Source organism: Amphiura filiformis, chromosome 14, assembly GCF_039555335.1.
Source record: "Amphiura filiformis chromosome 14, Afil_fr2py, whole genome shotgun sequence".
In the NCBI taxonomy this organism is placed as follows: Eukaryota; Metazoa; Echinodermata; class Ophiuroidea; order Amphilepidida; family Amphiuridae; genus Amphiura; species Amphiura filiformis.
The window spans coordinates 30,274,173-30,418,351 of NC_092641.1; the positions used below are offsets into that span (position 1 = coordinate 30,274,173).

The following is a 144,179-nucleotide window of genomic DNA, read 5'->3' on the forward strand; positions in this document are numbered from 1 at the left end:
AAAAAAAATAACTTTAAATTCATTTTCACGAGGCGGCATTGTCACAGACGAACACTGTATAGGCTAAAAACTAGATACCCACCACTAGACGACGTCGTAGCACAGTGGTAGAGCATCAGACTGGTGAATTGGTGATGCAAAGATTGTTGGTTCGAATCCTCCTGTCAGCAATGTTTGTTTTTGTGAATGCAATCCTACGATACCATTTGTGCAAATTTTCCTTATTTATTTATTTCTTTTTTGATTTATTTATTTATTTATTTATTTGTTTATTTGTTTATTTATGTAAATAATTATGCATGTATTTATTTTGTTTAATCACTCACTCACACTCTTTAGAAAAAAGGGCTCTTGGTCGATCAGTTCATTTATTCATTGTTTGATGGTTTGATATGATATGTCTATTGATCGAAATTGAATATCATATAATTTATTCATATTCATTGTTTGTGAATTGATTGATTAATTAACTGATTGATTGATTTGTCGAGCCGGTGCAAGTGCGTGAAATGTTAGAGGTGAGTTACTTGAACAAGCCTTAATAATTATAATAAATAAATAAATAAATAAAAAATAAAAAATACAAAAAATAAAAATAATAATAATAATAAATAAATAAATAAATAAATAAATAAATAAATAAATAAATAAATAAATAAATAAATAAATCGCTTTCCCCTCTCAGCCTGCCAAAAATATTGTGACCACCCCCTGTTGGACATTCAAATTATTGGGATCCCAAATAATGATTAAATACATCAGATTTGTAGATGTAGGCCTACAGTAAGAAAACTTTTTTTTAAAACTAAACATGCTAAACCGATATTTTACTCATTATTGACCATGGTAGGTGAAACCGTCAATAGTGATTAAAGAATTTTGTTCAAAATAAAATTTCCATATCATAAGCGTTTCCGGACCTTTACTATTATCCTCCCCACCCCCTCCCCGGGGTACTCACGTACAAGGTTTTCCCCGAAAAATCCTTAGACATGGGTCTCCTTTTAGATTTTCCGTGCTATGTGTGAAAAACATGCCGGAAAACATGTTGCTTTTACTATTTTCAAGCTCAAATCCTTAGATATGGGTCCTTACTTTCCTGACAATCCTTAGATATGGGTAGGGGCCTACCTATTTTCGGTAAAATCGTGAAACTTAGAAACGGTTATGGGTTCGCAAGCTCGGGCCGCACATCTCCGTCAAAAAATAATCCAAGTACCCGCGCGCCCCCCTGGTTATCCTAAGCCTTTTAAAGCGTTTTAAGACCAAAATCGCACCCCTCTCACCCCAATTTTACCCTCCCCAGGACTCATAATTATTCACAGCCCCTGATAATCTCCTAAATTATTCAATTGTTTTTTCGATGGGCCTAAACTCCTGTAATATGCATGCACATACGGCAAGCTACATTCAAATTATACATGCACGATACAAGTGCTATTCCAGAAACGCTGCACATCAGTGACATCACTTAATTAATATTCACCGGTATAGTAGTGAATAGCAAGCTTCGAAGGTTGAAAGTGCGCCCGCTTTACGAGCTGAGAGCAATCCGGTAGTGGCGTTTCAATTTATTACGTGTTGGGAAATCCACAAGATCAAATAGAACGGTGAGTGATGATTATTTACTTGGTTTTAAAAACAAACTTCTTAGGCCAGTAATAAACTACGTTCACGGCCGACAACTATAGTTTGAATGATATTTATTATCACACGAGGAAATAAAAACAAACGAATATGGCGCCTCACGTGCTTCAGGTCAGGTCAGTGGTCAAAGGTTTTTTATCGCTAAATCGCTGGCTGAATATCGTATCAAATTCAAGTGATACACTACCGTCGTATTATTGACACCAATTCCTAATTTCGACATTACTATTGCGAAAGGTTATTCCATTATCAAATTAGTAGACTTTCTGTAAAAAACAAATCACTGGTGCCTGATGGGAAATACTAGTGCGCCATCACCGGATTGCTCCCAGCTCTGCTAGCTGGCGCTCTTTCAAGCTTGCTACTCGCCTGCTACTCGCATTGAACAGGCAGAGTTCGCAAAACTAACGGCGTCGTTATTTGCCAACCCTAAAAGGGATCGAAATTAATTATTCATAAACCGATCGATAACTGGCCTCATTTTCTAACTAGCAAACCAGCGGGATTTGTCATAGGTTTGCGTTGATAATAGAACAACCGTGAAGTTAGTGTCACCCCCTTGGTTGTACGCTCGTGTATTAGCATGATCAGTCGCGGAGTAACGAGCGTAGTTGAATGTTCCACGATGTACACGAATTAAATATTTTTCTAATAATAATAATAATAATAATAATAATAATAATAATAATAATAATAATAATAATAATAATAATAATAATAATAATAATAATAATAATAATAATAATAATAATAATAATAATAATAATAATAATAAATCAAATTTTGTAGACACAATGTGTCAATGCGCTAAACATAAAAAGTGACGACACCAACAATTCAGCAATAATTACATAACGATATTATGAAGTTTAGAAGTTCTTGATATGAAGGGGAAAAGGCAGATCAGAAATATCATGTTCAACACCGGAGGAGGGCACTTAACTTAAGAAGTGACAGGTATTGTATCGGCGTTGGGTAGTAGGGACCTATCATATATAAAGGTTGTTTCATTTGGTATAAACACACCTGACGTGGAAATTTCGACTTCCGGACGTCGAAATCAGGTTGAAATAACGTTGTATTTGCAAATTAACTTCAACCTGATTTTTGCATTGAGAGTTGGTTGCAATCAGGTTGATATTTCAACCTGATTTCAACTAACCTCTAGGTTGATATCAAGTTGAAATCAGGTTAGGTTGAAACTTCGACGTTATATCAACGTTGATTTAACGTCGAAATCCTAACCTGTTTCCACTGGGTAATGAAAGAAAAATTGGGTACACAATTTCGAAAAAAAGTACAAAAGTTTGCAAAACATTGGGTCAGCAGGTAACAAAATTACCCTTGTTCCAACTTTGCCAAATATACAATTTAAATTTGCTGAAATAAGAGTTTGAAAGTTTCTGATTATTTTTATGGTATTTTATGATAAAATTCTAGAAAAAGGTGGTCACTGGATAGCCGAACTAATAAAGGGTCGGATATTTTCGACTGAATGGTCTAATGATAGGCACATACCCGTCACTTCTAAAATTGAATGCCCCCCTAGTTCAGCAATTACACCTAGATTTCTTTCACTCGGAGCTGGTTCAATCGTTGAGTCACGGATGTGTGGTGATGGATGGAAATGTAGATGAATGCGAAAGCGAGATGATAAGTGAAGAACTTCAGTTTTGTCAGCATTCAGTTTCAGATCATTGCAGTTGACCAATACATAAAGTCTTTGACCAGATTGACACATAGTTCAAGATTAAAAAATAGTTGCATGGGTATCATTGTCATTGACTATAACGTAAATTTGAGTATCATCTACATAAACCATTTTGACAAGCCATATGAACCTATTATTATAATGTCATCAATTAGAGAAGTATAAAAAGTGAAAGTAAGTAAAGTGGTCCAATAACTGATCCATGTGGAACGCCTTCTTCTGGTGTTTGACTGAGATATGCCGAATTCCATAAACGATGACACATTGAGTGCGATTCTGAAAGTATATGATATAAACCAAGAAAGAGCTGAGTTTATTAAATTATTGAAATATCTATCTGATCGTAACGGCTCTGGTATGAACGTTTCGATAGTATGTTTGTGGGACATGAGAGCACATCAGACATATCGAATTGAATTCTGAATACGAGGAATGTCCTTCTTATATCAAATAATTTTGATTTTTTTTTAATCGCGATATAATACAAATTTTATGACAAGTTATTAAAATTTGATATTTTGGTATATTAACAGTCCTCGAAGTAAACTTTCTAAATCTAATGATATTTACTTAAAACTGCATGTAGAAAAGATAAAAAGCCGACGATCAATTGAAAATTTTTACTTTTCGTATTGAAGATATGGATTTTTCCCCAAAAGACCTATTTTTAAGTCCATATCTTCAATACGACAGGTCAACTTTTCAATGGATCGTCGGCTTTTCATCCCAGCTCCATACACTGTAAGTACATATCATTACATTTATAAATATTTAAATATTTATATTTCAAGTTTTAATCATTTGCCATAAAATGTGTGTTATATCGCGAATTTAGAAATTATTTGATATCAGAAGGACATTCTTATTAGATTCAGAATGCAATTCGATATGTCCTCTCATGTCTCGCAAAAAATACAGTCCAAACGTTCATACCAAAGCCCTTAACGAAAAAGTATAATCATTAAGGTTATTGAAGACTTTGTATCAATCATAGCAGCGGTGTAGCTTTGTTGTAGAACCACATCCTACTTCTTCTCCAGGAGCTATACTGCCATGAATTTTTGGCATTTTAGGAATTGAATTGTGTCGATTTTTTCTGTCTTTCTTTCTTCACTCTCGCTCTATGACCATAAATAATTGTCTAATTATGGAATGCATTAAGTAACAACCCTACATGTACATAGACTTGTTAGGTTACACTCTTATAATAGCGTGTAGGCTATATACATGTGTGAAAAACTATGTATCACTTTTTTACAAACAAATCATTCCCGCACCCTCCTACCGCTCCTGCTGGATACACTAAGCCAAAATAATTAACTGCATTTTCTGCATGCAATTACAGGCAAAAATTGAAGAGCTTTTAATTAACGATTTTAACAGGTGTATGCCCGCTATGTTGAAGATTCGTCGATGTCGAAGGTTCGGTATCGAATTGGAATTTTACTCATATTATACCAGAGGGTTCGCTATGTCAAATAGGAAATAAAGTTTGCTCGAACATGGTCGAATATGAAAGAGGATTACGCATAATATCTACAATGTAAATTTCAAGTATTTACAATAAATCCTAAGGGATTGTGATTAGGGACCAATCAAGTAGTAGATTTAAAATCAAGTCTTACAGATTTAAAATCAAAACTTAAAGATTTGAAATTCAAATCTATCAGATTAATTTCAAATCTAAAATTGATTAGTCCCTGACTCCTGATTACAACATTAAGGATTTATTTTTAAATCCTTGTAATTTAGAGTGTAGGGTTAGGGTTAGACTTATGGCTAGGTTTAGGGTTACGGATATGGCTAGGGTTAGAATTCTGAGTTAGGGTTAGTTTCAAGGTCTGCGTTTGGGAAAAAGTCGATATTCGACATAGCGGAACTTCGATAACAGGCTGGATGAACCTTCGACATAGCGGGCTATATTAACCAATCTAACATGCTTAAAAGAATATCTTACCTAACCTATTCGTAGATCCCTACAGGCAGGTGATTACCGGCACATTGGCCATGTTGGCGGACAAGGCAGCCAATATTTTCGACGTTGCCTGACTTGGGCGCGGTCAGAGCTTAGCTCTTCTTCCGCGCGTTTTTCGGCAAGTGGGTCACGGCGTATTCTTGCTTCAGCTGCATCATCATTTATCGCCAAGTTGTTTCGATCTTGTAGAGTCACATCATGAGCTGGGTTTGCGCAGTGCGCAAATGATGCCACAGCAACAATCAGTATAGCTAGAACTAGGACCTTTGCCATCGTGACTTCGTGTAGCCTGTTATGAATAAACCGATATTTTGTTAGGCTCTTTATAGTTTTCTGCATGACTTATTAATCACGTGTGTTAGAATATTTACATTCTGGTCCGCAACGAAAATATGTTTGTGCGTGAAATTAATCAACCTTTTCTCTACTTTTTCCAGTCACAGATTATTCACCTAAAAGTGTCCCCTAGTGAGTCAAAAAAAAAGCAAGGGCGCAGCCATAACAGCATGCAGGTCCCGATAATGTGGGGTGGGGCAGTTTGATAATCTCTCTGGCTCAATATCTGGACAAGATAGACAAGATCTGAACCTTGCTAGGATATCAATTGACTCGGGGGAAAAAGTCTGAAATTAATTGGCAACTTCTGTAGATTAAATTCAGACTTCCGCTCTCCCCATGGTTCATTTAGGATTGGGTAAATGAATTACCAAAGTACTCCGTCGTTCGGAGGGGACGTTAAGCCGTTGGTCCCGTGTGCAGAGAGCCATTCCTGTACATGTATTTCGCAGCCAGTTTCGAAAAGAGTAGGGTGTTAACCCCTGACTGTTCCCAATCCGTCCCGGTGTTCAAATGGACCCCAATGGAAATAATCTTCAATAGAGGCTTTCTTGCGCTATCCAGGGTTATCAAACCCGAACAAATCAAATCAAATCAAAATTAATTGACGGGTAACCGCCCTTTCTCCCTCCTTTTTCCAGTCACATATTTTTCACTGAAAAGTGTCTTCTAAGGAGTCAAAAAAGCAAGGGCGCAGCCAGCATGCAGATCTGATCACGGAGAGGGTGGGCAGCTTGATAGTCCCTCTGACTCAATTTCGGGACAAGATAGACAACAAATTCGGTGCTAAATATGAGCATGGTGTTAAAACATCCTCAACAAAACCCCCTTTATGACAAAATAATTTATGTCTGTTACAACGAACGAACTGAAGACAGGATTAATACAGGAGGTGCTGTTCCCACCTAAAAACACATTATGAGAGTGCCTTCAATAATTAAATAAATTTGTAAATTTGTACTCGCTCAGCGGGCAATTTGTGAGCAAATCAGGTGGTTCTTTTGACAATAAGGTATGTTTGAGTATTATGTTAGCAATTATAAAGGCGTAACCAAGGGGTGCACTTTAAACACATATCTAAACTTAAATAAAGGTTATGCTACTTGCAACGCTTTTTAAACTCTTGTAGGTGTTTACACAGTCAAGGTATAGAAGTAAATACTACATTAAACACTTTCAATGCTAAACTATTAGGCTACACATAGTCGCTCCTAAACCCTTATGCTACACACGTCCAATTATTTCCACTCTAAACCCCTAGCTGTAACCATTTTTAAATACGTTAGGCGTTTATCCAATTTGTTATTAGTCCAAAAAAATATTGTTGTGTTGCCCTCAAGTGGGAAAAATGGGAAAGTTGGGTCGGTCGGTCGGAATTGTTTTTTTTAACCTTCAGTTTTTAAAAATCCCTTCAAATATTAAATAATGCTTCTTCAATTAGGGGACCATTTGTCAATTTTGACTTCTGGATACTTGTTAGACATGTTAGATATTTAATTAAAGATTAGTCTATCAATAAAATATTAATTGGCCTATACTCTACATGTACTTTTTCAGAAAAAGGTTTTCTATTTTGATACATATTCTCCTACACATCACAAATCCAAAATAAAAACACCGTCCCTTTGGTTACAAGTTATCACACTTTGAATTTGTATCTAAACGCATCCTAAAAACTTATATCCGTCTTAAATACCTTAATGCTACCGTTTACAGTGGCGTACCGTGGCCGCCCTTCCCCCGCATTTCAACCGGGGGTTGAAAATCAATTTTGCCGCCCTTCCTCAACAGCCCGAAAAGGTTGCCCCAATTTTTTTTACGGTCGTTTGAAAAAGTGAAGTGCAAAAAAAAAAGGATTTATAGGCGCTACCGCCCTAAAAGCAACACATTTTGATGTATGGTACAATTTTTTCACATTTTCCGCCCTTTTTTTCTTTACTAATTCTTTTTGCCGCCCTTCTTCTTCCGCCGCCCCTCTTTTTGCCGCCCTTCTTCTTTCCGCCGCCCCTTCGATTTGGCCGCCCCTGCTTTGACCCCTGGGGTTGGCGCTCCCAAGGCCCCCACAAAATACTCGCATGGTTTAGCTAAGCCCCGAAGGGGTTCTCCTGGTTGAAGGTATACCGGGATGTGCCATGGTTTTGGGATACCTTTTCAGCAATTTTGGTATATCGATGGGTGGGTTGTCAGTGGAGATTGAGCGCATTTGGGAAAATGTGCCACTAAAAGCGCCCAATTAGGGCAAATTTGGGTGCATTTTGGGTGTTTTTTGTGAAAAATTGGTATACTGATGGGTGGCAAAAACAGCAAAAAAGTAGGTATAGAGAAAGTCAGCATCCGAAAGTCTGCGTGGCACATACCCATATTTTTTTTTTCGAAGACCCCCCCGGAGCTAAGCGACATGTTTAGATATCAAACATCAACTTATTTATAATCTAAACACAATATAACCGCCACTGTTTAGCTTAATTGTGTGTAGGTTATACAGGTTGATGTTTAAACGCCCAATGTGTCAAAAAAGTGTTACAGCTCAGGATTTACAGTGTGGGTATTATTTTAAAATATAAACACAGATTTTATAACATTTCACTACACAAACCTGTTTATGAAAATTTTAGTGTTTAAAGTAAAGCATTGTATAGACGTTTCTAGTTCTGTTAATCATAAACATGGAATTTGTATGCAACTTTGCCGAATTTTATACAATTTGCCGACAACTTTGCATCACTTAAGTTAAGTTGCGGAACTTACAGAAAGCTTATCACATTTTGAACATTTTTACTCTACTATGCGACACTTTAATATGCAACATTTGATACAGAGTTTGTATGCGTTTTCATATTCATGATTAATATTTTTAACATAAAACCGTTTAACATATTTAACTTTATATCATTAACCCAGTTGTGTACATTTATTGAGTTGTAAAAAAACGATACTTAAATTAAATGGATTGTCTAAGCAGAGATTTACAGAGATTGCAATTTCATTCAATTGCAGGCAGCTGTGCGCATTTTATTTTTATTTTATGCATTATGCCGTTTGTATTCGTTTTTGCATTCTGATTAACAGTACTTAAACATAATACAATAATAAACTTAATGACATTAATGAACCTAGTGTGCGCTTTCATCAAGCTATAGGTAATTAAATTTAATGGTATGTCAATTAAATGAATTTACATTAACCCTTCTAAATATCTCAAACCATTTTATTTTCTGATTAACATTTACAGAACTTTGTTGCAAAAGGACTTTGATCCACTTTTTGACTTTTTATGCAAAACAGCTTTTTTTAATCATTGTGCAATTATTACTTGTTCTATTTGAAATATTTTGGTTTTGGATACAGTGCTGATGATTAGAAACTAAAAGAATAGGTCCGGTACAATTTTCCAAGTCTTAATATTTCTTTTATTATTTCTTTTATATCACGCCTTTTGTGGATATAAGGCCTTTTGCTGCAAAATAAATTTACCTCTTTTCTAGAAACCACATTTGCAATCAAATTTGAGCCCATTTTTTGAACTACCTTATGTAGCTTGACTAATGCTTTTAAAATAATCAAAAAAGAAAATTTGTAATATCTCATTTACTTTTTTTAATGTAAATGTTTAATTAAATTCTGCAAAATGCCATTTTGGGCCATTTTTTAGTATTTCCAAAGCTACAACTTTTGTTATTTAAATTTTTTTTCAAACATAGTGACCTAAAACAGTTTCTTTGGTTTTAATATATTATATATCAAAAATTTAAAACAAAACAATTTTCCCAAAATTTTATATTCATTTTAAGTTCAGATTTCGGGAAATTTTCGTAGCTTTCCAAAAGGGAAATATACGATATCTCTGGAAGGGAAGGCGGTATTAAGGTGAACCAGCCACCAAAATGTGTTATTTTTTCCCACAATATAAGTCTAAGGACATTAATGAAATAATAAGATCAAAGTTAAATAGCATGATCACTAACATCTCATCATGCATGGTCAGGGATGAATTTAAATTGCGGGTCTACACCCAATATGCCATCTCTTCGATCAGGTATATGCTAACGGTTCATGAAATTACTGACACCCAGCTTGATAAACTTGACCACATGCACACCAACACCGTTAAAGCTTTCTTGGGTCTACCACCACGGGGTCCTACTCCTGCGATTATCCATAGCCCAGATGGCTTAGGATTTCCTCGTATTTCTGAGCTCTATCTCGAGTCCCATACTCTTGCATATGCACGTTGTATGGTGAAAGCCGATGACCGTGTTGTGCATGCCCTCAAGTCCAAGCTGAACAGAGAGTCTAAGTGGAAACGTAAGAAAAATAAGTTTGGCTCGGTCCGTTGGAACGAAAATTACGAGCTAGCGACAAAGCAGGCTCCATCTCCAGATAAATGGACTTCCATCAAACAAACTGTCAAAAACCTGGTCACTGATAATCGTCTCAACTTCTGGCGTGAGTACATAAAACCTCTTGTTCAACAGGGTAACTTCCTAAAGATCATTGGACTTGAAAACCTAGACCTAACATGGAGATCAATAATATATGATCTCCCCAGAGGAGTCCTCAGCTTTGCCGTTCGCTCTGCCATTGATTTCCTACCAACATTCAGCAACCTCAGAACGTGGGGGAAAAGGGTCCAAACTGGATGTAAGTTATGTGGGAATCATGAGACCTTGCTCCACGCTCTGAACAACTGCCCCGTATCACTAAATCAAGGTAGATAAACCTGGCGCCATAACTCCATCCTCAAACACACCCTTAAAGCGTTAACCGGTCATGAAAACAATATCCTTATCTTCAGCGACATTTCAGGCTTCACCACAACAGGGGGTATCCTACCAGTTAATGTCATTGTTTCTAAACTCAAGCCTGACATTGTCATCCAAAATAAGCAGGACAATTCCATCCATCTTGTTGAGTTTAATAACTGTGCCATGCCCATTTGAAACCAACATATCAAAAGCCCATGAGCGAAAACAAACGAAGTACCTTTACCTTGTGTCCGACATTTCAGATAATGGGTTTACTTGCGATTTGACATGTTTTGAAGTCGAATCACGTGGGCTCATTACCCAAGAAAATGTTGGGCGCATTGTCGAGATATTTTCTTTTGTAGGCAGAGCCAAACCGTCCAAGAAATTCATGAAAGAACTCAGCAAAATGGCCCTCCTGTCTAGTTACACGATCTGGAATGCTAGGCAGGAGCCGGCCTGGGGCTCCGAAGATCAACCCCACATCAGTTTGTGATCGCACCCGTCGCCCTGCCATTTTGTTGGGTCCTTTCAGTCCTGCTTGGTATTCCTGGTGTGTTCTGCTTATTTGTATATTCTTGTGTATTTTTGGTAATGTTTAATATGTCACCCTGCATTAATTTGGGCATCTTGTCCAGATTTTGTCCTGGGTTTTTGTTCCTTCTTGTATTCTTGCATTGCTTATATTTTGTATTTTGCATTCCTGAATAAAGGTTGATTAACAACATCATTCCAATAATTCAATTTCAGCCAGAGGTGGATGTAAAGCCTTTTGCAACAGAGCTCTTCATTTTATAAAACATAATACCGGATACCGTTAACTAGACATAGTGAACCATGGGTGTGTACGAACATTCAAGGCTAGTTTATATTATACATCAAAAAATAAATAAAACAAAACTATTTTCCCAACATTTAATATTCATTTTAAGTTCAGATTTCGGGAAATTTCCATAGATTTCAGTGAACCATGGGTGTGGGGGTGTACGTGTACGTATAAGTGGACATTTTAAATGAAAACCTAGCACGAAACAACAACTTGTCCTTACGATGATATTACACCAACATTGGGAAAAATTGTAAATGAATTATGTTATTACATTTTTAAAGTTAAGGTTTTAAAGTTGAGGTGTACCACTAGGGTATATTATTGTGCCCCTATTATTTATTTATAATCGATATAAACGATAATAAATACATCAACGATGTTCCCATTTATTCTCTCTGCTGATTACATAACAATATTATATTCAATTTTGAGAAACGGTTTTGTAACACAAGACACCGTGCTTACTGCTCACAACCCGTAAAAAAATTCTGTCGAACAAAAGAGGTCACGAAGTTGACGTCGTACTGTGCTAAATTGGCTTACGGAACCCTTTGATTTTGTTGTCGAAATGACTCCACACATCCTCTAGTCCGACGAGTAGGACCTGTTTTTTTGTTAGTTTACCAACTATACTCTAACTCTGATCGCCCAAAAAAGATTAACCACAAAAATCCACTAACCGCCCCACCCGAAAAAAAGATGCTGCAATGATGTGGCCTAAATAAAAGCAATAACAAAGAAAAACAAATATTAACGGGGAAAAACTATATTTTCAAAATATTAATGGAACATGGCTTTAGAAGCTAAAACATAGACATTTGTAACCAAATTGTGTCATTCACAGGTGTCAAATTCAAAATGGCGCCAACGAGAGGCCCAAAATGGCTGCAAAATATATTTTTTTATTTCTTTTGAGTATTTTAGCGGACATTTTGGCCGAAGAAGAAGAAGATCACCAGATGACTGACTGTTAAAGCATTTTCCACCCTGATGACATCACTGCCACATCAGGGTGGAAAATGCGTTAGCCAGATTGACTGACTATCAGGCGGTGGTGGAAGCGATATCGCAATTTTTGACGTCGCCATTGGATTAACACATAATCATGAAATCTTCACAAACAATTCTAAATTTGTTATGTGGTGTCAAAGCAAAATTATATTACTCTAAAACCGTCGGGGTACGACAAAGTACCCCACTGCAAGTATGTTAATTTTCCATTTGTAATTGCTAACTGTGTATTTTGAATGGGGCTGTCAGCCCTGTATCTTCGCCAGCCTCGGACGTCACGTGTTGCGTGTCCTATGCCGCCTGCTGACTATGTCCTGACGACATAGCGCCACCACACGAGCGTTGGCTGAATATGTGGCCTCCTCATGCGATACCTACCTGCGTAAAAACGTGTGTATGAACGTACGGTCGACGTTTGGAAAATCGCAATCTCTCTATTATGTATATTACGCATTCAGTTGGGTAGCCGTCGGCTACAATACACCCAAAATGTGAAATGATTCGGCCTTGGCGGAAATTTTAAACTGCATTCCATCACCCGTGTTACACCTTCCCCAAAAACACAGGTAGACAAAACAATGATTGTACAACACAATACAATTCCCTTGGGCAAAACACACAGCTTCTACATGGTCTATTCCATGGAGCTATGAAGAATGGAGAGGCAATAGATTATGTAACGCATTGTACACTTGTGCCGATTTGAAATCTGACAAGCTATTCATCGAAAGGTACCTTTTGTTTGGGACAAAGGGCTTCCACCATTAAATCGGTAAGCTGACCCGACAGCGTATTAACGCTTTACCTAGCAGACTACTGTCAATAAGTGATCAAACGAAAGTCGCGTGAAAGCGCTTACTATAACGAAAAGTACCTTTTGTTGTCATACCACTCAAGGGTGTAATTGAGTAGCCGTAAGCTCAAAAGGCACACATTAGCCGCTGATGCAGTTCGTTGTGACCCCACTGACTGTAGGTGCTTCATTTAAATAAATTGAATGCGCTTGCTGAATGATTCAGATCAAGGCTGCCATGTGTGCATGTCTATTACTGTATAATGGTAATAGCTACGTATACGTGTAACATATAATAAGTATACCGGTATAGGCCTACATAAAACTTGTTTCACAAATTGACATTTTATTTTATTTTAAGACGGAGAATGTCATAAACAGTGGCGTACTGAAGGGGGGCAGCTCTTTTGTGAGAGGTCTTGGGAGGGGATGAGGGAGGAAGAGGTGGAGGAGGGGACATGAAGAATGAGAGGGGGCTGGAGGAAGAGAGAAAAAGGGACAAAAAGTATGAGGGGACGGAGAAGGGAAGGGAGATAAGAAGAGGGAGTGATACTTTAGCAAGGAAAGAATAAATACAGAGAAAGGAAAAGAAAGGAATGACAAATAAATGTAGGCCTTATAATAATTATTATAGAAACTAAACACAGCCCCCCACACACACATAGGCCTAACACTAACAGCACTATAGGCAGCCATTCGATGATGTCAATGACTTTATGCGTTACGTATTTAAAACGCCCAGTCAGATGTATTTTACACCTGCCAAGCACAAGTCACCCACTTTCGAAAATTGGACGTTGAATGTACACTCTCATGAATATTGATTGGCAACATTTTCCAATATGTCAGCGCTCAAATCGGACACAATAGAACAATAGACCATTCAGTGCGCTGAAGTGCCATATAATAATCGGATTAACTACACGCGGTATCTATGCACACACCATATCAAACGGTACAAATGGATGTACTTGCGAACAAAAGGACTATAAACCCTCCTCGTCCTTGCATCTAGGTGTTAGGCGGCTTTCATTTGCACAATTGAGCGCTCAAAACACCAGGTTGGTGCTAGCGGCTACCCAAAGATGGCCAACCAAATCCTGACCATGACTTGGCTGGTTGGATTCGTCTATACGTAGCTATTATACAGTAGGGGAGAGCGGGGAGTGTTCGCCCTATAGGGGCAGGTTCGCCCACCCCTTGTTTCTCAGCACTATGGCTATCGGGGAATTTGGTGATGGCAAAATTAGGTGACATAGGTCATTATAAACTTCTCATATTAACTACGCGACATATAATAGGGACGTGTTCATCGAACTGCAGCCAAAACAAAAAAATTACATCAAAACGTAATTTTTTCTTGCATTCATAATGTTGTATTATCATTGATACATAAATACAGATGGTTTTAATGGATATCTGTATTGGGAACATATGGGATTTGTCAAAGATTTATTGCAGTTATAAACTCCTTATTCGATTTGTATTTTGCATACCCTGAAGAAAATATAAAAATGTGCACTAGGGGCACGTTCGCCCTTTTGAGGATGGGGCATGTTCGCCCCATATCTTCCCCAGGCGGACTTACCCCAAACTGGAGGGCGGACCTGCCCCATCAGCGTATTATGTAAAATATCGATAATTATACCATTAAACAAGGTATAATACCACTGAAAAGCATGTTTGTTAAAGTTATGTAGTATCAATATTACTCATACCACCGTTTATGTCCTAATCCATAATCTCCCCGAAGTTGTAAACATGATACGTTTAAGCTCACTTTGGACCCCTACATTTTACCCTGACCCGACCCCTGCAAACAAATTTAGTGACTCCCCAGAAGAGAATGAACGCCCTGTTTACTCTTGCTAAATGTTTGCATTGAATATGTTATTGTTATGCAATGTTTAAACCTTTTTTCGTGATTAGGGTGAACTTACCCCACCATATGGGCGAACCTGCCCCAATATGGGGCAAGTTCGCCACTTTGCAAAACTTTTTTGTTTGCTCTATCCTGTTGCTATTGTATAGTTCTGGGATTGTGGTCGTATATAGCTAAGACATAGGGCTTTCACATGAGCTAATCAGGTCATCCCTAACCTTAAAATTGACATCGCTAGGCTGGTCAGAAAAAAATAGGGCGAACACTCCCCGCTCTCCCCTACTATAGACATGCAGATATGGCAGCCTTGATGTGTAATCATTCAGCAAGCGCATTCAATTTATTTAAATGAAGCACCTAAATTCAGTAGGGTGACAACGAACTGTGCATCAGCGGCTAATGTGTGCCTTTTGTGCTTACGGCTACTCAATCACACCCTTGAGTGGTATGACAACAAAAGGTACTTTTCGTTATAGTAGGCGCTTTCGCGCGACTTTCGTTTGATCACTTATTGACAGTATATAGTCTGCTAGGTAAAGCGTTAATACACTGGCGGGTCAGCTTACCGATTTAATGGCGGAAGCCCTTTGTCCCAAACAAAAGGTACCTTTCGATGAATAGCTTGTCAGATTTCAAATCGGCACAAGTTTACAATGCGTTACATAATATATTGCCTCTCCATCTTTAATAGCTCCATGCTTATGACTACCAGAGGAAAATTATGACATATCGCACGACTCTGTAAGATGTAGAGTTTAAGTGCACAAAGTACAATAAGTGACTATAATCTCATTAACCAATGATCGTACATATACGCGACCGCTGACTTTTTTGTTCCTTATGACCAGAGAGAAAAAGTTCGACATATCGCACGACTCTTTAGGATATTTGGTTAAAAACAACGGTTATGGAGAAAATCACGAATAAGTTCAATTTGGCCAACTTTTTTTTTGTACATACAGGTTTCGAATTGGCATGTGGGCGAATTGGTTTGGGACTAAATTGACGATACGGTTTGTCCCGATTTACATTAGAATTAAGACTAGATTCTGCGCACGCGCACGGCTAATGCTCCAGATACTATGCTCCCGATAGACAGTCTAGTACATCAGCTGTTGTCCGTTTCGTTGCTGCAAATAACATTGATATCGATATTAATATATATTTGTACAGATCATGTGATCTTTAGATATGATTCGAATTGTCAGGTGATCGTCAAACCTGTATTAGAAGGTGTCAGTTCTCCAGGAACTGACACAAAAATAGGTCTACGTCGATTTTACGTCATCAAACATTCCATACTGCAGTTACTGTCCGTTTTCCTATACACAATACACAGTGCTCTCACCATTGAGCTGTGACCTCTACAAATCGTGCCACGTTAAAAGGATAGGCATTTGCCTAGTTAACGTCAATGTGTGAAAAATAACCGGCCAATATTAAAAGTACTCTCAAAACTTCTAGCAAATATATTTCTCTAACATGACCTAAAATTACAGCTAGGTTAGATGTTCAGAAATATTCGTACTTTGGTAAAACAGTGAGTGAGGGCAAGGCATAGCTAGCCAAATCCCGTGTTAATTGAATGGAGATTTGACCGAAAATTTTGGTAAACGGACCGCTCACTTCTGAAGAATGCCACACGAAAACGGTACAAGCTACATTTAAAGTACTCTCTGTTCGATCATCATGATGAGTTTTTAAATAGTATGCCGAAATTTGGTACTGTAGGTAATTGACAAAGGGTCGTACTTCGCTGATGAGTAAGTGACAGTGAACATGAAAATCAGGGCCCATAACCCAAGTTAGTAGCTAGTTAGTGGAGGCCGTCACGGGACTGATTATTGATTATTGAAGTGCCTTATTAATAGATACGCACGATTTAGGGCAAGAAAAAAAAACCGGGACACTTTTGGAGACATCATCATCATCATCATCATCATCATCATCATCATCGACATCATCATCATCATCACTTTCTACATTTTTCTAAACAACATAGGGCCTACCGTTTTAATAAGATTTTTTTCTTGAAATGCATGCAACTATAATTATTGTTTAGAGCGTGATGAAATAAAACATCACGATTTTCATCACAAAACAAATATAATGCACAAGAAATCGTTTGTTTTAGAGCGTGATGATGAAATAAAACATCACGGTTTTCATCACGAAACAAAGTAATACATAAGAAATCGTTTGTTTTAAAGCGTGATGAAATAAAACATCACGATTTTCATCACAAAACAAAGTAATAGGCCTACAAAAGAAATACATTTTTCGAGAGTGATTAAATAAAACATCACGATTTTCATCACGGAACAAAGTAATACATAAGACATCGTTTGTTTGATTGCAATCAACCGCGACAGTTCGTCTCACACACATAACAATGCACTGCGATCAAATAGGTTGATGACAACATTTGATTGAATGGACTGCACTGCGCCATGATTACGTGCACCGGTTCAAATCCTTTGTTTGGAGCCAATCAATAATTTCACGTACAGCTAGCCTCTATGCAAATTAGAGTTTACACACGCTGTAGCTGGGGTAATCGACCGAAGCTGGTTGCCGTTAGTGATCGAATGCATGAGCTTATTTGCTTTATTGAATCGATTTACTGGATTAATTTCCTGTTAACTGGGTTTAATGCCACAAAGGTCGAATCGGGCTTGCCATGGACCATAAGTGCATCATGAGAACTTAAACATTACTGGAAATATTCTACATCCAATAAAAAGTCTGCAGGGTCCTCAAGAATATCGGTTACTCCAGAGGTGCTTTAAGCACTACCCAGCAAGTCTTGCGGTTAGCACAGCTGTGGGATTGAACATGACACCACTGCCCGCCCACTGCATAGACGTGCATGGTTAAATTTGAATTTGGACAGATATATTTACAATAAAACCACCTTCAAAAAGCTGGTCGATTTCACATTTTATGTTATTTACAGAAGGTGTGAATTATCCTTTATGCATACATCACTTTAGATCTGAAATCGATCAATTTATAATGACACACACACAATTCTAAAACAACATCTTTTGCACAGAATTCAATGGGATTTGAAAAGTAAAGTGGCAGTTGAAACTCTAGTGATAACACTTTTACAGTGCATGATGGGGCTTCCATAAATCATCCTCTGCGGTTACTCCATGCATGGTGTGTTTTTTTCCCTCCGACATTCCGCGACTCTTAGTCTTACATCAAATTGAGAATCTTAATATTTTAAACTAACAAGGAATTAACTTAGATAACGTACCAAATTAGATTGTATTGATATTTATTAGATTTTATTGACATTTATTATGTAATTTCCCTTGTTTACAATGACGGAGCATTTTCCGTGCAAATATTCAATTTAACCAATATTCTTTTATTTCAACGGATCGCAGAAACGTAAATGGAATGCACATCTGATGAAGAAGGTGACCAGCAATACCATAATAATAATAATAATAATAATAATAATAATAATAATAATAATAATAATAAATCAAATTTTGTAGACACAATGTCGATTTTACGTCATCAAACATTCGTTAGAACTTAAAGATTACTGGAAATATTCTACATCCAATAAAAAGTCTGCAGGGTCCTCAAGAATATCGGTTACTCCATGCATGGTGTGATTTTTTTTCCCTCCGACATTCCGCGACTCTTAGTCTCACATCAAATTGAGAATCTTAATATTTTAAATTAACAAGGAATTAACTTAGATAACGTACCAAATTAGATTGTATTGATATTTATTAGATTTTATTGACATTTATTATGTAATTTCCCTTGTTTACAATGACGGAGCATTTTCCGTGCAAATATTCAATTTAACCAATATTCTTTTATTTCAACGGATCGCAGAAACGTGTATGTATAAATGGAATGCACATCTGATGAAGAAGGTGACCAGCAATACCATAATAATAATAATAATAATAATAATAATAATAATAATAATAATAATAATAACAATAATAATAATAATAATAATAATAATAATAATAATAATAATAATAATAAATCAAATTTTGTAGACACAATGTGTCAAAGCGCTAAACATAAAAAGTGACGACACCAACAATTCAGCAATAATTACATAACGATATTAAGAAGTTTAGAAGTTCTTGATATGAAGGGAAAAGGCAGATCAGAAATATCATGTTCAACACCGGAGGAGGGCACTTAACTTTAGAAGTGACAGGTGTTGTATCGGCGTTGGGAAGTAGGGACCTATCACATATAAAGGTTGAAATAACGTTGTATTTGCAAATGAACTTCATCCTGATTTCAATTTTTGCATTGAAATTTGGTTGCAATCAGGTTGAAATTTCAACCTGATTTCAACTAACCTCTAGGTTGAAATCAAGTTGAAATCAGGTTAGGTTGAAACTTCGACGTTATATCAACGTTGATTTAACGTCGAAATCCTAACCTGTGTCCAATGGGTAATGAAAGAAAATTGGGTACACAATTTTGACAAAACAAGAGTACAAAAGTTTGCAAAACATTGGGTAGGAAATTACTTTTTTCCAACTTTGCCAAATATACAGTTTAAATTTGCTGAAATAAGGGAGTTTGATAGTTTCTGCATTATTTTTTATGGTATTTTATTTTATGAAAAAGGGGATCACTGGATAGCCGAACTATAAGGGTCGGATATTTTCGACTCGGTGGTCTAATGACAGGCACATACCCGTCACTTCTAAAGTTGAATGACCCCTTGGTTCAGCAATTACACCTAGATTTCTTTCACTAGGAGCTGGTTCAATCGTTGAGTCACGGATGTGTGGTGCCGGATGCAAATGTAGATGAATGCGAAAGGGAGATGATGAGTGAAGAACTTCAGTTTTGTCAGCATTCAGTTTCAGATCATTGCAGTTGACCAATGCATGAAGTCTTTGACCAGATTGACACATAGTTCAAGATTAAAAAATAGTTGCATGGGTATCATTGTCATTGACTATAACATAAATTTGAGTATCATCTACATAAATCATTTTGACAAGCCATATGAACCTATTATTATAGTATCATCAATTAGAGAAGTATAAAGAGTGAAAGCAAGTAAAGTGGTTCAATAACTGATCCATGTGGAACGCCTTCTTCTGGTGTATGACTGAGATATGCCGAATTCCATAAACGATGACACATTGAGTGCGATTCTGAAAGTATATGATATAAACCAAGAAAGAGCTGAATTTATTAAATTATTGAAATGTCTATCTGATCGTAACGGCTCTGGTATGAACGTTTCGATAGTATGTTTGTGGGACATGAGAGCACATCAGACATGTCGAATTGAATTCTGAATACGAGGAATGTCCTGCTTATATCAAATAATTTTGATTTTTTTTTTTTTTTTTTTTAATCACAATTTAATACAAATTTTATGACAAGTTATTAAAATTTGATATTTTTTAAAATTTTGGTATTAACAGTCCTCGAAGTAAACTTTCTAAATCTAATAATATTACTTTAAACTGTATGTAGCTGGGATAAAAAGCCGACGATCAATTGAAAAATGTTGACCTTTCGTATTGAAGATATGGATTTTCCCAAAACACCAAAAAAAATAGATCTTTGTGGGGAAAAGTCCATATCTTCAATACGACAGGTCAACATTTTCAATGGATCGTCGGCTTTTCATCCCAGCTACATAGGCACTTTAAGTACATATCATTAGATTTATAAATATTGATTTCGAGGACTGTTAACATGGTTAAATATCATGTTTTAATCATTTGCCATAAAATGTGTATTATATCGCGAATTTCAAAATTATTTGATATCAGAAGGACATTCTTATTGTATTCAGAATGCAATTCGATATGTCTGATGTCCTCTCATGTCTCACAAAAAATACTGGCCAAACATTCATACCCCAGCCCCTAACGAAAATGTATAATCAATAAGGTTATTGAAGACTTTGTATCAATCATAGCAGCGGTGTAGATTTGATGTAGAACCACATCCCACTTTTTCTCCAGGAGCTATACTGCCATGAATTTTTGGCATTTTAGGAATTGAATTGTGTTGATTTTTTTCTGTCTTTCTTTCTCCCCACCCCTCACTCTCCTTCTAAAACCATAAATTGTCTAATTATGGAATGCAAGTATTAAACAACCCTACATGTACATTATAGACTTGTAAAGTCACACTCTTATAATAGCGTGTAGGCTATATACATATGTTTTGAAAAACTATGTATCACCTTTTTACAAACAAATCATTCCCGCACCCTCCTACCGCTCCTGCTGGATACACTAAGCCAAAGTAATTAACTGTATTTTCTGCATGCAATTACAGGCAACAATTGACAAGCTTAACAGGTGTATGCCCGCTATGTTGAAGGTTCGCCGATGTCGAAGTTTCAGTATCGAATTGGAATTTTACTCATATTATACCAGAGGGTTCGCTATAATGTCAAATATGAAATAGTTTACTCGAACATTTTCGAATAAGAAAGAGGATTAGGCATATATCTACACTCTAAATTTCAAGTATATACAATAAATCCTAAGGGATTGTTATTAGGGACCAATCAAGTATTAGATTTAAAATCAAATCTTACAGATTTAAAATCAAAACTTAAAAATTTCATATTCAAATTTTTAAGATAAATTTCAAATATAATTACAATCTTACGGATTTATTTTTAAATCCTTCTAATTTAGAGTGTAGGGTAAGAGTTAGAGTTAGAATAGTGAGTTATGGCTAGTTTCAAGATCTAGGTTTAGGGAAAGATTCGACATATCACATGGCGAACCTTATTCGACATAGCGGGCTATATTAACCGATCTAACATGTTTAAGAATATCTTACCTAACCTTTCCAATATTGTCGACGTTGCCCGGCTTGGGCACGGTCAGAGTTTAGCTCTTCTTCCGCGCGTTTTTCGGAATAAAATGGTGGCTGGTAGCGGGCTTTTTGTTGACGTTGCCTGACTTGGGCGCGAGAGTTTAGCTCTTCTTCCGCGCGTTTTTCGGCAAGTGGGTCACGGCGTATTCTTGCTTCAGCTGCATCATCATTTATCGCCAAGTTGTTTCGATCTTGAAGAGTCACATCATGAGCTGGGTTTGCGCTGTGCGCAAATGATGCCACAGCAACAATCAGTACAGCGAGAACTAGGACATTTGCCATCGTGACTTCGTGTAGCCTGTTATGAGTAAACCTATATTTTGTTAGGCTCTTTATATGACTTATTAATCACGTGTGTTAGGATATTTACATTCTGGTCCGCAACGAAAATACGTTTGTGCCTGAAATTAATTAACCTTTCATACTTTAAAACATATTGTCCTACACATTACAAATCCAAAATTAAATAAACACCGTCTCCCGGCAGACAACGTCGTTTAACTTTCTATCATTAAGCCAGTTGTCTACTTTCATCGAGTCGTAAAAAGAGATTGCAATTTCATTAAATTGTAGGCAGCTGTGTGCATTTTATGCGTTTTTGCAGTTTGCATTCGTTTTTTGCATTCTGATTAACAGTGCTTAAACATAATACAATAAACTTAATGACATTTATGAACCTAATGACATGTCAATTAAATGAATTTACAATTACCCTTCTGCATTTTGCAGAGTTTGTATTCGTTTTTGCATTCTGATTATCAGTGCTTAAACATAATATACTAAACTTAATAACATTAATGAACCTAGTGTGTGCTTTCATCTAGCTTAATAATTACATATAATGACATGTCAATTAAATAAATTTACATTTACCCTTCTAAATAACCAATTTATTTTCTAATTAACATTTGAAAAGCTTTGTTGCAAAAGGTCTTACATCCACTTTTTGACTGTTTGAGAAAAACAACTTTTTTAATTGTGCTATTATTACTTGTGCGATTTGAATCATTTTGGTTTTGGATACATTGTTGATGAATAGAAACTAAAAGAATAGGTTTGGTACAATTTTGCAAGCCTTCATATTTATTTTATTATTTATTTTATATCGCGCCTTTTATGGATGTAAGGCCTTTTGCAGCAAAATAATTTTACCTCTTTTTTTGCAGCAAAATAATTTTACCTCTTTTTTCAATTTATATACTGTCGGTATATTAATTACAGATTCCTAATGTAAATGTCTTATTTTGTCTTAAATACACGGTCGGCATGGACCACTAGCGGGCTATGTTAGCACATCTATGATAAATGACAAAGGTATACCAAAATCTAAAGTTTGATGATTTTTATGATCGTCCAGATGAGCAAATCACTGAATGGGCCTTTAATTATATTCGGCAAATGTAATTTTAGGCCATTTTTTAGTATTTCCAAAGCAATACTGTTGTTAATTAAAATGTGGTGTGTTTTTTTCTTCAAAAATAGTGACACAAAAAAATGCTTATGGTTTTAATAGTTAAAGGCCCTTTCAGTGATTTCACAGGAACATTAAAAAAAATGGAAATTTGTCAGAGTTGCTTAGAAATAAAGAATAAGTCTACAGAATTTCATTAAACCACTTTTCCCTGAATACATCGACAAATTAGTCAAAAACAGAAGTTTTAGAAAGGTTTTCTACTTCAACTCAGATCGACTCGAGAAAATCGAGATTTTCGTACAGTGCGCCACCAATCGACTGGAAAAACTTCCTAGTCCAGTGTTTCTAACACGGGGAAGTAGAGTCTAAATTGATTTAAAACAGAGTAACAGACGCTTAATTTTTGTAGTAGAAAACAAAATAAGCAATTAAACGTCACCGAGGCAAACTAACGGTCAATTCAAATATGAAAAACAGTTAAAATTGTGTATTTTGTTTAAAATAGTAGCTACTGATGTAATAAGTAGTAGAAACAATACGCAACGCGTGTTGGTATGGTGGAGAGTGAGCTTCTTTCGATCTCGAGTCGGACTTTTGTACTGTCAGTATCAAAAGTCCAGATTCATGTAAATGCTTTATTTTGTTTAAAATACACGGCTTTCGACCGAACCACTAGCAGGCTATGTTAGCATATCTATGCCAATTACAAAGGTACCAAAATCTGAATTTTGATGATTTTTACGATCGTCCGGATGAGCAAATCACTGAATGGGCCTTTAACGAACATTCAAGGCTAGTATATATTTTACATCAAAAAAATAAAACAAAACTATTTTCCCAAAATTTTATATTCATTTTAAGTTCAGATTTCGGGAAATTTCCATAGATTTCCAAAAGGGAAATATACGATATCTCTGGAAGGAAAGGCGGTATAAAGGTGAACCAGCCACCAAAATGTGTTATTTTTACCCACAATATAATGTCATTCCAATAATTCAATTTCAGCCAGAGGTAGATGTAAAGCCTTTTGCAACAACGCTCTTCATTTTATTAAACATAATACCGTTAACTAGACATTAGTGAAGCATGTACGAACATTCAAGGCTAGTATAAGTTCAGATTTCGGGAAATTTCCATAGATTTCCCCCGATTTCCAAAAGGACTAGACATTAGTGAACCATGGGTGTGTACGTGTACGTGTACGCATAAGTGGACATTTTAAATGAAAACCTACCACGAAACAACAACTTGTCCTTACGATGATATTACGCCAACATTGGGAAAAGGTGTAAATGAATTATGTTATTAGATTTTTAAAGTTAAGGTTTTAAAGTAAAGAGCCCGGAGGGGGTTCTTCCTGGTTGAAAGTACGGGAATGTGCCACGGTTTTGTGGTACCTTTTCAGCGATTTTGGTATATCGATGGGGGAGGGGGGTTCAGTGGAGCCCAATTGGGAGCATTTTGGCAAAAATGCCCTTAAAGCGCCCAATTATGGCAAATCTGGGTGCATTTTGGGTGCTTTTTCATGAAAATTGGTATACTGATGGGTTGCAAAAACAGCAAAAAGTAGGTATAGAGAAAGTCAGCATCCGAAAGTCTGCGTGGCACATCCCCGTACATAATTTTTCGAAGAACCCCTCGGGGTATAGAGTGTATGCAATAAACCAACCGGAACGGTATAACAATTGAAATGGCAGTCATGCTGGAGGACAATTCTAAGATAACTTAAGATGACAGAGGGAGAGGTCTCTAGATCGATTCCACAACCATTCATACTTATCACACGTTTTATTGTAGTATCATGCGAATTTTCCCGTAGTACCTTATGGAGGACAGAGTTTTATTTAAATGAGGATGACCCTGTTATGAGTGACGTCGTATCGCATACTCTCTATAAGTTGAGGTGTATCACTAGGGCAAATTATTGTGCCCCTATTATTTATTTATAATCGATGCTGACTGCTCACGACCCGTAAAAAATTCTGTCGAACAAAAGAGGTCACAAAGTTGACGTCGTACTGTGCTAAATTGGATTACGGAACCCTTTGATTTTTTTGTCGAAATGACTCCACACATCCTCTAGTCCGACGAGTAGGACCTGCTTTTTCTTAGTTTACCAACTATACTCTAACTCTGATCGCTCAAAACGATTAACCACAAAAATCCACCATACTAACCGCCCCTCCCAAAAAAAAGATGCTGCAATGATGTGGCCTAAAAAAAGCAATAACAAAGAAAAACAAATTTTAAAGGGGAAAAACAAATTAAGAGGCTTCAAGATCAAGGGTCCATTTCTTAAAATGCTTATTAAGCTTCTCCCTGCTTTCAGCAATAATATATTCCGTGTTACTCTAAATTTTAACCAAATTTTAAAAAGTAACCAAATTCGGCTGGGTTTGTTGAAATTTACATCTCTGCAAATAAAATTTCAAACATAAAAAAAAGTTAATTACTACAACTATAAAATATGTAATTAATCTAATTTAAAACATCTGTTCACGATCTGTATTTTCTGAAGCGAATGCCGGCAGTGATAAACTGCGTGCCTGGTAGTTATAGTTTTCCACTTTCGGGTCAAAAACTGATTAAAAGTTATTAAACATTGTTGAAGCAATATGAAACTTTTTTGTCGAAGATCCCGTGTCAATATGCCTAGAAAAGTTGCTTTTTCTCTCTTACTTAACGGTTATCGCATTAGAGAATGAATTTGGAGAAAACCTTCTGATAATCACAAACACTCGCTTAGAACCAAGACCTTCCCTCTAAGCTTTTAATCCGATAAGCTGATTATCTATTTGTTTTCATGAATTGGAAGACATTCTTTGATGTATTACTGAGCTCAATCATCTGAAATTACTGGACCGTGAGCCACCCAGGCTGGTGGCTCAGCATAGTATTTTATTAACAGATGGTTTTCTCCAAATTTGTTTCCTAATGGTCCGCTATTTGAATTATTTCGTTAATGTTTCATGAAGAGGGTTCTTTTTACGATGACGTATTTTGGGTTAAATTTGCCAAGGCTTTCTAGAATTACCTTATATCGAGATCGAAATGGTCAATTGCCACGTACAGTGTAGCATGACTTTTCTATTCAATAACCCCATATTTTGATACTGCTTAGGAATTGGAAATGATTATACCAAAATTCTGACGCAAGGCAATTTATTTTACATCAGTGATATTGATTTACACAATGATTTACCTTAGCAGGAGCAGAGAATATTCAAACTTCAAGTGCATTAAACTGCATGGCTTGAGTAACATCTGGCACAAAAGTGTCAAGAGGCGGATTTAAGAGAGGAGAACAACATTTATTTTCATTATAGACTTTTTTATAGTCTATATTTTTTCATTTCAGCTTAATTTAGCAGTTGTCATGGTTGTGTGTAAATCACTATTACTATTAGACACGTTGTAATAAAACATGATTTTAAATATTTGTATATTAATTTTCTCTGAGGGCTTGCAGCAAAATTTATATTTTATTTTCCTTGGTATGGGTTTGTGGCTAGTAGTTAGGTAATGATGAAGGCGATGATGATGATGATGATATGATGATGATGATGACGACGACGACGACGACGACGACGATGATGATGATAATGATGACGATGATGATGATGATGATGATGATGATGATGATGATGATGATGATGATAATTAATACACAAACGACAAAGAGGAACAAACATGCCTAGCATGTAATTCAATAAAAAACATGGAAAAATTTGACCTCTTATCTTCTCGCAAACTAAGATTATGCATATTTTATCTCTTCAATAAACATTGTAAAAGTCGATTTGGCCTTGGCACGTGGGCCTCATCCTCTATAACAGCAGGTTTACTTTCTTGTTGAATGGAGGCCTCGAGGTCACTGAACTGTGTATTTGGAGATGATGGCTCATAGCACACGTGTTAAGCAAAAACATACATGAGAAGTAAGCAGTGTTTCATATTGCTTGCAATCCTCCCCCCTCCCCAAAGCAATGTTGGAGCCAATACTAGACCAATTGTCCGTTCCTGTCTCAGTATCAAAACAACATTGACTGGGTGGGTGCGGAGGGGGTTGAAAATTTATTACTAAATTAAATCCTTCATCACTGCCATCATCGTCACCATCACGACTCATCATCATCATCATCATCATCATCACCATCACATCATCATCATCATCATCATCATCACAACAACAACAACAACAACATCACCACCACCATCATCATCATCATGAACAACAACAACAACAACAACAACGCCATCATCATAATCATCATCATCATCATCATCATCATCTACACCATCATCATCATCACCATCATCATCATCATCATCACCATCATCATCATCGTCGTCGTCATCATCATTTACACTATAGGCACACAAATAGAAATCTTACATTAACTGCAAGTCATCAGAAAAACAAAATATTTAAAACAAATTATTGTTTTATTACTGCGCGCACAGTTTGCAACAACAACATCAACTGCCAGATTGTGCTCAATTGAAAAAAAAATAGATTTTTAAAAGTCTAATATGAAAATTTTTTTTGTTGGAGGATGTGTGGAGTCATTTCGACAAAAAAAATCAAAGGGGTCCGTAAGCCAATTTAGCACAGTACGACGGCAACTTCGTGACCTCTTTTGTTCGACAGAATTTTTTACGGGTTGTGAGCAGTCAGCACGGTGTTACGTAACAAAATGGTGAAAAATTAGCCGACAAACGCGTTTTAGCAAAATATAGCTCCAGAAAATGGAAGACACGGGTCGTTTTCTGCTTAAATTATGTACCATGACCACGGATACGATATCGACGTGTAAAGCAACAACAGTCGGAACTCGGCGATAATAAATTTTCAGTTTCCTATAGGATAGTAAAAAGCATTTACAAAGCTGGATTTTGCAGAAAGCCCCATTGAAATTGAACAACCAGTTCCAAAGATATGAGCAATTAAAGAGTTTCCAAAACAGGAGGAAACAAAAGGAAATACTTCCTTCGTTTGGCTATATCTCAAAATCAATATTTCCGAGTTCCGACTGATTTTGCTTGATCGCATCACAAATATTGTGTAAAAGTTGAATTATTATGGAAAATAACGAAGCTTCAACATGCCCTAAGTAGCAGGAAAAATTAGAAAAACTGTGTGTTACAATCACAAAAACGTTCATAAAGCAGGAAAACGCGGGTTTCAAAATCGGGTGTCATGTCAGATAATCATGATAATAACTGAAGTTAGCTTGCCTGAAAATTTCATGAAATTTAGTAGCGTTTTATTCCAAGAAATATTGGATTTCAGTGTGTCTTTGTGCGTGACTAGTTAAAGTGGCATTAAAACAGCATTAAACGCAATAAATATTCAAACTAATCAATGGTAAATGGCTTTGAGGGTTACAGCAGAAATATTTCTCCCCAAATTGTGTTGTTTACATGTTTCAAATCCAAAATAGCACCCATTATGAGGTCCAAAATGGCCGCCAAAATACATTTTGTCACTCAAAAATGAGTTAAAGTAGCATTAAAACAGCATTTAACACATTAAATATTCAAAATAATCAATGATAAACGGTTTTAGGGATTACAATAGAAACATTTGTCCCCAACTTTAGGTTGTTTAAAACATGTTTTAAATCCAAATAGGTGCCAAATATGAAAACCAAAATGGCCGCTAAAGTAGTGTTTTCATACTAAGGATCTCACACCACCAAATCAGAGTCCCATATAGATATGTGTTAAATTTGCCTTCCCAGCAAACATTAAAACGCTTTTAAAACGTTTTAAATAAGTTATATTTTGGGTTTTGGTTTAGGTAAAAACGTTTTAATAACATAAAAATGTCGAGTTAAATAAAGTTCATGAAATCGTTTTAAACGTTTTGTATGAAAACACACTACAACAATATTTTTAAAATGTTTTCGAAATGTCATTGTAAAACAATTTTTGCAAACATTTTTGGCCAAATATTTTGTCAACACTTAAATAACACTATGTTAAAATATTTGCACCCAACAAACACAGAAATGTTCTTAAAATGTTTTTTACAAAACGTTTTAATAACATTTAAATGTCGGGTTATATTAAGGTCGTGAAAACATTTTTAAAACGTTATTGTAAATATTTTGGGCAAACATTTTTTGCAAAATATTTTTTCAACCCAAAATAACATTCTGTTTAGAATGATTTTGGAATTTTATTAAAGCGTTTTTATACCCTTTATATAACCCGACATTTAAATGTTTTCTGTAAAACATTTGTGTTTGCTGTGCAATAAATTACCAACAAATGTTATTTAATGTTATGAAAACGTTTTATACCATTCATGTACCCTTTATATAACTCGACATTTAAACGCTTTCTGACAACCTTGTATACCTTTTGCGAATGATGTCGAAAACGTTTTGTGTTTGCTGGGTTACGAAAACGTAATTTTTTCTTCACAGGAGCGACTCAGTTTTTAGCGACAGCTGGGAAAAATATAGGTCGGCCGACATTATTTTTTACTGCCCTCGAAGTCTACGATGCCCGAGAATCACCTAATTTACATGAAATCATGCCAGTGTTTCTGTAAAGAAAAGGCTGCTTAAAAAATTATTCCATCTCTTCCATTTGTGGTACTCTTGCAGTATTGAACATTACTCACGGCCCGGCAATTCTTATATCGCCTTGATAAGAGTTCGAAGCCCTGTCATCAACAGAGGGCGGTATTAATCCCACGGTAAAGAATGTCCCAATGTCTGATGAACCGCGCTAATGAGCTGGTCAGTAACCATAGAAAAAGCGTGTTTCCGGGGAAAATTGACAGGTAACTATCATAAATTTCTAGATACAGTTACTAGAAGGTCGTGCGATGAAATACAACCATTTGTTAATCATTTCTTAATTGAGGGAGCAATAATTATTCCTCATGAATATTAATGTCATGTTGATGACATCATAATTACTCGAATTTTGTTGATTTTGGCATTTTGAAACATTTAAAGCTCAAAAGACACATAAAATCAATCAGGAATATTTTTCTTCATTTCACATGAGTCTCCATGCCGAAATTCTAGCATCAGAGTAATCTCCTTTTCAAGATACAGCTTTTATAAGTGTCATATGTCACCTCTATATAATTCGTAAATTTGTATTATGCACACAAATAGTGATGCCCGTTTGTGCTGTATTTATGATAGTTTTTCATATCCGATTTTAACGATAAAACACATTCCCTACAGAGAAAACAAAATAGCAAAACATACAACAGTTTGTAACATTCTCTATGAACTTGAACATCTATGTTTGGATTGTGATGTAATTAACGAGTGTAATGAGATTTTCTCTTTCTGAATCTGACTGGTAAAATATTATTTTTCATCACGATTTTGCATCAAATACATACATTTCTGGGTCAAAAGACATATAAAACATTTAGAAATATTGAAATATGGTGTATAAATAACGCTAATAAAATCATTTGAGTTGATCAAGTAATCGCCTTTTATGATTTTCAAGGCAATATGCATAAATGATGATTCTGCATGTACATAATTTTTCACTTCAGTAAGCTCATCTTTTGACCAACGTTCATTATTGATCAATGTTTCTATTGTAAGCAGTAACATCAAAGAACCACAGGTGTATGAGCTTGTGCAATGAATTGGATTACATATGGGTTTGTCAGGTTATTGATCGCTGAATGGAAGCGAACATGATACATATTACGTAGTATTCCATGCCTGTGCGGGGAGTTGAACCCTAGCGACCAGAACTATGAACACTTTGAAGTGTTAGCACTTTGCAGGGCCGTGTACTAATCATGACCAATCCAAATTTTGCCAAAATTATTCAAATTTCTGCCCAGTTTAATGCTTACTTAGCTGTCTATGAGTTTTTCTGAGAATTGAAATTAAGGGCGCACAACCATATAATTCTATTTGGTAGAGTGAAATCTGAAGGCGACATTAAAACAGCATTAAAACTGTATATTTTCAATATCAATGGAATATGGCTTTAGAAGCTAAAACATAGACATTTGTAACCAAATTGTGTCATTCACAGGTGTCAAATTCAAAATGGCGCCCAACGAGAGGCTCAAAATGGCGGCCAAGGCCAAATATATTTTTTCAAAGCTTTTGAGTATTTTAGCGGCCATTTTGGCCGAAGAAGAAGAAGATCACCAGATGACAGACTGTTAAAGCATTTTCCACCCTGATGTGGCAGTGATGTCATCCAGATCATCCAGATTAGCCAGATTGACTGACTATCAGGCGGTGGTGGAAGCGATGTCGCCCTTTTTGACGTCGCCATTGGATTAACACATAATCATGAAATCTTCACAAACAATTCTAAATTTGTTATGTGGTGTCAATTATATTACTCTAAAACCGTCGGTGTACGGCAAAGTACCCCACTGCAAGTATGTTAATTTTTCCATTTGTAATTGCTAACTGTGTATTTTGAATGGCTGTCAGCCCTGTATCTTCGCCAGCCTCGTACGTCACGTGTTGCGTGTCCTATGCCGCCTGCTGACTATGTCCTGAGGACATAGCGACACCACACGAGCGTTGGTTGAGTATGTGGCCTCCTCATGCGATACCTACCTGCGCAAAAACGTACGTATGTACGTACGGTCGACGTGTGGAAAATCGAAATCTCTCTATTATGTACATTCTACCTTGTAGTAATTCTTGATTAGTACGGCTAAAGGCCGCTGCAGACTCCGAATATTCCACGAAGAATTTGATGTAACATCCAGCAAACACAAAAACGTTTTTAAAACGTTTTAAATAAGTTATATTTTGGGTTTTGGTTTAGGTAAAAACGTTTTAATAACATTAAAATGTCGGGTTTTATAAAGTTCATGAAATCGTTTGAAAACGTTTCGTATGAAAACACACTACAACAATATTTTTAAAATGTTTTCGAAATGTCATTGTAAACTATTTTTGCAAACATTTTTGGCCAAATATTTTGTTAACATTATGTTAAAACATTATGTTACAATATTTGCATCCAGTAAACACAGAAATGTTCTTAAAATGTTTTTACAAAACGTTTTAATAACATTTAAATGTCGGGTTATATAAAGGTCGTGAAAACATTTTAAAAACGTTATCGTAAATATTTTGGGCAAACATTTTTGGCAAAATATCATTTCAACCCCAAAATAACATTCTGTTTAGAATGATTTGTACCAAGTTTTCAAAAATGTTTTTGGAATGTTATTAAAACGTTTTTACACCCTTTATATAACCCGAAATTTAAATGTTTTCTGTAAAACATTTGTGTTTGCTATGCAGTAAATTACCAACCAATGTTATTTAATGTTATGAAAACGTTTTATACCATTAATGTACCCTTTATTTAACCCGACATTTAAACGTTTTCTGACAACCTTTTATAACCTTTTGCGAATGATGTCGAAAACGTTTTGTGTTTGCTGGGATATCCCTGTTATTTAATCTATTACCATCTATTTCCAGTAATGTTCTAACGAATATTTGATTTAACGTAAAATCGATAATAATATTTTACGTAGAATATCTAAAACAAGATATTCTTGAAAAAAATTGGTGTCAGTTCCAATTTACAATGTAATTATTATTTGAATGTAATGTTGTTGATGTAATTGCATGAGAAGTGTTGCATTGCAGAACTGACAGGAACATTTAGTGGTAATTCACAGGACGAAGATGGCGAATTCTATCATTCGATCATGGACTAATAATATAGAGGACGCCGGGGGCACTTCAATTTGAAATGGATATAGGTGTAGGGCTGGCGCTTTCGCACTAAGGGGCATTCGGTGAGAGCAACATGTAAAAAATATGGGGTCAATGGGTGAGAGCATGATTTTTGGCATTCGGTGAGAGCAAAATGTAAAAAATATGGGGTCATTGGGTGAGAACATGACCTTTTTTTAAATGGAATCTTGGTGAGAACCAAAACAGCGCCACAAAAACCTCGAAAATCGAATTTCTAGTTCTAAATGGCTTCAAATTTCTTTATTTTTTCAAAATAAGTAACAAAATCAGTGATAATGAAAGTTGCTGTTCAAATTGAACTTGTAAGGGTCTTTGGGTGACAGATCAAATGGAAAAATAGGGGGTCTTCGGGTGACAGAGCGCGGAGCGAGCATGTGTTCGTAAAAAATATGGGGTCTTTGGGTGACAGCGATGCTGAAAAAGGGGTCTTAACAGCCCTACATACGCGTCACCTCCAAAGGAGAGGACGTAGTGCGAGTGTCGTCATGATGATGACTTGCTGAACAGAACGCGGCCGCGGTATATAAACCGGGCGCCTGATTGTTAATTTTGCCCCTTACAAACCATCTAAAAAAAGGCACTTTTCTGCTATTCAGCAGCATGGAAGCAGGTCGATTCTGACCCAAACCAATTCGGCCACAGTTGACTTGGCCATATGCCATTTGGTCCCAAGCTAAGTCAGCCACAAACCAATTCGATGTTGACCGAAGGGATAAACGATTTAATATGTTAATGAATATATGTGACCGTCCACCACGAAACGGCTGTAAAGTCGGCTCACGTTCAATTTTAAAAAAATTGTTAAAAAATCATTTGACTCCAAACGATATCCAGAAGTAAAAAAAGAGGGTTAAGTGCACAAAGTACAAAAAAGTGACTATATCTCATTAACCAAAGATCCTATAGATATGCAATCACTGACTTTTTTGTTCCTTATGACCAGAGGAAAAGTATTACATATCGCACGACTCTGTAAGATGTAGAGTTAAGTGCACAAAGTACAATAAGTGACTATAATCTCATTAACCAATGATCGTACATATACGCGACCGCTGACTTTTTTGTTCCTTATGACCAGAGGAAAAAAATATTGCACGACTCTTTAAGATATTTAATGGTTAAAAATAATGGTTATGGAGAAAATCACGAATAAGTTGGCCAACTTTTTTTTTGTACATACAGGTTTCGAATTGGCATGTGGGCGAATTGGTTTGGGACTAAATTGACGATACGGTTTGTCCCGATTTACATTAGAATTAAGACTAGATTCTGCCCACGCGCACGGCTATGCTCCCGATACTATGCTCCCGATAGACAGTCTAGTACATCAGCTGTGGTCCGTTTCGTTGCTGCAAATAACATTGATATCGATATTGATATTTGTACAGATCATGTGATCTTTCGATATGATTCGAATTGTCACGTGATTGTCAAACCTGCCAGGAACTGACACAAAAATATGTCTACGTCGATTTTACGTCATCAAACATTCGTTAGAACTTAAAGATTACTGGAAATATTCTACATCCAATAAAAAGTCTGCAGGGTCCTCGAGAATATCGGTTACTCGATGCATGGTGTGATTTTTTTTCCCTCCGACATTCCGCGACTCTTAGTCTCACATCAAATTGAGAATCTTAATATTTTAAATTAACAAGGAATTAACTTAGATAACGTACCAAATTAGATTGTATTGATATTTATTAGATTTTATTGACATTTATTATGTAATTTCCCTTGTTTACAATGACGGAGCATTTTCCGTGCAAATATTCAATTTAACCAATATTCTTTATTTCAACGGATCGCAGAAACGTGTATATATAAATGGAATGCACATCTGATGAAGAAGGTGACCAGCAATACCATAATAATAATAATAATAATAATAATAATAATAATAATAATAATAATAATAATAATAATAATAATAATAATAATAATAATAATAATAATAAAAATAATAATAATAATAATAATAATAATAATAATAATAATAATAAATCCAATTTTGTAGACACAATGTGTCAATGCGCTAAACATAAAAAGTGACGACACCAACAATTCAGCAATAATTACATAACGATATTAAGAAGTTTAGAAGTTCTTGATATGAAGGGGAAAAGGCAGATCAGAAATATCATGTTCAACACCGGAGGAGGGCACTTAACTTTAGAAGTGACAGGTATTGTATCGGCGTTGGGTAGTAGGGACCTATCACATATAAAGGTTGTTTCATTTGGTATAAACTACCCAGTGGGCACACCTGACGTCGAAATCAGGTTGAAATAACGTTGTATTTGCAAATGGACTTCAACCTGATTTCAACTAGCCTCTAGGTTGAAATCAGTTGAAATCAGGTTAGGTTGACTCGGAAATTTCGACGTTATAGCAACGTTGATTTAACGTCGAAATCCTAACCTGTGCCCACTGGGTAATGAAAGAAAAATTGGGTACACAAGCAGGTAGCAAAATTACTTTTTTTTCAACTTTGTCAAATTTACAGTTTAAATTTGCTGAAATAAGAGAGTTTGAAAGTTTCTGCGTTATTTTTTATGGTATTTTATGATAAAATTCTAGAAAAAGTGGGTCACTGGATAACCGAACTAATGAAGGATCGGATATTTTCGACTCAGTGGTCTAATGACATGCACATACCCGTCACTTCTAAAGTTGAATGCCCCCTGGTTAAGCAATTATGACTAGATTCCTTTCACTCGGAGCTGGTTAAATCGTTGATGGATGGAAATGTAGATGAAATGCGAAAAGGAGATGATTAGTGAAGAACTTCAGTTTTGTCAGCCAATTGCATTAACGGATGGGGTATGAACGTTTGGACTGTATTTATTGTGGGACATTAGAGCACATTTGAGTATCATCTACATAAATCATTTTTGACAAGCCATGTAAATCTATTATTATAATGTCATCAGAGAAGTATAAAGAGTGAAAGCAAGCGGTTCAATAACTGATCCATGTGGAACACCTTCATGTGTCCGTGTATGACCAGAGGATGATTTAAGCACTTCCCAGCAAGTCTTGCGGTTAGCACAGCTGTGTGAGTGAACATGACACCACTGCCCGCCCACTGCATACACACGTGCATGGTTAAATTTGAATTTGGACAGATATATTTACAGTAAAAACACCTTCAAAAAGTTGGTCGATTTCACATTTTATGTTATCTACAGAAGGTGTGAATTATCCTTCATGCATACATCACTTTAGATCTGAAATCGACCAAGTAATAATGACACACGGGCAATTCTAAAACAACATCTTTTGCACAGAGTTCAATAGGATTTGAAAAGTAAAGTGGCAGTTGAAACTCTAGTGATAACACTTTTACAGTGCATGATGGGGCTTCCTTAAATCATCCTCTGGTGTATGACTGAGATATGCCGAATTTCCATAAATGATGACACATTGAGAGTGATTCTGAAAGTATATGATATAAACCAAGAAATTATTAATATTATAGAAAATTTAATATGATCTTAACGAAAAAGAATAATCAAAGAGGTTAAGGAAGACTTTGTATCAATCATAGCTGCGGTGTAGATATGTTATAGAACCCCATTCCCCATCTTCCACAGATAAGCCCTACTGCCATGAATCTTTGTCATTTTACATGTTTTAGGATTAAATTATTTCGATTTTTTCTGTCTTTCTTTGTCTCCCCCACACACACACACACACACTTCCTCTAAAACCTTAACTAATCATTGGATCCAAGTAAGAATTTTAACAACCCTACATTAAAGTCTTATAAAGTCACACTCTTATAAAATGAACGTGTAGGCTATAATACATTATGTTCTTAAAAAACTATGCATCACTTTTTTACAAACAAATCATTCCCGTCCCTACTACCGCGGAATACACTAAGCCAAATTATTATTAACTGTATTTTCTGTATGCAATTACAGGTAAAAATTGAAAAGAGCTTTTAATCAACAATATTTAACGTGTGTATTCCCGCTATGTTGAAGGTTCGCCGGTGTCGAAGGTTTGCTATCGAACTTGCATGGCATTTTACTCATATTATACCATAGAGGTTCGCTATAATGTCAATTATCATGATTATGAGTTCGCGAACATTGTCAAAATATGAAATAGTATTAGGCATATGTCTAAGGTTAGAGTTAGGGTTATGTTTATGCTTATGCTTAGATATATGGCTAGAGTTAGAGTTAAAATTGTGAGTTTGGGTTAGGGTCAAGGTCTGGGTTAGGGAAAGATTCGACATATCACACATGACGAACCTTCCACATTACAAAACCCCAGGAATGAACCTTCGACATAGCGGCTTATATATTAAGGTGGCTGTGTACTCTCAAATTATTCCCGCAAGACATATAAAAGTATACATTTTTATAATGGAAAGACATCAATGAATCTTAATATAAATACAGATTTGGTGTAAAAACAACAATTATGAAGAAAATCACAAAAAAGTGAATTTTTGTCAATATTTGTGGTACCGGTACATCATAACAAAAAAAAACACTCTTTGCAAAATTTTATTATGTTTTTTCTTAATCTTGAGGGTCCATTCCAAAAACCGGGTTTTTTTCAGTTTTTGATATTGGCCTTATTTTTTGAGATATTGACCATATAAGGCATCAAAATGAACTTTTTAAAATTCACAAATGCCAATTTGCACAAATTGATGCCTAAACATTTTTTTTAAATGAGAAAACGGTTTCTTGAGTCGATTATATGCATTTTACGATGAACATTGAAATAATGGCCATTAAAGTTTAAAGTGGTCGCATTTTGCACTTTGATCGAAGCTCACAGTAGATTGCGGCAGTTCTCTACCTTACATTACGTAAACATCGAGTAAATCCACAGCCCCTTGAAAAGTTTGGGCAAAATCTATTCATATCTTGATATTTAAATCAGGGGAAAGATCTTGAAAAATTCACATTTTATCAGCTAAAACGGAGCCATTTGACAGCTAGGTTTTGTGAAATCAGTGCCTCCGTGGTGCTTCCATAAGATGCGCTGCGCATGCAGATAAGCGTAGCGTAGGCATAGCGTATCTATGCGTTAACAAAATGCGCGACTACGAAACGCGATGCGTTGTTGCGTGTGTACCCCGATGGTACAACAAAGATTTTCTTTCCTTTTAAATTACTTAAGGGGGTACTACACCCCTGGTCAATTTTGTGCCTATTTTTGCATTGTTCTCAAAACTTATAGCGCAGTGGTGACAAGTAAGATATGTATAAAATTCAGCAACTCAAGCCAAGTAGTTATTGATTTATTGATCAAATATTGGTTTCCCCTCATTTTTAACTGTAACTCCACAACTGTTGTCTGTGCTGAAATAAAATTTCCAGTGCAGTAGTTGTAGTTCTTGCCCCTATAATATACATATCTTACTTGTCATCAATGCTCTATAATTTTGGAGAAAAATGGAAAAATAGGCACAAAATTGGGCAGGGTGTATACCCCCTTAAACGAGTAAAATAGTGATATGAAATCCATAAAATAAAGCAGTTGGAGTTTACAAATCTGGATTTTTTTTCCTTGAATTGATAAAAAAACATAACAAAGTACAATACATTTCAAAAATTCAATTTCGGGAAAAAATAATGTCTATACACAGCCACCTTAACCGATCTAACATGCTTAAAACTAAAAGAATATCTTACCTAGCCTATTCATAGATCCCATTCGCAATCTGGCAGACAGGGATCTTGTCTGACTTGGGCACGGTCAGAGTTTAGGATACGCTTCAGAATTTGGAGAGGGGTTTCTTCCGCGCGTTTTTCGGCAAGTGGGTTACGGCGTATTTTTGCTTCAGCTGCATCATCATCATTTATCGCCAAGGTGTTCCGATCTTGTAGAGGCACAGCATGAGCTGGGTTTGCGCAGTCCACAAATGATGCCACAGCAACAATCAGTAGAGCGAGAACTAGGATCTTTGCCATCGTGTCCCGGGCATCGTGTATTCGTGTAGCTTGTTATGAGTAGGCCTAAACCGTTATTTTGTTAGGCTCTTTATACTTTTCTGCATGACTTATTAATCACGTACGTGTGTTATGATATAGGCTATACATTCTGGTCCGCAATGAAAATACGTTCGTGCCTGATATTAATTGACAGGTAAGCGCCCTTTCTCCCTCCTTTTTCCAGTCACAGATTTTTCACTGAAAATGTCTTCTAGTGAGTCAAAAAAGTAAGGGCGCAGCCTGTAATAGCATGCAGATCTGATAATTGGTGCAGCTTGATAATCCCTCTGGCTCAATATCGGGACAAGATAGACAACAAATATGGTGCAGTTGATCTGAACCTTTATGACCAACATTTATAATACTTCTGGCTAAATTAGTGTGAACACATTCCTCAATATCAAGAAAAACCCCTTTATGTCCATATAATTTATTTGCGACATACTAATGGAGAAGAGTTCAGATCAGTGAACAAAGGCACTGCTTAATCATGGTAATTAGTTTTAAAAATCGTGTTTTTTGTGTGGTTTTTTTGTGGGGTGTTTTTGTTGTTGTTTGTTTGTTTGTTTGCTTGTTTGTTTGTTTGTTTTTGCTATATGAGTGTGTCAGTCGGTTTTTTGGTAGCCAAAAGTGAACTGAGTTTGACGGAGATTTTAGTTTGCATGTAAAATCATCTGTTTTGGGCATAAAGTAGATTTATTTTGACTGAAATATGTGCTGAAAACATAAAGGCCCGACCGACCCTACTTGCAAGATCCGTCCGCCCAAGAAAAACCAAGCTCGACAGAATCTCGGAAAGTGCAGGTTGATCATGTTAAAGGGGCTTGATAGTTTGTTTTATTCCAGTTTGACAATTTTTTGTTGTCATGATCATTGGGTAATGAAGACAAATTTTTTTAAAGACGGCGAAGTAAACTGCATTTCGCTTTTTGATATTTGTCGAACTATAATTCTTCACAACATGAGGAAAGTAAGCCTCATGAGCTTTCATGAATCCCCTTTTCATCACTCTTTTCTTTCTTTCCTAATCGTTGCCCAGCCACTGTTATTGGTGGTGTGCGGCCTTTTCCGACTCCCCGACAGACAAAGCGCGTCGTGTCGCGTAGCGTGTACGCCGACCGACACGCTGACGCCGACGCGTTGCCTAGGTTCAGATATCAGCAGGCCCGTACGCAGGATTTTTTTGGGGGTGCTGATTTTGAAAAAGTGGACTTTTTTTTACAAGGGGGGGGGGGGGCGATTTTGTGAGAAGTGGACTTTCTTCTCCAAATTTGGACCTTTTTGACCAAAAAGCGTTAAAACCGATTTTTTTGCTCGCTACGCTCGCAAATTCTTAAATTTTGGGACAAGTTTTGTATACTTTTCCAAATTTGGGGAGGTGCGGTCGCACCCCCGCACCCCCCCCTGCGTACGGGCCTGGATATCAGAGTATTTCCGCCGCCGCTGCGGCATGGTGTATCGAGGGACTAGCTTTGATAGGATACGGATGACCTGTTTTGCTCGATACGGAGACCTGTTTTGATGGATGCGAGGGTCCTGTTTTGCTAGGATACGGGGTACCTGTTTTGCTAGGATTCGCATAATTTTGGTACCCAAATTATGCGATTTTCATGGTCAAGACTTGACCATTTGAAATAGTTTTAGAAAAAAATTGATTGACTTTTGGACATCGGTTCCCAGGCCAAATGTTAAGAATTTAGTTGGGCGACTTTCCAATGTTTTGCCGCAAATACTGGGAAGAAATCATTTTTATCAACCCTGGTTATTTTAGATCTTCCCTGGGTTCTACAGGACCACAAGATGCAAAGGACGAGGATGTCCCGAAGGGGTCCTGATATGTAAGGGTGGTATGGGTATATGTGGCGGTCAAGGGTCCCTTTTTTAGGCTCTCTTGCAGTTCGCTCCTCTATATGGGTTTGATGGAAGGTGCCTGGAATTCAAGATTTTTGCGGAGGTTGGGTTTGGAAATCCAGATATTTTTTCCAAAACGAATTTGGAATTCCAGCCCTTTTATCAAAAAATACAAATAAAAACATTTCCCTCTGTAGGGGGGACTTTGTTATCAGGAATAGCCCAATGTACAAAAATGTACATACAATATCAATGTACAAAACAAATTTATTAGGATATATTTCTTTGAGTCCCGTTGCACCAGAGTACCTAAATTCTCATTTTGTGAAATTTTGTCAGACTCACAATTACTATTATACCAGGGCTGTGCAACATTTTTTGGTACCAAAAGCTAAGGGACAGAAGTGTAATACTCTTTCTTTTTTACTGATGTACAGGAATGGATTTTGCATCCAATTAATGTAAAAACATCCAAAAACTTATTCACAGTTTTAAAAGGCGGTTAGGTATTTTCGTCTCAGAAGCATGCGAAAGAAATCGGGCCAAATCGCGCAATGATCACCAGACGAGTGACTGCTAAAGCATTTTCCACCCTGGTCATTGCTGGTGTGGCATTGAAGGGGCGCAACACTAAATAAGCGTCCCATAGGATAACGTGTGATTTTGGCCTACTTCGAGCGCCATTCCTGGCGTCCCTGCAATACTTGGCAAAATAAATTTGGTATCAAATTAAAGCTCTGTTTCTGTAGATTCCAAAACTTTTGTCGGCATATATCGATGACCGTTGACTTTTTTCGCTATTTCGCGGTGCAAAAAATACGGCCTAAAAATATACTAAATTCACCACTCACATTTCAAAATCGGAAGTTGTCTTCATCCGCCACAGAGAATTGCTTTTGAGATAAAATGTCCGTTTTTTTCTGCATGTTATCATTGAAGACACTTGTCGAATTCATATGAGCTGATATTGAGTGATTTAAAGTGAACATGTCGGTAGATATGGTCGCTACAATCTCATACTCACTATGGACTATATTAGCCGAATTTCATTCTTACATAAAATGCGTAGTGATTTAGTGTTGCGCCCCCATATAAGGATTTAAAAGTTTTCAAAATCCACATTTGTCACTTATTAATTAAATTAGAGAAAATTTGTAGCTCAACACCGAAAATTTCATGTCTCTGCGACATTTCGTTCAAGAGATATGTTGTTTTAAAGATCAGTGCCGAAACGCGGAAAATCGAATATTTCGACTTTTCCTCCAATATGCGAGAGTTTGCACAAAACTCACTAAAACTAGTGACAGACAACAATTTAAGCACGTCTTTGAACCAAGTTTAATTTCTTTTCTAGATTATCTGTCTTGCCATTTTGTTTTGGAAAGCACTTGTTAATGAGTGTGAAGTACAAACACCCCCCTGTTTCAGTAGTAACAATTATGATCTTTTGCATAGGCCTACTGAATATGCAGCAAAACGGCTTCATGCAGATTAACAATGCCTATTAACTTTAAAACCCATTTTTGAGCCTTTTGAAGATTTTTGGATACAATTTCTAGACTTTGCAGGCGCCTGCTCGGCCAATAAAGCATTTTTCCCAATTATAATTCATCAGGGTGACTTTTCGTAATTCTTGTTTATCATCATGATTGAAATAGAACACATTTCATGACGCGCATTTCTTATTTTACGCGAAGAATGTAAAAGAACGCGTTCATAATGACGGCCGTTATAAGGATTTAAAAGTTTTCAAAATCCACATTTGTCACTTATTAATTAAATTAGAGAAAATTTGTAGCTCAACACCGAAAATTTCATGTCTCTGCGACATTTCGTTCAAGAGATATGTTGTTTTAAAGATCAGTGCCGAAACGCGGAAAATCGAATATTTCGACTTTTCCTCCAATATGCGAGAGTTTGAACAAAACTCACTAAAACTAGTGACAGACAACAATTTAAGCACGTCTTTGAACCAAGTTTAATTTCTTTTCTAGATTATCTGTCTTGCCATTTTGTTTTGGAAAGCACTTGTTAATGAGTGTGAAGTACAAACACCCCCCTGTTTCAGTAGTAACAATTATGATCTTTTGCATAGGCCTACTGAATATGCAGCAAAACGGCTTCATGCAGATTAACAATGCCTATTAACTTTAAAACCCATTTTGAGCCTTTTTGAAGATTTTTGGATACAATTTCTAGACTTTGCAGGCGCCTGCTCGGCCAATAAAGCATTTTTCCCAATTATAATTCATCAGGGTGACTTTTCGTAATTCTTGTTTATCATCATGATTGAAATAGAACACATTTCATGACGCGCATTTCTTATTTTACGCGAAGAATGTAAAAAGAACGCGTTCATAATGACGGCCGTTACAAGGGGCGCAACACTAAATAAGCGTCCCATAGGATAACGTGTGATTTTGGCCTACTTCGAGCGCCATTCCTGGCGTCCCTGCAATACTTGGCAAAATAAATTTGGTATCAAATTAAAGCTCTGTTTCTGTAGATTCCAAATATTTTGTCGGCATATATCGATGACCGTTGACTTTTTTCGCTATTTCGCGGTGCAAAAAATACGGCCTAAAAATATACTAAATTCACCACTCACATTTCAAAATCGGAAGTTGTCTTCATCCGCCACAGAGAATTGCTTTTGAGATAAAATGTCCGTTTTTTTTCTGCATGTTATCATTGAAGACACTTGTCGAATTCATATGAGCTGATATTGAGTGATTTAAAGTGAACATGTCGGTAGATATGGTCGCTACAATCTCATACTCACTATGGACTATATTAGCCGAATTTCGTTCTTACATAAAATGCGTAGTGATTTAGTGTTGCGCCCCCTGAAGTCCTGGGGACATAGCGCCACCACACGAGAATTGGTGTGGCCTCCTCATGCGATACCTTCCTACGTACAAACGTGCGTAAGAACGTACGATCGACGTACGGCGTATGGAATATCGCAATCTCTCTTATATGTACGTTGTACCTGATAGTGTATGTGTAGTTCTTGATTAGTACGGCTAAAGGCCGCTACAGACTCTGGTATTCGACGTATAATATTTGATGTAACATATCTCTGTTATTTAATCCATTCTATTTCCAGTAATGTTTAAGTTCTAACGAATATCTGATAACGTAAAATCGATGATAATATCTTACGTAGAATATCTAAAAGAAATAGGTTTACATCGATTTTACGTCATTAAACATTCGTTAGAACTTAAACATTACTGGAAATAGAATGGATATAGATTAAATAACGTATGTGTTATACCGAATATGTTACATCCACTAAAAGGTCTGCAGCGTCCTCAAGAATATCGGTTACTCCATGCATGGTGTTATTTTCTTTTAAAAATCCAAGGAAAATACAAGAATATAATTTGTCTCCGCGACTCTTACATCAATATATAGATAACGTACCAATTAGATTGTATATTGACATTTATTAGCTTTTATTGACTTTTATTGTGTAATTTATCATATTTACCATGATGGATCATTTTCCGTGCAAATATTCAATTTAACCAATTCTTTATTTCAACATATCTCATGCAAAATTAGATTAACGGATAGCGGACACATGTATGTATCAATGGAATTCACATATAATGAAGGTGACGAGCAATACCATAATAATAATAATAATATCAAAAATATTTAATTTGTGTACATCGTGGAACATACTCTTTGCGTTGCTGTGCGTAGTAAGGTAAGCTGTTGTACCCAGATAACCTCGCTAGTAGTAATATGGACGCCAAGAGTAGCGTTGTACGCTCGTGTATTAGCATGATCAGTCGCGGAGTAACGAGCGTAGTTGAATGTTCCACGATGTACACGAATTAAATATTTTTCTATAATAATAATAATAATAATAATAATAATAATAATAATAATAATAATAATAATAATAATAATAATAATAATAATAGTAATAGTAATAATAATAATAATAATAATAATAATAATAATAATAATAATAATAGTAATAATAATCTTACTATAAATAGGCGAATGTTGTGGGTTTGTGAACGCAAAAGCTCCGCCAGTTTCGATCTAAACGTCGCCAACTTCATACGGGAGATCGTGGAATATACGGGGACGTGTTTAAACTTTATTTGGTTGAAAACGGTTAAGAATTGGCCTCAAAATCAGTGAAAATTTGGTCGGTTGCCATCCTGGGTAAACAAAGAAAAATATTCAGTTGCTAAGCTAGCCACTCGCGTCGCAATGGCATAGGCCTATCTAACGCCGAGACTCGCATGTAGCGCAGCGATACCGCGAAACGACGCACAGTCACGTAATGATAGGTCTACGGGAAAAAGATGTGTGTTTGTTAAAAAGTAAAAACAACAAAAAGGTACGGGTAGGCCTATATGGGTTATAATTACAGTAAGAAAATGAAAACGGGAATAAAATAGGATAAAGAAGGAAAGAAAGAAACTAATCAGGAAATGTATAAGAAAAAAAAGCTAAAATAAGATCAGGAAATATACATTTAAAAAGCTATTAAACTGAGAACAGAATTAAATAAATAACATGGAAACGGAAAATCACAAGCTAAGCAGCAAATTAAAAAGACGCTGAAAGGGAAATTTAGAAAATAACGGGAACGGGATTAAATAAATTAAAAAAACATGGAAACGGCAAATCGCAAGCTTAGTAGTAAAAATTAAAAAAAAGGAACAAAACTGGCCCACTTAGAAGAAACTAAAAAGAAAGAAAGAAAGAAAGAAGCTAAAATGGAAATGTAGGCCTAAGGAGTGTCAGGTTCAGATAAATAAAATTTACCTGTTCAATGATTCTACCGATTCAGTTAGTCCTCCTGTTTTAGTGAACGCTCCCATTTACTTATCTAGCGGGGACCGCGCGAAGCGCGGGTGTCCCGCTAGTAATAATAATAATAATAATAATAAATCAAATTTTGTAGACACAATGTGTCAAAGCGCTAAACATAAAAAGTGACGACACCAACAATTCAGCAATAATTACATAACGATATTACGAAGTTTAGAAGTTCTTGATATGAAGGGGGAAATTGTCCCATAATGTATGAGGCAGATGAGAAATTTCATGTTCAACACCGGAGGAGGGCACTTAACTTTAGAAGTGACGGGTATTGTATCGGCGTTGGGTAGTAGGGACCTATCACATATAAAGGTTGTTTCATTTGGTATAAACACACCTGACGTGGAAATTTCGACTTCCGGACGTCGAAATCAGGTTGAAATAACGTTGTATTTGCAAATTAACTTCAACCTGATTTTTGCATTGAGAGTTGGTTGCAATCAGGTTGATATTTCAACCTGATTTCAACTAACCTCTAGGTTGATATCAAGTTGAAATCAGGTTAGGTTGAAACTTCGACGTTATATCAACGTTGATTTAACGTCGAAATCCTAACCTGTTTCCACTGGGTAATGAAAGAAAAATTGGGTACACAATTTTGAAAAAAAAGTACAAAAGTTTGCAAAACATTGGGTCAGCAGGTAACAAAATTACCCTTGTTCCAACTTTGCCAAATATACAATTTAAATTTGCTGAAATAAGAGTTTGAAAGTTTCTGATTATTTTTATGGTATTTTATGATAAAATTCTAGAAAAAGGTGGTCACTGGATAGCCGAACTAATAAAGGGTCGGATATTTTCGACTGAATGGTCTAATGATAGGCACATACCCGTCACTTCTAAAATTGAATGCCCCCCTAGTTCAGCAATTACACCTAGATTTCTTTCACTCGGAGCTGGTTCAATCGTTGAGTCACGGATGTGTGGTGATGGATGGAAATGTAGATGAATGCGAAAGCGAGATGATAAGTGAAGAACTTCAGTTTTGTCAGCATTCAGTTTCAGATCATTGCAGTTGACCAATACATAAAGTCTTTGACCAGATTGACACATAGTTCAAGATTAAAAAATAGTTGCATGGGTATCATTGTCATTGACTATAACGTAAATTTGAGTATCATCTACATAAATCATTTTGACAAGCCATATGAACCTATTATTATAATGTCATCAATTAGAGAAGTATAAAAAGTGAAAGTAAGTAAAGTGGTCCAATAACTGATCCATGTGGAACGCCTTCTTCTGGTGTTTGACTGAGATATGCCGAATTCCATAAACGATGACACATTGAGTGCGATTCTGAAAGTATATGATATAAACCAAGAAAGAGCTGAGTTTATTAAATTATTGAAATATCTATCTGATCGTAACGGCTCTGGTATGAACGTTTCGATAGTATGTTTGTGGGACATGAGAGCACATCAGACATATCGAATTGAATTCTGAATACGAGGAATGTCCTTCTTATATCAAATAATTTTGATTTTTTTAATCGCGATATAATACAAATTTTATGACAAGTTATTAAAATTTGATATTTTGGTATATTAACAGTCCTCGAAGTAAACTTTCTAAATCTAATGATATTTACTTAAGACTGCATGTAGCTGTGATAAGAAGCCGACGCTCAATTTAAAATTTTTACTTTTCGTATTGAAGATATGGCTTTTTTCCCCAAAAGACCTATTTTTTAAGTCCATATCTTCAATACGACAGGTCAACTTTTTCAATGGATCGTCGGCTTTTCATCCCAGCTACATACACTGTAAGTACATATCATTACATTTATAAATATTTAAATATTTATATTTCAAGTTTTAATCATTTGCCATAAAATGTGTGTTATATCGCGAATTTAGAAATTATTTGATATCAGAAGGACATTCTTATTAGATTCATAATGCAATTCGATATGTCCTCTCATGTCTCGCAAAAAATACAGTCCAAACGTTCATACCAAAGCCCTTAACGAAAAAGTATAATCATTAAGGTTATTGAAGACTTTGTATCAATCATAGCAGCGGTGTAGCTTTGTTGTAGAACCACATCCTACTTCTTCTCCAGGAGCTATACTGCCATGAATTTTTGGCATTTTAGGAATTGAATTGTGTCGATTTTTTCTGTCTTTCTTTCTTCACTCTCGCTCTATGACCATAAATAATTGTCTAATTATGGAATGCATTAAGTAACAACCCTACATGTACATAGACTTGTTAGGTTACACTCTTATAATAGCGTGTAGGCTATATACATGTGTGAAAAACTATGTATCACTTTTTACAAACAAATCATTCCCGCACCCTCCTACCGCTCCTGCTGGATACACTAAGCCAAAATAATTAACTGCATTTTCTGCATGCAATTACAGGCAAAAATTGAAGAGCTTTTAATTAACGATTTTAACAGGTGTATGCCCGCTATGTTGAAGATTCGTCGATGTCGAAGGTTCGGTATCGAATTGGAATTTTACTCATATTATACCAGAGGGTTCGCTATGTCAAATAGGAAATAAAGTTTGCTCGAACATGGTCGAATATGAAAGAGGATTACGCATAATATCTACAATGTAAATTTCAAGTATTTACAATAAATCCTAAGGGATTGTGATTAGGGACCAATCAAGTAGTAGATTTAAAATCAAGTCTTACAGATTTAAAATCAAAACTTAAAGATTTGAAATTCAAATCTATCAGATTAATTTCAAATCTAAAATTGATTAGTCCCTGACTCCCTGATTACAACATTAAGGATTTATTTTTAAATCCTTGTAATTTAGAGTGTAGGGTTAGGGTTAGACTTATGGCTAGGTTTAGGGTTACGGATATGGCTAGGGTTAGAATTCTGAGTTAGGGATAGTTTCAAGGTCTGCGTTTGGGAAAAAGTCGATATTCGACATAGCGGAACTTCGATAACAGGCTGGATGAACCTTCGACATAGCGGGCTATATTAACCAATCTAACATGCTTAAAAGAATATCTTACCTAACCTATTCGTAGATCCCTACAGGCAGGTGATTACCGGCACATTGGCCATGTTGGCGGACAAGGCAGCCAATATTTTCGACGTTGCCTGACTTGGGCGCGGTCAGAGCTTAGCTCTTCTTCCGCGCGTTTTTCGGCAAGTGGGTCACGGCGTATTCTTGCTTCAGCTGCATCATCATTTATCGCCAAGTTGTTTCGATCTTGTAGAGTCACATCATGAGCTGGGTTTGCGCAGTGCGCAAATGATGCCACAGCAACAATCAGTATAGCTAGAACTAGGACCTTTGCCATCGTGACTTCGTGTAGCCTGTTATGAATAAACCGATATTTTGTTAGGCTCTTTATAGTTTTCTGCATGACTTATTAATCACGTGTGTTAGAATATTTACATTCTGGTCCGCAACGAAAATATGTTTGTGCGTGAAATTAATCAACCTTTCTCTCTACTTTTTCCAGTCACAGATTATTCACCTAAAAGTGTCCCCTAGTGAGTCAAAAAAAAGCAAGGGCGCAGCCATAACAGCATGCAGGTCCCGATAATGTGGGGGTGGGGCAGTTTGATAATCTCTCTGGCTCAATATCTGGACAAGATAGACAAGATCTGAACCTTGCTAGGATATCAATTGACTCGGGGGAAAAAGTCTGAAATTAATTGGCAACTTCTGTAGATTAAATTCAGACTTCCGCTCTCCCCATGGTTCATTTAGGATTGGGTAAATGAATTACCAAAGTACTCCGTCGTTCGGAGGGGACGTTAAGCCGTTGGTCCCGTGTGCAGAGAGCCATTCCTGTACATGTATTTCGCAGCCAGTTTCGAAAAGAGTAGGGTGTTAACCCCTGACTGTTCCCAATCCGTCCCGGTGTTCAAATGGACCCCAATGGAAATAATCTTCAATAGAGGCTTTCTTGCGCTATCCAGGGTTATCAAAACCCGAACAAATCAAATCAAATCAAAATTAATTGACGGGTAACCGCCCTTTCTCCCTCCTTTTTCCAGTCACATATTTTTCACTGAAAAGTGTCTTCTAAGGAGTCAAAAAAGCAAGGGCGCAGCCAGCATGCAGATCTGATCACGGAGAGGGTGGGCAGCTTGATAGTCCCTCTGACTCAATTTCGGGACAAGATAGACAACAAATTCGGTGCTAAATATGAGCATGGTGTTAAAACATCCTCAACAAAACCCCCTTTATGACAAAATAATTTATGTCTGTTACAGCGAACGAACTGAAGACGGGAATAATACAGGAGGTGCTGTTCCCACCTAAAAACACATTATGAGAGTGCCTTCAATAATTAAATAAATTTGTAAATTTGTACTCGCTCAGCGGGCAATTTGTGAGCAAATCAGGTGGTTCTTTTGACAATAAGGTATGTTTGAGTATTATGTTAGCAATTATAAAGGCGTAACCAAGGGGTGCACTTTAAACACATATCTAAACTTAAATAAAGGTTATGCTACTTGCAACGCTTTTTAAACTCTTGTAGGTGTTTACACAGTCAAGGTATAGAAGTAAATACTACATTAAACACTTTCAATGCTAAACTATTAGGCTACACATAGTCGCTCCTAAACCCTTATGCTACACACGTCCAATTATTTCCACTCTAAACCCCTAGCTGTAACCATTTTTAAATACGTTAGGCGTTTATCCAATTTGTTATTAGTCCAAAAAATATTGTTGTGTTGCCCTCAAGTGGGAAAAATGGGAAAGTTGGGTCGGTCGGTCGGAATTGTTTTTTTTAACCTTCAGTTTTTAAAAATCCCTTCAAATATTAAATAATGCTTCTTCAATTAGGGGACCATTTGTCAATTTTGACTTCTGGATACTTGTTAGACATGTTAGATATTTAATTAAAGATTAGTCTATCAATAAAATATTAATTGGCCTATACTCTACATGTACTTTTTCAGAAAAAGGTTTTCTATTTTGATACATATTCTCCTACACATCACAAATCCAAAATAAAAACACCGTCCCTTTGGTTACAAGTTATCACACTTTGAATTTGTATCTAAACGCATCCTAACAACTTATATCCGTCTTAAATACCTTAATGCTACCGTTTACAGTGGCGTACCGTGGCCGCCCTTCCCCCGCATTTCAACCGGGGGTTGAAAAATCAATTTTGCCGCCCTTCCTCAACAGCCCGAAAAGGTTGCCCCAATTTTTTACGGTCGTTTGAAAAAGTGAAGTGCAAAAAAAAAAGGATTTATAGGCGCTACCGCCCTAAAAGCAACACATTTTGATGTATGGTACAATTTTTCACATTTTCCGCCCTTTTTCTTTACTAATTCTTTTTGCCGCCCTTCTTCTTCCGCCGCCCTCTTTTTGCCGCCCTTCTTCTTTCCGCCGCCCTTCGATTTGGCCGCCCCTGCTTTGACCCCGGGGTTGGCGCTCCCAAGGCCCCCACAAAATACTCGCATGGTTTAGCTAAGCCCCGAAGAAGTTCTCCCTAGTTGAAGGTATACCGGGATGTGCCATGGTTTTGGGATACCTTTTCAGCAATTTTGGTATATCGATGGGTGGGTTGTCAGTGGAGATTGAGCGCATTTGGGAAAATGTGCCACTAAAAGCGCCCAATTAGGGCAAATTTGGGTGCATTTTGGGTGTTTTTTTGTGAAAAATTGGTATACTGATGGGTGGCAAAAACAGCAAAAAGTAGGTATAGAGAAAGTCAGCATCCGAAAGTCTGCGTGGCACATACCCATATTTTTTTTTTCGAAGACCCCCCCCCCCGGAGCTAAGCGACATGTTTAGATATCAAACATCAACTTATTTATAATCTAAACACAATATAACCGCCACTGTTTAGCTTAATTGTGTGTAGGTTATACAGGTTGATGTTTAAACGCCCAATGTGTCAAAAAAGTGTTACAGCTCAGGATTTACAGTGTGGGTATTATTTTAAAATATAAACACAGATTTTATAACATTTCACTACACAAACCTGTTTATGAAAATTTTAGTGTTTAAAGTAAAGCATTGTATAGACGTTTCTAGTTCTGTTAATCATAAACATGGAATTTGTATGCAACTTTGCCGAATTTTATACAATTTGCCGACAACTTTGCATCACTTAAGTTAAGTTGCGGAACTTACAGAAAGCTTATCACATTTTGAAAATTTTTACTCTACTATGCGACACTTTAATATGCAACATTTGATACAGAGTTTGTATGCGTTTTCATATTCATGATTAATATTTTTAACATAAAACCGTTTAACATATTTAACTTTATATCATTAACCCAGTTGTGTACATTTATTGAGTTGTAAAAAAACGATACTTAAATTAAATGGATTGTCTAAGCAGAGATTTACAGAGATTGCAATTTCATTCAATTGCAGGCAGCTGTGCGCATTTTATTTTTATTTTATGCATTATGCCGTTCGTATTCGTTTTTGCATTCTGATTAACAGTACTTAAACATAATACAATAATAAACTTAATGACATTAATGAACCTAGTGTGCGCTTTCATCAAGCTATAGGTAATTAAATTTAATGGTATGTCAATTAAATGAATTTACATTAACCCTTCTAAATATCTCAAACCATTTTATTTTCTGATTAACATTTACAGAACTTTGTTGCAAAAGGACTTTGATCCACTTTTTGACTTTTTATGCAAAACAGCTTTTTTTAATCATTGTGCAATTATTACTTGTTCTATTTGAAATATTTTGGTTTTGGATACAGTGCTGATGATTAGAAACTAAAAGAATAGGTTTGGTACAATTTTCCAAGTCTTAATATTTCTTTTATTATTTCTTTTATATCACGCCTTTTGTGGATATAAGGCCTTTTGCTGCAAAATAAATTTACCTCTTTTCTAGAAACCACATTTGCAATCAAATTTGAGCCCATTTTTTGAACTACCTTATGTAGCTTGACTAATGCTTTTAAAATAATCAAAAAAAGAAAATTTGTAATATCTCATTTACTTTTTTTAATGTAAATGTTTAATTAAATTCTGCAAAATGCCATTTTGGGCCATTTTTTAGTATTTCCAAAGCTACAACTTTTGTTATTTAATTTTTTTTTCAAACATAGTGACCTAAAACAGTTTCTTTGGTTTTAATATATTATATATCAAAAATTTAAAACAAAACAATTTTTCCAAAATTTTATATTCATTTTAAGTTCAGATTTCGGGAAATTTCCGTAGCTTTCCAAAAGGGAAATATACGATATCTCTGGAAGGGAAGGCGGTATTAAGGTGAACCAGCCACCAAAATGTGTTATTTTTTCCCACAATATAAGTCTAAGGACATTAATGAAATAATAAGATCAAAGTTAAATAGCATGATCACTAACATCTCATCATGCATGGTCAGGGATGAATTTAAATTGCGGGTCTACACCCAATATGCCATCTCTTCGATCAGGTATATGCTAACGGTTCATGAAATTACTGACACCCAGCTTGATAAACTTGACCACATGCACACCAACACCGTTAAAGCTTTCTTGGGTCTACCACCACGGGGTCCTACTCCTGCGATTATCCATAGCCCAGATGGCTTAGGGTTTCCTCGTATTTCTGAGCTCTATCTCGAGTCCCATACTCTTGCATATGCACGTTGTATGGTGAAAGCCGATGACCGTGTTGTGCATGCCCTCAAGTCCAAGCTGAACAGAGAGTCTAAGTGGAAACGTAAGAAAAATAAGTTTGCCTCGGTCCGTTGGAACGAAAATTACGAGCTAGCGACAAAGCAGGCTCCATCTCCAGGTAAATGGACTTCCATCAAACAAACTGTCAAAAACCTGGTCACTGATAATCGTCTCAACTTCTGGCGTGAGTACATAAAACCTCTTGTTCAACAGGGTAACTTCCTAAAGATCATTGGACTTGAAAACCTAGACCTAACATGGAGATCAATAATATATGATCTCCCCAGAGGTGTCCTCAGCTTTGCCGTTCGCTCTGCCATTGATTTCCTACCAACATTCAGCAACCTCAGAACGTGGGGAAAAAGGGTCCAAACTGGATGTAAGTTATGTGGGAATCATGAGACCTTGCTCCACGCTCTGAACAACTGCCCCGTATCACTAAATCAAGGTAGATACACCTGGCGCCATAACTCCATCCTCAAACACACCCTTAAAGCGTTAACCGGTCATGAAAACAATATCCTTATCTTCAGCGACATTTCAGGCTTCACCACAACAGGGGGTACCCTACCAGTTAATGTCATTGTTTCTAAACTCAAGCCTGACATTGTCATCCAAAATAAGCAGGACAATTCCATCCATCTTGTTGAGTTAACTGTGCCATTTGAAACCAACATATCAAAAGCCCATGAGCGAAAACAAACGAAGTACCTTGACCTTGTGTCCGACATTTCAGATAATGGGTTTACTTGCGATTTGACATGTTTTGAAGTCGGATCACGTGGGCTCATTACCCAAGAAAATGTTGGACGCATTGTCGAGATATGTTCTTTTGTAGGCAGAGCCAAACCGTCCAAGAAATTCATGAAAGAACTCAGCAAAATGGCCCTCCTGTCTAGTTACACGATCTGGAATGCTAGGCAGGAGCCGGCCTGGAGCTCCGAAGATCAACCCCACATCAGTTTGTGATCGCACCCGTCGCCCTGCCATTTTGTTGGGTCCTTTCAGTCCTGCTTGGTATTCCTGATGTGTTCTGCTTGTTTGTACATTCTTGTGTATTTTTGCTAATGTTTAATATGTCACCCTGCATTAATTTGGGCATCTTGTCCAGATTTTGTCCTGGGTTTTTGTTCCTCCTTGTATTCTTGCATTGCTTATATTTTGTATTTTGCATTCCTGAATAAAGGTTGATATAACAACATCATTCCAATAATTCAATTTCAGCCAGAGGTGGATATAAGGCCTTGTGCAACAAAGCTCTTCATTTTATAAAACATAATACCGTTAACTAGATATTATATAGTTAACCAGGGGTGTGTAAAAAACTATTTTCCCAAAATTTTATATTCATTTTAAGTTCAGATTTCGGGAAATTTCCATAGATTTCCAAAAGGACTAGACATTAGTGAACCATGGGTGTGTACGTGTACGTGTACGTATAAGTGGACACTTTAAATGAAAACCTAGCACGAAACAACAACTTGTCCTTACGATGATATTACACCAACATTGGGAAACATTGTAAATGAAGTATGTTATTACATTTTTCAAGTTAAGGTTTTAAAGTTGAGGTGTACCACTAGGGTATATTATTGTGCCCCTATTATTTATTTATAATCGATATAAACGATAATAAATACATCAACGATGTTCCCATTTATTCTCTCTGCTGATTACACAACAATATTATATTCAATTTTGAGAAACGGTTTTGTAACACAAGACACCGTGCCTACTGCTCACAACCCGTAAAAAAATTCTGTCGAACAAAAGAGGTCACGAAGTTGACGTCGTACTGTGCTAAATTGGCTTACGGAACCCTTTGATTTTGTTGTCGAAATGACTCCACACATCCTCTAGTCCGACGAGTAGGACCTGTTTTTTTGTTAGTTTACCAACTATACTCTAACTCTGATCGCCCAAAAAGATTAACCACAAAATCCACTAACCGCCCTCCCGAAAAAAAGATGCTGCAATGATGTGGCCTAAAAAAAAAGCAATAACAAAGAAAAACAAATATTAACGGGGAAAAACTATATTTTCAAAATATTAATGGAACATGGCTTTAGAAGCTAAAACATAGACATTTGTAACCAAATTGTGTCATTCACAGGTGTCAAATTCAAAATGGCGCCCAACGAGAGGCCCAAAATGGCTGCAAAATATATTTTTTCAAAGCTTTTGAGTATTTTAGCGGCCATTTTGGCCGAAGAAGAAGAAGATCACCAGATGACTGACTGTTAAAGCATTTTCCACCCTGATGACATCACTGCCACATCAGGGTGGAAAATGCGTTAGCCAGATTGACTGACTATCAGGCGGTGGTGGAAGCGATATCGCAATTTTTGACGTCGCCATTGGGTTAACGCATAATCATGAAATCTTCACAAACAATTCTAAATTTGTTAGGGGGCTGGCATTTTCTTCGGAAGTGGGGGTCACAAAAATACTGGGGGGTCATAGAATTTTCAGACCAAAAATAGGGGGTTATAATTTTTTTTTAAACACCCAAAAGGGGGAGGGGGGTATAGAATTATTAAGGGCTGGTGACTTAAAATTTTCGCGCGCTGCGCGCGCATTATGTAACTTATGTAACTTTTGTGCGTACAATCTATGCAAAATTTTTACACACTCCGCGCGCCTTCTTTACACTTACAATAAAAATTTTACCGCGCTCCACACACTTTCTTCACTTTTAAGTTTTGGCGCTCGCGCCTTAGTTCCGCAATGAATAATTTTTCTTGAGTCTGTGTAGTTGGAAGGGGGGTCATAAAATTTTCGACCCGCGATAGGGGGGTCGTAAAAAAATTTTGCCCGCGATAGGGGGGGCCATAAAAAAAATTGACTCCGGTCACCGACATATTTGTGACCCCCCCCCTTCCGAAGAAAATGCCAGCCCCCTTATGTGGTGTCAAAGCAAAATTATATTACTCTAAAACCGTCGGGGTACGACAAAGTACCCCACTGCAAGTATGTTAATTTTCCATTTGTAATTGCTAACTGTGTATTTTGAATGGGGCTGTCAGCCCTGTATCTTCGCCAGCCTCGGACGTCACGTGTTGCGTGTCCTATGCCGCCTGCTGACTATGTCCTGACGACATAGCGCCACCACACGAGCGTTGGTTGAATATGTGGCCTCCTCATGCGATACCTACCTGCGTAAAAACGTGCGTATGAACGTACGGTCGACGTTTGGAAAATCGCAATCTCTCTATTATGTATATTACGCATTCAGTTGGGTAGCCGTCGGCTACAATACACCCAAAATGTGAAATGATTCGGCCTTGGCGGAAATTTTAAACTGCATTCCATCACCCGTGTTACACCTTCCCCGAAAACACAGGTAGACAAAACAATGATTGTACAACACAATACAATTCCCTTGGGCAAAACACACAGCTTCTACATGGTCTATTCGCTGTTGAAGTGCCATATAATAATCGGATTAACTACACGCGGTATCTATGCACACACCATATCAAACGCTACAAATGGATGTACTTGCGAATAAAAGGACTATAAACCCTCCTCGTCCTTGCATCTTCTCTAGGTGTTAGGCGGCTTTTATTTGCACAATTGAGCGCTCAAAACACCAGGTTGGTGCTAGCGGCTACCCAAAGATGGCCGACCAAATCTGACCATGACTTGGCTGGTTGGATTCGTCTATACGTAGCTATATATTATACAGTACTATAGACATGCAGATATGGCAGCCTTGATGTGTAATCATTCAGCAAGCGCATTCAATTGATTTAAATGAAGCACCTAAATTCAGTAGGGTGACAACGAACTGTGCATCAGCGGCTAATGTGTGCCTTTTGTGCTTACGGCTACTCAATCACACCCTTGAGTGGTATGACAACAAAAGGTACTTTTCGTTATAGTAGGCGCTTTCGCGCGACTTTCGTTTGATCACTTATTGACAGTATATAGTCTGCTAGGTAAAGCGTTAATACACTGGCGGGTCAGCTTACCGATTTAATGGCGGAAGCCCTTTGTCCCAAACAAAAGGTACCTTTCGATGAATAGCTTGTCAGATTTCAAATCGGCACAAGTTTACAATGCGTTACATAATATATTGCCTCTCCATCTTTAATAGCTCCATGCTTATGACTACCAGAGGAAAATTATGACATATCGCACGACTCTGTAAGATGTAGAGTTTAAGTGCACAAAGTACAATAAGTGACTATAATCTCATTAACCAATGATCGTACATATACGCGACCGCTGACTTTTTTGTTCCTTATGACCAGAGAGAAAAAGTTCGACATATTCCACGACTCTTTAGGATATTTGGTTAAAAACAACGGTTATGGAGAAAATCACGAATAAGTTCAATTTGGCCAACTTTTTTTTTGTACATACAGGTTTCGAATTGGCATGTGGGCGAATTGGTTTGGGACTAAATTGACGATACGGTTTGTCCCGATTTACATTAGAATTAAGACTAGATTCTGCGCACGCGCACGGCTATGCTCCCGATACTATGCTCCCGATAGACAGTCTAGTACATCAGCTGTTGTCCGTTTCGTTGCTGCAAATAACATTGATATCGATATTGATATATTTGTACAGATCATGTGATCTTTAGATATGATTCGAATTGTCACGTGATCGTCAAACCTGTATAAGAAGGTGTCAGTTCTCCAGGAACTGACACAAAAATAGGTCTACGTCGATTTTACGTCATCAAACATTCGTTAGAACTTAAACATTACTGGAAATATTCTACATCCAATAAAAAGTCTGCAGGGTCCTCAAGAATATCGGTTACTCCAGAGGTGATTTAAGCACTACCCAGCAAGTCTTGTGGTTAGCACAGCTGTGGGATTGAACCCGGGGGTCACTCCCATTGTGGCCTGTACACCATCCGCGATAATCAACTTTTGAAAAGCACCCTAAACAAGGATTTAACCCTTGGCTAAAACGACACCCTAAACAGGGATTTCATTCCTAACATCAAATTTCATACCCTAAATTTCATTTCCGCGTATTTAGAAATTGCAATTTTGCTACCCTTTTTTCCAATTTTTCATGTTTTTGACACCCTAAACGCGCTACGCGCGTATCGTGCCTACCACGAAAAACGACCCTTTTACGCGTTTTCATTATCGCGGATGGTGTACAGGCCACAATGGGAGTGACCCCCGGGGATTGAACATGACACCACTGCCCGCCCACTGCATAGACGTGCATGGTTAAATTTGAATTTGGACAGATATATTTACAATAACACCACCTTCAAAAAGCTGGTCGATTTCACATTTTATGTTGTTTACAGAAGGTGTGAATTATCCTTTATGCATACATCACTTTAGATCTGAAATCGATCAATTTATAATGACACACACACAATTCTAAAACAACATCTTTTGCACAGAATTCAATGGGATTTGAAAAGTAAAGTGGCAGTTGAAACTCTAGTGATAACACTTTTACAGTGCATGATGGGGCTTCCATAAATCATCCTCTGCGGTTACTCCATGCATGGTGTGATTTTTTTTCCCTCCGACATTCCGCGACTCTTAGTCTTACATCAAATTGAGAATCTTAATATTTTAAACTAACAAGGAATTAACTTAGATAACGTACCAAATTAGATTGTATTGATATTTATTAGATTTTTATTGACATTTATTATGTAATTTCCCTTGTTTACAATGACGGAGCATTTTCCGTGCAAATATTCAATTTAACCAATATTCTTTTATTTCAACGGATCGCAGAAACGTGTATGTATAAATGGAATGCACATCTGATGAAGAAGGTGACCAGCAATACCATAATAATAATAATAATAATAATAATAATAATAATAATAATAATAATAATAATAATAATAATAATAATAATAATAAATCAAATTTTGTAGACACAATGTGTCAAAGCGCTAAACATAAAAAGTGACGACACCAACAATTCAGCAATAATTACATAACGATATTACGAAGTTTAGAAGTTCTTGATATGAAGGGGGAAAGGCAGATCAGAAATATCATGTTCAACACCGGAGGAGGGCACTTAACTTTAGAAGTGACAGGTATTGTATCAGTGAGGGCGTCTTCCTCAGCAAATGTTATAATATGGCTTTAACTTTAGAAGTGACAGGTATTGTATCGGCGTTGGGTAGTAGGGACCTATCACATATAAAGATTGAAATAACGTTGTATTTGCAAATGAACTTCATCCTGATTTCAATTTTTGCATTGAAATTTGGTTGCAATCAGGTTGAAATTTCAACCTGATTTCAACTAACCTCTAGGTTGAAATCAAGTTGAAATCAGGTTAGGTTGAAACTTCGACGTTATATAAACGTTGATTTAACGTCGAAATCCTAACCTGTTTCCACTGGGTAATGAAAAAGAAAAATTGGGTACACAATTTTGAAAAAAAAGTACAAAAGTTTGCAAAACATTGGGTCAGCAGGTAACAAAATTACCCTTGTTCCAACTTTGCCAAATATACAATTTAAATTTGCTGAAATAAGAGTTTGAAAGTTTCTGATTATTTTTATGGTATTTTATGATAAAATTCTAGAAAAGGTGGTCACTGGATAGCCGAACTAATAAAGGGTCGGATATTTTCGACTGAATGGTCTAATGATAGGCACATACCCGTCACTTCTAAAATTGAATGCCCCCCTAGTTCAGCAATTACACCTAGATTTCTTTCACTCGGAGCTGGTTCAATCGTTGAGTCACGAATGTGTGGTGATGGATGGAAATGTAGATGAATGCGAAAGCGAGATGATAAGTGAAGAACTTCAGTTTTGTCAGCATTCAGTTTCAGATCATTGCAGTTGACCAATACATAAAGTCTTTGACCAGATTGACACATAGTTCAAGATTAAAAAATAGTTGCATGGGTATCATTGTCATTGACTATAACATAAATTTGAGTATCATCTACATAAATCATTTTGACAAGCCATATGAACCTATTATTATAATGTCATCAATTAGAGAAGTATAAAAAGTGAAAGTAAGTAAAGTGGTCCAATAACTGATCCATGTGGGCGCCTTCTTCTGGTGTTTGACTGAGATATGCGAATTCCATAAGCGATGACACATTGAGTGCGATTCTGAAAGTATATGATATAAACCTAGGAAGAGCTGAGAGTATTACATTATTGCCATACCTGTCGGTCTGTCGCGCCTCTGGAAGGCACGCTACGATAGTATGTTTGTGGGACATGAGAGCACATCAGACATATCGAATTGAATTCTGAATACGAGGAATGTCCTTCTTATATCAAATAATTTTGATTTTTTTTTAATCGCGATATAATACAAATTTTATGACAAGTTATTAAAATTTGATATTTTGGTATATTAACAGTCCTCGAAGTAAACTTTCTAAATCTAATGATATTTACTTAAAACTGCATGTAGCTGGGATAAAAAGCCGACGATCAATTGAAAATTTTTACTTTTCGTATTGAAGATATGGATTTTTTCCCCAAAAGACCTATTTTTTAAGTCCATATCTTCAATACGACAGGTCAACTTTTTCAATGGATCGTCGGCTTTTCATCCCAGCTACATACACTGTAAGTACTCTCTAAATGTAAAAGAGTGAAAACCCACTCAAAAGGAGTGAAATTCCACTCTTCAAAGGAGTTAAACGCAGGACAACACATTTTAGAGTGAAAAAAAGAGTGGTCTCCAATTCACTCGAAAAAGAGTGAAACACCACTCTTTGCAAAGAGTGATAACGTTACCACTCTCTTGGAAAGAGTGGAACTTATTCACTCGTTTAAGAGTGGAATCATCCACTCTTTCTAAAGAGTGGTTTTATTTGCAAACTACTCAAAACTAAAAATGACACTAACAAATCAATTAAAATGACACCAACAAATCAATTATTTCAAATTGCAGGCAATTTTATTTTACCAAATCCAATGTATTTACTTATTGTTTATTAAATGGTATAAAAAAAAACGCAAACAGCGGAGCTGATGGCACTGGTTAACAATACAATAATCAATACACAATCAATATATACAAATTCATAGCAAACCATAGTATACCATCATCAGAATTGTATAACACCAATACATATTTTAAGGGGTAGGCCCCCCAAAAAAAAAAAAAATTTAGCATGTTTTGTGCCTATCTCAAAATGTTCAAATGCATCCTGGAGCAAATTGTCTGAATATTGTCAAAAATGGCATTTAAATTTTAGTAGGCCAAGGGTTTCTTGCTTTATTGATGATAACTCAACAACCGGGTGGTCTACTGAAATTTAAATGCCATTTTTGAGTTTCTCAGACAATTTGCTTCTGCAGGATATATCACTTTTCAAAAAAGTGTTGATAATTTTATAATAGTGCACAAAACACGCAAAATTTTGGTTTGGGGTGGAGCTTCCCCCTTAATGAAATAGCTTACAGGACATTGTCTGCTCACAATTTCTGTCTGCTCACAATTTCTTACATTTCCCCATAATACACTATAATTCTTGCATCTATCAACAGTCTGCACACACTTATCCCAGTGTGACAATACCTTATCTATCACATATCTGGCAGTGATAATGTTTCAGGAGGAATGAAGTTACAGTTCTTACGAAAGTATTTGTTTTTGGATCTATAGTTTTAAATCCTTCAAATGGATTTGAGACACTATCAAAATTCGACAAAACCCTGGACATCATCTGAATCTAAGTTTATATTATTAGGGTTATTGTTCTTCTGAAGTAAATCAGTGTATTCTCAATTACAATTCAATTACATTTTACTTCAGTGTTCGAATTAGCACACGTGTGCATGTAAATATTGGTTTGTGCATGTAACTTTCTACATTTTCTGGTATGTTTAAGCTTATTTCACAAAATTACTTACTGAAGTCCTGATACTGTAACACAAAAGTTAACTTGTACCATGTGTACGGCATGGACAATATTGGCAGTTAGTTCGACCCATTCCCCCCAACATTACTACATATTTGGTTATTTGCCTAGCTATCACGGCTCATAAAAATGGTAAATTTCTTTGTGCAAAAGTATGTGCATGTAACATTTCTCTGGTGCATGTAGAGATTCTGAACTACATGCACAGGTGCATGCAAGATTTTTTTTCTAATTCGAACACTGTTTTACATGTACTAACTATACATAAAAACCATATATTTAACAATCATAAAAAGTTCACACAAGTGGAGATTCATTAGTCATCAGCTTAACTTCTATAATTAATTTTTTAATTATTCCATGGTCGAGGTACGCGCTGGTGATCGGCGATCGCGTAAAAGTGGTGAGGTCTCCTCCCCTTTTACACGCTGATGACCAATGGGTAAACCGTCTTGTTGTCAAGACCGTTGATCAGCCAATCAGCGTGATTGTTTATCACCTGTGTGTTTACACTCGTGTACGCGATACGCACAGCTCCGACCACGGAACAATTAAAAAATTAATTATAAGAATAGAAAAACACCAGTGTATTATTTAGAAGTTGAATTGAGGACCCTCAAATTGCACCTACCTCAAAAAATTCAATCTAGTCATATGATTTTCAGGTTGTCTGTAGCTTCTGCCCTCATCACTGCTTTGGGTTCATCCCCAAGTGGCATTGCTGGCAAAGTGAATTGAACTTGTAACTGTTTGCAATCTACCACTTTCAGAAAAACTACAGAGTACTTATTTTTTTAATCTAGTGTGTTGGGTGCCTCTGCAACGGTAGTAGCTAATGTGTATTTGCAGCTGCAATGAACCTAAAACCACCATTTGAGAGCCAAGGCATTACAAGACTCATGAAAGATCTTCAAATAACTAACAAATATTCCAAAAACCATGCTACTAGCTTGAAAACATTTTCAGGCTTAAAATTCCAAACATTGATCACATTTTTTCCTTGCAAGGTACTAAATTGTGGTACATGCATTTCAAAATCTACAGTATTTGCCAAGTTGTTCAGAGATTTGAGCAGCGTATCTCGCGTTAAGTCTGTAAACCAGGAAGTGAAAAACATTCGAGCTGATTGGTTGTGGCGTCCATGATAAAAGAAACCGTGTGTGAGCCAGCGTGCTTGTAATGCGCTCTCGGTCGCCACACTGCGTGGCTGACCTCTGAACAATTTTGGCAAATACTTAACATTATTTTCAATAAGAAATTTTCAATAATATGGAGAATTCTCATGTAATTTTGACCTCACTCAAAAAATGGGAAAATTGTCCCATACTTCCCTTTCATGGGAAGGCAGTACAATACAAAACACATAGTAAACTTTGCACAGGCAATCAAAATGCCTCGGCAGTCTTTCACCCGGGGATAGATCTACATCATGTGCCAGCCACACTGAAGAACTCTGTAGAGATGCCATTTACTATCAATTCTATCTATCTATTGAATTCTGTGTCAAATCGACCAAAACAGGTTACCTCTCAGATTTGGCTGCAATTGATTCATACATTTGTTTATGGATGTAATGCACACATGCAAAGTATAACATTCCAAATCTTAGGTCAGTTCCTCAAATTTTGGGTACTCTCCAACTTTCAGCATGCACGATTTGTGTCATTGCATAATTTATCAAATGATCTGAACAGTATCTTATGAACAACCTATACAAAGCTGTAAATTGGTTCCCAGGGTGAGGTTTAGCCAAATACTCATGTATGAATTTTATAGAAATGAATTTCAGCCAAATCTGAGAAGTGACCCGTAAACCATCGGTTGATTTGATACAGAAGAAGCCACAATCAAGATACCTCGTAGAATCATAACAAGTACATCATCCCATGTCAAACAACCACAAAACCAGATCTAAGCTTCTTTTTGTTGAGGCTCTTGCATCATCTGGGAGTAGAGCTCCCTTACCGTGAGGGCCTAATGTTCTTGCTTACTCCGTAAACCAGCCCGTCAAAAAAATTGAAGAATGTGAGAACTGGTTTTGCAAAGTGCACGTTGAACACGTAATGTACTTTGTACAGGCGATCAAATGCCTCTACAGCATTTGTCCCTCCTGGAATTGATGTGTTGTCTACAATAATGAAATATTCAGTTGGGTTGCCATTTTCATCACCCAGTGCGAGAATGAAGGGCTGTGCATAGATCACATCTTTGGTTTTTGCAAAGGCTTCAACATCTGTCCCAGTCTGAAAAGATAAGATAAATACTTACATTAGGGCTTGAAAACAAGTAACAATCTGACCGCCATGGTCGGTTTGATATCATCATGTTATCAAGGTTCTCTTTATTTCACTTGAAGAGACAAGTTCCCCCAATTTTCTGTGACATTGTCCCATTAAACTTAACATACTTTTGTGGCTTAGGCCAAAAATTAAATGTCTCAGCCTCCCGCCGAATTAAAAAATTCAGCATTTCTTTTTTAGGTTTTTGAGTTTTTAAAATCATTAAGAAAAAATAGTGTGAAAGTTGGCTGCGAAGCAGCCAGAATAAAAATAGGCCTAATTCTACAATATAAAAAGAATTTCCGCAAAGTGCATAGCCTTTTTGGACTAAAATAAATACTTACAAAATTGCATAGCACTTAGGGTTTTGGACCCACGGAAGCTGAGACATATCTTTTTTTTTGGGGGGGGGGGGCCTTATTGCAAGAAAACAGCAACATGTCAGGGTTAAGATAATGAGTCCGAGTCAGCAGCTCCTTATTTGGTAAAATTCAGTTACTGCAATCAAAACTTACAAGCAAAGGAGTACTTTGTTAAGGGGTACAACACCCTGACCAATTTTGTGACTATTTATGCATTTTTCTCAAAATTTATAGCACCTTGATGACAAGTAAGATATGTATATTATAGGGGCAACGGCAAGGAATCCGATCTCTGCACTGGAAAATTAGTAACTCAAGACAAGTAGTTATTGATTTATGGATCAAATATTGATTTTCTCGCATTTTGACTGCAACTCCACAACAGTTGTCTGTACTGAAATTTAATTGCAATTTTAGAGAACCTTGGAACATTTCTAATCAAATCCATATGACATTTTGTCCAAAGTTGCTTTACTTTTGAGAAAATGCAAAAAGTCTTTAAAAATAAGGCCCAGGGGTGTCGTACCACCTTAAATGGCAAAAATCAAACTCAAATCAGTTACACAAACTTACTTTCTCAAAAACGACATTTTCTTTTCAGGATTTTGATTTCCTGAGTGGCTAGAACCCTGAATCTCAAGATTACTTACTACTACCTGCCAGCAATGTGATGCTTGTCAACTCAGACTCAATAATGTCCATTTCATTTCCACAATGCCAGTACCGTGCTACATTTGAGACATCAATTTACCAGTTTTGCCCAGATTCACTCTCATTGCACTCAGTCTAATGCTCACGACTTTATTGTTCCTTGTGTCAAAGGCATTGCTTCTAACACCTTTTACAATGCCATCTGTGACTGGAACATATATAAATCAATTAATTGCATTCAAAGTAAAGAGAGAGGTCTTCAAGAGAGCTGTTAAGAATTTTGCCATGAGAGAGAAACTGCCGCACAAATTTGAACATGTGAAGACTTACGAGGGGGTACCCAAAAGTTTTTGACATCAAGCAGAAGTGAAAGAGCTATACCGATGAAATTTCGTCAGTGTAATTACTGGTCCTTATGTACATTATGGTCCAAAAATGGTCTCATAAGTATGTTTACTTTCTTTACAGGTGGCGCTAGATGGGCAGTAGGCGCATAACCTGAAAGATGGTGAAAATTGAGGCACGCAGCATGATTAAGTTCCTGCATTTGAAGGGTTAGGCCTACAATGCTCAGAAAATCTATGATGAAATGAAAGTAATCCACGGTGATGATTGCCCATCATATGGCACTATTGCTTTTAAAAAAAGGAATTTCCAAACTGGCCACATGTCCCTCACAGATGAGCCAAGAAGTGGGCGTCCATCACTTAACGGATGATGCGCCACAGTGAAAAAACTCAAGAAAGTGGAGGATCTTATCATGAAAAGGTTATGCGCCTACTTCCCATCTAGTGCCTCCTGTGAAGAAAGTAAACATACTTATGAGACCATTTTTGGACCATAATGTACATAAGGACCAGTGATTACACTGACAAAATTTCATCGGTATAGCTCTTTCACTTCTGGGTGATGTCAAAAACTTTTGGATACCCCCTCGTATTTCCATTGTTTTTCTTTGCTGCGCCATGCTCTGCAACCTTTTGTCAAAATGGACCCCATTGGAAATAAGTCTGAACATATATCTAGATTCAAGAGTAACTTACTTGTCTACGTTGCATTATGAATGAAAACACATCATATCCTTTGCTCTTTAACCCTTTGGCGGTCACTGTTGGAAGTTTCTTCAGGAGAAATTTAAACACATCCAGATCATCTGTAACAGCAAGATTTAGACCAATATTCAAGTCATTTTTAGCCAAAATACTTTAAAGTTCGAAATATGAAATAAATTAATAATAATAATAAGGAATGATGCTCTTATACCTGCACACCTATCTTTCACCCTAACACTATTCCCAATGTAACAGTACTTTTGCATGAACTGTAAAAAAAAAATTGTGTGAAAATTAATTACATTTTTTGCATACATTGTCAAGTTTGCTAGGGGTAAAAAAAATAAAAATAAAAAAACAATACAATACAATACATAAGAAGAGTAGGCTTCAATTTTGTCATATTTTTGACACTCAAATTGCCATAACTTTTGAGCCGCTACTCTGATCAAGCTCAGATTTCTGATTATTGTGGAGCTCAACAAGCTCTATAAAATATCTATATTTAAGCAAGTTTATTAACTCTACAACGTTTGCTGTTAAAATGCATATGTTCAAATTTCATGTTTACTTACTGAACCTCGCAGCTTCCTCTGATAACTGTGTTAGCTTGGGTCTAAAGTAAGGGTTCCACTTCACCAACATTTTTGAACCACAACCGGGTTCAACATGTCAAACTCAAAGTTAATCTGAAACATGAAAATTGAAAAGTGAATTAATTTAAAATACATCATGCTTATATTGTCCGCTGATAAATTACTTTGGGCAAGAATAAACAAAGCAAAATCTCTGAAAATCAGGAAGTACCCTGAAAACTGGTAAACCTCTTTATCAATAATTTAAACCATAATACCTTAAGAACCTATGGAATGTATCAAGCCATGCTATGTATATGTCACATAGGAACATTTTTTTTTTTGGAAGGGGGGAACTTATGTTTGCACTCCTTCAGATGACGGTCATAACATGTTTAGGTTTAGAATCATGAACATGTAGTCCATCTAGATGGCCTGATTTTACTGCAAACCCGCCGGTCCTGACTGGTGAATTTCCAAACCTAATCCATGCCCAGTCTAACATCTGGGATTTTTCAGATCCCCAGATGGTCATATCATGAGTTTGGGCCTGGTTTCACATTACACTTGCCTTGATTTTTCAAGGCAAGGTTTGGTGAAAGTCAATGGATTTCGTGAGTCTATCTTGATGGACTATGAACAGGTAAACAGTATTTTGAATTCATAAAGTCGAATTCTAACCCTGCAGGAAAAAGCTTAAAAAAAACCCTACACACATATCATGTTGATACTGTTTGTTTGTATTCATGAGACAGATCGTGATCTCCATTTAAATACTAACCAGGTCAGGACTGTCTCTGAATCTTGGCATTTCTGCAAGTTGGTTTGTGATAGAAGGTGCCTCCTTTACTAGTTTTGATCTGCGGTAGAAAACGTGGCTTTCAAGTTCGCTTTAATTTGGGACGAATTCTCCCTCGTTGGAGGGTGGTATTTCAGCCACTCCATCTTGTGGAAGAAAAAAAAACCACATAAGATTACCTAACTTACAACATGAGAAAGGCACACGACTTTATTTTTATCCACCTGTGTATGTTATCTGGATGTCCAAGGTGGATGGGCATTACAGTGGGTGATGCCACGCCCTTACATCTGTTATAATTACACAAAGCACTAAGCTCATGACTGCTATCTTATCTATGGGTAGCTGTGGTCACCTCTATACATTGATATCTAAATTATGGTGCTTTGCTTCTTATGTCATCAAAGAATGTGTCCCTCTAAATGATAAATTTTTGATGTTTATAATTATAAAACTGACTTGGATATGCTGGAAAATAATGAAAGAAATGAAGTTTTTTCTTCAAAAGATATCACAACACAAGAGCCAAGTTTGTGATCAAAAAGTATGATATTGACTATGTTGAAGCTGAATAATTCAACCCCTTTTTAATTATTAACGTATGCTATGTTACATTTACAAGAGGTGCACTAAATCTTTTGAAGAGCTAAAATTGTCACAAAACTGTATAGCACCCACCTGCTCCAGTACCTCTGCTGAGCACTGTTCTGTTTCATTGTCATCTGTGTCATTTTTTGTTTTTTTCTTGAGTTGACTTGTATTGCTAGGACCTCCTGCACGTTTCGCACTCTGACGCATTGTTTTTAGTCTCCATTCTATAAAGCCTTCGCCCTCGCTAAAGAACAGCTCCTTCAAAGATAAGAAAATATGAAGAGTTGCAAATTTGTAAGATTTTTTATTTCTCTTGGTAAGTTCTGTGACAGGTTTTACTGAAGTGCCAATCATAGAATTGAAAATTACAGAATTTCCTTTATTCAGGGGTGTGGGTGAGCACAGAAGAAAATGGAAACCTCTGAACAAGATATTGGGAAAATATGAATTCTCTCACATGTAGTATGAGGTATCTTACAGATATAGTATGGAGCATATATGATGATCGGTATACCCAATGATCGTAAGTGAGGGTATGTCGTGAAACTAGTAGTAACGGTTGCCTTTTCCAGAGGTCTATACTTTGAATTTGTTTCTACGCTCACCTGTAATGGGTTTGAGCACTTTTAATTCCAAAGTTAGTCACCTCACCTGTAAAATAGTACTTGTTATAGTACGGAGCATATCATATTTCCTCTTTTAAACCCCTCTCCCCTAAAAAACACCCCCTCTAAATTTGGCTACCAAAACCCTAATAAGCGCCCCACCCCCAATTCTACAAAGCACTTATATCCTTTATTGGCACCCACAAAACAACTTTTGCTACCAAAATTGTAATAAACACCCTCCACGAAAAAAATAAAAAATCACGCCCTGGTGCGATTAATATTAACAAAAACGGTATATAGAAGAGGAAAACTGAACCTAAAACTGAAGGGAAATCTTTAATCACCATTGAACAAGTTAAAGAGGAACTCTCACACATATTTACCAAATGTGGCCTTCACTTAATACACAGCAACAGTCCCAGAGAAAGACCACAGAAAAGATGGACTAAAAGAGGCACAGACTCTGAGCGGATGAGCATTGCAAAATACCATAACGCATGCGTACACACACCAGGTCACTGTCAACTTTCAAATATTTGGATTAACTTGTTAACCAGCCTATACAATGCTCCTATTTCATGATAGTTGAAGTAGCTTGTTGCTACATGTACACGCATAATGGTTGATATGGCGAAGTTTATGAGTATGAACATCAATTTGATTAGGCCCTTCACAATTAATTCTTAGTTTCCTGTTTCAAGTTTGAAAATAAAGGACGAGGCGACTTTTAATTATTAATTATCTATTGATTATTAATTATCTATTACTTTCTTTATTTTGAAAATGTGGTCGTGACTATTATCAACAGTCCATTTGGTCATTTTGACTAAGACTACGGATTTAATTATTTTACCTTTATAATTGATTTTGACATTAATATTAGTAGAGGACTCTACAATGTTCTTGTTTTATATTCATAATCAAAGTTGAGATGATCAAAGTCAGATATTAGCAAATAAAAGTAATTAAAAAGTCAATTAAAAGGTGAAAATACCTTAATAAAAATAAAATAATTAAATATTTTTCCATTCTTGATTTTGGACGCCATGAGGGAAACAGGAAACTAAGGATCAATTGTAATTGGCCTTAGAATGTTTAAATCTCCCACAACCAATCAATATGACCTAATATGGTATTACCAGCTTTGTTATAACAGGGAAACTACAAGAATTTTGAATCTTTATCAGCTAGGGTAAAATTATAGGCTATAGACCAATTGATGACCTGTGATGTTAATGCCCAGCATTTTCCCTGTCTTGCCCTGCAATATGGCTGTGCATTGTAAGGGCCGTAGGATGCAGGCTGGGAAATAAGTGGGGGCCAGGGCCGTTTAGCCCTGGTTCATTAAAATAGCCCCTGGTTCCCTGTAAAACCCTGTGAACCAGGGGCTATTTTTTACCAAGTAGCCCCTGGTCCGGCGCTTCTTATTTCCAAGCCCGATTGAGTGAGGTATCAAAAAGTACACAACAATTTTTTCCATCCATTGACTAGCCCCTGGTTCATTGAAAATAGCCCCTGGTTCCCTGTAAAACCCGTGAACCAGGGGCTATTTTTTACAAAAGTAACCCCTGGTCCGGCGCTTCTTATTTCCCAGCCTGCCATGATGACAATACAAGATTGTGAAGTTCAAGTTCCTGCCTTGTTTATAAACACCATGGGTCAAATGGTCTATAGTACTAAGAATGTATGTTTGCATTTGGTTAATACCGGTACTCACATATCCTTTACATCCAGGTGTACGATCTTTGAAACATGGAAATTCTGTCACCAACGCCTTTGCCATTGCCTCCTTTTCTTGAGTTCTGGGGTACCTAAAGAAATATACAAGTTAATTAGTACTAAGCCATTCTGTGGTTCAAGTTTCAATCACAAAGCCTCCATATTTCATACATCTCAGTCCTCCCTCCATTACTAAACTGTTCGCGTGCATAAATAGTTAGCCAATTTCATGGTGTTGAATTACAAAATTTTCATGCACAGAAATTTTTATAGGGTTTTGCTGATGTTTTGCCATTTGGGCTGTTTTTACTTGCATTAGCAAAATTTTGATGCCACAAAACTGTCTAGACTTTGGTAAATGCACAACATTTTGTCCCGATCTCTGGGAAAAATCACATATATTCACTATTATCCATCAATAAGGAAAATGTAGCACAGCCTAATTCACTTTTACTTATTACTTAGGTAAAGGTTCATACTACACCGTAATTGCACCTCCACTGCAAAACACTTCAGTGCGTTGTCGCAATAAAGTTAAATTTATTTTAACTCGGGAGTTGCAGCAAAAAGTAATCAATATATCGGCACTAATACAACGCACCGCAACAAAATGCGGCATAGTATGAACAGAACTTTAACGTTCCTGAATTTTATTTTTTCCCAATGGTCGCAGTTTATAATTTGGTCATAAAAATTATTACACATCCCAAAATTGAGGAAAAGCTACCAATTTTGATTCATCAGAGCATAGCATTTAATGTGTACACTTAACACCCATCTGATTTACTTCAAGTTGTTGCACTTTCTGACAAATTCATGATATTATCATTTGTTTACATGCATCACATTCCCATAAGCGTGTAAAATTGTGTTTAGCAAATTGTCAATGTGTGTAGCATTTTGGGATGTGATTGCTACATAATTTAGTGAGCAGATTTTGCCTATCAAATTCTGTAGCAGGGCATAATTTAGTGCTGGCGCATTTTGCTTAGCAAAAGTGCTATGCACAATTTTACTACACAGCAGCTTCAACAGTTTGCGTGGCGAACTGCTATGCGATACCAGCATAATTATGCCCTGAATATAACCTTTTTTTTTCATTAAAGTCTTAATGCTAATTAATTGTTTCAATTGGCTAATATAAATGTTACAATCTGTGTACCCCATCATGGTAGGATGTTAGTGGAAAGCAAATCATGAGTAAATTGACTATCAACTTGATAAGTATTATGGATACTTACAGATCTCCAGCTTTCTCTGTCAAGTGCTTTGTAAGGATTTTTACCACAAGCTTTCTCAAGGAAACCAGTTCCTGTCCAGACACGTTCCTCCCTTCCAGCTGCTGAATTATATCTTTACCCTTTGGGTCCCCCTTCATAATCTCAGCAACTTGAAAACCCTGTAATTAAAAAAATAAGTAAATACAAAGGGTTGGGGATTTACATCAAGCCATCTTGATACACATAGAACCAACACCTACATTTACATGCTGGTAAAATTTACAATGATCAGGGTTGTGACCAGATGGTCGGCACAAGCCAGTTCTCAAAAATCCCAACCAGCTCTGACAATGATCAGACAATGGCCACCAGTACTTTTTTCAACTAGATGCCAAGTTATTACGGTACTAAAAAATTAGAAATATATGCAGAACTGGCAAAATTCTTTTTATTATTGTTTATTTACTATAAAATCCTTGAACACAAATATGGGATTCCTATCATCCATAACATTGCTTGCATCATGAAACTACTACTTGCATGCACCCATTGCTGGAAGCACTGCGCTCCGGTCGCCTTACTCACTATGCTCACCTCCAAATTAACTGGCTTTAAAGTTAGCCTAGCCCTATAGTCACAACCCTGACAATGATGGATGCATAATGTATGGTATACAAATATTGACTGAGGGCACAGTATGGTTTTGAGATCACCTTGGGCCTATAATTTAACCATGACTCGAATTAAAAGTATAGTCAATATTTGTTTTATATGTACCAAATTTAAAGATTCTAGTCATATTTTTGGTTGAAAGTACCGTTTCACAAATGCGATGCGGCGATGCGTGATGATGGCTTTACGTGAAAAACGCATAACACTGCAGTAATATGCCCCGGCATTGCAAAAAATATGCCCTGGGAATATTAAATTTGTCTTGCTTTCGACTTAGTTAGATTATGCCTGCGCTTTTAACCAATCAGATGCCAGGAATCTTTAAATGAGGTATATAAAACTGTATAGTTACTGTGGGGTATTGTACAAGTACCGCACATGCACACATATCAGAGTCACACAGACTACTTGCCCTAAGTTCTAGCTTGTACAAATATTTTACCTGAGATGCTGTATTGTTGCCTGCTGTGTTGGAAATCTGGGAAAGTGCAGTTCCTCCTGCAGAAGCTTCTTGAGAACCATCTACTGCATGTGTGGATGATACTGCTTCAACTTTTCTCCCATCTATTGCAAGTGCTAGCTTTCTCCTCTCACCAAAATTTAGTCCAAACTCCTTCAAGTCGCTCTCATCTATGGAGTTGAGAACTTCTGTTGTATCCACACCATTAGCTGAAAATAAAAATTGATAAAGTTAAATATAAAACCTCACAGAATCTATACTGACCAATGGCAATGAATTATGTATTTAGCATAAAAATCCCACCTGAGTTACTATACTTATATTCATATTTGTTGTCACCCATCAAATGTGACAAGGCTGTACCCATCCAATAACCTTTTTTCATAGTGGAAAACTTCCATGCTGTTATAAAGTGGACTACATTGTGTCCAAAATGTTAATTTACACTGCACTTCAAGCAAAATTGAGTGCAGAAAGTTGTTTTGACAAAAATAAAGGTTCGATACCCAACCTGAAAACAATTTTTGTTTTATCACTCTCCTGAGTTTTCTAAGCTCATTAAGCTCAATTTACAATAATTGTGAGCTCCGAGTCCATAAACTGCTGTCCATAACATATCTAATTGAAAGAGAGCTTCAAGGAGTACACTAAGTTTGAGCTCCTCAGGTCTGACAGGGAAAGAAAAACAAAGCAGCAAAACTTAACATTTAGTTATTCTGATACTAGGCATCCATCACGCCTGAAAGAAAATGTAAAATTTCCTGGGAATGTGCGTGTGTATACATACAAACTTCCCTCTAAAATTTGTTTATTTGTATGCCTAAATTTTCCTTCTGAACACAAAAAGCTTCCTAGGAATGAGCTTCCCAAATTAAACATTTTTTTCCAGTAGGAGTGGGCTATGCTGGGGAAAAAATGCTTTTTTGGTCGCTTTGCTCGGTTAACAGTTTTTTAAACAAATTGACCTATCTCAACATGAAATGACAAATTTTTTGAATATCACTCAAACAATAAAGTGTGCCGCTCCCTCAAGTGTTGCCATATTGTATCCTGTGAAACTACTGCTTTTTGGTGCAAAATCCTTCAAAATTTTGTCATTTCATGTTGAGATAGGTCAAGTAGAATTCAAAAAATGTTAATGGAGCAAAACTAAATTTGACCCCAGCATAGCCCACTCCTATTTCCAGGCATGTATCTGTGTAATGAAAATTTGTACCTTTTTGTCAATTAGGTAGAATTGTGAGTTGATCCATCCAGAATTAGTACACAAGATATCTCAGAGGAATATAGTAGTTTCCGTCATGCTCATCGAAACTTCTTAATGCTGAATGGGGAAGATGATCATGGAGTTCACTGGCTTTCACTAGGCTATGTACAGGGGGATCATCAATGATAACAGTGTAGGCATGGTAGTGAGGCACAAATTCTCCAGTGGTACACTTCTTGATTACAAAGTGAGCCTGATCTTGTTCACCCTGAAGTCCAACTAAAATTGATGTAAATACACCAAAAAACCGGTACATGTGCATGTTCATCATCATCCAATACATCAACTATTACATAAAAATTAGGACGATATGCTGTTCCAAATATCACTACTTCATGGGCCACAAATACTTGGTTACATCTGGCTGCAGGTCCTGTACAACCTGACCACCTTCTAGGCTTTCTACTTCGACAATGTCGCCACTTGAACACTCAAATCTGGTCTCTATTCCACTTTGCCAGGTAGCACAATGATGTATTTGCATTTTTGATGCAGCTGATTTAGATATGTTCTTGAAGTTTTGATTAACATGACCAATTCTCTTGATGAAACCATTTTTGGCTTCAAACTTGAAGCAAGTTGCATTTGCCAACGGACCTGCTTTTGAATGCATGTAGCATAATGTATCATATGATGGTGCTTGTTGATTAGGTTTCTGTCTGGGAATATCTCTTTGAAATGGGTATGGTGCTCACATATCAAGTGCTTCAGGTAAAAGACGTGTGATCTGTGAACAGGTACAGCTAAAATAATATCAAGGCATCTCAACAAAAGCAGCAATAGTTCATAATATGCATTTCCAACTGGTACCTTGTCACCAATAAGAAATGGAAGCATCCTAAGGAGGCAAGCCATTTGTGCTGCCTTCTGTCCAAGTTTGTGGTCGCTGTCATTCAATAATCCCACTCTGTTCACATTTACAGTTGGTTTATTCTTTCTGTCGATGAAAGGATAGGCAAAGCTTCTTAACCTTTCATTGAATTCATTAATAGTCATAATTCCATCTTCAACTAACAGCTGTCTCAGAATCAGTTTAGCCTCAAAAGCACCAACTCCCTCAAAAATATCATGCATCACATCAAAATTGAAATTTGATGCATTATGGAAATAGCGAAGGTCATTCACGCAACAGTATCCTCTAACACCAGTATCTGAATTCCCACGAGGCATTTGAACAGCCTCCGCTGCATGTTCATCATGTGCTTCTATGCTGCGCATCTCAAAGTCATCCTCAATAAAGTGCTCTTGAGCTGTCTCTCTATCACACAAACATTGTCTACAGAAGTGCCTTGCAGATGGAGAGAGAAGATTGAACACTGCGTGCACCGCAAGTGTGTCACCAACAACATTTGTGAGAGCAGCACGGACGCAAAGAGGTCCATATCCTTTCACCTCGAGCATGACTCCTTCATCAGATTCTAGTTTTTCCATCTCTCTTATAAACGGCCTTAAAACAGCTTGAACCCATTTTTGCTCAAATCAAGAGTATGACAAAGTGCAAGTAAATGAATAGATTTCATATCTCTATTGAACAACTTAGGAAGATTATCAATGCTAAAATAAAAGATGCCTTGCTTATGGATCACTCGCTTGGAACCAAGAGGATTAGCCACCTCTACGTCATCATAATAGAGAGTGATTCTTATTGTGTTTGGGTGTCCATTAAACATGCCATGCTCAGTATACTGCTGTCCATCTTTGTAACCAGCCAAAAACCCATCTTCACTTCTCTGTTCATTTTCTATCAGAGTTCGCAAAGAAGCTGTAGAGAGAATTGCCTGTAAAGTCTTTGTAATGGGTACATATTGGAAAGTCTCAGTAACAAGGTTCTGCTTGTGTGTGCTGGTGGTCCTGTCTACATGCTGATCATACCTACTTCCTGGCAGTGACAATGTTTCGGGCGGAACAAAGTTGCAGTTCTCACGGAAGTATTTGTTTTGCTGATCTATAGTTTTTAATCCTTCAAATGGATTTGAAACACTATTAAAATTCGACAAAACACCCTGGACATCATCTGAATCAAAGTCTATATTGTTCCTCTGAAATAAATCAGTTACTTGTTGCTTCAGTGCTCTTACATTATCAGCTACCAATGATTCTGTAGCATCTATGTATTTATTCACTGATGTTAATGTAGTTGTTGCTGTACCCCTCATATGCAAAATGAAAGAAGCTGCATCCTTAATCAGTTCTGGGTCTAGTGCACAAGTATCTGGCACATCTTCAACATCGCTAGGAGTAGAATCTGTATCAGTATCAACGCCATCATTGTCATCCACGTCAACATTTTCACCAGGATTCACATCATCATCATTTTCAATGACTGGCTGTGGTTCAATAACTGGCTGTGGTTCAATAACATGTTTGTGATGCCGATTAATGTGTTTTAAAAATGAATTTAACAATACAAATGACTGCCGACAACCACCTTGATAGCAAATGTATTTTTCACGGCTAGTTAATTGATGAAAAACTCGTAGATGCAGTGCCAACTTCCTAGTGTTAATAAATTGTTTTTTGCATTTGAAGCATACAACAGCCATTTTCCATGTTCAATATTTAGTACAAAGTGGTTGTACTGCTTTCAAAGTTGTGCTGTCTCTCGTCTGCTACAGCGTACATGGTGTAAGTGTATTCCATCTTCGTGAAACTGCCAAATAAACAAAGATATAAAAATTCATGTAAAAGTCGGCCTACTCTACGAAGGCAGTATTGGGTGTAAATTGAGCCAGGTGTGTTTTGTGGGAAAAGTCCAATGGCTGAAGATTTTATTTATTATTAACTAGCGGTCACCCGTCTTTCGCGGTCAGAGTCTTCCGCGGTTGGTAAATTTTGTATATTTTGTGTACATGTAAATGTTTTATTTAATGTGATTAAAGGTATGAGAGGAGATTATCATTTAGAACTTAGAAGTATAATATTTAGTATCTTTTCCATATAAATCAATGGCTTGAAATTGCAATTAGATCATGATCGAAGCAAGTCTTCTTGCCACCATATCATATCCACTGTGAGAAGTCTTGCCCTGTGGGATGCTGGCGGCTCTGATATTTAAGAATTTTATGCATTTGTTTCTACAGTACTTTTGAGCCCATTTTGGACAAATTTGTGGTACCTTTTAGCTCATTTTTTATAATTTTCATCCAAGTTTGTCCCCGACCTTGAAATGTACCTTGCTGCCCCCGCCTCCTGCAAAAGTCCTGGCTACATCACTGAGCAGATGAACACAATTTTATTCACATCCCTCTTGGCCCCCTGTGGCCTGCTGGGTGATCTGATATTTTAGATTTCTATGCATTTGTTGTACTTTTTATTTGTTAGCCCATTTTGGATAAATTTGTCGTACTCTTACCACTGTGCAGCTGTGTTTTTTTTAACCATGATCTGTTCATATGGGAAGTCTCAGTGAAATTGTTCAAAAGTCACCCATTTGGGTTACCAACAGGTTTGGCAACCCTGATTAATTTGTCCTTCAAAAGTTTCACTTACAAACTAATTCAATAAACAAACACTCTACTGTTGACTATAGGTTCTCCATAAAAACACAGAATACATGCTAATGTTGATAAATTAGTTGAATAAACAATAGATGTTAATTGAGTTTCTACTGTGTCATGTAATAGTTGAGACTACAGGCATACTTCTACTGTGTCATGTAATAGTTGAGACTACAGGCATAATATCCTCACACCGCAGGCTATGTCACCATTAGTGTATTGTGTTGGCGTGAAAAGTTTTAGGATGCAGGTGCTCTGGTAGTGGCTTTGAAACTAATTAACATAATTTGACACCCTTAACGTAAACAAAAACAAAATTGGACGTTTTATTGGGGTGCGGACAACTTTACTCTACATAGCGAAAAAATCCGTTTTCGAAATAATGTAAAAGCGTAGAAGTTTTTAGCCTTACCAAGTCGCCAAACTCAGTAATTTATTATAGATATTTTTCTTGTTTTTGAGTTCCTATCCCAATGCACTAATAAAATAAAACGTAATGTATGAATATTGCCAACTTGGTGTATGAAATGAATCAAGTTGAATTCTGATGTAACACTCCTGACGAGACAGAATTTCTCTTTTCAACCCGCTCTAAAAAGAAAACGGTTTTGATATCATGCAAGTTTTATTTTTTCCAAGTTTTGCCCAAATGTTGCTTTTTCTTTAAACAGACTGAAATTTTTTATTACTGTCATCATAACCTTACAATGCTACACAATCTGGTGAGAAGTGATTTTTGGAACATTTTATTTTTCGCACCATGTAATTTTCACATGTTCCTAAGTAGACTATTAAGCGACTAATATGAAAGAATTTGGTACTTAATAATAGCAGACACTTCACACAATGCCATGAAAACCCATGCAACACTTTGCAACTTGTATATTTTTGCAGTGCATGATTAAAAAAACAAGTAGGGGAGATTGGGGTTAATTGGAACACAGGGTAAGTTGAAACATTGTATTTTTTTTTGACACAAAAAATTAATTTGGTAAAATACTGGCACCTATAGTAATAGGTATTAGTAAGGGTCATCCACCAAATTAGCAACAGCACTGATGCCCCACCAGTGTTGGCTTGGGAAAGGAATATCTGTTTTTTGACTTACTGACTAATTTTTATACCCCTCAGAAAAGATGCGTTATCTCCATGTTGTTTGAAGATTCAGGGGATTAATTTTTGAGTGCCATAAGCACTAGTAGCAAGTCCCAGAATAATGTTCAATAAAAGTTTTATTGTATTTCTTATTTTGTGTAATGAACTTTGAAATGTAAAAATAGGCATCGGGGTTAGTTGAAACTTTTGAGGTGGGGTTAGTTGACACATGAAAATCACATAGAAAAATATGGTTAAAAATTTGATTTTTTAAAAATTTGTAACATGTTTACCATTTCTTCAATATTGCTAATATGGTTAAAAAGCAATAATACAAGCAAAAAGTGCACACAGAAAGTACATTTTATAATATTTTAGGCTTCTCATATTTTGGTCCATGGTGACACTCGTCACCTTGTGTCCAAAGCATTGACCCGCACTCCCACATATTTATTTATTCATTTTTCTGCCGAAAGCAGTATGTATTCGAATTGGAACATGAAACACGACTATTGGGCGTAAATAATGGCGGATTGCCATGACAAATCATTCTGTCAAGTACATTTGGGCTACGTTTTCCATGTTGCCACGAAGTTCTTACAGTACAAAATGCTCAATGAGTCTGCATTTCGGGCTAATGAATTATGCATTAGAAAAAAAAAATGACAGGGACGGTCATAAATTCTTATATACGGGGGTTGTAGTAAAATGTTTGCCTTGAAGAGTGATTATAAAAATGTTTGACTTGATTCTGGACTTTGAAAAGAATATAAAGCTTTGAATGTGTAAAGTTTTTATTGTTTTAAAGAAGTTAATCTGAAATAAGGTATCTGTGAAGGATTTTAGGGATATTTAAAGGGCCTGCACCCCGTCTTACAAAAATGTCGAATTTTTTGTGAACGGTAGCTAAATAGTTCAGCCTGAGGCGAATATTTAGGGGAGATCGGGGCAAAGTGGAACACGGGGCAAAGCGGAATCATCAGTCGGCTGCGGAGCAGTGACTACAAGCTCCTATCTTTGGCTGCATCCTTTTTTGTACTTTGTGTACTTAACCCTCTATCTTTTAACCAAATATCCCACAGAGTAAATGCGATATGTCAAACTTTTCCTCTGGTCATAAAGAACAAAAAGTCAGTGGTCACATCTCTGTAGGATCATTGGTTGATGAGATATAGTCACTTTTTCTACTTTGTGCATTTAACCCTCTATCTTGTTAACCAAATATACCACAGAGTAAATGCGATATGTCATACTTTTCCTCTGGTCATAAGGAACAAAAAAGTCAGTGGTCGCATATCTGTAGGATCATTAGTTAACGAGATATAGTCACTTTTTTTTTTTTGTTCATTTAACCCTTTATCTTTTTAACCCAATATACCACAGAGGCGTGCGATATGTCAAACTTTTCCTCTGGTCATAAGGAACAAAAAGTCAGTGGTCGCATTTCTGTAGGATCAGTGGTTTATGAGATATAGTCACTTTTTTCTCCTCGCTGTACTTAACTCTCTATCTTTTTAACCAAATATCCCACAGAGTCGTATGCGATATGTCAAACTTTTCCTCTGGTCATAAGGAACAAAAAGTCAGTGGTCACATCTCTGTAGGATCATTGGTTAATGAGATATAGTCACTTTTTCTACTTTCTGTACTTAACCCTCTATCTTTTTAACCAAATATTCCACAGAGTCGCATGCGATATGTCAAACTTTTCCTCTGGTCATAAGGAACAAAAAAGTCAGTGGTCACATCTCTGTAGGATCATTGGTTAATGAGATATAGTCACTTTTTCTACTTTCTGTACTTAACTCTCTATCTTTTTAACCAAATATCCCACAGAGTCGCATGCGATATGTCAAACTTTTCCTCTGGTCATAAGGAACAAAAAAGTCAGTGGTCACGTCTCTGTAGGATCATTGGTTAATGAGATATAGTCACTTTTTGTACTTTGTGTACTTAACCCTCTATCTTTTTAACCAAATATCCCACAGAGTCGCATGCGATATGTCAAACTTTTCCTCTGGTCATAAGGAACAAAAAAGTCAGTGGTCACATCTCTGTAGGATCATTGGTTAATGAGATATAGTCACTTTTTTCTACTTTGTGTACTTAACCCTCTATCTTTTTAACCAAATATCCCACAGAGTCGTGCGATATGTCAAACTTTTCCTCTGGCCATAAGGAACAAAGAAGTCAGCGGTGGCATATCTGTAGGATCATTGGTTAATGAGATAGAGTTACTTTTCCAATTGTGTGCATTTAACCCTCTATCTTTTTAACCAAATATTCTAGAGAGTCGTGCGATATGTCAAACTTTTCGTCTGGTCATAAGGAACAAAAAATTCAGTGGTCGGCGTATCTATACGATCATTGGTTAATGAGATATAGTCACTTATTGTACTTTGTGCACTTAACTCTGTATCTTTTAATCAAATATCCTACAGAGTCGCATGCGATATGTCGAACTTTTCCTCCGGTCATAAGGAACAAAAAGGTTGATTGGCGCTGAGGTTCATATTGGTGCGTATGCACCAAATATGTATCTTGTAAACCTTACGTTTTGCCTTGCTTGCTTCAGTAATCCTGTTTGGGCTGGACAAAAATATGTTCCACTTTCCCCGATCTCCCTAGGTACGGTAATATTCGTCTTAAGCTTACTGATTTTTTTTATTTTATTACTAGTATATTGTGAAAAACCATGTAGCTGTGGTGTTAGCTCAATATGCTAGGAAAATATTATAACCGATGACCCCATGTTGAATTTGGCTAAATCAGCTGTATTTTTGCTGATAAAATAGCACGTACTCGATCGACATCCGCCATCTTGTATTTAAAATGCCTAGCAACTGTCACTCAAACTTACGATGTGTCAACTGCCGTTCACTTTTATACAGGGATTGAATACGAGTGTCACGGCCCGGGGTTTAGTGTGCATTCAAATCCTTACTAGCCGTCGGAAATGATTGCAAATTACACCGTCATTTGTAATCATTTTGACCACAAAATATGATGTGAAACACAGGTAAGCAATAAGAACAAGTCCTACATTTGAAATTTGTAGCTTACTACATCCTGAGACTAGCATTGACCATTGTTGACTAGTCTCAGCTGCATGTACTCATCTGAATTCCTACTGACTGAAGACAGCCTGAAGACATAATCATAATTCATATACATGTCAGATGTATAATTGTATTGGCAAATATCCACAAAAGCGTTCATTATCAATTTATTTTGATAAATTGTCACATTTTATGCCATGTATTATATTCTTAAAACGAACCGGTGGATTGGCGAACAATGTGTCGCAAGAAATGACGTTCGCGGTGAAACGGTGGGCCAAAATGGGTTATATTTGGTAATATGCACACGAATGGTCAAATTAATAGAAAAATACCTGTGATAAATTTATCTGTACACATTGTCGCACTCCGAGTGACGTATGGTATATTTGCAACCCTGTGGTGGATTTGCGAACAATTTGTCGACATAAATAACGTTCGTGGAGAAACGGTCGCCCAATTGCATTATTTTTGGTAATATGCAGACGAATGGCCAAATTAATAGAAAAATACCTGTGATAAATTTATCTGTACAAATTGTCGCACTCCGAGTGACATATGGTATATTTGCAACCCTGCTGTGGATTTGCGAACAATTTGTTGACATAAATGACGCTTGGAGAAATTATTAGAAAAAAGCTTTTATTTTGCCTAGGCCTGTCCTCCATGCTAGGCAGGGTCTTAGGCAGGATCAGAAGGTTTGGGTGTGTAAATTTAAAAAACTGGGTGTGTAAATTTAAAATTTATGTACAAAGTGGGCAAAAACTGGGTGTGTATATTCCTGCATTAAATACATCAGAATTATTACCATTGCAAGATGGCTTAAATAAAGCTAGTTCACCACGTAAACTTGTATGGCTCAAAATTCGGACCGCTCGCCATTAAGTTTACTGTCATTGCGTATTTTGAAATTGTTGACGTTTTAATGATCCCCGATTTCCGGTTGATTATTTTAGCTGTGTCACGTCACGCGCATGACGCTGGTGGTAACCAGCCTAGCCTAACTTCAGTAAAAAAAATACGATCGCCGATATCGATGTGATGGATGTGATGTGGGACTTGCATAGGATTACACAGAGATATTTCGTGCCAAAATTTGACCATTTGTAGGCAAGTTGGCCTTACTTTGTCTGCGTTGTGTGAAAAAGGACAGTCTTAAGTAAGTATACGTGCAACGCTTTTGATGTTTTGGGAGACAGTGAGGGATCCGAAACAGCGGGTGGCGGAGCTTATTCTTGACTGTTTAATATTCATTCAATACGCTGCCTTACGGTAATAGTCTTATACGCTGCGATGGACAGATAGTATCAGTTTGTGAATGCGGACATCGTATAAGTTCCTTGTACTAGGCTTAAAGCTAGCATTTCAAGTATCTCTTATGGCAAATAACAGATGGTGCCCGCTGGAATCTCTTGAGGCATTGTCTTTTTTAAAGACATTTCTTGTTTCACACTGATTGTATGTTAAAGGGTGCCTTCAAGGGAAGTATAACCCTAACAACACAATAATAATTATTTTGAAATTATTACAAGCCGTGTTTCAACTAACCTCACCCTATGTTTCAACTTACCCCAGGGGTGGGGTTAGTTGAAACACTTTTTTTTCAAATTTTCAAATTGGATTATATGAATAATCATAAGCAGGTCCAATAACGTTTAAGGCTGTATTTGTAGCATGTATGTATATGTTTATACTGATATGGTTAGTGTTTCTTGAAAGTAATCGGTTTGCGTTAAAAAGACGATTTTGTGAAAAATGTTTCAACTAACCCCAATCTCCCCTACCTCTTTTCTTGTCACGCTAAAGTGTAACACTCCTGACCATATGGGGAAGAAAATTGGGCATATTATTTTTACATGACAGCTATGACACTACAAATTGCTGTGAGAAAATCATAACACAATTTTTGAAAGATGAATTTCTTTGCTGGTCTTTTTCATTTGCATAGCAGGCATCAAAAACCAAACGGTGCCATTATGTTTTACTTTACCCATATATATGATGCACGTGTGAAACTGATAAAAGACTTTTGAAAAAAATCTGGTCCATTTTGTTGGACTACACCCAGTGTTTAATTTACCAGAAAAAAGTTACTTGCATTTGTGCAGGTAACATAGCTTTTTTAGGTAATCTTACCTGCACAGAATTATGTCTTCAAACATAAAAGAAACTTTTCTGAATTCTGCCTGGACGAAAAGTGGAAACTGGTGTAATTTTGTAAGCTTTCTTTTAAAGGTGCTCGGTCCGATTTCTCTGAATGGATTTATTTATTCAAATGATGCATCGTCACCCAAAAGATCTTGGTTTCAAATTTCAGTCAAATCGGTCAAACCGTTTGGATGTATGAAGAGATTACGTATAGGCCTATATTGCAACTGCCTACAAAAAACATACATGTATGTCTTATTAAAAACTTCAAAATGGTACATATTTCAGCTGTAAAATTTACAAGGGGTTATAAGCTAATTATGAGCTTTCTTCTGATACCAAAATTTCAGAAGGTTTGAAAAAAAGTCTGAAAAAAAAATTGGAGTGATCGGCCCGGGCACCTTTCACATCAATTGAGAGGTACATGTTTCTCAGCCTTTAATCTCATCCCAACTGTCTTTAGGGCCAAAATTCTGCCTGCACATGTACAGGTAAGTCTTGAAAAGTTACCTGCACAGAATCAAAATCACCTGCATTTGTGCAGGTGGTAAATCGACCACTGACAACACCCTAAATAGGTCCGCTTACTTGGACTACGACCCCAGTAGAACCACTACATGATGAACTATTATTGAAATAATTAAATCTCGTACAAATAAATCTGGCAGTGTTGCGTAATGCGGAAGGGTCAACGCGTCTGTTGATTGGCAGTTACTTGTCAGAGCGATCGATGCACAACGATGTGATTGGTCGTATTGGAAGGTCGGTCATGCATTCACTGCGTGGCCAAGTGCTTGTGTGGTGCGCTATGGTACGCACTCACAGCGTTCAAATGCTCATGTTTTTGTCCGAGATTTAATGATTTCAATAATACATGGTCAATCTGAAACTAACAATTTCAGATTTTTGAAAAAATCAGGTCCATTTTGTTGGACTAGCTTCAACCCTAAAATTAAAATAGATTTCGATTAACAATTTTAATGTATTTTATGGAAAAACAAAATAAAATGATAAATTTCAATAAAAATTCAAAATGAATTGAAAAATAAATTTTGACAAACATAGCATTAAAAGCATTTTTTTATTAATATGGCCAAACAAAAAAATTAAAAAATAATTTTGTAAGAACGCAATCTTTTATTAATATATTTAATCCAAAAGGAAAGTGGAAAAGTGAAAAAAAAAACAGTGAAAAATAAATTTCGACAAACATAATTTTCGAGAAACCCTGCACGACTCGCTGTGAATTTTGATACGTATTTGCGAAAGTGACCCGACAGTGACACTGTATAGATGGTGGAACACCTGAACATGTACACAAAGTTTTGGCCGAATCGCATGTCCGGTGTAGGTTGCGTTGTTTGAAAAAAATTGTTCGAGAAACCCTGCACGACTTAGTTTAACTATAGTCTGATTTACTAATTCGTGAACATCTAAAAACACTCACATCGCGTACCTCGCAGAGATCACCATGTCAACGAGATTAAGTAGGCCCTAATAAATAGAAAATAGGTCACGACGCAGATAGCATTGTGCGCGAGCAGGGTCTTAACCAGAATTTCAAAACTACCCGTCCAAAACCACCCGTTGATCGCGTCCAACCCATTCTGCATCGGGAAATCAGTATCGCAAATTTCACTGTGACGGGCGCTATCAACCCGGAAGAGATCGTGGTTCTCCACAAAAAAACGGGATATAATTACAATCATATTAAAGTACAATGGTTGCGCCCGCACTCCTGCGCTAATACGTTAAACTACAGCGAAAATTCCAAGATTAGGCTACACACATTTTGGACATAATATAAATATTTTTATTAAACTTTAGTACAGTACGGTACTACAACAACTTTTATAAATGTGGATAGATGTTTGCCGTATTTTGAGTCGTAAAAGCTGAAGACGAAGTCAAACGTAAGCGGACTTTTTATTTTTTATTTTTATTTTTTACTTGCTTGTGAAAATGCCCGTTGACAAAGACGGCTTCGTAATTTTCCACCCGTCCAGTTTTGAAACTGCCCCTTCAAAAGACAGGTCTCTGGATACGACCTTGTGCGCGAGTGTTGGGCGCAAAATTACACGCGTAGGTAAATGTTCACGAATTAGTAAATCAGACTATCGCTGTGACCTTTTTTTTTACTTTCTAAAAGTAACCTATATATCAGACAACAGTTAAAGCTTAATCATATGAAAAAATATCCAGTAGCATCAGCATGAAGTTCTGCAGCAAAGTTCATACCATCATGACTCATGTAACAGTCATGACAGTAAAGTTGATCATTCATGTTGTCATGCATGTACCATTAGGCATTACGGTTACCGAGCATGCCAAGCTTGCCAAGTGCGAGTCCAAGTTTACCTATTCTCATCCCACCATCATGATCATGATCATCACATCATTCTAGAATTTATTTAAGACCATAAATTACTCAAAATTTATTCATGTTGCGATCTCACGCAAAATACGTACCATAGTGATAAAGCATGCACTGATAGTGATACTACTACTAGCCATGCATGCATGCAGTGCTATATACAGTACACGCACAGCGCAGCGCAGCGATAAATGCAATAGAATGTATGCGTTCATTTCTGTACAACCAGACCGTCACTTCATTGGCAATTTATACAATAACTAGCCCGGAAAGAAAATAAATTTCATGTTCTTCCTTCTCCCGACTTATTTTTGAACAACTAATTCTACAAATAAATGTATTACCTGCGAAAATCTCCATGATTTTATCTGAAAATCCTCGCTCACGCAGAAATGTTTCGACATCGTTGGTCGCCATTGTGGTAAAAAGACTGAAAGCAGTGCTGAAAGTTTCATCGTTCGCTTGACGCATCGTGATTGGTTGCCTCGCTTCCCGCCTCGCTTTCAGTGCCGATAATTTTTATCACTCGGTAGACGAGTAGTCGAAATTCACTCGGGAATATGACATTGAGTGGTAAAATCGGACCACTCGATGAAGGAGTGAACCAATCCGAAAAAGAAATGGTTACATTATCACTCAAATAGGAGTGAAAAGTACTCAATTAGGAGTGAAAGTCAGTTCACTCTAATCAGAGAGTGGAAATTTCACTCTTTTACATTTAGAGAGTACATATCATTACATTTATAAATATTTAAATATTTATATTTCAAGTTTTAATCATTTGCCATAAAATGTGTGTTATATCGCGAATTTAAAAATTATTTGATATCAGAAGGACATTCTTATTAGATTCAGAATGCAATTCGATATGTCCTCTCATGTCTCGCAAAAAATACAGTCCAAACGTTCATACCAAAGCCCTTAACGAAAAAGTATAATCATTAAGGTTATTGAAGACTTTGTATCAATCATAGCAGCGGTGTAGATTTGATGTAGAACCACATCCCACTTCTTCTCCAGGAGCTATACTGCCATGAATTTTTGGCATTTTAGGAATTGAATTGTGTCGATTTTTTCTGTCTTTCTTTCTTCACTCTCGCTCTATGACCATAAATAATTGTCTAATTATGGAATGCATTAAGTAACAACCCTACATGTACATAGACTTGTTAGGTTACACTCTTATAATAGCGTGTAGGCTATATACATGTGTGAAAAACTATGTATCACTTTTTACAAACAAATCATTCCCGCACCCTCCTACCGCTCCTGCTGGATACACTAAGCCAAAATAATTAACTGCATTTTCTGCATGCAATTACAGGCAAAAATTGAAGAGCTTTTAATTAACGATTTTAACAGGTGTATGCCCGCTATGTTGAAGATTCGTCGATGTCGAAGGTTCGGTATCGAATTGGAATTTTACTCATATTATACCAGAGGGTTCGCTATGTCAAATAGGAAATAAAGTTTGCTCGAACATGGTCGAATATGAAAGAGGATTACGCATAATATCTACAATGTAAATTTCAAGTATTTACAATAAATCCTAAGGGATTGTGATTAGGGACCAATCAAGTAGTAGATTTAAAATCAAGTCTTACAGATTTAAAATCAAAACTTAAAGATTTGAAATTCAAATCTATCAGATTAATTTCAAATCTAAAATTGATTAGTCCCTGACTCCCTGATTACAACATTAAGGATTTATTTTTAAATCCTTGTAATTTAGAGTGTAGGGTTAGGGTTAGACTTATGGCTAGGTTTAGGGTTACGGATATGGCCCGGGGATATGGCTAGGGTTAGAATTCTGAGTTAGGGTTAGTTTCAAGGTCTGCGTTTGGGAAAAAGTCGATATTCGACATAGCGGAACTTCGATAACAGGCTGGATGAACCTTCGACATAGCGGGCTATATTAACCAATCTAACATGCTTAAAAGAATATCTTACCTAACCTATTCGTAGATCCCTACAGGCAGGTGATTACCGGCACATTGGCCATGTTGGCGGACAAGGCAGCCAATATTTTCGACGTTGCCTGACTTGGGCGCGGTCAGAGTTTAGCTCTTCTTCCGTGCGTTTTTCGGCAAGTAGGTCACGGCGTATTCTTGCTTCAGCTGCATCATTATTTATCGCCAAGGTGTTCCGATCTTGTAGAGTCACATCATGAGCTGGATTTGCGCAGTGCGTAAATGATGCCACGGCAACAATCAGTAGAGCGAGAAATAGGATCTTTGCCATCGTGTATTCGTGTAGCTTGTTATGAGTACGGGTAAACCGATGCTCGGCTCTTTATAGTTTTCTGCATGACTTGTTAATCACCATGATCACGTGTGTTATGATAATTATATACATTCTGATTCTGGTCGGCAATGAAAATACGTTTTTGTCTGAAATTAATTGACGGGTAAGCGCCCTTTCTCAAAGACTTTTTCCAGTCACAGATTTTCACCAAAAAGTGTCCCTTAATGAGTCAAACAAGCAATCCCTCTGGCTCAATATTGGCACAAGATAGACAACAAATTAGGTGCAGTGGATCTGAACTTCTTCTTTTAAGACCCTTTTATGACCAAAATTTATAATACTTATGGCTAAATTAGTGTCAAGAAAACCCCCTTTATGTCCAGATCAGTGAACAAAGTGATAATTAGTTTTTGGTTGTTTTTTGTTTTTGTTTGTTTTTGTGGGTGAGTGTTGTTTATTTGTTTATTTTGTTGTTGTTGTTGTTGTTGTTGTTGTTGTTGTTTTTTGCTATATGAGTGTCAGCCTGTTTATCGGCAATCAAAAGTGAACTGAGTTTAACGAAAATTTTAGTTTGAATTTTAGTTTGTTTTGGGCAAAAAGTAGATTTATTTTGACTGAAATATACGCGTTCAAAACGAGGGTAAAATTAATAAAACAGTAATTTATTTACAGATTTTGGTGCTTTTTAACAATAAGAAAATAACACCCAAGAAAAAACAATCTCGAGAGAATCTCGGAAGGTGCAGGTTGATCATGTTGAACTGCTTATATATATGGAAATAGCAACGTTGATTTAACGTCGAAATCCTAACCTGTGCCACTGGGTAATGAAAGAAAAACTGGGTACAGAATTTTGAAAAAAAAGTACAAAAGTTTGCAAAACATTAAGTCAGCAGGTAGCAAAATCAGCTTTTTTCCAACTTTGCCAAATATACAATTTAAATTTGCTGAAATAAGAGAGTTTGAAAGTTCCTGCATTATTTTTATGGTATTTTATGATAAAATTCTAGAAAAGGGGGTCACTGAATAGCCAAACTAATAAAGGGTCGGATATTTTCGACTCAGTGGTCTAATGACAGGCACATACCCGTCACTTCTAAAATTGAATGTCCCCTGCACCTTTGTTCCATAACCATTAAGGTATAGGACATTTTTCTGCCTCCGCAGGAGGTAGTCTGCTTTGAAATTGACACCTAAAATGCCGCACATTGCGCGGCATGTAGGCCGATTGTACAAATTTATATTCTGAGAAGTACTCTAATTTCCGCCCAATATTGAGAGCCCAATTTATATCCCCCACCTCTCTACGTCATACATAAATTCGCCTATCGCCATTTCCGAATGTTCAAAAACGTAATCACGCTTCCTCAGCATGTGCAATAAATTAGCATTAAAATTAATCTTATTCTATAGGGATTCTAGAAACACGAAGCATGTGGCGCCAATGGCGTGGGTCTATCAAGTTCATGAATTATGCATTAGAATATTTTCAAACTCATATGTTGTATAATTGAAGACGAATTAAAAAGACTAGCTTGCGTATGCCGTCCTGTCAACCAGACCAAAAATGCCATACCGCGCAGGTCAGCAACCAATCACGGCGCGCCTTTGTCATGACGTCAGACGCAAACTGGTATTTTTTTAATTCGGCCTTTAATTATAGGTTGTAGCCTCAGCGCTTATCAGCAGCTTTATCGTAGAAGACAAGTTGGAAAACCGTTATGCTGTGGCAATGGGAATACACATCAACCGAGGTTTAATTTCATGATTAGGGCCTACATGAAACCTGATTATCAATGCAAAAACTTTGGCTGGAGAAGTTGAAGCTGACGTTCATGGCGACACTTTGGATGTGATAATTTGACATCATGGATTGTTTTGTGCAAAATTGGAGGTTTTTTGTGCCGCGGCGAGTCAGCAGACCGACTGGCATGCAGGCCTAGCTCGACTAGGCCACAATCATGATCATGATGCATTTGAACTGCAATGTATGGTATGTCAGGTATGATACGCCTAGCCGCGCCTATGGCCGGCTTCATTGCTGTTCAAATACATGTACTAAAGTATTGCAATTTTATTGCGTTGATATAATTCGGAATAATTCGTTCGTTTAAAGTATTTGCTTCCCCAATTCCCATGCGTGGTTGGTCATGTTGGTGGTATGTATGTCAGTTTTTTACATTCTACTGCTGAGTACTGTTGCATTATTTTTGCATGCATAGTGCATACCCATGATCGCTTCAAGACTATGACTGAGAAATTTGGTGTTTGTTTGTTAAGATAAAAATAAAAATAAAATGCAAGAATCATCTTTCCCCACGCAATACTTCTTACAAACAAGGTGTTGATATTGGCCCTTTCGATGCAAGACAAAGCACAAATGAAGGAAACAAAACAAAACAATAATGTTTTTGATTTTTTATTCAATTACACATACAAAAAAGTAATGACCTATGAAAAGACCCCCCTAAATATAATAATATTAATATTATTTTTAGTCCTGAATACAAACTTAAATATAATAAACAAGCATTAAAGAATCTGATACGAAAATGTGTTACTCTGAAACGTTGCAATCGTAATTTTCAGTCAAAAAATCCACGAGAAATGACTCTTGATACAACTTAGGCCTATATTTAAAAAGCAGAAACGGCTGTCTGCATCTGGAACTCTTCATATCTGAAAGTTTGAAGGTCTTATTTCATACATCGGAATTATCTGCAAGATTGCTTTAGATGACCGTGGCCCTATTGGCTAATGCACAAATTTAGATTTTCTTTATATTTAAATAATATGTTAAAGCTTTTGCCCTGTAGATTACATTCGGTTCTTGAGATATGGCCTGTCAAAATGGCGCGAAACCAAAACAAAAAATTGGCAGCAACTTTCTTTTTATTTTCTATATTTTTGACAAGTCCAGTTGCCAGATGATTTTCTAATTACATGCATGAATTATGCAAAGTAAAGATTTCAGATAGGCCTACAATTAAAAGAGCAATGGTACTGAGGCATGGTACATGGGTAGAACACACACTATACTACAAAATTACGGTTGCGTTTTGGCAAATTTCAATTTGCATAATTAATTAGGGCCACTTATTAGAAAAGTTGATTAGGGCCCTAATTAATTATGCAAATGGAAATTTGCCAAAGGCATCCATGGGTTTTATATCTCACTTTGTAGCCGATCTGAACATTTTACTTTGTATAATTCTTACATATATAATTAGAAAATAAGGCCTACCTGACAACATTGCATAACAAAAATAAAAGAAATTTGTTGCCAACTTCTTGGTTTCGCGCCATTTTGACAGGCCACATTTTGGTAACCGAATATCCGATTAAAATAAAAAATTCAGTCTTGTAATCAGGAGAGAATGGACTCGCATATTTCAATCAGACAAAATCTATATCCAATAGCGTTACCTTAAAGCTAGCATTATAAGTGTCTCCTTAGCTAATAACAAAAGGTGCCCACTGGTATCCTGGAGGCATTGTCTTTTTTTAAGACATTTCTTGTTTGTTTTTGCTATAGCCCCCGAATGAAATGTATTTAATTATGTTTGTACACTCAGGTAGCATTGTGTATGAATTTTACGTCCGATTTAAGTGCTATTCTTTTTTATGGGCATTTTAGTGTCTAAAATGGCCCAAAATTAGGGTTTTTCAATATTGCCGTCCATTTAATCTAATCGTCATCCCCATATACTTTATAGGCAAAATAAACAGCACCTAGTTCGGATGTAAAATTCACACAAAATGTATTTTGAGTGATTACAAAGAAAATACTTTTTATTCGGGGGCTATGTGGTTAAGCAATTATAACTAGATTCCTTTCACTCGGAGCTGGTTCAATCGTTGAGTCACGGATGTGTGGTGATGGATGGAAATATAGATGAATGCGAAAGGGAGATGATGAGTGAAGAACTTCAGTTTTGTCAGCATTCAGTTTGAGATCATATTTGCAGTTGACCAATAAAAGTCTTTGACCAGGTTGATACATAGTTGCATGGGTAGGCACAATATAGTATTATATTATTATGTAACATTAAATTGAGTATCCTCTACATAAATCATTTTTGACAAGCCATATAAATCTATTATTATAATATCATCAATTAGAGAAGTATAAAGAGTGAAAGTAAGTAAAGTGGTCCAATAACTGATCCATGTGGAACGCCTTCTTCTGGTGTTCGACTGAGATATGCCGAATTCCATAAACGATGACACATTGAGTGTAATTCTGAAAGTATATGATATAAACCAAGAAAAAGCTGAATTTATTAAATTATTGGAATGTCTATCTGATCGTAACGGCTCTGGTATGAACGTTTCGATAGTATGTTTGTGGGACATGAGAGCACATCAGATATGTCGAATTGAATTCTGAATACGAGGAATGTCCTGCTTATTTCAAACAATTTTGATTTTTTTTTTTTGAATCGCGATATAATACAAATTTTATGACAAGTTATTAAATTTGATACTTTTTTAAATTTTGGTATTAACAGTCCTCGAAGTAAACTTTCTAAGTCTAATAATATGTACTTAAAACTGTATGTAGCTGGGATAAAAAGCCGACGATCAATTGAAAAAGGTTGACCTTTCGTATTGAAGATATGGATTTTCCCCAAAACACCAAAAGTCCATATCTTCAATACGACAGGTCAACATTTTCAATGGATCATCGGCTTTTCATCCCAGCTACATAGGCACTTTAAGTACATATCATTAGATTTGTAAATATTTATTTCGAGGACTGTTAACATGGTTTAATATCATGTTTTAATCATTTGCCATAAAATGTGTATTATATCGCGAATTTCAAAGTTATTTGATATCAGAAGGACATTCTTATTGTATTCAGAATGCAATTCGATATGTCTGATGTCCTCTCATGTCTCACAAAAAATACTGTCCAAACATTCATACCCCAGCCACTAACGAAAAAGTATAATCAATAAGGTTATTGAAGACTTTGTATCAATCATAGCAGCGGTGTAGATTTGATGTAGAACCCCGGGGGGGCACTCAACACAAATGACCATACGGGTATGCTCCCCGGAAAGACCCCCTTTTGGGGTTTCGCAGCTCGAAAGACCCCTATATTTGACCAAAATAACGCTCCGAAAGACCCTTGATTTTGACAATTTCAGCTCTAAAAAAGCTCATTCCTCATATTTCTTGTTTTTTCAGGCGATTTTCAACCAAAAAGCCAAGAAAGACCCTTGATTTTGACTTTTCGCAGCTCCAAAAGACCCCATTTTACTTGTTCACGGCTCGGTTCGCAGCTCTGAAAGACCCCCTTTTACCGGTACGCCGTCAGCTCCCAAAGACCCACCACCTCAAAATTCCGGGGGAGCATACCCACCAAAAATTGTCGATGTGCCCCCCCCCCCCGGGGGTAGAACCACATCCCACTTCTTCTCCAGAAAGCTATACTGCCATGAATTTTTGGCATTTTAGGAATTGCATTTCCTGCATGCAATTACAGGCAAAAATTGAAGAGCTTTTAATTAACGATTTTAACAGGTGTATGCCCGCTATGTTGAAGGTTCGCCGATGTCGAAGGTTCGGTATCGAATTGGAATTTTACTCATATTATACCAGAGGGTTCGCTATAATGTCAAATATGAAATAGTTTACTCGAAAATTGTCGAATAAGAAAGAGGATTAGGCATATATCTACACTCTAAATTTCAAGTATATAAAATAAATCCTAAGGGATTGTTATTAGGGACCAATCAAGTATTAGATTTAAAATCAAATCTTACGGATTTAAAATCAGAACTTAAAAATTTCATACTCAAATTTTTAAGATTAATTTCAAATATAATTACAATCTTACGGGTTTATTTTTAAATCCTTCTAATTTAGAGTGTAGGGTAAGAGTTAGAGTTAGAATAGTGAGTTATGGCTAGTTTCAAGATCTAGGTTTAGGGAAAGATTCGACATACCGTATCACATGGCGAACCTTATTCGACATAGCGGGCTATATTAACCGATCTAACATGTTTAAGAATATCTTACCTAACCTTTCCAATATTGTCGACGTTGCCCGACTTGGGCACGGTCAGAGTAAAGCTCTTCTTCCGCGCGTTTTTCGGAATAAAATGGTGGCTGGTAGCGGGCTTTTTGTTGACGTTGCCTGACTTGGGCGCGATCAGAGTTTAGCTCTTCTTCCGCGCGTTTTTCGGCAAGAGGGTCACGGCGTATTTTTGCTTCAGCTGCATCATCATTTATCGCCAAGTTGTTTCGATATTGTAGAGTCACATCATGAGCTGGGTTTGCGCAGTGCGCAAATGATGCCACAGCAACAATCAGTATAGCTAGAACTAGGACCTTTGCCATCGTGACTTCGTGTAGCCTGTTATCATGGTTATGAATAAACCGATATTTTGTTAGGCTCTTTATAGTTTTCTGCATGACTTATTAATCACGTGTGTTAGAATATTTACATTCTGGTCCGCAACGAAAATATGTTTGTGCGTGAAATTAATCAACCTTTCCCTCTACTTTTTCCAGTCACAGATTATTCACCTAAAAGTGTCCCCTAGTGAGTCAAAAAAAAGCAAGGGCGCAGCCATAACAGCATGCAGATCCCGATAATGTGGGGGTGGGGCAGTTTGATAATCTCTCTGGCTCAATATCTGGACAAGATAGACAAGATCTGAACCTTGCTAGGATATCAATTGACTCGGGGGAAAAAGTCTGAAATTAATTGGCAACTTCTGTAGATTAAATTCAGACTTCCGCTCTCCCCATGGTTCATTTAGGATTGGGTAAATGAATTACCAAAGTACTCCGTCGTTCGGAGGGGACGTTAAGCCGTTGGTCCCGTGTGCAGAGAGCCATACCTGTACATGTATTTCGCAGCCAGTTTCGAAAAGAGTAGGGTGTTAACCCCTGACTGTTCCCAATCCGTCCCGGTGTTCAAATGGACCCCAATGGAAATAATCTTCAATAGAGGCTTTCTTGCGCTATCCAGGGTTGTCAAAACCCGAACAAATCAAATCAAATCAAAATTAATTGACGGGTAACCGCCCTTTCTCCCTCCTTTTTCCAGTCACATATTTTTTCACTGAAAAGTGTCTTCTAAGGAGTCAAAAAAGCAAGGGCGCAGCCAGCATGCAGATCTGATCACGGAGATGGTGGGCAGCTTGATAGTCCCTCTGACTCAATTTCGGGACAAGATAGACAACAAATTCGGTGCTAAATATGAGCATGGTGTTAAAACATCCTCAACAAAACCCCCCTTTATGACAAAATAATTTATGTCTGTTACAACGAACGAACTGAAGACGGGATTAATACAGGAGGTGCTGTTCCCACCTAACAACACATTATGAGAGTGCCTTCAATAATTAAATAAATTTGTACTCGCTCAGCGGGCAATTTGTGAGCAAATCAGGTCAACTTTGCCAGGGGAAGGCTTTGGCGCTTTGATATTGACAAAGGTATGTTTGAGTATATGTTAGCAATTAAACTTCAATAAAGGTTATGCTACTTGCAATTTCGCTTTTTACACTCTTCTAGGTTTTACACAGTCAAGGTATAGAAGTGAATACCACATTAAACACTTTCAATGCTAAACTATTAGGCTACACATAGACGCTCCTAAACCCTTATGATACATCAAATTATTTGCACTCTAAACCCCTAGCTGTAACCATTTTTAAACACGTTAGGCGTTTAGCCAACTTGTTATTAGGCCCAAAAATATTGTTGTGCTGCCCTCAAGTGGGAAAAAAAATATGGGAAAGTTGGGTCGGTCGGTCGGATTTCTTTTTTTTTTAACCTTCAGTTTTTAAACATCCTTTCAAATATAAATTAGGGGACCATTTGTCAATTTTGACTTCTGGATACTTGTTAGACATGTTAGATATTTAATTAAAGATTAGTCTATCAATAAAATATTAATTGGCCTATACTCTACATGTACTTTTTCAGAAAAAGGTTTCCTATTTTGATACATATTCTCCTACACATCACAAATCCAAAATAAAAACACCGTCCCTTTGGTTACAAGTTATCACACTTTGAATTTGTATCTAAACGCATCCTAAAAACTTATATCCGTCCTAAATACCTTAAATGCTACCGTTTAACTAAGCGACATGTTTAGATATCAAACATCAACTTATTTATAATCTAAACACAATATAACCACCACTGTTTAGCTTGTGTGTAGGTCATACAGGTTGATGTTTGGTATCTAACATATCTAAACATATATAATGTAAACACAAGTTAAATATTATTTTGGATTTGTGACGTGTAGAAGATAGGTTTCAAAATATGAAACCTTTTTCGGAAAAGGTACATGTAGATAATAATAATGATTTGGCTAAAAAAACGCCTAATGTGTCAAAAAAAAGTGTTACAGCTCGGGATTTACAGTGTGGGTATTATTGTAAAATATAAACACAGATTTTATAACATTTCACTACACAAACCCTGTTTATGAACATTTTAGTGTTTACAGTTAAGGGAAGGGGTATGAACGTTTGGACAGTATTTATTGTGGGACATTAGAGCACATCAGACATATCGAATTGCATTCTGAATACGAAGAATGTCCTTCTGATATCAAATAATTTTGATTTTTGAAATTCGCAATGTAATACACATTTTATGGCAAATCATTAAAATTGATATTTTTGATATTTAACAGTACTTGAAGTAAACTTTATAAATCTGATGATTTATACTTAAAGTGTATGTAGGAGGGATGACAAGCCGACGATCAATTGAAAATTTTGACCTTTCGTATTGAAGATATGGATTTCTTTTCCCAAAACACCAAAACAAAATAGGTCTTTTTGGGGAAAAAATCCATATCTTCAATAATTTTCAATTGATCGTCGGCTTTTCCTCCCAGCTACATACACTTTAAGAATATATCATTAGATTTATCAAATTTATTTCGAGGACTGTTATATATCAAAAATTTGAAAAATATCAAATTTTAATAATTTGTCATAAAATTTGTATTATATCGTGAATTTCAAAAATGAAAATTATTTGATATCAGAAAGACATGCTTCGTATTCAGAATGCAATTCGATACGTCTGAGGTGCTCTCATGTCCCACAAAATACTGTCGAAACGGCATAAACGCTCATTCTAGATCCCTTAAGCACTGTATAGACGTTTCTAGTTCTGTTAATCATAAACATGGAATTTGTATGCAACTTTGCCGAATTTTATACAATTTGCCGACAACTTTGCATCACTTAAGTTAAGTTGCGGAACTTACAGAAAGCTTATCACATTTTGAAAATTTTTACTCTACTGTACGACATTTTAATATGCAACATTTGATACAGAGTTTGTATAAGTTTTCATATCCATGATTAACATTTTTGTAACATAAAACCGTTTAACATATTTAACTTTATATCATTAAACCAGTTGTGTACATTTATCGAGTTGTAACAAAAACGATAATTAAATTAAATGGATTGTCTAAGCAGAGATTTACAGAGATTGCAATTTCATTAAATTGTAGGCAGCTGTGCGCATTTTATTTTTATTTTATGCATTAAGCCGTTTGTATTCGTTTTTGCATTCTGATTAACAGTACTTAAACATAATACAATAATAAACTTAATGACATTAATGAACCTAGTGTGCGCTTTCATCAAGCTATAGGTAATTAAATTTAATGGTACGTCAATTAAATGAATTTACATTAACCCTTCTAAATACTAGTATCTCAAACCATTTTATTTTCTGATTAACATTTACAGAACTCTGTTGCAAAAGGACTTTGATCCACTTTTTTACTTTTTAAGCAAAACAGCTTTTTTTAATCATTGTGCAATTATTACTTGTTCTATTTGAAATATTTTGGTTTTGGATACAGTGCTGATGATTAGAAACTAAAAGAATAGGTTTGGTACAATTTTCAGAGTCTTAATATTTCTTTTATTATTTCTTTAATACTGATGTATCTATGGTAGTCTGGAGAGATGATGGTTTTACAAACTCATCCAAGAACATCCAGCAGAACCTGTTTAAAGACTGGAATGAAGACTACACGCATTTTATGAACTGAATTTGTGATGAACTTCATCCACCGCCGAACATTGTCGGTATCAACTTTATTGAACTTTGAAAACTTAGATTTGCAAAGAATCATATAAATATACAAGAATTCATTATTATTTTGTTGAATTGTGAAATTATATACTTGTGTTGAATATTAGTTATCCAATTATGAGATAACTTACTTGTGGGACTTTATTGAAACAATTTCATTCAAGGAAACGTCATGATTTGTTTATTTGTGAAATATTGTCAGTGAATCTGATAACAAATCAATTTGTTCTTTGAATTTGTTCCAAAGATATAATTTTTGTATTTTATGATTCTTAAATCTTACATTTAATTGTGAACATCACAATAAGGTTGTGAAAACAAAACAATTTTGTTTTGATCTAGTGTTGAAAACCTAATTTTGGTATTTGGATAATCCTGCAATTAACTTTGTGTATTATAATAATTTATCCTAAAATTCCAAGCATACCAAAAAGGGTTAAATTTTGATTCAAATATTTATTATTTGAGTGTATTACTTGATAATATATTACGTGCAAGGTTGAAGCCTACAATCATTAATTTTGTGTATTTAATGATTTTCTTTTGTTGAAACTTTTGTTTATTTAATGTGGACGAAAAGCTCGCGTTACTAGTTAACATTAATAGTGTAAAACTTGATACAATTTGTACATGTTTTGAACATTTGTGGTTATTAAACATGTGATATATTATTGGCAATTTGTACAGCAATTGAACAATTGAATAATATATTGAGTTTAAAGATATAATCTTATTTCATTGGATATTGATTACTAGTTGTGAGATTGAAATATGAATATGGAATATGAATATGAAATGTAAATATTAAATTATTGTTTAAATTTATTTCATTATAGTATAGTGTATATCATGTTGTGTCTAGTATTCTACTGTTTATTATATTGTGTTCTGAAGAACACTCTTAGTCACTTTTGCACACCGTGTATGTGACAGAGTATTATTTTCAAGTTAAAAAACTAACGATGGACAATTGTCAATGAAAGTTTCTTTGCAGGAAAAACATCGGCCGTACAATATATGGCGTGACAGTAGTCACGCACAAAGATAAACATTTCAACATGTTCAATATACGACTACGAATATACCCCAACCAAAATTCACGAAATTTTCAGGCAAGGTAACTTAAGTTATTCTATAACATGACACCGATATTTGATTCCGGCGCTTTTTCTTGCTTGATGATATGAACATTTTTGTGTTCGTGACATGCAATTTTTCTCATTTTCCGAGCTACTTTGGACATGTTCAAGCTTCTTTTTTTCCATTTAATTCAACTTTTACACGTTATTTGTTGCTTTACACAAATGTTTGATGTCTTATCTGTGGTCAGGGTACATGAATGATGCAGTATACGACCCGTGTCTTCCATTTCTGGAGCTATTTTGATAAAAAGCGTTTGCCGGCTAAAATTTCAACATTGTGTTACGTAACCCGTGTTCACCAACCCGTATAAATTTTCTGTCGAACAAAAGAGGTCACGAAGTTGCTGTCGTACTGTTATGCATACATCACTTTAGATCTGAAATCGATCAATTTATAATGACACACACAATTCTAAAACAACATCTTTTGCACAGAATTCAATGGGATTTGAAAAGTAAAGTGGCAGTTGAAACTCTAGTGATAACACTTTTACAGTGCATGATGGGGCTTCCATAAATCATCCTCTGCGGTTACTCCATGCATGGTGTGATTTTTTTCCTCCGACATTCCGCGACTCTTAGTCTCACATCAAATTGAGAATCTTAATATTTTAAACTAACGAGGAATTAACTTAGATAACGTACCAAATTAGATTGTATTGATATTTATTAGATTTTATTGACATTTATTATGTAATTTCCCTTGTTTACAATGACGGAGCATTTTCCGTGCAAATATTCAATTTAACCAATATTCTTTTATTTCAACGGATCGCAGAAACGTGTATGTATAAATGGAATGCACATCTGATGAAGAAGGTGACCAGCAATACCATAATAATAATAATAATAATAATAAATCCAATTTTGTAGACACAATGTGTCAATGCGCTAAACATAAAAAGTGACGACACCAACAATTCAGCAATAATTACATAACGATATTAAGAAGTTTAGAAGTTCTTGATATGAAGGGGAAAGGCAGATCAGAAATATCATGTTCAACACCCGAGGAGGGCACTTAACTTTCGAAGTGACAGGTATTGTATCGGCGTTGGGAAGTAGGGACCTATCACATATAAAGATTGAAATAACGTTGTATTTGCAAATGAACTTCATCCTGATTTCAATTTTTGCATTGAAATTTGGTTGCAATCAGGTTGAAATTTCAACCTGATTTCAACTAACCTCTAGGTTGAAATCAAGTTGAAATCAGGTTAGGTTGAAACTTCGACGTTATATCAACGTTGATTTAACGTCGAAATCCTAACCTGTGTCCAATGGGTAATGAAAGAAAATTGGGTACACAATTTTGAAAAAACAAGAGTACAAAAGTTTGCAAAACATTGGGTAGGAAAATTAATTTTTTCCAACTTTGCCAAATATACAGTTTAAATTTGCTGAAATAAGGGAGTTTGATAGTTTCTGCATTATTTTTATGGTATTTTATTTTATGAAAAAGGGGATCACTGGATAGCCGAACTAATCAGGGTCGGATATTTTCGACTCAGTGGTCTAATGACAGGCACATACCCGTCACTTCTAAAGTTGAATGACCCCTTGGTTCAGCAATTACACCTAGATTTCTTTCACTAGGAGCTGGTTCAATCGTTGAGTCACGGATGTGTGGTGCCGGATGGAAATGTAGATGAATGCGAAAGGGAGATGATGAGTGAAGAACTTCAGTTTTGTCAGCATTCAGTTTCAGATCATTGCAGTTGACCAATGCGTTAAGTCTTTGACCAGATTGACACATAGTTCAAGATTAAAAAATAGTTGCATGGGTATCATTGTCATTGACTATAACATAAATTTGAGTATCATCTACATAAATCATTTTGACAAGCCATATGAACCTATTATTATAGTATCATCAATTAGAGAAGTATAAAGAATGAAAGTAAGTAAAGTGGTCCAATAACTGATCCATGTGGAACGCCTTCTTCTGGTGTTTGACTGAGATATACCGAATTCCATAAACGATGACACATTGAGTGCGATTCTGAAAGTATATGATATAAACCAAGAAAGAGCTGAATTTATTAAATTATTGAAATGTCTATCTGATCGTAACGGCTCTGATATGAACGTTTCGATAGTATGTTTGTGGGACATGAGAGCACATCAGACATGTCGAATTGAATTCTGAATACGAGGAATGTCCTGCTTATATCAAATAATTTTTTTTTTAATCACAATTTAATACAAATTTTATGACAAGTTATTAAAATTTGATATTTTTAAAATTTTAGTATTAACAGTCCTCGAAGTAAACTTTCTAAATCTAATAATATGTACTTAAAACTGTATGTAGCTGGGATAAAAAGCCGACGATCAATTGAAAAATGTTGACCTTTCGTATTGAAGATATGGATTTTCCCCAAAACACCAGGTGAAGATTTTCAATGGATCGTCGGCTTTTCATCCCAGCTACATAGGCACTTTAAGTACATATCATTAGATTTATAAATATTTATTTCGAGGATTGTTAACATGGTTAAATATCATGTTTTAATCATTTGCCATAAAATGTGTATTATATCGCGAATTTCAAAATTATTTGATATCAGAAGGACATTCTTATTGTATTCAGAATGCAATTCGATATGTCTGATGTCCTCTCATGTTTCACAAAAAATACTGTCCAAACATTCATACCCCAGCCCCTAACGAAAAAGTAAAATCAATAAGGTTATTGAAGACTTTGTATCAATCATAGCAGTGGTGTGGATTTGATGTAGAACCACATCCCACTTCTTCTCCAGGAGCTATACTGCCATGAATTTTTGGCATTTTAGGAATTGAATTGTGTTGATTTTTTTCTGTCTTTCTTTCTCCCCACCCCTCACTCTCCCTCTAAAACCATAAATTGTCTAATTATGGAATACAAGTATTAAACAACCCTACATGTACATTATAGACTTGTAAAGTCACACTCTTATAATAGCGTGTAGGCTATATACATATGTTCTGAAAAACTATGTATCACTTTTTTACAAACAAATCATTCCCGCACCCTCCTACCGCTCCTGCTGGTTACACCTTAGCCAAAATAATTAACTGTATTTTCTGCTGTACCGGCAAAAAATGAAAAGCTTTTAATTAACGATTTTAACAGGTGTATGCCCGCTATGTTGAAGGTTCGCCGATGTCGAAGGTTCGGTATCGAATTGGAATTTTACTCATATTATACCAGAGGGTTCGCTATAATGTCAAATATGAAATAGTTTACTCGAAAATTGTCGAATAAGAAAGAGGATAAGGCATATATCTACACTCTAAATATACTCAAGTATATAAAATAAATCCTAAGGGATTGTTATCAGGGACCAATCAAGTATTAGATTTAAAATGAAATCTTACAGATTTAAAATCAAAACTTAAAAATTTCATATACAAATTTATAAGATTAAGTTCAAATATAATTACAATCTTACGGATTTATTTTTAAATCCTTCTAATTTAGAGTGTATGGTAAGAGTTAGAGTTAGAATAGTGAGTTATGGCTAGTTTCAAGATTTAGGTTAGGGAAAGATTCGACATATCACATGGCGAACCTTATTCGACATAGCGGCCCTTCGACATAACAGAACCCTGGAATGAACCTTCGACATAGGGGGCTATATTAACCGATCTAACATGTTTAAGAATATCTTACCTAGCCTTTCCAATATTGTCGACGTTGGGCACGGTCAGAGTTTAGCTCTTCTTCCGCACGTTTTTCGGAATAAAATGGTGGCGCGTAGCGGGCTTTTTGTTGACGTTGCCTGACTTGGGCGCGATCAGAGTTTAGCTCTTCTTCCGCGCGTTTTTCGGCAAGTGGGTCACGGCGTATTCTTGCTTCAGCTGCATCATCATTTATCGCCAAGTTGTTTCGATCTTGTAGAGTCACATCATGAGCTGGGTTTGCGCAGTGCGCCAATGATGCCACAGCAACAATCAGTACAGCGAGAACTAGGACATTTGCCATCGTGACTTCGTGTAGCCTGTTATGAGTAAACCTATATTTTGTTAGGCTATTTATATGACTTATTAATCACGTGTGTTAGGATATTTACATTCTGGTCCGCAACGAAAATACGTTTGTGCCTGAAATTAATTAACCTTTCTCTCTACTTTTTCCAGTCACAGATTTTTCACCCAAACGTGTCCCCTAGTGAGTCAAAAAAAAAAAAAAAAAAAGCAAGAGCGCAGCCTGTAACAGCATGCAAATCTGATAATGTGGAGGGTGGAGGCAGCTTGTTAATCTCTCTGGCTCAATATCAAGACAACCTCTTCTCTTTAGACCCTTTTATGACCAAAATTTGTAATATTTATGTAAGTAGTTTGCAAACATTCCTCAACATCAAGAAAACCACCTTTATGACGGAGTTATGACCATATAGGCCTAATTTATTTGTGATATACTAATTTTTCGGTTTTTTTTTTTGGTTTTTTTGTTTTGTTTTGTTTTGTTTGTTTTTTTGCCCGACCTACCGACCCTACTTAAAAGATCTTTCCGACAGAATCTCGGAAGGTGGAGGTTGATCATGATTGTTCATACCACTAAATCCGCCTGTGAAGCGGTTTCCAGTAAAAGCCTATAGACCCAACTTTGCATAAAAATTGTGCAAAATCGGTACAATATTAACAATTTAGTGTTGAAAATCGTGTTTTATTAGAACTTGTGAATGTGATCTCTACTAATTTGAAAAGAAAACGCGAAAATTTGAGTGATTTTACGATGATGAGCACATGAACACACGAGGTCAAAACACGGTTAGCAGTCGGACGTAAACACGGGAAAATCGGTCCTTTTTATATAGCGCTAATTTTCTCAAAAAGTTGACCTAATTTTGCGTCATTTTCAGAATTGTTATGCAGAATTTTGTTCTGATTAAGATGATATCAAATAGGCCTATATATTTCAAAGTTGGAGGTAACTCGAGGCCCATTCTCCGTTAAAGCGTCCAAGTTTGGTCTCAGGAATGACAAAATGCCAACCACAAAGAATTCATAAAATTCATTCAGAATCGTAAATTTTAATAGTTTAAGAACACAAAACAATGCATGGGTGATTTTTCAACAATATTTCATTTTTGAGCAATATTACTTGTACGTATTGGGGGTAACGTATCAGTGGTAACGTATCTGTGAAACCCTTTCCCATCTTTGTCTTATTCGTGCAAGTGTAGAAACTGACCGACTTAATACCCATACTTGATCAGTCATCACCCAATGTACTAAAGTCTGGTATGGTATTTGGCTTAATTTATCACATCGTTTTTTCCGAGGAGAGTAGAATTTAGGTAACGTATCTGTGAAGGCATGAACGTAACGTCAGGACTTTTTGCCATTAATAGACCTGATTTTTTTACTATGAAACCATTGTGTTTTGTTCCATATATATAATATAACTATGGAGCCTGCTTGATCCATCACATATGTGACGCGATCAAGCAAAATCAGTCGGAACTCGGAAATATTAAATTTTCAGTTTCTTGTAGGATAGTAAAAAAACATTTATAAATCTGGATTTTGCAGAAAACACCATTGAAATTGAACAGCCGGTTCCAAAGATATGAGCAATTAAAGAGTTTCCAAAACAAGAGGAAACAAAAGGAAATATTTCCTTTGTATGGCTATATCTCAAAATCAATATTTGCGAGTTCCGACTGATTTTGCTTGATCGCATCACATATGAGAACATTCATCTAGCCAATTATTTTCACAGATTGTTATCCATTAGAAATATGGTAACGTATCTGTGAACAATATTGGCGACATAGTCTGAAAGACCTGTTGGAAAAATTTAATAATCTGTGTTGTGATGATTTATACTTTATAATTAGGGCATGATACCAGCTGATGAAAAGTACCTATAATCCATTATGTGCGCGCATGTTTAGAGAGCAGGGACACGTTTACACACCTTGGCTGGCGACATGGAGGAAAACAATGGACATGCATAATCAGCTTTATTGTTTTATACTTTCTAGGCATGTTACAACCTCTAGCCTCACACATTTTAAAAAGCAATTCCTAAGTATAAGTTATATTAATAAAAGTTATTTCTTTCTGAAGTAACAAGTCTGAATACGACTTGAAACTGTGGGCGACCCATATTTGGCATTTTGAACACTTTAACGGAGAATGTGCCGGAAAGCTATTTTGTGTTATATACCCATGAAGGGGCTTAGTGTGTTGTATTTAAGTTTGATATTTTTGTTGCCTTTATTGTCAGTGTAATAAAGACAAATTTATTTCAAGACGGCGAAGTAAACTGCATTATTTTCGCGAACTCTCAATTGATCTTTGTCGAACTAATCCTTCACAACATGATGGAAACTCCTGAGCTTTCCGTCTTTCCTAATCGCTGCCAAGCCACTGTTTATTGGTGGTGTGGGTGTGCGCCCTTTTGGCTTATACCGACTCCCGGCAGACAGCGCGCGTCATGTCGCATAGCGTGCCACGCCGACCGACACTCTGACGCCGACGTGTTGGTTCCACACCACCATATAGAGTTCCTATTCATTTATGTGTTAAAAGGTATGGAGGAATTGGTCGTTTTCTCATTGTTAAACCTCCCTGGTTCATTCAAAACACCATTTTACCTATTGTTTATGATATTTTCTACCATAAAACCAACAAATATTGGGTAGGTAAGCGGCTTGATTTTTCGCAGTGACGCGTCGAAAACTACGTACATCCTGTCAATCTTACAGCACACTGATTCTATGTAGTGACGTCATCTGGCGAAGAAGAACAAAAAACGTGCCTCAAATTTCAGAATTGTGACAAATGTAATCTCTTTATACTTAGATAATAAGAAAACCATCCACAAAGTACAGCTATCACAAAAAAATAGGCACATCGGCCTTCTTTCTAACTTTTTTTCCCCATTAAATCAACCCTGGTGTGGTTCTCACAATAAAAACACTGATTTTTTTACCGGCCATTTACCTTGGTGGTGTGATTTGGTGGTGTGGACTCTGTTGCCTAGGTACGATAGGCCACCACGTTTCGTTTCTTTTTTTGTTTTGTTTTGTTTTACCGCCGCCACCGAGGGTGTATGAGCCAACAACAAGCCTTGATTGTATCCGTTTGTATGCAATACGCATTCGCCGGCCACGTAGACTACCCCGTAGTCCGCTTGCCCATTGTGCATACTCTGGATATTGTATTTAAGCTTAAAACTCTGATTTAATTAATGTGTGCACAATTGATAGATTTTCACATCTGATCTTTTCAGTCATCCTACTCCCTCTGTTTGTTAGCTTCCCAAGTGGACTACTGACTTTGGATTGTGGTTTTCATGCTTAACACGGCTGTGTATGAGCTTCTATGGATGAGATTGTCGGAAAACTAGCCTACTAAAATTGGCCATGATGTAATGCATCTTTAAATGGATCTGGCTTGTGATTGGTCGCCCAGATCTCGTTATGGTTTAAATCCTCCGGGTACCTGTCATTCCCATTAATAACTACATGGTACACAAGTATGCGGCTTTTGTGTTGTGTAATTGCATGAACGCGTCAGTGAGTGCATGAGCGCGTCTTGTATTTGCTTGCGGTTAAATTTGATTGATAAACAAGTATGATTGACAGTGTGAGTGTTAGGGACTTTGCCCGTTCAAAATCCCGTTTAAAATTGAAAGTCCATACTCCATAGTCTATTTTTAATATGGAATTTCGCGATTAATAAACGGGCAGATTCTAAAATCAGTTCAGTATTGAAGTGCCAATACAATTATGACATTATGATATGTTGCATTCAATAATATAAGCCTACGTACACTTTACTTTTTACTGTCACTAATATAATTATATAAACTTTTTCATAAAAATTTTATACTAGTATTTTAATGTAATAAATATCAGTATAATTTCGAGTTCAACTAAATGCTTTCATCATGATTAACATTAATAACATGCTTTTATTTATCAAAAATCGACTATGGCATAGTCTACCGGCCACGCTGCTCAGCGAACGCTCAGCCTGAAAGTATGAAGCAAGGTTTGTTACGAACGAACGAACGAACTGAAGACATGCATGAGGTGCTGCTCGCACCTAAAAACATTAGAGAGCTTTAATATCACTATGGACCACAATGGCCTCATCCCAATGCCATAGTTCAATAACCTCAATTAAACAATCAGAGAGCAAAATTTGACCTCAAGTTCCGGAGTATGAGTTTGTGTACCCACATTTCCAAAGGTCATTCCATGAATGTGCAACTGTATTGGGGTTAAAGAAATGTGCCCTGATAGATGAGTATGTTGTGGATCCTAGTGTATGGATAATATGGTTGGGTATTTATTAGCAATTATAAAGGCGTAATCAAGGGGTGCACTTTAAACACATATCTAAACTTCAATAATGTTTAGGCTACTTCTAACGCTTTCTAAACTCTTATGGGTGTTGACATTCAAAGTATAGCGGTAAATACTCATTAATCACTTTCAACACTAAACTAAACATAGACGCCCCTAAACCATTAGGGTACACATCAAATTATTTGCACTTTTAATCCCTAGCTGTAATAATTTTTAAACACGTTAGGCGTTTGCCAATTTTGTTATTATATGGGCAATTCCAAGCAAAAGTGGACATGACCCAAAACATGAAAAATGCTCAGAAATTCAAAACTACAAGTGCTGCAATGGCAAATTTGGTATCAAATGAAAGAGATTATCATACTCTTTAAATTAAGTCGACTTGCAGTTACATTATTGCATGTTTATCATGAATTTTCTTTGAAAAACCTGTTTTTAGCCAAATTTGTTACTTTTTTAAGTGAAAAAAGACCTATGTTTGGGATCTCATTTACACATCTTCATTAAGGTCTTATTTCATGGTTTTTTGTTTTAAATTGCTCAAGGAATATTGAAATTTACATATTCTATGATGTTTTTCATGTTTTTTTGTCTTGTTAATGTATTTATTACGTAATTTGTTTCCATCTTTTTGGGCGGACAAACTGTAGCACGAGTTACCGTAGCACGAGTTACCATGTTTTTTGCAAGCCAAAGTAAAACTATGAAGGACAAATCTTTTTTATGTATATCAAGATCAAGCTTAACATAGTAGTTACTTATCATAATCAATTAGGCTTTATAGTGTTTTTTGTTTTAGGACACCATCCAAATTAAAGCGAGTGATTTTTTGGCATGTCACGGCTCGTAGCACGAGTTACCGTTTTTCACAGCTGTCCCATACGTATAAAAGTTGATATCTGCATTTAGCAATACTATGAGGATCTAGCCTTGAATGTTGGGTATTAAAATACAAAAAATAAAGATTCCACTCAAATGAGTTTAAAGGTTGGAGCATAAAGTTTGTCAAAGGACACGATAAAGTGTAGCACGAGTTACCTTGGAATTGCCCTTATACTCTACATGTACCTTTTCAGAAAAAGGTTTCATACTTTGAAACATATTCTCCTACACATCACAAATCCAAAATAAAATCAGCACCGTCTTCCGGCAGACAGCGCGCGTCGTTTAACTTTATATCATTAACCCAGTTGTATACTTTCATCGAGTCGTAAAAAACGATAATTCAATTAATGGATTGTCTAAGCAGAGATTTACAGAGATTGCAATTTCATTTAATTGTAGGCAGCTGTGCGCATTTTATTTTATTTTATGCATTATGCAGTTTGTATTCGTTTTTGCATTCTGATTAACAGTGCTTAAACATAATACAATAACATATAGGTAATTAAATATAATGGTATGTCAATTAAATGAATTTACATTAACCCTTCTAAATATCTCAAACCATTTTATTTTGTGATTAACATTTACAGAACTTTGTTGCAAAAGGACTTTGATCCACTTTTTTGACTTTTTATGCAAAACAGCTTTTTTTAATTGTGCAATTATTACCGTACTTGTTCTATTTGAAATATTTTGGTTTTGGATACAGTGCTGATGAATAGAAACTAAAAGAATAGGTTTGGTACAATTTTCCAAGTCTTCATATTTGTTTTATTATTTCTTTTATATCGCGCCTTTTGTGGATATAAGGCCTTTTGCTGCAAAATAAATTTACCTCTTTTCTAGAAACCACCTTTACAATCTAATTTGAGCTTTTTTTGCACTACCTTATATAAATTGACTAATGCTTACAAAATCAAAAACGAAAAATTAAAATATCTCATTTACTTTTTAATTCTGAATTTTATTAAATTCGTCAAAATGCCATTTTCGGTCATTTTTTGAGTATATATTATTTCCGAAAACATCAATCTCAATGAGTGACATGCATGCTAAAACGTTCTGTATAACAAGAAAAGGAGTGGTGAAAACAACGCACAAACGTCACTTTCTCTTTAATTATACTCCTCCAGATTTCATATTGCCCGACGATAGGTAATTCTGAGCGAACGAGAAGAACTTTTCACTAACGTTATGGATTATCTAGACCAGGCTTCCTCAAATTAATTTGTTGAAGCGCCACGTGAAATAAAAGAAAACTCCAAAGCGCCACTCAATGGCTGCGAAGTCGCTGGGGGAGTCAGGGGGTGTCCCCCTGTGAAGCTATCGATTTTTGACATTTGAGGTGCAAATTACGCCATTTGGTGCAACATTTTGTACTATTTTAGCCTGTCTTTACAAGGATAGCATGGGAATCGCATTGTTTAATGTTGAAATATAGAATATTGGAGATATTCCTGCAAAGTTTGACCAAGGGTTTGATTTTTTTTAAATCTAAACGGCGCCGCGAGCCACTCGGGAAGCCACGGCTCGCCACATGTGATGCGCGCGCCGCTATTTGCGGACCCCTGATCTAGACCTTGTTCAATTCGGGCAAAGAAACAGTGGTGAAGACAACGCTCAAAAGTCACTTTCTCTTTTATTATACTCCTTTCAGATTTAGGATGAGACATATTTTCTAGAAATTCACAGAAAATTGCATCAAGATCGGTATTTGTGAGCGAAACAGAAGCACTTTTTACTAACGCTATGGATTATCTAGACCCTGTTCAATTCGGGCATAGAAACGGTGGTGAAGGCAACGCTCAAAGGTCACTTTCTCTTCAATTATACTCCTCCAGATTTCAGATTTAGGTTGAGACATATTTTCTAGAAATTCACAGAAAATTGCATCAAGATTGGTATTTGTGAGCGAAACAGAAGCACTTTTTACTAAACGCTTTGGATTATCTACACACTGTTCAATTCGGGCAATAGAAACGGTGGTGAATACAACGCTCAAGGTCAATTTCTCTTTAATTATACTCCTCCAGATTTCAGATTTAGGTTTAGACATATTTTCTATTTTGCAAGTTATTGCAAAGATTTTTTATGATATTTACTTTAGTGTATGTAGCTGTGAGGAAAAGCCGACGATCACTTTAAAATTTTGATCTTTCGTATTGAAGATATAGAATTTTCACCCCAATGACCTAAAAGATTGAGGTCTTTTCGGGAAAAAATGCGTATGTTCAATTGATCGTCGCACACAGCTACATACACTTTAAGTACATATCATTTAGGTTTATACATTTTACTTCGAGGACTGTCCGGGGAGGACTGTTAAATAATTATAAAAAAATAACAAAAATATAGATTTGTAATAATTTGCCATAAAATTAGTATTACGAGGGTCATTCAAAAAGTTCTACCTCCATGATATGCTATCTTACGTGTCAGGATATTAAAATTGCCCATGATTATACTCTGACATCTTGGCTACAACATAAAAATTGTTTGATGAAAATGTGATTTTTGGTTGTTTAGATATGTTGATTATAGCGAATACAGATTTGGTACATCGGAAACGATTAAACTGAAGCCAAAAGTTCAGTAAGCATGATCATATTGTAGCTGTGGATAATCTCCATAAAAATGTTTTTAGTGCGGTTGTCCAACTGCTTACTAGATAAATGAATAAATATTTTGTTCCCATTTGAGGTCCCTGACATGCCTTGGGACTGCAAAACAAAATAAAACACGTTTTATATGAGAAGAAAACATCAAAGGGTTGACCAGACACACAATTTGCAAGATTTCAACTACCACGTTTAAGGGTAATTCGTAATTACGTCCTTATTTTAAGCAATGGATGCATCTTGACGTGATAATAAGATGAATTTATTGTTATAACCTTGTGTATACTTACAATACTATACAAAATATGTGCATACGACTTATGTTATTTGAATGTATGACCCAATTAATACAACTAGAACCAACCAGTGTTCGCCCAATGGAAGTCAACAACCTGTGGAAAAGGGTCAATGCGAAGGGTATTCTGATTTGCGAAATACATGATAGCAAGTAAAACTGAACAATCTGCAGGCATTCGATATTGATTGAATTTGTTGAACTAAAATAAAGTAATTTAATCATTTTCAGAAATAAATCTGCAATTATTTCAACATAGATGTATGCAGCCTTTTTAATCAAAATTGGACATTCTTTTCAACCCGTTTCCGATGTACCAAATCTGAATTCGCTTTAACCAAGTTTATAATCTTACCTTGGGATTGCAACTAGTTGCAGCTGCATATAACTAGTTGCAGCTGCATAACCAAATAACGTTCTCTGAACGTTCTGAAAACGTACCGTTGACGTTTTCTAGACGTTTCGATAAAACGTTTTAAAAACGTAATTTTGTTGAAGGTTTTTACGTTCTAAAAACGTTATTAACGTCCAAAACGTCCTGAAAACGTTATAGGAATGTAAAAAACGTATTACATATTTTTAGATTTTTATTGCAGGACGTACTTGTCACCACCAGAAAACGTACAATACGTTTCTACTATGCTTTTAGAACGTTTTAATGACGTATAGAAAACTTTTACTAAGTAGGCCTACACTTTACAAAAGTACCAACAATATCATACATAATATACAAAACTATAGGTCCGGCTTCGGGAAGAAAAAAACGCGGTCCATGGCAGTTTTACAGTGACCAAGTGACGAAAACTCCGGACCAAAACTCGGTAGTATAAACACGAGAACCGTGTGTAGTGATACGTCTACCATGATGATGATAGTAATGTTTCACACCAAAGGTAATACGTATAACCTCAACAGTTCCATGTTCTGTTAGGAATATCCGTATTATCCCGGGAAAAATATACACGATAAGCAGAAACACAACATTGTATGCCAATACCTGTTTGGGATAGGCCTAATTATTATGTTGGTACCTATTAATTCCGCCAATAGGCCTACATGTACCAACAAGACACTCGCATTACAAAGACTATAACACACTTTCCATTTTCACAGGGAAGTGGTTAGTCGGTAACACAAATCAAGGAAAAAAACATCACTATATAGGCCTACCTGAAAATGTCACTTCTTTGTTCTTGGAAAACTTTGATGCTTTAATATAGAGGAATTATTCCTGGGGCCATGTGTCATCGTGAGCCCGGCATACATAATAGTACAGTTTAATATGATACATACATGTACACGTTGTACACAGTACTGTACTTGCTTTGGTGAATAATCGTTAAGGTCAAGTTCAACAATACGTGGGTGCTATTATAATAGTCTTGAGGTCAAGACACAAAGTGGAAGTGTACGTATAGGCACGTACACCATTTTCATAGGACCATTTTAAATCTTTGATCGAGGCTAACTTCCCTTTCACTTTTTGAAATGTTTACGTCCTACGTGTACATCTAGGCCTATAGAACTATTTATGCATGAGTATATAAATACAAAATCCTAATAATTATTTATTGACTCCATAGGCCTATGCAAAATGCAAATAAACGCGGCATCTTCATGTACACGTTTATGAATAAATTAAAATCAAATTTCACTTGTAGAAGTTAGAATTCTTCTTTTAGGCCTACATTCTATTGTACAGTTCCAATATTCTATCGATAAAACTTCCGAAATGTTTAACAGACGTCAGCACAATATATTTTGAGAAAGTTGCAGGCGAATGTTTTATACACGTCGCGAAATAACGATAACAATTTATAACGTTCGTAACACGTCCTGTGAACTTCGTTATAAAACGAAATTAAAGCTTCAACATTATAACCAAATCACGACGTTTTAAAGACCTAACCAGAACCTAACAAAAACGTTTTGTGTTTGCTGGCTAACTCGATTGCCCCCTATCACAAACCATACTCTATGCACAAACAAAGCTGGACCATGCCGTGTTCTAAATAGGCCTATATGAGCTTGGGGATTGAGGGCAGCAAAATATAAAGAAGTTAATGGGGGTGTTTCGTTTTGCCCCATGGTCCACTTTACCCCGGTCTCCCCTACACATGCAAATTTTGAGGAACCTGAGGGACCGTTCACAAACACTTGTTAAGGGGGGCCTGTTGCAAAAAAAATCGTCGTGAAATTTTTTCGGCCCCCACCCCTTTTCAGACCTCAAAAATTTCAGGATCCCCCTTTTTACATGAAAATTATGGGTTAAACCCATATTATAACATTTCTGTAAAAATAGATTAGTATTTATTTTCCATAAAATGTTAGCTTTTACTGTCAGTTATGTTAAAATTTTTTAAATTTTGAGTCGAACAAGTGAGATAAATCATAGAAAATTGGAATTTAGGCCTAGTGCCCATACATGTTAATTGCTCCTGCGGTTGTAATACGGTACGATCCTCGGGGTGTGCCCGGGTGTGTGTGTATGTGTAGGCCTATCCCGGCACGCAGTGTACTGTGCATAGCCTACATGTTCGACTAATATTTCCATCGTAATAATAAAACGCCGGTACGTTCCATCGTTTTATTCAAAATCTCGGATTTTGACACAACTACTAGCACTTCCCTGGGGGGGCTTCAACTTTGGAGGTGACGCGTATGTAGGGCTGTTAAGACCCCCATTTTCAGCATCGCTGCCAAAGACCCCCGTATTTTTTTACGAACACATGCTCTGTCACCCAAAGACCCCATATTTTTCCATTTGATCTGTCACCCAAAGACCCTACAAGTTCAATTTGAACAGCAACACTGATTTTGTTAAAAAAAAAAAAAAAACAATGAAATTTGAAGCCATTTAGAACTAGAAATTCGATTTTCGAGGTTTTTTGGCACTGTTTCAGCTCTCACCCAAAGATTCCATTTAAAAAAAGGTCATGTTCTCACCCAAATGACCCCATATTTTTTACATTTTGCTCTCACCGAATGCCAAAAAGGCATGCTCTCACCCAATGACCCCATATTTTTTACATTTTGCTCTCACCGAATGCCCCTTAGTGCGAGAGTGCCAGCCCTACACCTATATCCATTTCATATTGAAGTACCCCCCCGGGACAGCACCTAAAGTCTTGATTTTTGCAGAGTAGGCCTGGGGCCTATCTTTATTGACTATAGCCTTGTGAGAAGTGTACTCGTGTAAAAACCAGAATTAAAATTTTTTTGAGGGCGTTCTCCTCAGCAAATGTTGTAATATGGCTAGAGAAAAGCATATAGGCCTAAACTCAATTTACCCTGGAAAATTTGTGGTCAATTTGTTCAGGCCCTCCCCCTTAACGCGGCTGTGTACTCTAGCCATTGTTTCTTTCTCAAAATTGACTTTTTATGATATGTTTGTACCTTGTTATGTTTTTTATAAATACAAGGAATGAAAATCCAGATTTGTAAACTCCAACTGCAATATTTTAAGGATTTTATTTCACTATTCCACTCGTGTTTGAAATTGAAAAGGAAAGAAAATCTTTGTTGTACCAGCAAGGTCATCGCGTTGCGCGTCGCGCAATTTGTTAACGCACAAATACGTGACGCATACGCGACGCTTATCTGCATGCGCGGCGCATCTTATGGAAACGCCACGGAAGCACTGATTTCACAAAAACCTAGTGGTCAAATGGCTCCGTTTTAGCTGATAAAATGTGGGTTTTTCAAGTTCTTTCCCCGATTTAAATATCAAGTTATGAATGGATTTCGCTCAAACTTCTCAAGGGGCTGTGGATTTACCCGATGTTCACGTAATATAAGTTACAAAAACGAAAACTGTCGCATTCTCCTATGAGATTCGATGAAAGTGCAAAATGTGACCACTTTAAACTTCAACGGCCATTATTTCAATGTTCATTTTCTCGGTAAAATGACGATTTAGGTACACGATAACTCAATAAATACAGCATCTATAGGTAAGCAAATATGATCATCGTAAAAAGCATGATCGACTTAAGAAACGGTTTTCTCATTTTTTTATATTTTGGTCTATTTCCGATTTTGGGCATCATTTTGTGCAAATAGGCGTTTTTGAATTTTAAAAAGTTCATTTTGATGCCTTATATGGTCAATATCTCAAAAAATAAGGCCAATATCAAAAAAATTAAAAAACTGTTTTTGGAATGGAGCCTCAAGATTGAGCTAAAAACAAAATAAAATATTTTGGAAAGAGTGTTTTTTGTTATGATGTACCTAACAAATATTGCCAAAAACTCACTTTTTGTGATTTTCTTCAAAATTGTTGTTTTTACCCCAAATCTGTATTTATATTAAGATTTATTGATGTCTTGCCTTCATAAAAATGTATACTTTTATATGTTTTGCGCGAATAATTACAAAGTTATTGCACTTTTACTACATGCATGTCTGAGAGTACACAGCTGCCTTAAGGGTCAAAACTTAAGCCCCCCCCCCCCCTATTTTGCAGTTTTTTGCATCAGGCCCCCCTATTACAAGTGTTCGGTGAACGGTCCCTGAATTTTAAAACCTTAAATAAAAAATATCATGATGCGAGCGCAACGAGCAGGATATTTTGCATATTTTAAAGTGTTCCTAACGTTTTCCTACAACTTTTTAAGGCGTACATGCTAGGCCTAGGACTACCGGTAGGGCCTACGGTAAAATCGAGTGCCCCCGGCTGGCCCCCTTTCGACCTGCCAAAAATTGCTTGACCTCCCCACCTTCGACCTGCCAAAAATGCTTACCCCCCCCACCTTAGGCCTGCCAAAAATCTTTGCCCCCCCTAAAATTGACCACCCCGGGGTAGGCCTACACATAATTATTGCACCACCCCTAATTTGGTACACTCGAATATACATACCGCCCAGGTCTATGATGACGAGCTGTTGATAACATTGATATGATTTTTTTTTTCTGTGTGAACTGAGATTTTCTCGGCAATTAAATCACTCTTTTCACGATTCACGAGGTTGAAGATAAATAAAATAAGGTCAGAGACACTCAGTAATATAATCTCCTTCAAATAAGCTATTAGGTAAGTTTAAATTATTACTTGAGAGTGGAGTATTTCGTGATCCTAGCATCCTCTTTTTATGACATTTGTCAGTACATACAAAATGTACATGCATATCATATCCAGACATAGACTTTAAGCATCATATTCCGAGGCGCGGAAGTACACCAAATTGGTGTCGTATGACCATTGACATTCTTTTGTGGCGAGTGACATGTCTTTCAATTCACGCCGAGTGTCCTTGACAGGGTTGACTATGCTTCAGTGGTCATGAAAGAATTCAAAAGATAACCTCTGCCCTATAATCCCGAGCTATTGTCTGAAACTGCACCTCGGAAGATGTATGGTAACAACTCAGTCCTCAAATGATAGTCATATAACGACCAAAAGATAAGTGACTGACTATCATTGAGGACTGAGTTCCGCAGTCTAATGCATATCCACGAAAAAAGCCTATTCCCAAAATTTCAGTTGATTCCGATTTTGTGTTTGCGAGTTATGCATGATCACCGTTGAAATTTTGTTCTGGTGCACCAGAACGAAATTCAAATTTCACGATATCTTTGCTTAGAATAAAACAAATTAATCTGCAAGAAATATTTTGAGGTTTCCAGTGATATAAAACCTCAACTTTTTTTGAGAAAAGTGGGGGAATGAGGCTGTGGATCATGAAATGCCCTTAAGTTGTAGTACTAGACTGCCTTGTAAATTAAATTGTAATCACTACTTGTAAACCGGGGGGGGGGGCACTCGAATATGAAAAATTGAAAGTGACGTACCCTGTGCCCACCAGTGTACGAAATTAATGAGGGGTCTGTCAGTTTAGAAATTTTCAAAAAAAGAGCGTCATTTTGTTGGCAATGTCAAAAATGGGGTGATTTTGTATGGGAGCGCCCAAAATTCCACATGATCATATTCATACAAAAAAACTAATCAATTACCCGGCCCGGTACCCAATTTTTTACACAAGTTTACAAAATAGCCAAAAGTCTTTTTTTTTCAAAATGCACACGAAGCATGCCGAAATTTCAATTTTGAGGCCGTAATTGTTCAAAAAAGGGGTCATTCAGTGTGAGTGTAGGCTACTGAAAAAACGGGGTCATTGGGTGTAGGATTTGCCAAAAATACCAGGCCACGGTCTTTTCATGGGCAGATGACTTATGTCAGTATATTATGGGAGTGCCCCCCACCCCGGCATGTAAACAATGTTTTCTGTGTTTACTTGATTGAGAATTTAAGTCTAGCCAAGAATTTGCTCACCGATCACATTCTACCATTGCATTCAAAATCTAGTTGGATTCGCTGAAGCATGACTTACAGCCGATCACGATAGGCGATTCAGATTGCATCAAAAATGTTGCTAAAATTACACTTCAGCCTGAACTTTTAGACTGTCCAAAATAGGTAAATCTTGCTCAAAAGATACAGTTGACTCATCGAAATAACTTTCATCCAAACGTCAACATTAACAGAATAAATATCCTCTGGTGCAAAAATCGCTGTCCGACTGAAAAATGTTAGCAAAGTACTCTAGCATCAAAAGCGGAACTATTGTGTGCAAATTCGAAGGTAGAGTTCTCGAGTAATGTGTGTACATTATAATATTTTGCACTAAACCTTTGACCAGACTCACCAAATAATGTGTCAACTGTAAAAACATTTTTATGGGTTCCACAGCACTTTGCCCATTATTTATACTTTTACTGCCATGTGTTATTTGGGTGTAGTAAAGGATACTGCATTATTACTCTTTATTTATTCATGTTATTTCTCAAATTTGTTCTCATTTTCTTTCCGTATAGCCCAGCATGCTTATAGGGGCTGTGCAATAATTATGAGCCTGGGGGATTTTCAAACGGCTTGCCAAAATTGCTTCCCCCCCTCGAGCAGAAAAATTTGCTTAAAGGAGTATTTCGTGATCCTAGCATCCTCTATTTATGTCATTTTTCATTAGATATCCACGAAAAAAACCTATTCCCAAAATTTCAGTTGATTCCGATTTTGCGTTCGCGAGTTATGCATGATTATGTGTATTACCCTGCTCCATAGACAATGCGTTGTAATTTCGTTCTGGTGCACCAGAACGAAATTCAAATTTCACGATATCTTTAATTTTTGCTAAACGAATTAATCTGCAAGAAATATTTTGTACATAAACATTATGTAGCCAGAGGTTTCCAGTGATATAAAAATCTCAACTTTTTTTGAGGCTGTGGATCACGAAATGCCCCTTTAAATATTTTGAGGGTCCGAACTGTTTTCCTAAAGTCATGCGTCATGAATTGGGGGCAAAACGTGTTACATGCTCAAAATTACATGCCCCCCTATTTTTTTCCCTCCCTCCAGGGCTCATGATTATTGCAAAGCCCCTTATATGCCTGACTCAGTCAAGAGCATTTTGTTTGAGCCTGGTCCTATCTGGTCCCCAGTGTTCTGTCTTCATGTGGGGCGACCATTTTTAAAATCAAACAAACATTGAATGGTTTCATCAAGCTCTTGCAAAATTCAGCTTTAATTATTTGGAAATAAAAGTATCAGTTTTTGCAGTGGCATGCTCAAAATTATATATGTCTCACCCGGTGCCTGCACTCCGTGTATCCGCAGGTACTCATGCTTGTTGAAATGTGATTTGTGAAACACAAAGAAATTTTTAACCACTTGTTCGCAAAATTGAAAAAAAGGTGCTCTTCATTTACGAATATATACATATAGGCCTAGTCATTGTAGTTTCATTAGTCTTCATTTGTTCATTATTCTTCATAGGGTTGAGAACCAGAAAGCCTCAACTCACAATCACCGGAAGAAATATTGATTTTTGAAGACCAATCACCATTTAGCAAGGAACCAACTAATTTATTTATGCTCATTTTGTGAGAGCTGGTCATGTAGTGAGTTACGGCTTTCAGGTTCTGAACCCTCGATATTTACTAATCCCATGCCCAGATCATCTCAGTTTCATATTCCAATATACATCACATCAATTATACAACGCATGCACAGGTGTTGTGTATTTTATTAAAAAATTACTTATATTTTTCAGCCAGAAAGCAGTACAGTTCAGTTTTATAATGTAGGTATAGTCAACACACATACATCAATACAAGGATATAATGGTAGTATAAAACATTACAACATTCAATTTACATACTGTATGATATTGAGAAACATGTACATCAGATGTCTACTGAAACTCGGGATTCAAATGCACTTTTAACAAACTTTATAACTAAAGAAATAGCATCATAATCCTAAAATCCCATTAGCAGCAAAAATATATATCATTATCAGAATATCATAAATCTCTGAAATATTTGAGAATAGTTTAGCACGTAAGTCAGCATAATCAGTACATATACGAGGGGGTATCAAAAAGTTTTAGAAATCGCACAGAAGTGAAAGAGCTATATCAATGAAATTTTGTCAGGGCAATCACTGGTCCTTATGTACACTATGATGCAAAAATGGTCTCATAAGAATGTTTACTTTTTTACAGGCGCTAGATGTCAGTACCTGCCTATGTAATCAGTATAACCAGCAAAATGGAGAAAATTGAGGCATGTAGCATGATTAAGTTCCATTTTAAGGGTTACAGTGCCCAAAAATCTGTGATGAAATAAAATTCATTTTCCAAAAAGCTACAGTGACAATATCACAATCACCACCGATGATAACTTTCATTTCATCATCGATTTTCTAGGCACTGCAACCCTTCAAATGCAGGATCTTAATAACGCTGTTTGCCTCAATTTTCTCAATCTTGCAGTTTATGCGCAGTAACTGGGGCAGCAGGTTATTAGCATCTAGCGTCGCCTGTAAAAAAAGTAAACATTCTTATGAGACCATTTTTGCACCATAGTGTACATAAGGACCAGTGATTGCACTGACAAAATTTCATTGATATAGCTCTTTCACTTCTGGGCGATTTCTAAAACTTTTTGATACCCCCTCGTATGTACTAGAAATATTGTTCCTGTTTTTAGTGGAAAAAAGGGGTTATAGCATCATAGCATGTTTGCATGGGATACTCCTTGCTCTCGAAAACTGTCTTCTAAATCTTCTCTGCACTTCTCCATAGCTTCGTGTCAACCAATAGTTTTTCACTATGAAACCACGCTGAAGTGTGGAATACTGTGGAGCCATTTCAATAACTCTTGACAGGTTTAGCCTAACATACACTGTCTACAGTCTATAACCATTCTGCCACAACATCTAATAGTAATCCAATTGCATCAATTATACTACAATTTAAATTACCGCCCTTAAAGGCATTACTCTCAACCAATAAATTTTTATTATATCGTGTGTATATATATATATATTATGAATGAAGAAATAGGCAAGGAAAAAATAAAACATTTCCAAGATTTTCAACAGCATTCTCACTTTTAAGGTATTTGTAGTAAAATAGAGCTTTGAAAATGGTGCGCGACTGATCCAGCGTTGCGATGAAAAGTGTAAAACACCTACTTTCCTTTAGAATCATGTAACTTCTGAACAAGATGTGCTATCTTAATGATCTAAAATTCTTAGAGAAGATAAAACTACTATAATTTCAAATATTAAAACAATTAACCCAAAACTGGTGCCAAAAATGGTAAAAAAAACTCTGCAAAAATGAGAAGTCGTCGGTACCAATCATTTTGATACACCCTGTATATCCTCTTTTTACACATTCTTCTTAAAAGGGTTCATACATTACAGATTTTTCTTTTGATTTATATGTTGACTTGTATATAAACAGTTGCTTCATGCTTTTCAGTGACGCATTCTCAGCTTTGGGACCAAAATCATATCTTGAATTGCTTATAATTTGACTGTACAGGCTCCTAATATGGATTTTGTTGGTAATAACTGGCAGCAACAACCACATCCTGTTGATGTAAGAGCACCATACAGCACAGTAAGCTGGTCATCTACAAGTTGGGTCTGCGATGCTGAGACACAAACATTACCACTTCGTAACCTTGTCAGTGAGGTATGTACATGTATGGATACAGGGTGGGTCTGAATACCACTTAATGTTGGGTCTGAGATGCTGATCCTATGTCCTTGTCATTGATGTATGTATGAGTACGGTACTTGTTGGGTCTGCGATGCTGAAACACATTGGAATTTCCAAAGGCAGTGAGGTACAGTTTGTCCACTCTGAAGTACAATGTAACAATGCGCGCGTATACAGCGCGTTAACAGTGCGTAGTGCTGCGTCTCAGCTGCAGGTATGCGTGCCTTCTAAGTCGGCACAATGTATGCGCCTGCGTCTGTACTTTGTACTTCAGAGTAGACTGACTGTATGTATGGGCACAGGGTATGGGTGGGTCATGAATGAATGAATGAAATCTTGATAGCTTCAGTGATAAGCACTGCTTTGTACTGTAGCACAAATTAATGACATGATGATATAACATACATCAAACAGCAATTTGGTATATCTAATTTGCAATTATCTTCTCCATTTCTGCTTTAATAAATTGTGAAAGACCATTCCATACACATGCTGTTCTAATATATGGAATGTGCATAAACAATGAATTACTCAAGAGGGCTGAAATGGGGGTCATAACCGCTACTCATACACACCTGTTCATACAACCTTTTAAGATCAGTGCCCCCCACTCCCCACTCCCCCCTCCCCGAGTACCAGGGAGATATGGGTTGTTTTACAATCAGGGTACACAGATTGTCTCACTGGGGGTGAAAAATGAAGTGTCTAGTTTTTCCTCAATTTTATTTGTTTTTGTGTTGTAGATGGGTCAAATAGGAAATCTGTAAAATTTTTAGGCGTCAAGTGTTCAGAGTTTCAAGTTATGCCAGAAACATGTTTTTGATGCACATGTTTCTGTATACCCAATTTTTCGGAGAGGACACATTTTGACGGAAACCTGACTTCCAACTTTCAAACATGTGATACATGGAAACTAAGTGTAGGTGGAACTAATGGGGGCCAATAATTAGGCATGGCAACTTTTAATCATAAGTTAATCTAATATTTGAAACAGGGTACAATATGGTGCTCAGCCCAAATGTACCCTGATTGTAAAACAACCCATATATAACAGGCCCAGGGTAGGTCAGAGATAATGAGACACAGACCTTAAGGGGGTACTACACCCCTTGATAAATTTGTGACTAATAAAACTCTGGTAACAAAAGTTATGTAGGCCTATATTATAGGGGCAAGGAATCCAGTTACTACACTGGAATTTCAGTGACTCAAGACAAGTAGTTATTGATTTATTGATCAAATATTGGTTTCCCTCATTTTTGACTGTAACACCACAAATATTGTCTGTGCTGAAATAAAATTCCCAGTGCAGTAATTGTAGTCCTTGCCCCTATAATATACATATCTTAATTGTCACCAATGCACTATAATTCTTGAGAAAAATGCAAAAATAGGCACAAAATTGGCCAGTGGTGTAGTACCACCTTAACAATACATTTCATAATCTACTCAAGGAGGTATGGATCGATATCATAGCATAAATACTTGTCTGTCCCATTTTAGATTTTCTAGGACCCATATCCCAATAACCATTTCTTTGACAACTTCAAGGGTGTCACCATACATTTGTAAGTTGCAAGCACACATGGTTAGTCATCACATCTCAAATAAATTTTGTATGCTTTCATGTTTGGGCTTAGATAGAATTGTAATTGGTTTGGTCTATACAGTCAAAGGCCTTTGAGAAGTCAGTTATGACTAGATTCCCAAACCTGACTCACAATCTTTGTAAAATACATCAAATAGCTCAATCAAACAATGTGATGTTGAGGAACACGGTAAAATACTGTAATGGTTGATAATGGTCAATATTGCATCAGGATTCAGGAAACTAATTTGTGACAATACAGTACAGTACACACTAACAGACCTTGACTTACTGAGATGTGAAGAAATAGGAAGTAATTGAATAATTGAATTTGAGCAACAAATGCTCATGAGCATTTGTTGCTCAAATTCAATTAGTTTGCCTAATGTCACACCATAGTTTAAGCATGGTTTAAGTTATACATTTCTTGATTACTATATTATTTCCTGCTTTATCTTCAGGTACTCAATGCCATGGTAACAGACCACATGCAGAGGATGGGACTGCCTCTGATATCCTGCCCTCACACAAGAGGACTTGGCCTTCAACTTGAGAGTATCATCAATGGCATTGTCCACAGTCACCAAGTTATGTGCTTACAATCCAAACAGCCTACACACCATAACTTGGTTCAGAAGGTTGGTAATAACGAAGACGAGGTCCAGGAAGCATCTCGATTGATAGAAGAAATGAGCAGAGCTTTGACCCGGCCAATGCAGGACCAGTCTGGATTTGACACGGCTACAGGTATGAGACAACAAGTACAACAGAGGAAGAGAGCTATGGAAGGTACAGAGTCTCGTGCACCTCGTCAACAAAAAAAACCAAAGAGAGCACCAAAAGGGACAGTATACCCATGTGCAAAATGCGGCACGACTTTTGGCATGCAAAAAGATCTGATTAAGCACTACAATACCGTGCATTCCCTAACTAGGCCCTTTAAATGCAACCAGTGTGAGTCATGGTTTAAAACTAATCCCGATTGCAATAAACACATTGCATCCGTTCATTTAAATTTATACAGGTTTTATTGTTCTATTTGTAACAAAGGATGTTCTACACAGAAAAAATTATTTGAACATGAGAATAGTCACTTAAAAGAGGAAGATAGGCCTTTAAAATGTAAATATTGCAATAAGGGTTTTACAGCTGAAAAAAACTTAACCCAACATGTTAGAATTCATGAGGTAGAGACGAAAGTCCAGTGTGAACTGTGCACGGCAAAGTTTGTGTCATACACCCACGGCTACAAACTTCACATGCAAAAAAGTACACAAAGCGCATGTAATGTATGAGAGTCATAAGTGTTTAGTATGTGATAAAGAATTTGGAGACATAAAACAGCGCCCTCTTCTGATGGAACACATGAAGGAAAACCATAGTGATGTGGGATTCCTTTGCAATGAATGCGGAAGGATATTTAGTACCACGGCTCAGTTGTTAAATCATGAGAGTGAACACATGAGGATCCCCATGTCTGCCTACAACCCACAGAAAGTTGAAGTCGAGGTCGGTGATGCATCACGAGAATTATTGATGTGCCGTTTATGTGGGGGTATGTTCACGCTTCAATCGGCTCTAGATCAACATTTGCCAATTCATTTCAACAATGAGGATGCCCTTTCGAATGAAGAGCTAGCAGACATTTTCGACATACAGCTGGGAGCTGCTTGTACCAGTGATATTGGACCTGTGGTACTGCCGAAATGGTCAGAGGTAGAATCACAGACTGCTTCAATAGAGGAAGAGAATACTACCGATGAGGAGTGTATTGGAAAGACATCAAAAACTGCCACCAAACGTTGGACAGAAGAATCAGATTCACCTTCACATGCCAGAAAATCTTCAAAAAAGAAGAAAAGGAAGAGGTTGAAAGCTCTAAAGAAGTCATCAGGTACTGTAATTGTTAAGCATCTAGTGAAAGAAGTAGACAAAAGCTGCCAATCTCAGGCACTGAAACTGAAAAATGAAAGTGAAGCAGAAGATGGTGCTGCACAGAGTACAATTGCAGTGCGCAGAAGTGAATCAAGAGAGAACAAACATGATAGCAGCAAAACAGCAGGGCAACTGGAAAATGCAGTAAAAGTTTGCAGCAAACCACAGCTCCAGATACGCTTACCGCACGGTTCAATTTCGGGAGGTAAAGAAAGAAACAATGCACTAAATCCGGACCAAGTTAAGGAGATGATTCGGACAGGAAAAATGACAATATCCATGAAAGTTCCTGTGACAAAGTTGCAAGCACCACCATCTGGGCAGACACCGTCATCTTCATCTATTCAACAGAGTACCAGTAAAACAGTGGTTGACAGTGTGTTTACTCCAGGTACCAGTGTACCTGGACCAAGATCGGATGCCAGAGCTGCCGGATCAAATTCAGACACAAAACAATCGTCATCACCTTCATCAAAAGAAGGAGATACCCATAAACCTCTTCCCATGGCTGACAATGATGCTCCTACTCCCGCTAGTTTGCCTATTTCAAATGATGATAAAGCTGCATCTTCATCTAAGTCTGATGCTAAGGCTGCAGCCTTATCTATGCTTGATATAATGAGGAAAACGTCAAATGTGCAACTTAAAGTCGGCACTACAGAGGCAGGCAAAGTTGCTGAGCTGAGTCAAACAGGGGAAAAAAAGCTCTCAGTGAATGAGTTTGCACCAAATCCAGACCAAGTTAAGGAGATGATTAGGACGGAAAAAAAAACATTGTCCATAAAAGTTCCTGTGACAAAGTTGCAAACACCATCATCTGGAGAGACACCTTCATCTGCATCTATGCAACAGAGTATAGGCAAAACACTGGTTGTAGTTGACAGTGCGTTTACTCCAGGTACCAGTGTGCCTGGACCAAGAGTGAACGTCAGGGCTGCCGGTGAATTAAATTCAGACACAATACAATCGCTCTCACCTTCATCAAAAGAAGGAGATACCCATAAACCTCTTCCCTTGGCTGACAATGATGCTCCTACTCCTGCTAGTTTGCCTGCTTCAAATGATGATAAAGCTGCATCTTCATCTAAGTGATACCAAAGCTGTATCCTCATCTAAGTCTGATACTAAGCCTTCATCCTCATCTGAGTCTGATACCAAGGCTGCATCCTCATCTGAGTCTAATACTAAGGCAGCATCCTCATCTGAGTCTGATACCAAGGCTGCATCCTCATCTAAATCTGATACCAAGGCTGCATCCTCCTCCAATGTCTGATACCAAGGGTGCATCCTCATCTACATGTAAGTCTGATACCAAGACTGCGTCCTCATCTGAGCCTGATACCAAGGCTGCATCGTCATCTAAGTCTGATACCAAGGCTGCATCCTCATCTGAGTCTTGATACCAAGGCTGCATCCTCATCTGAGTCTGATACCAAGGCTGCATCCTCATCTGAGTCTGATACCAAGGCTGCATCCTCATCTGAGTCTGATACCAAGGCTGCATCCTCATCTAAGTCTGATACCAAGGCTGCATCCTCATCTGAGTCTGATACCAAGGCTGCATCCTCATCTGAGTCTGATACCAAGGCTGCATCCTCCGGCAATGTCTGATACCAAGGCTGCATCCTCATCTAAGTCTGATAACAAGGCTGCATCATCATCTAAGTCTAATACCAAGGCTGCATCGTCATCTAAGTCTGATAAAAAAGGCTACATCCTCATCTAAGTCTGATCCGGGAGTCTGATACCAAGGCTGCATCCCCCTCCAATGTCTGATACCAAGGCTACATGTACATCCTCATCTGAGTCTGATACCAAGGCTGCATCCTCATCTAAGTCTGATACCAAGGCTGCATTCTCATCAAAGTCTGATACCAAGGCTGCATTCTCATCTATGCTTACTATTATGGGGAAAACGTCAAATGTGCAACTTCAAGTCGGCAGAACAAAATTCATGGACATAAACTGAGAAATGAGGATGCTAGGATCACAAAATATGCCTTTAAAATTTAATTGAATTCTGTTTTGAACTCCAAAATCTCCCCCACACCTTATAGCTTTTCACTATTTTTGGGTGACAATTGTTTGGTGTTAAACAGCTTGAATTTGTTCCGAATTCCAAAACCTTCCCCTAGTGTAGTGTGGTTTTCAAATCTTGCCGTATTTGAACTATGGAATACTTATCTGGGGAAATACTTGTAAATCCTATTTAGACAAACTTGTCAAGCTTCAAAAGTGGGCAATAAGGACAATTTCTAATAGTCACTACAGAAGTCATACTACGACCCTTTTGGGTTACTCCTTCATGTAATTATACACGAAATTAGGGTTAGGGTTAGTTTAGGGTTAGGATTAGGGTTATGATTATGATTATGATTAGCTTACACAAAATAATTACATGAAGGATCGACCCATATTTGCCAAATATAATGTCTTAACCGTCACTGATATGTATACTTTTGAATTGGGTTTTTTATGTATAGATACTCCATGAATGAGCTACCTTCTTCATTTAAATATTACTTTCAGAAATGGTATCTGATATCCATTACTATTCGACAAGACACTGTAACAATTACAATCTAACTAAAAATAAGAAAACATTTCCAGATCATTATGTTTGTACTAGTGGTCCCTATCTTTGGAATACACTAGAAAATCAACTTAAAGCCATATTATAACATTTCTGTAAAAATAACTAGTATTTAGTATTTATTTTCCATAAAATGTTAGCTTTTACTGTCAGATATGTCCCTTTTAATTTTGAGCCGAACAAGTGAGGTAAAGCATAGAAAATTGGAATTTACTACTAGCGCCCATGCATGTTACTCACACGGTTGTAATACGGTACGATCCTCGGGGTGTATGTGTATGCCGCACGCCGTGTATGTACCATGCATACGTGTTCGACTAATATTTCCATCGTAATAATAAAACACCGGTTCCATCGTTTTATTCAAAATCTCGGATTTTGACAAAACAACAGCACCTAAAAGTCTTGATTTTTGCAGAGTATTTTTATTGACTAAAGTACATTACAATCGTGTAAAAACCAGAATTTAAAAAAAAATTGAGGGCGTTCTCCTCAGCAAATGTTATATGGCTTTAAGCAATCTAAATCAATTAAACATTTCCTTAATCAATTTAAGCAAAAGCTAATTTCAACTTACGTTTGTTTGTTTTTTTCTTCTCTTTTGAGTACTTAAAACAAACTTAAGGGGTGGGGTATGAACGTTTGGACGGTATTTATTGTGGGACATTAGAGCACATCAGATATATCGAATTGCATTCTGAATACGAAGAATGTCCTGATGATATCAAATAATTTTGATTTTTTGAAATTCGCAATGTAATACACATTTTATGGCAAATGATTAAAAATAGATATTTTTGATAACAGTACTCGAAGTAAACTTTATAAATCTGATGATTTACACTTAAAGTGTATGTAGGTGGGATGAAAAGCCGATGATCAATTGAAAAATTTTGACCTTTCGTATTGAAGATATGGATTTTTTTTCCCAAAACACCAAAAAAAATAGGTCTTTTTGGTTGCTTTGGGGTTGGCCAAGGTTTTTTTCCAAGGAAGAGGTAGCTCATTAGGAAAGGTAGGACAAAACCCCACAATTTCACACAATGAACTCCAAATAGGTGACCAGTTATGATAAGGCCCACTGGCAACAAAAGCAATATTTTCAATGGGTTTAGCTGCAACCTTTGAATATGTATCTTTCATTGAAGGAGCCATCGTGACTACAAATGGCCTAAATGATGGTAGCAAATTTACCACCATAAATGGCATTTCTATCAACATTGAATACCTTAAATGGCGAACCCAGCATTAGCAAACACACGACGTTTTACTGAAAAGTTTTAAATGTCGAGTTATATAAAGGGTGTAATAATAAAACGTGATGCAAAACATTCTAACAATGTAGTTTAACTGTTGACAAAATATTTTGCACATATTTGTGCCCAAAATATTCTGCAATAACGTTTTAAAAACGTATTCATAATCTTTATATAACCCGATATTTGCTGAGCGCTGGGTAACCACAATATTTTTATCCCTAAATGATGTAATCATTTTTATATCATGTTGGTAAAAGAGACAATTTTAATACTAGGTATGTCTCACACGTAAAGATTTTAAAATTATTTTCACTAATTTAACCCATATTGTAATATATTTGCCTAAGAAAACCTAATAATGATAACATTGGATGGCTTATTTCGCATGATACCATAACATATCGGATTTGTCATACAAATATCAAACTCACCGTTGGCTCGTCCGATGTTTTTATGACTCATCCGATGTTTTTATGACTCATCCGATATGTTATGGTATCATGCTCAGCCATCCAATATTATATCAATATTGACAATACAGCAGTGTTTTGAAAGAAAAATACCCCAATTTAAAACTTGCAGTTATTTGTATTGATTTGAAGTAAGCGCGAAGATAATGGCGGGCTTTACGTGTTTACAGTGCTGGCATTATAACCATTGATCGCTGTAAACTGCAACTTTTTTGTAAAAGCACTACTGTGTTGTTAATATTGAACGACATTTGACGAATGGGGTATCAAAATGAGTGTTTATAAATCATCCTTCTCGCTATGTTGAAATATTGTGAAAACAATTATTAGTTCTGAATCTATAGGCGTATTTATAACAGCTGAGTTATGTAATAAAATTCAAAGGCAGATAGTGAGCAAGTGATTGTCCACCCAATGTAAATAAAATATAAAGAAATGTTCATTTTTGAGGAAAATGTGTTTTGTGTATTATTTATTTAAGATTGAGTTAGGGGCTGTGCAATAATTATGAGCCCTGGGAAGGGTCGAATTAGGGGCTTTCCTCAACGCAAACTTTTAGACAAGGGTTTATTGATTTTATTTTCATAGGTGACTGCACACCCAGCATTCTTTGTGTACTCATCTCCTTCAATCCAAGCATAAACTATTGTCCAAGGTCGTTATCCACTTCAGATACTTGACTGAAGTATCAAGTATAGCACTGAATTGCGTTGGAGTCGCTCAACCGTGTCCCTCATTTGGAGACATTTGAGGGATTCTAGTCCTAAAGTGTGCGTTAGGAACATATATCTAGACCCTGTCTAGACATTACGGTTTGCAAATTGGGGGGGGGCAAAGATAGCCGAGAGCAAAATGTTTGTAGAGAGACGGGGACCGAGATCTTCCGAAGATTTACGAAAGTCTTCTAGAAACACCTAAACCATCCAGGTGTGAAGAAGATAATCAGCCAGTCACAACTGCCTGAGGATGGTAACAGATTGTTACTGAAAATTTTCCTTCATTAATTTCCATTGAAAGTTTCAAAACTACTATAAGTGGTGTGACAAATAAAATTACAGGATTTTCGAGTTACCTGATCTAAGTATACAAAAGAAATGTTTAAATTTCGCAGTGCAATATTCACGAGCAGAGAAGTCGAACAAAGCAGTCTACATTTGAAAGCATTGATTTAGTTTGAAAGCATTGACTTGAGACTACGAAATAGCCTAAGCTGATTTAACTGTGAAAATATATAGACCATCGAAATATTTGCAATCGACATTACAAAAGGGGCCACTATTGTAATTGTATAGGTGCTATAAACAAAATCGATTCATGTCCTTAATCCCATGTACCAGAATCGATGGAAGGCCATTATATGACCTCTACTAACCTAATGACTTTTACTGAAGCAATTTTTACTGCAAAAAGTAGGAGATAGAGGGGAGAAGAGATTGTGTGATGTGTGTGTGTGTGTGGGGGGGTGGAGGGCAAGGGGATATGGGCCGGGAGAGAGGAACATATGAGAGAGAGCATTGGAAGTGAAAGGGGAGGGGAGGAGAGCTCGAGATGAAGATATCGAATGTAGGGGAGGAGGAGGGGAAAGGGGTAATTTAGGGAAGATGTGGTTATATAGGGAGGGAGCCCCCTCTTAAAGAGGCATGGGCTGTGCTTCCTGGGGATAATAAACTAATTCATAATCAAATCATCTCCATGCATCGTTTATGTTTCATACAAACAAACAAATCCCCCACCCCACCCCATCCTTCAAAGCTCTTCAATATACGCGCATGTATATGATTTCTAGGCCTAGAACTCGTGAGTGTAATATGCCACCTATACCGTCGACAGAGAGCATCAACTGTCGTCCGCGGGATAGATTTCCGATATCAATCATGATAATAATTATGTTAGCACAATACAGTCTCAACGCAGGACTACCGATTCTTATTGTTCTGCAAGGCTCACTCAGTCATTTAATGAGGCAATACAAACGATCGAATTTGGTATTCAACTGAACAAAATTTTGAGTTACACCTTTTCAGTGTAATTTTTTTTTTCTCGGCCAAATGAAAAGCAATAATTTTCATTTTTTCAGTAATGTCAGGAAAAACTAATGCTTGATACTGTATTTTTTTTCAAATCTTAGTGTTAAACTTAGGCGTGAAATTCAATCATTTAGTGTAAGATTTTCGATTTTGATAGGCTTCAACTCTGCCCGCGAGCCTTTTTTTGGATCAACCTTTTAGCTTTTCAAAGTAATATAGTTGGCTAACGAAGGATTTTTCCCAACTTTCTAACGCACATCACCGTCAGCGATATATCATAGTTTTGTCAGAATTTCCAGCATTTGGTAAAAAAATCAACAATCTTACATGCAATTGGGCAATATTTTAAACAAAACTTTCATTTACAAAACATAAATAGGCCCTACTACGCTGTATATTTTATAAACTGTTTGGAACACACTTCCAAATACCCGGGTCCAAATAACCTTCGTATTAACATCCCCAGACTTTCGTTACCGTATTTAAACGCCAGCTCAAAACCAATTTTTGTAAATTGATGGTTTTTATGTTTGTTTGTCAATTTCGTGCTTTACGCGCTTTGAGTTCCTCATCGGAAGATATTGTGCCTTAGGGAACAACCCAAAAGTTCGATGAAGCCCTTTAAACGAAAGTCCTTTCGTTAGGGAGGGAGGGGGGTCAAAAAGTCCGATTACGTTTGTAAAAAAGTAGTTAAAACATCGGTCAAAGTTGATCTTTTTTTAGGATTTTTAAAATTTTACAATTATAATGTATGTTAAAATATATAATTGTACAATTTTAGTATTTTCTGAAGTACGATATTGACATTTTACAGTGGTTGCTGTAAATAAAATAGAATGATTGTTTCTTAAACGTGATTAATATCCAAGACGCTATGACACCCCGATTAGTAATTTTCCTACCGGGGGTGACACTCTTCGTTAGACCTGGGTCAATATTCATATTGTGGGTCCTTTTCATATCTTGAAATTCCAAGAAGATATGACCCCCAGTGGGGTCAAATGAAAAAGATAAAAAGTACAGAATATAATAAAAAAAATAATTTCCCCACCGGGGGTGCTACTCCTCATAAGACTCTGGTAAATATTCCTATTTTGCGCCTCTATCTCGAAATGCCAAGAAGGTGTGACCCCCGGGTAACAGTGGTATACCACATGAGGTATCCGTGTTCTATAAGCTGCATATCCTATCAACGACTGCTATACCTTGTTTAGGACTTTCAAAAGAAGTACCTGGTCGAATCCAACGAAAAGTGTACACGGCATGTTCAGCACGGCCCGGCAATTCTTATATCGCCTTGATAAGAGTTCGAAGCCCTGTCATCAACAGAGGGCGGTATTAATCCCACGGTAAAGAATGTCCCAATGTCTGATGAACCGCACTAATGAGCTGGTCAGTAACCATAGAAAAAGCTTGTTTCCGGCAAAAATTGACAAGTAACTATCATAAATTTCTAGATACAGTTACTAGAAGGTCGTGCGATGAAATACAACCATTTGTTAATCATTTCTTAATTGAGGGAGCAATAATTATTCCTCATGAATATTAATGTCATGTTGATGACATCATAATTACTCGAATTTTGTTGATTTTGGCATTTTGAAACATTTAAAGCTCAAAAGACACATAAAATCAATCAGGAATATTTTCTTCATTTCACATGAGTCTCCATGCCGAAATTCTAGCATCAGAGTAATCTCCTTTTCAAGATACAGCTTTTATAAGTGTCATATGTCACCTCTTTAATTCGTAAATTTGTATTATGCACACAAATAGTGATGCCCGTTTGTGCTGTATTTAGGATAGTTTTTCATATCCGATTTTAACGATAAAACACATTCCCTACAGAGAAAACAAAATAGCAAAACATACAACAGTTTGTAACATTCTCTATGAACTTGAACATCTATGTTTGGATTGTGATGTAATTAACGAGTGTAATGAGATTTCTCTTTCTGAATCTGACTGGTAAAATATTATTTTTCATCACGATTTCGCATCAAATACATACATTTCTGGGTCAAAAGACATATAAAACATTTAGAAATATTGAAATATGGTGTATAAATAACGGTAATAAAATCATTTGAGTTGATCAAGTAACCGCCTTTTATGATTTTCAAGGCAATATGCATAAATGATGATTCTGCATGTACATAATTTTTCACTTCAGTAAGCTCATCTTTTGACCAACGTTCATTATTGATCAATGTTTCTATTGTAAGCAGTAACATCAAAGAACCACAGGTGTATGAGCTTGTGCATTGAATTGGATTACTTATGGGTTTTTCAGGTTATTGATCGCTGAATGGAAGCGAACATGATACATATTACGTAGGATTCCATGCCTGTGCGGGGAGTTGAACCCTAGCGACCAGAACTATGAACACTTTGAAGTGTTAGCACTTTGCAGGGCCGTGTCAGGGCCATAACTTAAAAGTATTAATCAATTGGCATTCGTTTTTGTATTGTGTTTATTCGCCTTGATCATACGCTTCGCGCCATATATAATAAGACCCCCTTCTGTGAAAACCTTAGACACAGAGACCCCGAAACATGCTATTTTTACCCATTTTTTCAAAATATTTCTTACAGTATTTTTAAAAACATCTAAATTAGTTATGAAAAGAAGTCATTGGATTGAATCTAAATTGATTTCCTGAAAGGTGTGTATTCAAAGATTGCTTGTTCAATTTTTCACATATTTGTACATAATTATGAATTTTTTGTGACAATTTTTTGAGTGGTATTTTTTTACATTACCTACGAATACAATTTTTCATAGCACTAGATTTATCTTTAAAAAATGGAAATCACTAATAAATGCGCAATTGATACAAGCTTTGATATGTCCAATACTGAAATGCATTGCATTCGGACATCTTTATTATTGTGTTAAGCTGCCAGAAATTCTAAATGGCACAAAGGTAGGTTTGGTAAAAAATATGCATTACCTCCGAATACATGTTAAAATCTGTGTCATTTCCACAAAGTGAGAGAATAGTAAACAATAGTTAAGCAATAGGTGCAGGGTAATACACTCTTTATTTCTACCAAGTTTCAATAGCCTGCGTTTAAATATTTCTGAGATGTCAACAATAAAAGCAAGTATTCGTAGGTAAATTTCGGTAACCGAATGTTACCTACGAATACAATTTGACATCGATCATGACAGTATTGTGAAACACCGCCATTCATGCCAATGCCCATATTGGTACATAACGAAGGCCTGTATGTTTCCTATCAAATCATATGTCAATGAAAGTTGCGAATTCACATACATGCCCACCATGCAAAACTGAATACGGCTTAATTGTTGAAAAATATGTACTGAAATAGACGACGGTCTGCTCATTTGAAAGAAAAATCAGATTCAAAGAAGATTAGAAGGGGATAAATACTTGGATTTGTCAACTGTCATGTGTGCTTCATTTTAAATGTTTACCGACCTTCTGGTTTATGAGTAATTTGTGTCCAAATTGATTTATTCGAAGGTAACTTTTGACGTTTTCGCTAAGGTTACCTACGAATACCATGAAAAAACGACTGTTCTCATTGTCTCATGATCTAGACAACACAGTGATGGACCCTGGTATAAAGCTAATTGTAGTTGCCCTCAAACGAAAGGCCACAAGACGTAACTGACTCCAAGATGGACTTCACAAGTCTGCAATAACGGTTTTAAGCGATTTGTGTGCAATTAAGCAAATTTAAGTCACTTTAGTGCCTTTGTTTCTTACTTCAATCCTCTTTCAACCGCTGTGAACCGACATTATTAATACATGATAGGGTCTAAAGTATCAATAAACGCACATAAAGAAAATAATACATTCAAAGTGCTTTATAAAATGAAGTTTTGATTGCGATATCCACCGAAAGTCTAATTCTTACCTACAAATACTGAAATGTTACTTACGAATACAGCATAATACATGACATGTGTAATGAAGTGTCCCTACCAATGGAAATTAATTGTCAAAAACTTTAAGCGGTACCCCAGGACACTATTATTACCCATATACGGATTCATTCAACAATTATTTATTATGTAAAATTGCTGATTAACTACTTGTATATCAAAATGAAGTGGTAAAAATCTTGCTAAAAGCATCAAAAAAATTTTGATCTAAGGTAATAGCATGTATTCATTTGTACGTACCATCTGAAAGAGATCTAAAAACTACCATTTTATTAATACATTACCATAATAGCAAAATTTAAACCTCTAAACTCAATATAGATATTGTTAAATCTCTCATGTTACCTACGAATACCCGGGTTTCTTCACCTTTTCATTGTATAAAGCATTAGGTGTATGCGTATAATTCCTATTATTCTTGAAAACATATATCCTACTCGTTCTTATACAATGTGTAAATTGATTCATACTCATTTGACAAATAAAATACAGAAACTGACCTAAACTTCATTTTCAAAAATAAACTAGCATAAATTGACTAAGATCATATTGATCGTGTTATAAAAATAAAAACAAATATTTTCTGGTTGAGCTAGCATTTTCCTGACACCCTGTGGTCTACATTACACGAAAACAGCGTTAATGGGAATATTCCATTTGTTTTAGGTTGATTAGTATTGCGATAGTGAAAGCATCCTAGTGGTATTCGTAGGTAACATTGGGTTTTGATATCACATTTACTATATCACACGTCCTGGATTTATTTTTCAAGATTAGTAATGGCACTTTTGGTTCCTATTAGGCCAATATGTCATTAATCAATGGGCAAGAGGAAATAATTGTGGAGACATTTTTATTTCGGACTTTTATTTTTGGCCCGTGGACACTTTTGGTTGGATTCGACCACCTGCATGTGCAACCATGACTGTTTCAAACTAACCCACTTAAGGTCTAAGGTCATTAAGGGGGGTAAAATCTTACAATTGCTTTATCTCGACATCTGTAAGGGGTGTGGGGCTCAAATACAGTGACAACATATCTCATGACCAGGGGAACATTTTACAGGGGTCAGGCCAAAGGTCATGCAGAGGTCAAATTTTAGAAATGCATTTTCTGAACATCTGAAGGGGTAGGCCTACAGGGCTCAAACTCTGTGACAATAAACTTACTGAACAGGGGAACATTTTGGAACGCTATTCAGGGGTCAGGTCAAAGGTTATCTGGGTCAAATCATAAAATTTAATTTTCTGGGCATCTATAAGGAGTACTCAAACCCGGTGTGGTGACAACAAACTTCATGACCAGGGGAACATTTTTGGAACATTTTGCAGGGGCCAGATACCTCCAAAACACCAACATGCCCCAGCTAGGTTTGTGGTCTATGACCACCATTTGCCACTAGTGAAAATTTGATCGAAAAAGCATAAAAACCTGTGTTTTTTACCCGTAACACGCGCAAAGTGGTTTTTTTTTAATGGAGGGCCTGGATGCGCGACCCCTGTGTACGATCATGGAAATAGACTATCTGTTATTTCCATGGTACGATGTGCCTAAATAAATAATCGGCGAAATTATATTAGTTTGAAAGCGAAAATATTTCACTAATAGACACAATTCTAATTTTAACACCAGAATTATGTTTTAAAAGATGTGGTTTTATCTGACATTACTGAAAATGGAGTATCGAACGACTGCTTCCACCACGACTACGCATAACAATAAAACGTGCAGCTGCAGGTCAGTAGCGTTTTGAGTGAGTCCATGGTAATGCAAACTGGCCTTCAGATATTCTTTATTACCAACTTCTATTATTATGCGGCATTAAGGGATCTAAAATGAGCGTTTATTGCGTTTCGACAGTATTTTTTGTGGGACATGAGAGCACCTCAGACCTATCGAATTGCATTCTGAATACGAAGCATGTCTTTCTGATATCAAATAATTTTCATTTTTGAAAATCACAATATAATACAAATTTTATGACAAATTATAAAAATTTGATATTTTTCACATTTTGATATATAACAGTCCTCGAAGTAAATTATATAAATCTAATGATATATTCTTAAAGTGTATGTAGCAGGGAGGAAAAAGCCGACGGTCAATTGAAAATGTTGACCTTTCATATTGAAGATATGGGTTTTTTTCCCAAAAAGACCTATTTTTTTTGGTGTTTTGGGAAAAAAATCCATATCTTCAATACGAAAGGTCAAAATTTTCAATTGATCGTCGGCTTTTCATCCCACCTACATACACTTTAAGTATAAATCATCAGATTTATAAATTTTACTTCAAGTACTGTTAAATATCAAAAATATCAATTTTAATGATTTGCCATAAAATGTGTATTAAATTGCGAATTTCAAAAATCAAAATTATTTGATATCAGAATGACATTCTTCGTATTCAGAATGCAATTCGATATGTCTGATGTGCTCTAATGTCCCAAAATAAATACTGTCCAAACGTTCATACCCCAGCCCTTAAATGTCGGCTCAGCGATAACAAAATTATGACAATTGCAATATATAATAATAATGCTAAATCTGTGTCAGAATGCTACATGAATGACGACGTTTAACATAATTAAGAAAGCGATCAGATTGATGATTTTATATCTGTCATTGTTAGGTGAGATAATCCCACAGATTCAAGCAATTCCTACATTCAATCAGAGAAGATGAAAAGAGAGGAGATTTAGATTAAGCTGATTATTCCAATTATTCACTCCCACGTCAGCATTTGAAGTAAACATTACCGGGAAACATAAACCTTCATGGCTGAAAAGTTAAGGGAACAACCCAAAAGTTCGATGAAGCCCTATAAAGTATAACAAACGAACGTCCTTTCGTTAGGCTGCGATCACATAGAAGTATACTATTCGGGTATACGGTGCACGTTTTGCAGGTTCACGCGTATAGCTTAAATCGAGCAAGGCAATTTCATAGTACCGGGTCACATAAGGCTACGATCGCATAGAAGTATACTATTCGGGTATACGATGCACGTTTTGTAGGTGCACGCGTATAGCTTAATTCGAGCAAGGTAATTTCATAGTACCGGGTCACATAAGAGCAATTCGAAAAGGCCGTATACCTGCGTTTAGTATAGTGGGAATCGCGCGTGTGTGATTTTAGTGCAGCGTATACCGTCCAAATTTTAAAAACCTAAACCATATGTGGGTAAATTCATTTTTTTAACAGATGCACTATCTAATTCTGCACATTATGACACCTCATTGAATGCAATGTGACCTCAAGAAGTAAAGTTACAAGCATTTGATAAGACGAAGAAAATGGGTAAACTGACATACTTGCTATTCGCTATACGAAATACGCTCATTGATCAGGCTGAGTTCACATAGTATACTCCTATATGAACTCAGCCTGATCGAATGAGCGTATTTCGTATAGCGAATACCGTATACCGTATACTTCTATGTGAACTCAGCCTTAGGGAGGCATAGGAGGGAAGGGTTCAAAAAGTCCGATTACGTTTGTAAAAAAGTAGTTATAACATCGGTCAAAGTTGATCTTTTTTAAGGATTTAATATATAAATTTTAGTATTTTCTGAAGTACGATATTGACATTTTACAGTGGTTGCTTCGAAATAATTTCAAATCAATATACTAGAGTGCAGTACTCGCAACCTGCAATTTGTAAGTTCATTTTTAATCAGCTGTACCGCACCTTGATTCTTTTTTATTTGAAAATCCAGCAAGTCATAATTTTTTCGTGCCCAGAAAGGTATGAAGAAAAATATTTTAAAATAAAATAGAATATTGGTTTCTTCCATAAACGTGATCAATATCATTGCATTGTTGCACTCCTCCACATCCCCATCCACCATAGCGACGGTCCTGTATCCTATGAATCCGGGTTGGAATTTTCGATATTTGAAAACTTACGTTAGAAGTGAGGGGGGAGGGGGTTAGCCTTCTAACGAAAGGACTTTCGTTTATAGGGCTTCATCGAACTTTTGGGTTGTTCCCTTATAAGAACCATTCATTATCATTGTTAACTTAAACCTGTTCAAGCAATTAATTAAAAGTGCTTGCCTAAAAACAGAATAACTTGGATGTTAATACTTGACCTAGTGTTTCAATTGTCATGAAGGTGACTGGGTATGGTGCCTTTTGTTTGTGTTTGTTTGAAACTGCTTTTGGAATAACAATACAAGGTTAAACATGGAAGTTTATAAAAAAAACCTATTAAATAACCTAAAGGAAAAAAAACACATTTGTGGCAACAATGAGCCTTGCATTGAAAGTCATATTTAAAATGTGTTGAGTACCACCCCAAAGTTTCCCTATATACACCCCCTACTACCCACCTCACACACCTCTTCACTCACCCCACGCCCGATAGGCCTATAGGGCGTACATAACTTACCGGTATAATAATATTTATATAGCACGTTATAGCTATACATTTAAAAAGTATAGCCCTATTATGACAAATAGGCCTACATGTCAAATTAAAAACAAACCCGAACACAAGCCTGAAGGGTGTAATGAAAATGCCAACCCGCGATGGGGGGGGGGGGGGGGGGTCAAACAAAATTCACCTGGAGATAGGAGGGACAGAAAATAAAATCCCCTATAATAACACACTCATTTTTCTTGGTTTGGACAGTACAACGTGCGTCTCTTAATACGGACTAACCTAGGTAAACAAACAAACAGACAAAATGGTCGACATAATCATGGAAACCATATTTGCCATTGCAGGCTATCACCATGATCAAGGAAGCAAATATCCAAAATTTCTTGAAATATGGGCTAAATTTGGACTTGCTCAACAGCCATCAACCCTTTTTACCTCATTGATCTGTTAAAAGATAAAATTGAAATTTGGAATGAAAACAATTGTAGGAAAATATTCTGGGTTTCGGTTTTGATTACATTATATATATTTGACTGACATTTTGTTTTATTAGTTATTATTTCTATTATCCGTAATCATGACATTTTTCTGCATGGCAAAATGCTTGTTAGTTTTCTAACCAAATAGCAGCACCTCCTTACATATGACTGATATAAGTGACTGGGGTACTAAAAGTTAATTATAGTCTGCAAATATTTTGTGACAAAGGAGATGTTGCATTTCAATAGTAAATGCTCGTAAGAAGATGATTCTGTCGTTTTGAAATAGGGACAAGACTCACCAGTGTTTGCGTGTGATTGTCTGATCATATAAAATGATATTAAAATGTCGTAAAATACTACCATTGTAAATTTAATGCATCGATTTGGAGATGCAACAGTTGGGAGATGGGGATTTGAGTTTATTTGATTTGATTTTATTGTTTTGTCCATGAGATATTGCAAATTGATGAGAGAATATTAAAATACACAAATACATGTCCTATCTTGAAATATACCAAACAATGATTCCTTTGGAAACAAAACGAAACAAATATACATGATATAGAAAGTGCCCGTAACTTTTTTCGTAGATATGAATAGATATCTATTGAACCACACATTAAAAAGAGGATGCTAAAATCATGAAATACCCCTTTAACTCTCTCCACACTGTCGACTGCAGACGACAAGTTAAAAAAAAAAATCAAAATTCAAATAATTTCAGAATTGTAAATTTTCATGACCATATTTGGAATCAGCATGAAAAATGCATTAAAATGAGTACAAACAAGCCTAGTATTGGTTCAGTGGTTCTTAAGATAGCTCTTGATATTTTGAAAAAATATCTTAAAACTTTTTATGTTAAGGGCCTATGGCTAGCACGCATATCATTAAGAAATAGTTTGCATAGTACCTACTCCAGAAATTGCTTACTTAGTGTAAATGATGTCGTGGACTGATTGGCTATGATAAGGGATACAAATTACAATTGGGGTATATGGTTTAGATGGTTTAGAACTCAGTTATGGTTTGCCAAATACAGGGAGCATCGAGCGGAACTGGCGCCAACCCATATAAATCGGAAGGTTGCATGTTTGAACCTCGGCAACGCTATTGTGTTGTGCCCTTGAGTATTGGCACTTCATCTTGATTACTCCCCTCCACCCAGGTGTATAAATGGGTACCCAAATGGGAGATTTGGGCTACAAAGTCGCCCGTCGAGTAATCCTGCTTTCAATGCAGAAGAGACCTGGATTAGATCCGGGGGGGGTAGGCCTACTCAAGTTTGGTTTTGGTAGGGACGTGCCGCTGAGATTTTGGAAGTAGACCCATAAATATACCAATTTGTCAAGAAATTTGGATCGGACCCATTGATATACCAAAAGTCAAAATTTTCGGCCGAATTTACCCAAAATTGTCTTAGTTTTTACAATTTTTCCCAAAATTTTGGGAAAATTTTGAAAATGTTGGCTAGATTAAGGAAAAATTGGGCTGTTTTCCGAAAAAATTGTGAAAATTTTGAAAAAGGACCCATTCATATACCAAAATAGGCTTTGAAAAAGGGGTCATTGATATACCAGAAGGCTGAAAATGCTACCCATGTTTGCGGCACGTCCCCGTATGGTCATTTGTACTGAGTACCCCCCGGGATTAGATCAATGGAATTATCGACTATTTATGCTGCTTGCTTTCGAGATAAAGTACTGAATTTGAGATTTTAGGAGCATGACGTGAAAAAGGTGAAATTAAAACGGAAATTCTGACAAAACAATAATAGATAGACCCACACGATGTGCTTTACAGAGGTGGGAAATATCTTTCCGTAGCGAATTATATTAGTTTGAAACGCTAAAAAATGAATTCCGAAAAAAGCTCGTGGACGGATGTAAGCCTATAAAATTCATAAATCTTACACTAAACGACACAATTTCATACCTAATTTTAACACCAGGATTAAAAAAAAATGTATATCCAAGCACAATGTTTTTAACTAACATTACTGAAGAAAAAAAAATATTGCTTTATATTTGACAGAGAAAATTAATTTCGTAGCAAAAAGGTGTATATCTGAATTGTGCTGATTTTAACATGTATCGATCGACTTTTAGCGCGACTATGTTGTAGAAAATATATGAACGCATCACCAAGTTGTGCAAGCTTATACATTTGTTAAAGTGTTATATTAAGGGATGGATTTATATGTGTGTAATTGGAGGAGAAATGGGAGGATTTTGGCATGTTTGCTGTGATTGTTTGCCTAGCAATATTGATCACAAGTACACAATTGATGGTGCATATCAAGGACCAAACTCTATAGTTTTATATTTGAGCACGATCACTTCTGTAAGGTCATGGGAAATTATGTAAATCGGCTTTTATATTTGATGTTGCATATCGGCTCACGCACTTTTTTTTTGTACCCAGTATTTCACAAAGTCCCTGTACTCTGATGACCCTATGACTTTTTGCTGGTATGGTGAGCACTTTAAACAATTAATTATAGTACTTACCTCCTACTTTAGGAACATGCATATGCCTTAATGTATGTCGACCATGTCAACAACCCAGGGTAGTTTTACATGGTTGGAAAAGTCTATTTCCTTTCGCTATTTTGCCAATCATAATTCATAAATTGTCCAACTTTTTTGACAAAAAAGAGCTTTGCAACTATTCCGCCAGCAAGGAAACACACATTTATGTGTATCCAGTGCGTCCTTTACGTTTAAATAGTTCAGTTTATTGTCAAGTTGTGCCTATATACGCCATATTTACGGAATTGATGATACGAGCTGATACGGAATTTTTGAACCCAAATTTCTTGAAATATACATTACCTCTTTAACTTCTCGCCACGAAATTGGATTCATAAGAAGGTCAAATACAAGCCTTCCATTATGGCTGGTATCATCATCTCGATTGGTGTCTTGTGTTAGTATTATTCCATATTTTGCTGGTAGAAGTTCAATGAAACCCTCCATAATTCACGACTTCTGTCACTTGTGTTATAAACTCGATGTGTTTACTATATTGTCGCTCGGGTCCGCGACTAATCGCAGGGACCGGTCTATCATTAGCTATTCTATACACTTTTCAATAGCCTTATTGTGATGTGTGGGAGTTTTAAAAGCCGAGCCATGAAAAAAATATAATGCGAGCACCCGGGGGGGGGGCATCAACTTTAGAGGTGACGGTATGTGCCTGTCAATATATGCCCCTCTTTTGAAGCCGACTATACCCGATGACCAGGCACCTTCAGTTTTCAAAATATTATACCCAATGACCCCTTTTTCATTTTGATTGTACATATGACCCTTTTTTTAATAAAAAAAACCCCAACGTTTTGTACTGATATGCGCCTACTTAGCGACGCTTGTAGGCACATATACCCATATCAATTCTAAAGTTGAGTGCCCC

The 144,179-nt window shown here is 36.5% G+C and overlaps 2 protein-coding genes and 3 long non-coding RNA genes across 6 annotated transcripts; 1 reads left to right on the plus strand and 4 right to left on the minus strand.

Moving 5' to 3' along the window:
* Nucleotides 1-18,664: 18,664 nt before the first annotated feature.
* On the minus strand, nt 18,665-22,175 carry LOC140169938 (uncharacterized). The gene is made up of 2 exons (XR_011861439.1): nt 21,755-22,175; nt 18,665-20,094 (listed from the first exon to the last, which is right to left on the minus strand). It is a non-coding gene; the product is annotated as an uncharacterized lncRNA (long non-coding RNA).
* A 22,559-nt stretch (nt 22,176-44,734) lies between these two features.
* Nucleotides 44,735-48,923, minus strand: LOC140169937 (uncharacterized). The gene is made up of 2 exons (XR_011861438.1): nt 48,594-48,923; nt 44,735-46,911 (listed from the first exon to the last, which is right to left on the minus strand). It is a non-coding gene; the product is annotated as an uncharacterized lncRNA (long non-coding RNA).
* Nucleotides 48,924-64,189: 15,266 nt separating this feature from the next.
* Nucleotides 64,190-86,916, minus strand: LOC140169935 (uncharacterized). 2 transcript variants are annotated; one of them, XM_072193249.1, is made up of 8 exons: nt 86,835-86,916; nt 73,033-73,259; nt 71,940-72,097; nt 70,697-70,790; nt 68,459-68,629; nt 67,763-67,926; nt 66,982-67,095; nt 64,190-64,305 (listed from the first exon to the last, which is right to left on the minus strand). In XM_072193249.1, the coding sequence occupies exons 1-6, from the start codon at nt 86,905-86,907 to the stop codon at nt 67,831-67,833; spliced, it is 819 nt and encodes a 272-aa protein (XP_072049350.1). In that variant the 5' UTR covers nt 86,908-86,916; the 3' UTR covers nt 64,190-64,305; nt 66,982-67,095; nt 67,763-67,830. The 2 variants fall into 2 exon arrangements, with proteins under 2 accessions (XP_072049350.1, XP_072049351.1); XM_072193250.1 differs by lacking the exon at nt 86,835-86,916 and adding an exon at nt 86,586-86,624.
* Nucleotides 86,917-100,629: 13,713 nt separating this feature from the next.
* On the minus strand, nt 100,630-104,039 carry LOC140169940 (uncharacterized). Its single transcript, XR_011861441.1, has 2 exons — nt 103,639-104,039; nt 100,630-101,982 (listed from the first exon to the last, which is right to left on the minus strand). It is a non-coding gene; the product is annotated as an uncharacterized lncRNA (long non-coding RNA).
* Nucleotides 104,040-117,001: 12,962 nt separating this feature from the next.
* Nucleotides 117,002-126,786, plus strand: LOC140169941 (uncharacterized). Its single transcript, XM_072193252.1, has 3 exons — nt 117,002-117,125; nt 121,927-122,079; nt 124,156-126,786. Exon 3 carries the CDS (start codon nt 124,982-124,984, stop codon nt 126,719-126,721), a length of 1,740 nt encoding a protein of 579 aa, XP_072049353.1. The 5' UTR covers nt 117,002-117,125; nt 121,927-122,079; nt 124,156-124,981; the 3' UTR covers nt 126,722-126,786.
* Nucleotides 126,787-144,179: the final 17,393 nt, after the last annotated feature.

Excerpts from the sequence above, each read along its gene's own strand:
- LOC140169935 (XM_072193249.1), bottom strand. The coding sequence starts at position 86,907 with ATGGCGACCAACGATGTCGAAACATTTCTGCGTGAGCGAGGATTTTCA. Across the intron at positions 70,791-71,939 it reads ACAGAGAAAGCTGGAGATCT|GTACCCCAGAACTCAAGAAA; the intron begins GTAAGTATCCAT and ends ATATTTCTTTAG. Across the intron at positions 67,927-68,458 it reads CAGCAGAGGTACTGGAGCAG|ATGGAGTGGCTGAAATACCA; the intron begins GTGGGTGCTATA and ends TTCTTCCACAAG.
- LOC140169941 (XM_072193252.1), top strand. The coding sequence starts at position 124,982 with ATGTATGAGAGTCATAAGTGTTTAGTATGTGATAAAGAATTTGGAGAC.